The sequence below is a fragment of the Tachyglossus aculeatus genome, chromosome 1 (assembly GCF_015852505.1).
Source record: "Tachyglossus aculeatus isolate mTacAcu1 chromosome 1, mTacAcu1.pri, whole genome shotgun sequence".
Lineage (NCBI taxonomy): Eukaryota > Metazoa > Chordata > Mammalia > Monotremata > Tachyglossidae > Tachyglossus > Tachyglossus aculeatus.
The window spans coordinates 139,595,070-139,712,804 of NC_052066.1; the positions used below are offsets into that span (position 1 = coordinate 139,595,070).

Consider the following 117,735-nt stretch of genomic DNA (forward strand, 5'->3'; position numbering starts at 1 on the left):
TCTAAAAGGGGGAGACAGAGAACAAAACCAAACATACTAACAAAATAAAATAAATAGAATAGATATGTACAAGTAAAATAAATAAGTAGAGTAATAAATAGGTACAAACATATGCTGCTTTCCATGAACCCTTCATTTGTTTCCCCTCCTATTGTTGTAGACCTCCCAGTTATAACAAACAACACTGAAGAATCACGAAAAAAAGGAATTACAGTGGTAAACAACCAAAGAACAAATTGATTGAATGAATGAATGAAGTAACAGGCCGCCATTCTAGGCCGCGGGGGCTTCCCGTCCGTTGCCCCCTAGCCCCATCCCAAATTCAGCCCCTTCCCGAGGTGAGGGGAGCGAAGTCCGATGGGAAGGAAGTCTTGGGGTCCCTGATATTCCCGCAAGCGGGACCGTCAAGAGGGTTTAAAAGCCGCCCCGAGTTCTGCCAGTCTTCTCTGGGACTCCCCCGGGGGAGACGAGCATAGGATTGAAAAGGCCTTGGGAGGGAGGTTGGGGTGAGGGTCTCTGAAGCCCCTCGCCCAAAATGAGTTGCCTTCCTCTTGGTGTACTTAAGAGAAGCAGCCTGGCTCAGTGGAAAGAGCCCGGGCTTTGGAGTCAGAGGTCATGGGTTCAAATCTCGGCTCCGCCAATTGTCAGCTGGGTGACTTTGGGCCAGTCACTTCACTTCTCTGGGCCTCAGTGGCCTCATCTGTAAAATGGGGATGAAGACTGTGAGCCCCCCGTGGGACAGCCTGATCACCCTGTATCCTCCCCAGCGCTTAGAACAGTGCTCTGCACATAGTAAGCGCTTAATAAATGCCATTATTATTTATTATTATTATTATTACGTTGGAGGGCAGAGCTGGTGGGGGAAGCCGGGTGATAAACCATCAAATTTGGAACCGTCAGGAGACGTGAAGAGGTGTCAGCGCAGCGACTTTACTCCGCCGGAGCGCAGGCTGCTTTTTTGGGGGGTGGTTCTTGCTAACTGCTAGGTGCCAAGCACTGTAGAAAGCACTGGGGTCTATACACGATAATCAGGTTGAACACAGTCCCTGTGCCACGTGGGGCTCACAGTCTAACTAGGAAGGCCTAGGATTTAATCCCCATCGTATTTATTGAGCGCTTACTGTGTGCAGAGCACCGTACTCAGCGCTTGGGAAGTCCAAGTTGGCAACATCTAGAGACGGACCCTGCCCGACAGCGGGCTCACAGGCTAGAAGGGGGAGACAGGCAACAAAACCAAACATATTAACAAAATAAAATAAATAGAATAGTTAAATATGTACAAGTAAAATAAATAGAGTAATAAATATGTATGATCATATATACAGGTGCTGTGGGGAGGGGGAGGAGATAGGGCAGGGGGAAGGGGAGGGGGAGGAGAGTGAGAGGAAGGAGGGGGCTCAGTTTGGGAAGGCCATCTAGATATCAGCCTCATTTTTGTTGACCAAAAACTTAGGGCTTTGTAATGTTAAATCACAAGTTTGTGGGGGTTTTTTTAAAGCATATGATGATGATGATGGCATTTGTTAAGCGTTTACTAAGTGTAAATCACTGTTCTAAGCATTGGGGGAGATACAAGGTGATCAGGTTGTCCCACAGGGGGTTCACAGTCTTCATCCCCATTTTACAGATGAGGTCACTGAGGTAACTTTATTCCTTCTCATTGTTCACATTATAAAGAGTACTGAAACAAAACAGGCTTCTGTGCTAGAAGAATTAAGAAATTAATCTGAAACAATGTTGGAATTTACCAGCGAGTCCGAAGGTAAAAGCTTGAACTTTATACAAAGTGGAATTTTGCTTCAGTTTATGGTTGGGGGTGGGGCTTAATTTAGTGAAAATTGAGTATCGGGCACAGTAAGCACTGAACTAAACAGTTGGGAAAGTCTTTTAGACTGTGAGCCCACTGTTGGGTAGGGACTGTCTCTATATGTTGTGAACTTGTACTTCCCAAGCGCCTAGTGAACTAAACACTTGGGAAAGTCTTTTAGACTGTGAGCCCACTGTTGGATAGGGACTGTCTCTATATGTTGCCAACTTGTACTTCCCAAGCGCTTAGTACAGTGCTCTGCACACAGTAAGCGCTCAATAAATACGATTGATGATTGGGAAAGTAACATAAAGTCAGTAGATACAATCCTAAATCTTACAATCTGGGAAGAGAGACGCTAAAATAAATTACATTCAGGAGGAAGTAACAGTTTAAAAATACATACATGATGGCACTCTAATGGGAATTTGTACTCAAATGGAACTTATTATCATTTTGTCTTCTCCCTGACTCTCCATTCACTGTAATACTACTACTAATTACGGTATTTGTTAAGTGCTTACTATGTGTCAGGCACTCTACTAAGCGCTGGGGTGGATACTGGTCAAATCGGGATGGACACGGTCCCTGTCCCACATGAGGTTCACAATCTTAGTCCCCATTTTGCAGATGAGGTAACAGAGGCACAGAGAAGTGGAGTACGCTCCCTGTCTCACTAACCCATAGCCTCGCCATTATCCTCCACTCATCTCTCACATTCAATCTGTCACCAAATGCTGTAGACTCAACCTTCCCAACATCGCTCAAATCCACCCTTTCCTCTCCATCCAGAATAAAGTACGGAGAAACAGGAGGCAGGGAGGTCGGCAAGGAGTTTGAGGTGTCAGGAGGACATGCAAGTAGAGATGTCTTGAAGGCGGAAGAAAATGTGAAACTGCAGAGAGGGACAGCAATCGGCTGGAGTCGGCTCCCCCCTCTCCATCCCCCCATCTTACCTCCTTCCCTTCCCCACAGCACCTGTATATATGTTTGTACATATTTATTACTCTATTTATTTTACTTGTACATATCTATTCTATTTATTTTATTTTGTTAGTATGTTTGGTTTTGTTCTCTGTCTCCCCCCTTTTAGACTGTGAGCCCACTATTGGGTAGGGACTGTCTCTATATGTTGCCAATTTGTACTTCCCAAGCGCTTAGTACAGTGCTCTGCACATAGTAAGCGCTCAATAAATATGATTAAAAAAAAATGTAGATTTGGGAATCATCTACATAGAGGTGATAGGTGAAGCCATGGGAGTGAATGAGTTCTCCAAGGGAGGTGGGTGTAGATGGAGAATAGAAGAGCTGAACCTTTAAGGGACACCCACAGTTAGGGTGGACTGAGAATGAGTGGCCAGAGAGATAGGAGGAGAAGCAGGGAGAGGGTGAAGCTGAAGTTGCAAAATATTTCCAGGAAAAGCGGGTGGACGGCAGTGCCAAAGGCAGCCGAGAGGCCGAGGAGGATCAGGATGGAGTAGAGGCAAGAAAGGAGATCACTGGCGACGCTTGAAAGGGTGGTCTCTGTGGAGTGAAGGGGGACAGAAGCCAGATTGGAGGGGGTCAAAGAGAGAATTGGAGGAGAGGAACTTGAGACAGTGGGAGTTTGGAGAGGAACTGTAGGGAGGGAGGTGGGGCGAGAACCAGAGGGAGCAGGGGGGTCAAGGAAGGGATTTTTTAGGCTAGGGGAGACGTGAGCATGTTTGAAAGCAGTGAGGAAGAAGCCACTGTAGAGCAAACAGCTGAAGCTCTCTTCCTCCCTTCAAGGCCCTACTGAGAGCTCACCTCCTCCAGGAGGCCTTCCCAGACTGAGCCCCTTCCTTCCTGTCCCCCTCTCCATCCCCCCCACTTACCTCCTTCCCTTCCCCACAGCACCTGTATATATGTTTGTACACATTTATTACTCTTTTTATTTATTTATTTTACTTGTACATATCTATTCTATTTATTTTACCTTGTTAGTATGTTTGGTTTTGTTCTCTGTCTCCCCCTTTTAGACTGTGAGCCCACTGTTGGGTAGGGACTGTCTCTATGTGTTGCCAACTTGTACTTCCCAAGCGCTCAGTCCAGTGCTCTGCACATAGTAAGCGCTCAATAAATACGATTGATGATGATGATGATGATGAAGAAGGGAGGATCAAGGATTTTGACAAGGGGCGAAGAGACGGAGACAGATGCGCAGGTGGAGGGGGTGGATTTTGGGAGAAGGCAGGAGATCGCCTCTTGAGATACTCCTGGGAAAGATGGGAGAGTTGAAGAAGGGGCCCGAGGAGGGAGGAACTGGAGAGGAGCAGGGGAGTTTTTAAGGAAATCAAGCCTGGTAGTTTCAATTTTCTCAATAAGAGTAGGTAGCCAGGTCTTTAGGGGCAAGAGATGGGAAGGGGGCAGAGGTATAGGGGTTTGAGGAGGGAGTTAAATGTCCGGCTCCCCCTTAGACTGTAAGCTCTTTGTGGCCAAGCGATTAGTACAGTGGTCTGAACAGTGTAAGCACTCAGTAAGCACTAGCGATTAATTAACTTTTCTCTAAATTAAGTCTCTCCCACCTGCATAGAACTGACAGACAGTTCCACAAAGACTTCCCCAAATCAAACGTTTCGGTATCACGAAGATGGGGAAATGTTTTCCTGATTTAAATAGAAATCATTATAAAATGATACTGACGATACTAAGCCCAACTCCACATTATGAATGCCTCTCAGTCAAATCAACATATAAATAATGCATAAAATCATCCTCTTGGCATTTACACTGGATATACTATTTTATAAAAGTAATAAACCAAGTATTTTTTTTTCTAAGAGATTGCTGTATTTCTCAGGTGATTAATAGTGCTTGCTGTCAGTCTTTTGGCTCCTATTTCCCCCCAAAGTGTGAAATAATCATCAAGGTATGTGTTTTCTGTCAGAGTTTATTGCTTATTTGAAATACTACCTTTTAAATGAACTGCTTTTAATATGATATATTTATCCAATGGTACTTTTGGTAGTTTAGGTAAAACTAGAGCAGCAAAAATGAGTATTTTATTCCTTCGATTTAACCAATTTAAAAATTGTTTCATTAATTTGCTGTGATAGCATTTCATGTATTTTCTCCACAGATGTTATTCTAAGAGTTTACTACACCCAACATATATTAATACACTGACACATTTTAATGGTTTCACAAGCAGAATCCTATTCAATTTTAAATAATTTCATCTTGAGATCACTTGAAGTTTAAAATCAAATCCGAAACCTCCCTGAAGAATTCCGAAGATAATCTGGGACTAAAATATAACGATAATTATCGATCAACTCATGGTATTTAATGAGTACTTAATGTGCGCAGAGCACTATACTAAGCACTTGGGAGAGGAAGCGGTACGGTGGAGTGGATAGAACACAGGTCTGGCAGTCAGAAGGTCATGGGTTCTAATCCCAGCCCCATCCCTTTGTCTGCTGTGTGGCCTTGGGAAATTCACTTCACTTCTCTGTGCCTCAGTTGCCTCATCTGTAAAATGGGGATAAGGACTGTGAGCCCTTGAAGGACAGGGACTGTGTCCAACCCTATTTCCTTGTGTCCACCTTAGAACTTCTTAGTACAGTAGCTGGCACACTGTAATCACTTGACAAATACCTCAATTATCATTATTATTATTGTTATGACATAATAGTTAGTAGACACATTCCTTGCCCCCAGTGCTAAGCACTGTTACCTTGGCATTATCCTCGAGTCCTCTCTCTCATTCAATTAAGGCCCTGCTGAGAGCTCACCTCCTCCAGGAGGCCTTCCCAGACTGAGCCCCTTCCTTCCTCTCCCCCTCGTCCCCCTCTCCATCCCCCCCATCTTACCTCCTTCCCTTCCCCACAGCACCTGTATATATGTATATATGTTTGTACATATTTATTACTCTATTTATTTTACTTGTACATATCTATTCTATTTATTTTATTTTGTTAGTATGTTTGGTTTTGTTCTCCGTCTCCCCCTTTTAGACTGTGAGCCCACTGTTGGGTAGGGACTGTCTCTATATGTTGCCAATTTGTACTTCCCAAGCGCTTAGTCCAGTGCTCTGCACGTAGTAAGTGCTCAATAAATACGATTGATGATGATGATGATGATGATTCAGTGTCACTAAATCCCGCCAACTGAACCATCAGGATAGCACTAAAATCTGCCCTTTCCTCTCCATCCAAACTGCTACCCCATTAATCCAAGCATTTATCCTCTCCTGCCTTCTTTACTGTATCAGCCTCCTTGCTGACCTCCCCGCCTCCCGTCTCTCCCCACTCCAATCCATACTTCACTCTGCTGTCCGGATCATTTTTCCACAAAAAAGTACGGGCCGCCTTTCCCCACTCCTCGAGAACCTGGTCCAGTGGTTGCCAGGTAGGCGCTCAAACTTCCGCTTCAAATAGAAACTCTTTATCATCGTCAATCGTATTTATTGAGCGCTTACTGCGTGCAGAGCACTGTACTAAGCGCTTGGGAAGTACAAATTGGCAACGTATAGAGACAGTCCCTACCCAACAGTGGGCTCACTGTCTAAAAGATGATCTTTATCATCAGTTTCAAAGCATTCAATCACCTTGCCCCTCCTACCTTACCTCACTGGTCTCCTGGCAATCAGATTTATTGAGCTCTTACTGTCTGTGGAAAACCGTACTAAGCGCTTGGGCGACTGCAACACAATATAACAGACACTTTCCTACTACACACTCCTACTACCACCCAGCCCGCACGCTTCGCTCCTCTAATGCCAACCTACTCACTGTCACTCCATCTCCTCTGCTGCGACCTACCTAGATCGCCTTCCCTCTCCTTACCCAAGACGATAATTCTCCCCACCCTCAAGATTTTATTAAAAGCACATTTCCTCCAAGAGGCCCCAGTGCTTCGAACAGTGCTTTGCACATAGTAAGGACTTGATAAATGCCCTCATTATTATTATTAAGCGCTTAGTCCAGTGCTCTGCACACAGTAAGCGCTCAATACAACTGAATGAATGAATGAATGATTATTATTCCCAGGGCCTCAGTTCCCTCATCTGTAGAACGGGGATTAAGACTGTGAGCCCCCCGTGGGACAACCTGATCACCTTGTAACCTCCCCAAGGCTTAGAACAGTGCTTTGCACATAGTAAGCGCTTAATAAATGCCATCATTATTAAGCACTTAGTACAGTGCTCTGCACACAGTAAGCGCTCAATAAATACGATTGAATGAACGAATGAATGATTATTATTCCCAGGGCCTCAGTTCCCTCATCTGTAGAACGGGGATTAAGACTGTGAGCCCCCCGTGGGACAGCCTGTTCACCTTGTAACCTCCCCAGCACTTAGAACAGTGCTTTGCACATAGTAAGTGCTTAATAAATGCCACCATTATTATTATTATCATTCTTCCCAGGGCCTCAGTTCCCTCATCTGTCAAATGGGGATTAAGACTGTGAGCCCCCCGTGGGACAACTTTATTACCTTGTAACCTCCCCAAGGCTTAGAACAGTGCTTTGCACATAGTAAGGGCTTAATAAATGCCATTATTATTATTATTATTATTATTATTTAGCCTGTCACGGCCCTGGGTCAACCACTCAAAAACTGACTGTTGCTTCTTCCCCCGTTCCCCACCGAAGAACATACCAGAATGGACTTGCAGAACTGAGCTGCTTAATTCTCTATTCATTCAATCATTCATATTTATTGAGCACTTACTGTGTGCAGAGCACTGTACTAAGCGTTTGGGAGAGTACAATATAACAGATGCGCACTGTCCACTTGGTAGATCACCCTCCCTCATATTATAATAATAATAATGATGATGGCATTTGTTAAGCGCTATGTGCCAAGCACTGTTCTAAGCATTGGGGGGATACAAGGTGATCAGGTTGTCCCACGTGGGGCTCACAGTTTTAATCCCCATTTTACAGATGGGGGAACTGAGGCCCAGAGAAGTTAAGCGGCTTGCCCAAAGTCACACAGCTGACAGTTGGCGAAGCCAGGATGATTCAAACCCATGACCACTGACTCCAAAGCCCGGGCTGTTTCCACTGAGCCACGCAGCTTCTCACATCAGAGCAGTAGGCTCCCGATCCTGGCCTGGTTGAAAAATTTCCACAGGAAATGCGTTAAACTTCATTTGTAAAGATAGTATTTTTGGGGGGGGGGGGGGGAAGTTGGGCACATGGTTTGAAGTAGGCACTTACTGGTTTCCTCGGTCGCTGGGTAGCACCCATGCCCCAGCTGACTGGAATTATCTATGCATAAATAAATTTATTTATTTATTTTACTTGTACATATCCTATTTATTTTATTTTGTTAATCTGTTTGGTTTTGTTCTCTGTCTCCCCCTTCTAGACTGTGAGCCCACTGTTGGGTAGGGACCGTCTCTGTATGTTGCCAACTTGTACTTCCCAAGCGCTTAGTACAGTGCTCTGCACACAGTAAGTGCTAAATAAATACGATTGATTGATCGAGGGCGGAAGGGATGGGGGAGGAAAGGGAGCGTTGGAGTGAGAATTCCAGCTCCCAGAGGACTTTAATAATAATAATTTTGGTATTTGTTAAGCGCTTACTATGTGTAAAGCCCTGTTCTAAGCGCTGGGGAGGATACAAGGTAATCAGATTGTCCTATATGGGGCTCACAGTCCTCACCCCCATTTTACAGTTGAGGGAACTGAGGCCCAGAGAAGTGAAGTGACTTGCCCAAAGTCACACAGCTGACAAGTGGCGGAGCCGGGATTTGAACCCATGACCTCTGACTCCAAAGCCCGGGCTCTTTCCACTGAGCCTCGCTGCTTTTCTCTTTAGGCTTGGTGGGTATACGGGAGCAAGATTCCCCCATTTCCTGTTCCCCATTTAATAATAATAATAATGGCATTTATTAAGCGCTTACTATGTGCAAAGCACTGTTCTAAGCACTGGGGAGGATACAAGGTGATCAGGTTGTCCCACGGGGGGCTCACAGTCTTAATCCCCATTTTACAGATGAGGGAACGGAGGCCCAGAGAAGTGAAGTGACTCGCCCAAAGTCACAGAGCTGACAAGTGGCAGAGCCGGAATTTGAACCCATGACCTCCGACTCCAAAGCCCGGGCTCCTTTTTTTTTTTTTTTAATAATGGCATTTGTTAAGCGCTTACTATGTGCAAAGCACTGTTCTAAGCGCTGGGGGGATACAAGGTGATCAGGTTGTCCCACGTGGGGCTCACAGTCTTAATCCCCGTTTTACAGATGAGGGAACTGAGGCTCAGAGAAGTTAAGTGACTTGCCCAAGGTCACACAGCAGACATGTGGCGGAGCTCCTTCCACTGAGCCATGCTGCTTCTCTGTTTCTAGACTGAGAGCCCACTGTTGGATAGGGACCGTCTCTCTATGTTGCCAACTTGGACTTCCCAAGCGCTTAGTACAGTGCTCTGCACATAGTAAGCGCTCAATAAATACGATTGAATTGAATACTCTCCCCCGCACTTAGGACAGTGCTCTGCACATAGTTAAGAGCTCAATACATACCACTGATTGATTGACTGACAATCAATCAATCAACCGACACCCCTGAAAGACACAGGACCCACGGGGGATTTCAGGTTGCTAGTCATCATCATCATCATCAATCGTATTTATTGAGCGCTTAGTGTGTGCAGAGCACTATACTAAGCGCTTGGGAAGTACAAACTGGCAACATATAGAGACAGTCCCTACCCAACAGTGGGCTCACAGTCTAAAACGGGGAGACAGAGAACAAATAAATAGAATTCATTCATTCAGTCATATTTATTGAGCACTTACTGTGTGCAGAGCACTGTACTAAGCGCTTGGGAAGTACAAGTTGGCAACATAATGCATCCCGTGGGACGCTGACCACTGTCTGGCTGCGACAGCGAGTCTCCAAATCGGGGCCCTCCACCCCGAGGCTACTCCCTCTCTGCTTATAAATAAGTTTTAAGCACTAAATAAATATATATAAGCACTATATATGTATATATATATATATATATATATAAAGTTCCCTCATCTGTAAGGTGGGGATTAAAACTGTGAGCCCCCCGTGGGACAATCCGATCACCTTGTAACCTCCCCAGCGCTTAGAACAGTGCTTTGCACACAGTAAGCGCTTAACAAATGCCATCATCATTATTATTATTATTATAAGCACTATATAAGCACTAAATAAATAAGTGCTTATATAATAAGCACTCTTAAAAATAGCAATAGCAACAGCAGTTCTACAACAGCAGTATCTACAGCAGCGTGGCTCAGTGGAAAGAGCCTGGGCTTTGGAGTCAGAGATCATGGGTTCAAATCCCAGCTCTGCCAAATATCGGCTGTGTGACTTTGGGCAAGTCACTTAACATCTCTGTGCCTCAGTTCCCTCATCTGCAAAATGGGGATTAAAACTGTGAGCCCCCCGTGGGACAACTTGATCACCTTGTAACCTCCCCAGTGCTTAGAACAGTACTAGAGAAGCAGCGTGGCTCAGTGGAAAGAGCACTGGCTTTGGAGTCAGAGGTCAGGGGTTCGAATCCTGGCTCCGCCACGTCTGCTGTGTGACCTTGGGCAAGTCACTTCACTTCTCTGAGCCTCAGTTCCCTCATCTGTAAAATGAGGATTAAGACTGTGAGCCCCACATGGGACAACTTGATCCCACTGTATCCCCCCAGCACTTAGAACAGTGCTTTGCACATAGTGAGCGCATAACAAATGCCATTATTATTATTATTATTATTATTATTATTATTACAACAGGGTCAAACTAGATCCGGGAATAAGTCTATTTCTAATCTGGTATTTGTTCCTTACTTAAATGGGGGTTTTTGGAGGGCTTTTTTTCAATGGTATTTGGAAGCACTTCTTATGTGTCGGGCAGCGCAGCGTGGCTCAGAGGAAAGAGCCCGGGCTTTGGAGTCGGAGGTCATGGGTTCGAATCCCACCCCGCCACTTGTCAGCTGGGTGACTTTGGGCAAGTCACTTCACTTCTCTGGGCCTCAGTTCCCTCATCTGTCAAATGGGGATGAAGACTGTGAGCCCCCCGTGGGACAACCTGATCACCTTGTAACCTCCCCAGCACTTAGAACAGTGCTTTACACATAATACACAATACAACAGTGTTTCACACATAATGGCGCTTAATAAATGCCATCATTATTTTTATTTTTTAACTAATAAACCCTGGGGTAGATAGAAGACAATCACATTAGACACAGTCCATGTCCCACATGGGGGCTCAGTCTTAATCCCCATTTTACAGATAAAGGAAGCAGCGGGGCTTAGCGGCTACAATCAATCAATCGTATTTATTGAGCGCTTACTGTGTGCAGAGCACTGTACTAAGCGCTTGGGAAGTCCAAGTTGGCAACATATAGAGACGGTCCCTACCCAACAGTGGGCTCACAGTCTACAGCTCGGGTCTTGGAGTCAAAAGGACCTGGGTTCGAATCCCGGCTCCGCCACTTGTCCGCTATGTGACTTTGGGCAAATCGCTTCGCTTCTCTGGGCCTCAGTTCCCTCATCTGTAAAACGGGGATTAAGACCGGGAGCCCCATGTGGGGCATGGACCGTATCCAACCTTCATTCATTCAATCGTATTTATCGAGCGCTTACTGTGTGCGGAGCACTGTATTAAGCGCTTGGGAAGTACAATTCAGCAGCAGAGAGAGACCATCCCTGCCCACAATGGGCTTACGGTCTAGAAGGGGGGAAAGACAGACAGCAAAATAAGTAAACAGGCATCAGCAGGGAAACGTGATTAGCTTGTACGTTGCCAACTTGTACTTCCCAAGCGCTTAGTACAGTGCTCTGAACACAGTAAGCACTCAATAAATACGATTGATTGATTGATTGTAACTACCCCGATACTTAGTAAAGAGCCTGGCACATAATAAGCCCTAATCTAATACCAAGAAAACACACAAAAAAACCAAGAACAAGGTTCAGGGAGAAAATTAACTTACCTTTCATTCAATCGTATTTATTGAGCGCTTACTCTGTGCAGAGCACTGTACTAAGCGCTTACCTTCTGGAGTTGGTGTCCCTGGAAGGAGGGATCTGGGGAGAAGATTCAGTTCAACCCAGAGGGAAGGGAAGGCATGACCAACGCTTTCCAGCGCTTAGCACATAGTAAGCGCTTAATAAATAATAATAATGGCATTTGTTAAGCACTTACTATGTGCAAAGCACTGTTCTAAGCGCTGGGGGGGGATTCCCCCTCTCCATCCCCCATCTTACCTCCTTCCCTTCCCCACAGCATCTGTATATATGTATATATGTTTGTACATATTTATTACTCTATTTATTTATTTTACTTGTACATATCTATTCTATTTATTTTATTTTGTTAGTATGTTTGGTTTTGTTCTCTGTCTCCCCCTTTTAGACTGTGAGCCCACTGTTGGGTAGGGACCATCTCTAAATGTTGCCAATTTGTACTTCCCAAGCGCTTAGTACAGTGCTCTGCACATAGTAAGCGCTCAATAAATACAATTGATGATGATGATGATACAAGGTGATCAGGTTGTCCCACGTGGGGTTCACAGTCATAATCCCCATTTTACAGATGAGGTCACTGAGGCTCAGAGAAGCGTCTTGCCCAAGGTCACACAGCAGACACGTGGCGGAGCCGGGATTCGAACCCATGACCTCTGACTCCAAAGCTCCTGCTCTTTCCACTGAGCCATGCCATTGCTTCTCTAATAAATGCCATTATTATTATTATTATTTTGACTGGATACGGGCGACAAAGGTCACGGGATTCCTTGGAGAGAGTTGCCAAGTAGATGCTCTTCACTGTGTCCTAAGCGTCATAAAAAACGGTTACAAATCAGAAGCGTCCCCGGGGACGTGGATTCATTCATATTTATTCATTCATTCATTCAATCGTATTTATTGAGCGCTTACTGTGTGCAGAGCACTGTACTAAGCGCTTGGGAAGGACGAATCGGCAACATCTAGAGTCGGTCCCTACCCAACAACGGGCTCACAGTCTAGAAGGGGGAGACAGACGACAAAATAAAATATGGGGACGGGTGTCGAGGCGTCAGAACAAATAAAATTAAAGCTAGATGCACATTATTAACAAAATTAATTAGCAATTAATTAACATTATTAACAAATAGAACAGTGAATTCTATTACTAGTAAATGGACGCCACTCGAAGTCGGCTCCTGCCGTCCCCCGAGCCCCGCCTTTCCCATCCCTTCTGCCCCGTGGAATTCCCTCCGGAAATGGGATCAACTCGGAGAAGCAGCGTGGCTCAGTGGAAAGAGCCCGGGCTTTGGAGTCAGAGGTCATGGGTTCAAATCCCAGCTTCGCCATCTGTCAGCTGTGTGACTTTGGGCAAGTCACTTCACTTCTCTGGGCCTCAGTTCCCTCATCTGTAAAATGGGGATGAAGACTGTGAGCCCCACGTGGGACAACCTGATCACCTTGTATCCTCCCCCAGCGCTTAGAACAGTGCTTGGCACATAGTAAGCGCTTAATAAATGCTATCATTATTATTATTATAAAAGCCCGGGCAGACTTCAAGGATAACCACTGCTGAAAAGAAGTTTTAATCCCAAACTTCCAATTTCTAGATCGTAAACTCGCTGTGGGCCTATTGTTGTACCGAACTCTCCCAAGCGCTCAGTACAGCTGGAGAAGCAACGTGGCTCGGTGGAAAGAGCCCGGGCTTGGGAGTCGGAAGTCATGGGTTCAAATCCCGCCCCCGCCAGCTGTGTGACTTTGGGCAAGTCACTTCACTTCTCTGCGCCCCAGTTCCCTCATCTGGAAAATGGGGATTAATCAATCGTATTTATGGAGCGCTTACTGGGTGCAGAGCACTGTACTAAGCGCTTGGGAAGTACAGAGAAGCAGTGTGGCTCAGTGGAAAGAGCCCGGGCTTGGGAGTCGCAAGTCATGGGTTCTAATCCCGCCTCCGCCAGCTGTGTGACTTTGGGCAAGTCACTTCACTTCTCTGCGCCCCAGTTCCCTCATCTGGAAAATGGGGATTAATCAATCGTATTTATGGAGCGCTTACTGGGTGCAGAGCACTGTACTAAGCGCTTGGGAAGTACAGAGAAGCAGTGTGGCTCAGTGGAAAGAGCCCGGGCTTGGGAGTCAGAGGTCGTGGGTTCGAATTCCAACTCCACCACAAGTCTGCTGTGTGACCTTGGGCAAGTCACTTCACTTCTCTGAGCCTCAGTTCCCTCATCTGTAAAAATGGGGATTAAAACTGTGAGCCCCACGTGGGACAACTTGATCACACTGTATCCCCCCCCAGCGCTTAGAACAGTGCTTTGCACATAGTAAGCGCTTAACAAATGCCATCATTATTATTACTATTACAAGTTGGCAACATATAGAGACAGTCCCTACCCAACAGTGGGCCCCCCGTGGGACAACCTGATCACCTTGTATCCTCCCCAGCGCTTAGAACAGTGCTTCGCCCATAGTAAGCGCTTAACAAATACCAAAATTATTATTGTTCCGGTGCTCTGCACACAGGAAGCGCTCAATAAATACGACTGAATGAATCGTGCAGACTTCCACCCGTCTTTCAAACCCAGGTCCCTGCCTGACCCCGGCCGTGAGAGAGAGACGGGGGCTCCAGAGAGGATGGGATAGAGAAGCGGCGTGGCTCAGTGGAAAGAGCCCGGGCTTTGGAGTCAGAGGTCGTGGGTTCGAATCCCGGCTCTGCCACTTGTCAGCTGGGTGACTTTGGGCAAGTCACTTCACTTCTCTGGGCCTCAGTTCCCTCATCTGTAAAATGGGGATTAAGTCTGTGAGCCCCACGTGGGACAACTTGATTACCTTGTATCTACCCCAGCACTTAGAACAGTGCTTTGCACACAGTAAGCGCTTAATAAATGCCATCATTATTATTATTATTATGGGCAGGGTTTCTCTGACCCCACATCGGAAAGTCACCCCACTGGGCAGCTCAGACAAACCACACTGTCTCACCCAACCGAACTGGATCAATCAATCATCATCAATCGTATTTATTGAGCGCTTACTATGTGCAGAGCACTGTACTAAGCGCTTGGGAAGTACAAATTGGCAACATATAGAGACAGTCCCTACCCAACAGTGGGCTCACAGTCTAAAAGTCTAAAATTAATCAATCAATTGTATTTACTGAGCGCTTACTGTGTGCAGAGCACTGTACTAAGCGCTTGTGACGAGCGCGACCGAAACTTTTCCATTACCTAGGACGGGGCGAGTCTGTATTTGCTGTCTCACTGCTCTGGAAAAACCAGCCTTTCGAGGCCCAACACCACTACTTCACGTTTATGAAGGCAGCCTCCTGGTTACCTCAGTTCCCTCATCTGTAAAATGGGGATTAAGACGGCGAGCCCCGTGTGGGACGGGGGCTGTACTCAAAACGGATTAACTTCTCTCTACCTCCGCGCCGTGCCTGGCGCCGAGTAAGCACTTAACAAATCAATCAGTCGTATTTATTGAGCGCTTACTGTGTGCCCAATGTTGGGTAGGGACCGTCTCTATATGTTGCCAACTTGTACTTCCCAAGTGCTTAGTACAGTGCTCTGCACATAGTAAGCGCTCAATAAATACGATTGATGATGATGATGATGATGATGCAGAGCACTGTACTAAGCGCTTGGGAAGTCCAAGTTGGCAACATCTAGAGCCGGTCCCTACCCAACTGTGGGCTCACAGTCTTGAAGGGGGAGACAGACAACAAAACCAAACATACTAACAAAATAAAACAAATGCCATGTTTATCACCATCAACGTTATTCTCACCAAACAGGCCCCTAAGTGGCAAACGCTTTTATTAATAATATTTTGAGCCCGATTACAGAAATAGTAAAATAAATATCTGATTTTAATAAGCCGTTCACCGAACCCCGCTCGTAATCCCACCGACGTGCCAACTCTCCGTCTCGCTGGTGTTTCGGAGGACAAAACTCCCACGGAAAGACTACACGCACCTTACATTTTTCTTTTCCCCAGAGGGCCACGCTGTTGGATTTCCTGTTCCATGATTTTTACGTCTGGATTTTAAGAAGCTTCTCATCCAGGAAGGGGTTTTTTGTGTGTTTTTTTTAATGTACCGGTAATGCCTGGTGAGTGTTAGCAGCCTCCCGGATGGAATTCCTTAGGCCGGGCCACTTTTGACGGAGGGAAACGTCGCTGAGAGAGCAATCCAGGGCCCGGGACTCACGCCAGACCGCCGATACCCTCTTGCGAGTCTCGAAAGGGGTCAGTTTCTACCGCTCCTTCTCCCGCCGGGGGGCTAGATGTGGCTAGCTTCCTAGGAACAACCACTTTCCTGTCTCACGGCTAACGCCGAGAAGAAATTCAGATCCGACTCCACCCGGACGGTGGCCCTCCAGGTACTCTGGCCAGAGAGCTCAAGCTGAAACACTTCGGTACCGCGATCCCTGGGGATATAGTCTGGAAGATCTCCCGGAAAAGCGGCCGAAACACTTCGGTAACGCGATCCCCGGGGATATAGTCTGGAAGATCTCCCGGAAAAGCGGCCGAAACACTTCGGTAACGCGATCCCCGGGGATATAGTCTGGAAGATCTCCCGGAAAAGCGGCCGAAACACTTTGGTAACGCGATCCCCGGGGATATAGTCTGGAAGATCTCCCGGAAAAGCGGCCGAAACACTTCGGTAACGCGATCCCCGGGGATATAGTCGGGAAGATCTCCCGGAAAAGCGGCTGAAACACTTCGGTACCGCGATCCCCGGGGACAGTCGGGAAGATCTCCCGGAAAAGCGGCCGAAACACTTCAGTAACGCGATCCCCGGGGATATAGTCTGGAAGATCTCCCGGAAAAGCGGCTGAAACACTTCGGTAACGCGATCCCCGGGGATACAGTCTGGAAGATCTCCCGGAAAAGCGGCTGAAACACTTCGGTAACGCGATCCCCGGGGATACAGTCTGGAAGATCTCCCGGAAAAGCGGCTGAAACACTTCGGTACCGTGATCCCCGGGGACAGTCGGGAAGATCTCCCGGAAAAGCGGCCGAAACACTTCGGTACCGCGATCCCCGGGGATATAGTCTGGAAGATCTCCCGGAAAAGCGGCCGAAACACTTCGGTAACGCGATCCCCGGGGATATAGTCGGGAAGATCTCCCGGAAAAGCGGCTGAAACACTTCGGTACCGCGATCCCCGGGGACAGTCGGGAAGATCTCCCGGAAAAGCGGCTGAAACACTTCGGTAACGCGATCCCCGGGGATATAGTCTGGAAGATCTCCCGGAAAAGCAGCCGAAACACTTCGGTAACGCGATCCCCGGGGATACAGTCTGGAAGATCTCCCGGAAAAGCGGCTGAAACACTTCGGTACCGCGATCCCCGGGGACAGTCGGGAAGATCTCCCGGAAAAGCGGCCAAAACACTTCGGTAACGCGATCCCCGGGGATATAGTCTGGAAGATCTCCCGGCAAAGCGGCCGAAACACTTCGGTAACGCGATCCCCGGGGATATAGTCGGGAAGATCTCCCCGAAAAGCGGCTGAAACACTTCGGTACCGCGATCCCCGGGGACAGTCGGGAAGATCTCCCGGAAAAGCGGCTGAAACACTTCGGTAACGCGATCCCCGGGGATATAGTCTGGAAGATCTCCCGGAAAAGCAGCCGAAACACTTCGGTAACGCGATCCCCGGGGATACAGTCTGGAAGATCTCCCGGAAAAGCGGCTGAAACACTTCGGTACCGCGATCCCCGGGGACAGTCGGGAAGATCTCCCGGAAAAGCGGCCAAAACACTTCGGTAACGCGATCCCCGGGGATATAGTCGGGAAGATCTCCCGGAAAAGCGGCTGAAACACTTCGGTACCGCGATCCCCGGGGATATAGTCTGGAAGATCTCCCGGAAAAGCGGCCGAAACACTTCGGTAACGCGATCCCCGGGGATATAGTCTGGAAGATCTCCCGGAAAAGCGGCTGAAACACTTCGGTAACGCGATCCCCGGGGATATAGTCTGGAAGATCTCCCGGAAAAGCGGCTGAAACACTTTGGTAACGCGATCCCCGGGGATATAGTCTGGAAGATCTCCCGGAAAAGCGGCCGAAACACTTCGGTAACGCGATCCCCGGGGATATAGTCTGGAAGATCTCCCGGAAAAGCGGCCGAAACACTTCGGTAACGCGATCCCCGGGGATATAGTCTGGAAGATCTCCCGGAAAAGCGGCTGAAACACTTCGGTACCGCGATCCCCGGGGACAGTCGGGAAGATCTCCCGGAAAAGCGGCTGAAACACTTCGGTACCGCGATCCCCGGGGACAGTCGGGAAGATCTCCCAGAAAAGCGGCCGAAACACTTCGGTAACGCGATCCCCGGGGATATAGTCTGGAAGATTTCCCGGAAAAGGCGGCTGAAACGCGCATTTCCAACAGCCAAGGTTCTTCGGTCGGTTTCCATAAGAGATGAACGGCGCGAACGGCTTTCGGCCACCGGGCAAACTGACAGATCCTCTCTTTCCCTCCACCCTCGGACCCCCGTTTTCTCCCGGGTTGCCGCCCTGACGGGGGACGTGTGCGTCTCCTCTCGCCATGCAAGCGCAGCATTAATCGAAGCAGGAGTATAAATGAAGACCAACTGGACAAAGTTACGGGCCCCGGATCACACACCGCAGGGAGAACGCGGCTATTTCTACGCCCGGCCTGGAAGCCGAACCGTGGCGTTCGCCGTTGAGATTCCGCCTGCCCTGAAAATGAAGTCGAGTGGGCCGAAGCTGGAGAAAACGCGGCGGAAGCGGTGAGACCCGGACCGACTCGACCTGAAAGGAGCCGCACATCCTCTTCCGCACGTTTACTCCGAAGGACAACGATCTCGCTACAGGGCCCACCTCACCAACCCGGTGTCGCAGACGACGACGGCCTACGCGTCCCTAATTCTCCGCGGCCCGGGCCGGGCACCTCGTTTTCCCACCCACCTAGTTCCCCTCCGCGTCCAAGCGGCGGTGGACCCTGTCGCTTCCCGGCGTCTAAAAAGAGGTTTTTTTGGTCTCGGAAGCGAGCAGCCCAATAGTGGGGGAGAGGGGTGGAACCGACAGAAGTGGGAAAACGGCATTTTTTTTTCGTGTGGCGGCCTGTAGCGCTCCGCTCGCTCGAGGCCGGGGTGGCCTCCTTCCAGAGTCCTTCCACGGATGCTCCGTGTCCGCTGCCGCCTCTCGACCCCGTCGACGACGCCACGCCGGGGGTTAAGGGGTGGCGTCGTTCCCCCTCAACGACGGCATCCCCCGGGGCCGTCGGTGGGGCCGAAAATCCCCGGTTTCGTTTCTCCTAGCTCTTCAGGCAGGAATCCGGTCCCCCCGTTGATTCGGCGGGGGCCGGGTTCGAGGGGCGCCCGGAGCCGGCCTCTACTGGGTGGTGACCAGCTTGACGATCATGCCGATAATGCGGGAGCCTCGCGGGCAGGTGCAGAGATCCATGCTGGGGGTCTTGATCTTGTCCTGAAGGAGCTGGTCCAGTTCGCAGCGGAGCTCCTTCACCAACTCGGCGACCTGAAGCGGGCGGGAAAGGTCAGACCCCCCCGCCCCGGCGCGGGACCGAGCGCTCACGGCGTGCGGAGAAGCAGCGTGGTTCGGTGGAAAGAGGTCATGGGTTCGAATCCCGACTCCGCCACTTGTCAGCCGGGTGACTTTGGGCAAGTCACTTCACTTCTCTGGGCCTCAGTTACCTCGTCTGTCAAATGGGGATTAAGACTGACAACCTGATCACCTTGTAATCTCCCCAGCTCTTAGAAAAGTGCTTTGCACGTAGGAAGCGCTTAATGAATGCCATCATTAGTATTATTATTCTCTGGGCCTCAGTTTCCTCATTTGTCAAATGGGGATGAAGACTGTGAGCCCCCCGGGGGACAACCTGATCACCTTGTAACCTCCCCAGCGCTTAGAACAGTGCTTGGCACATAGGAAGCGCTTAATAAATGTCATCATTATTATTACTATTCTCTGGGCCTCAGTTCCCTCATCTGTCAAATGGGGATGAAGACTGTGAGCCCCCCGGGGGGCAACCTGATCACCTTGTAATCTCCCCAGTGCTTAGAACAGTGCTTGGCACATAGGAAGCGCTTAATAAATGTCATCATTATTATTACTATTCTCTGGGCCTCAGTTCCCTCATCTGTCAAATGGGGATGAAGACTGTGAGCCCCCCGGGGGGCAACCTGATCACCTTGTAACCTCCCCAGCGCTTAGAACAGTGCTTGGCACATAGGAAGCGCTTAATAAATGTCATCATTATTATTACTATTCTCTGGGCCTCAGTTCCCTCATCTGTCAAATGGGGATGAAGACTGTGAGCCCCCCGGGGGGCAACCTGATCACCTTGTAATCTCCCCAGCGCTTAGAACAGTGCTTGGCACATAGGAAGCACTTAATAAATGCCATCATTATTATTACTATTCTCTGGGCCTCAGTTCCCTCATCTGTCAAATGGGGATTAAGACTGTGAGCCCCCCGGGGGACAACCTAATCACCTTGTAACCTCCCCAGCACTTAGAACAGTGCTTCTCACATAGTAAGCGCTTAATAAATGCCATCTTTATTATTATTATTCTCTGGGCCTCAGTTCCCTCATCTGTCAAATGGGGATGAAGACTGTGAGCCCCCCGGGGGAAAACCTGATCACCTCGTAATCTCCCCAGTGCTTAGAACAGTGCTTTGCACATAGGAAGCGCTTAATAAATGCCATCTTTATTATTATTATTCTCTGGGCCTCAGTTCCCTCATCTGTCAAATGGGGATGAAGACTGTGAGCCCCCCGGGGGAAAACCTGATCACCTTGTAATCTCCCCAGCGCTTAGAACAGTGCTTTGCATGTAGGAAGCGCTTAATAAATGCCTTCATTATTATTATTATTATTCTCTGGGCCTCAGTTCCCTCATCTGTCAAATGGGGATTAAGACTGTGAGCCCCCGTGGGAAAACCTGATCACCTTGTAATCTCCCCAGGGCTTAGAACAGTGCTTTGCACATAGGAAGCGCTTAATAAATGCCGCCATTATTATTATTATTCTCTGGGCCTCAGTTCCCTCATCTGTCAAATGGGGATTAAGACTGTGAGCCCCCCGTGGGACAACCTGCTCAGTTTGTAACCCCCCCAGCGCTTAGAACAGTGCTTTGCACATAGGAAGCGCTTAATAAATGCCATCATTATTATTACTAAGCTCTTGGGAGAGGACGCTGGACACATTCCCTGCCCGCAGCGAGCTTACAGTTTGGAGCTTACGTTTCGATTTTCATTCATCCAGCCGTATTTATTGGGCGCTTGCTGTGTGCGGAGCATTTTGGCCTTTCTGGGAAAAGAAAAGCTGCCCTTTCCCCCTCGGGGAACGCTGCTGACCAGTTGCTCATCAATCAGTCGTATTTATTGAGCGCTTACTGCGTGCAGAGCACTGGACTAAGCGCTTAGCAACTGCTCAACATCAACTGATCAACTGCTCATCAACGCAGCTGGTGAGGGTGACCCGCTCGCTGAACATCACATGCTCGGTAGTAAAAAGCACCGTCGATTAGTCTTCTAGACTGTGAGCCCGCTGTTGGGTAGGGACCGTCTCTATACGTTGCCGACTTGTATTCATTCATTCATTCAATCGTATTTATTGAGCGCTTACTGTGTGCAGAGCACTGGACTTAAGCGCTTGGGAAGGACAAGTCGGCAACGTATAGAGACGGTCCCTACCCAACAGCGGGCTCACAGGCTAGAAGGGGGAGACAGACAATAAAACAAATTAACTTGGACTTCCCAAGCGCTTAGTCCAGTGCTCTGCACACAGTAAGCGCTCAATAAATATGATTGAATGAATGAATGAAAAGGAATTGCGTGGCTTAGTGAAAAGAGCCCGGGCTTGGGAGTCAGAGGTCGTGGGTTCTAATCCTGGCTCCGCCACTTGTCAGCTGGGTGACTTTGGGGCAAGTCACCTCATTCTCTGTGCCTCAGTTCCCTCATCTGTAAAATGGGAATTAGGACTGAGCCCCACGTGGGACAACCTGATCACCTTCTAGACTGTGAGCCCACTGTTGGGTAGGGACCATCTCTATATGTTGCCAGCTTGTACTTCCCAAGCGCTTAGTACAGTGCTCTGCACACAGTAAGCGCTCAATAAATACGATTGAATGAATGAATAACTTTGTATCTATTCCAGCACTTTTTTTTTAAATGGCATTTATTAAGCACTTACTATGTGCCAAACACTGTTCTAAGCACTGGGGAGGTTACAAGGTGATCAGGTTGTCCCACACGGGGCTCACAGTCTTAATCCCCATTTTACAGATGAGGTAACAGAGGCACAGAGAAGTTAAATGACTTGCCCAAAGTCACACAGCAGACAACTGGCAGAGCCGGTATCTGAACCCATGACTTCTGACTCCAAAGCCCAGGCTCTTTCCGCTGAAACACGCTGTTTCACTTAGAACAGTGCCTGGCACATAGTAAGCGCTTAACAAATACCATCGCGTGGCTCAGTGGAAAGAGCCCGGGCTTTGGAGTCAGAGGTCATGGGTTCAAATCCCGGCTCCGCCAATTGTCAGCTGTGCAACTTTGGGCAAGTCACTTCACTTCTGTGGGCCTCAGTTCCCTCATCTGTAAAATGGGGATGAAGACTGTGAGCCCCCCATGGGACAACCCGATCACCTTGTATCTACCCCAGCTCTTAGAACAGTGCTTTGCACATAGTAAGCGCTTAATAAATGCCATTAAAAAAATTATCAGCTGTGTGACTTTGGGCAAGTCACTTAACTTCTCTGGGCCTCAGTTCCGTCATCTGGAAAATGGGGATGAAGACTGTGAGCCCCCCATGGGACAACCCGATCACCTTGTATCTACCCCAGCTCTTAGAACAGTGCTTTGCACATAGTAAGCGCTTAATAAATGCCATTAAAAAAATTATCAGCTGTGTGACTTTGGGCAAGTCACTTAACTTCTCTGGGCCTCAGTTCCGTCATCTGGAAAATGGGGATGAAGACTGTAAGCCCCCTGTGGGACAGCCTGATCACCTTGTAACCTCCCCAGCGCTTAGAACAGTGCTTTGCACATAGTAAGCGCTCAATAAATGCCATCATTATTATTAAAAGATGGGAGAGTCGGGGCCCCCGTGTCTGCCTGAGCCTCCAAACTTTCCTGTGCCGCTGGAGAAAGGGGCCAAGGACTTGGCCCTACGTTTCTGGAGTCATTCATTCATACAAGCGCTTAGTACAGTGCTCAAGCGCTTAGTCCAGTGCTCTGCACCCAGTAAGCGCTCAATAAATACGATTGAATGAACATTCAATCGTATTTATTGAGCGCTTACTGGGTGCAGAGCACTGGACTAAGCGCTTGGGAAGTACAAGTCAGTAACATATAGAGACGGTCCCTACCCAACAGCGGGCTAGGTTTGTACAGATTTATTACTCTATTTATTTTACTTGTACATATTTACTAGTCTATTAATTTTGTTAATAATAATAATAATAATGATGATGGTATTTGTTAAGCGCTTACTATGTGCAAAGCACTGTTCTAAGCGCTGGGGGGGATACAAGGTGATTAAGTTGTCCCACGTGGGGCTCACAGTCTTAATCCCCATTTTACAGATGAGGTAACCGAGGCTCAGAGAAGTGAAGTGACTTGCCCAAGGTCACACAACAGACATGTGGTGGAGCCGGGATTCGAACCCATGACCTCTGACTCCAAAGCCCGGGCTCTTTCCACTCAGCCAGGCTGTGATAACGCGCATCTAGCTTTATTGTTATTTATTCTAATGACCCGACACCCGTCCGCACGTTTTCCTTTGCCGTCCGTCTCCCCATTCTAGCCTGTGAGCCCGTTGTTGGGTAGGGATTTAACTAGTCTATTAATTTTGTTAATAACACGCATCTAGCTTTATTGCTATTTATTCTGATGACCCGACACGCATCCGCAAGTTTTGCTTTGTTGTCTGTCTCCCCATTGTCGGGTAGGGATTTAACTAGTCTATTAATTTTGTTAACAACGCACATCTAGCTTTATTGCTATTTATTCTGATGACCCAACACCCGTCCGCACGTTTTCCTTTGCTGTCTGTCTGCCCGTTCTAGCCTGTGAGCCCGTTGTCGGGTAGGGATTTAACCAGTCTATTAATTTTGTTAATAACGTGCATCTAGCTTTATTGCTATTTATTCTGATGACCGACACCCGTCCGCACGTTTTGCTTTGTTGTCCGTCTCCCCGTTGTCGGGTAGGGATTTAACCAGTCTATTAATTTTGTTAATAATGGATATCTAGCTTTATCGCTATTTATTCTGATGACCCGACACCCGTCCGCACGTTTTCCGTTGCCGTCCGTCTCCCCGTTCTAGCCTGTGAGCCCGTTGTCGGGTAGGGATTTAACTAGTCTATTAATTTTGATAATAACGCGCATCTAGCTTTATTGCTATTTATTCTGATGACCCGACACCCGTCCGAAAGTTTTCCTTTGTTGTCCGTCTCCCTGTTGTCAGGTAGGGATTTAACTAGTCTATTAATTTTGTTAATAACGCACATCTAGCTTTATTGCTATTTATTCTGATGACCCGACACCCGTCCGCACGTTTTCCTTTGCCGTCCGTCTCCCTGTTCTAGACTGTGAGCCCGTTGTTGGGTAGGGATTTAACTAGTCTATTAATTTTGTTAATAACACGCATCTAGCTTTATTGCTATTTATTCTGATGACCCGACACGCATCCGCAAGTTTTGCTTTGTTGTCTGTCTCCCCATTGTCGGGTAGGGATTTAACTAGTCTATTAATTTTGTTAACAACGCACATCTAGCTTTATTGCTATTTATTCTGATGACCCAACACCCGTCCGCACGTTTTCCTTTGCTGTCTGTCTGCCCGTTCTAGCCTGTGAGCCCGTTGTCGGGTAGGGATTTAACCAGTCTATTAATTTTGTTAATAACGTGCATCTAGCTTTATTGCTATTTATTCTGATGACCGACACCCGTCCGCACGTTTTGCTTTGTTGTCCGTCTCCCCGTTGTCGGGTAGGGATTTAACCAGTCTATTAATTTTGTTAATAATGGATATCTAGCTTTATCGCTATTTATTCTGATGACCCGACACCCGTCCGCACGTTTTCCGTTGCCGTCCGTCTCCCCGTTCTAGCCTGTGAGCCCGTTGTCGGGTAGGGATTTAACTAGTCTATTAATTTTGATAATAACGCGCATCTAGCTTTATTGCTATTTATTCTGATGACCCGACACCCGTCCGAAAGTTTTCCTTTGTTGTCCGTCTCCCTGTTGTCAGGTAGGGATTTAACTAGTCTATTAATTTTGTTAATAACGCACATCTAGCTTTATTGCTATTTATTCTGATGACCCGACACCCGTCCGCACGTTTTCCTTTGCCGTCCATCTCCCTGTTCTAGACTGTGAGCCCGTTGTCGGGTAGGGATTTAACTAGTCTATTAATTTTGTTAATAACGTGCATCTAGCTTTATTGCTATTTATTCTGATGACCGACACCCGTCCGCCCGTTTTGCTTTGTTGTCCGTCTCCCCGTTGTCGGGTAGGGATTTAACCAGTCTATTAATTTTGTTAATAACGCGCATCTAGCTTTATTGCTATTTATTCTGATGACCCGACACCCGTCCGCACGTTTTCCTTTGCTGTCTGTCTCCCCGTTGTCGGGTAGGGACTTAACCAGTCTATTAATTTTGATAATAACACGCACCTAGCTTTATTGCTATTTATTCTGATGACCCGACACCCGTCCGCACGTTTTGCTTTGTTGTCCGTCTCCCCGTTGTCGGGTAGGGATTTAACCAGTCTATTAATTTTGTTAATAACGGATATCTAGCTTTATCGCTATTTATTCTGATGACCCAACACCCATCCGCACGTTTTCCTTTGCCGTCCGTCTCCCCGTTCTAGCCTATGAGCCCGTTGTCGGGTAGGGATTTAACTAGTCTATTAACTTTGATAATAACGTGCATCTAGCTTTATTGCTATTTATTCTGATGACCCGACACCGGTCCGCACGTTTTCCTTTGTTGTCCGTCTCCCTGTTGTCAGGTAGGGATTTAACCAGTCTATTAATTTTGATAATAACGCGCATCTAGCTTTATTGCTATTTATTCTGATGACCCGACACCCGTCCGCACGTTTTCCTTTGCCGTCCGTCTCCCCGTCCTAGCCCGTGAGCCCGTCGTTGGGACCGTCTCTAGATGTGGCCGCCCCACACCATCCAAGCGCTCAGTCCAGCGCTCTGCACACAGTGAGCGCTCAATAGAAGCAGCGTGGCTCAGTGGAAAGAGCCCGGGCTTTGGAGTCAGAGGTCATGGGTTCGAATCCCGACTCCGCCACATGTCTGCTGTGTGACCTTGGGCAAGTCACTTAACTTTGCTAAGCCTCAGTTCCCTCACCTGTAAAATGGGGATTAAGACTGTGAGCCCCACGTGGGACAACTTGATCACCTTGTATCCCCCCCCCAGCGCTTAGAACAGTGCTCTGCACATAGTAAGCGCTTAACAAATGCCATCATCATTATTATTATTATTATTAATAATAATAAAGACGATTGAATGAATGAATGAATGAATGAATGAATGAATGGCTGGGGGAGACAGACAAGGGAACAAGAGTCTTCCCTCGTTCCCTTGCTTCCCTTGGGAAGCACATGGCTCAGTGGCAAGAGCCCGGTCTTTGGAGTCAGAGGTCATGCGTTCAAATCCCAGCTCTGCCAATTGTCAGCGGGGTGACTTTGGGCAGGTCACTTCATTTCTCTGGGCCTCAGTGACCTCATCTGTCAAATGGGGGTGAAGACTGTGAGCCCCCCGTGGGACAACCTGATCACCCTGTAACCTCCCAGCGCTTAGAACAGTGCTTTACCCACAGTAAGCGCTTAATAAATTCATTCATTCGTATTTATTGAGCGCTTACTGTGTGCAGAGCACTGTGCTAAGCGCTTGGGAAGTACAAGTTGGCAACAGATAGAGACGGTCCCTACCCAACAACGGGCTCCCAGTCTAGAAGGGGGAGACAGACAACGAAACAAAACAGGCAGACAGGTGTCAGAATCGTCAGAACACATAGAATTAAAGCTATATGCACATCATTAACAAAATAAATAGACTAGCCAATACGTACAAGTAAAATAGAGTAATAAATCTGTACACATATATACAAGTGCTGGATTTGCTTGTAATAATAATAATAATAATGGCATTTACTAAGCACTTCTAGACTGTGAGCCCACTGTTGGGTAGGGACCGTCTCCATATGTTGCCAACTTGGACTTCCCAAGCGCCTAGTACAGTGCTCTGCAATAAATGCCATTATTATTATTATTATTATTATTCTTCCCTCGGGGGCGGGCGGGTACCTGGTGCGAGGCGGCGGCGAAGCGGATCCAGCCGTCGTCCAGGGAGATGACGAACTCCCCCCTCTGCAGCCGCACGTTGACCTGGCCTCCGCCGAAGAGGACGAGGGGGTACCCGGACACCATGCTGCAGTCCCGGATGAACACCCGGCTCGTCTTGATCTTCTCGTGGTACACCAGGTACGGGCTGGCGAAACGCCTCGTCTGCAACGGAAAACCCCCGGGGTTCGCCTCCCGGGCGGGGGCCGGCGGCGCTCACGGGCCGCAGAGCGCGCGCTCGGGGGAGCGGTAACAGCCGGGGCACTGGGCGGGCGCTTACTACGTGCTCGGTGCTGGGGCACTGCGAGGCGCTCGCTATGTGCCGAGCACTGTTCTCAATCCATCAATCAATCAATCGTATTTATCGTACTGTACAGTGCTCCGCACACAGTAAGCGCGCAATAAATACGATTGATTGATCCTAAGCTCTTGGGAAGTCCAAGTTGGCAACACAGAGAGACGGTCCCTACCCAACAGCGGGCTCACAGTCTAGAAGGGGGGAGACAAAACAACGCATATTAACAAAATAAAATAGAATAAATATGTATGAGTAAAATGAAGAAATAGAGTAATAAATATGTACAAACATATATACAGGTTCTCCCCCTTCTAGACTGTGAGCCCGCTGTTGGGGAGGGACCGTCTCTCTATGTTGCCAACTTGGACTTCCTAAGCGCTTAGTACAGGGCGCTGCACACGGTAAGCGCTCCGTGGAAAAGAGCCCGGGCTTTGGCGTCAGAGGTCACGGGTTCAAATCCCAGCTCTGCCAACTGTCAGCTGTGTGACTGTGGGCAAGTCACTTCACTTCTCTGGGCCTCAGTTCCCTCATCTGTAAAATGGGGACGAAGACTGTGAGCCCCCCGTGGGACAACCTGATCACCTTGGAACCTCCCCAGCGCTTAGAACAGTGCTTTGCACATAGTAAGCGCTTAATACATGCCATTGTTATTATTATTATTAATAAATACGATGGCATGAATGGATGTTCTAAGCACCGGGGGTTAAGACCGTGGGGCGGGGACTGGGTCCAACCTGATTAACTGGCATAATAATAATGATAATAATGGCATTTATTAAGCGCTATGTGCAAAGCACTGTTCTAAGCATTGGGGTAATAATAATAATAATAACAATCATGGCATTTATTCAGCACTTACTATGTGCAAAGCACTGGGATAATAATAATAATAATGGCATTTATTAAGTGCTTACTATGTGCAAAGCACTGTTCTAAACACTGGGGTAATAATAATGATAATGGCATTTATTAAGCGCTTACTATGTGCCAAGCACTGTTCTAAGCACTGGGGTAATAATACTAATAATCAATCAATCAATCGTATTTATTAAGCGCTTACTATGGGCAGAGCACTGTTCTAAGCACTGGGGAGGTTACAAGGGGATCAGGTTGTCCCACGGCGGGGCTCACAATCTTAATCCCCACTTTACAGATAACGTAACTGAGGCTCAGAGAAGTGAAGTGACTTCCCCAAAGTCACACAGCTGACAATTGGCAGAGCCAGGATTTGAACCCATGACCTCCGACTCCAAAGCCCGGGCTCTTTCCACTGAGACACGCTGCTTCTCATATAATAATATAATGTTGGTATTTGTTAAGCGCCTGCTATGTGCCAAGCACTGTTCTAAGCACTGGGGGAGCTACAAGATGATCAGGGTGTCCCACAGGGGGCTCACAGTCTTCATCCCCATTTTACAGATGAGGGAACTGAGGCACAGAGAAGTCAAGCGACTTGCCCAAAGTCACACGGCTGATCAGTGGCGGAGTCGGGATTGGAACCCACGACCTCTGACTCCCAAGGCCGGGCTCTTTCCACTGAGCCACGCTGCTTCTCTTAAGTTAATGAGTCCCTGCCCGCAAGGAACGGACGGCCTGTTCGGAGAGCCAGACATTTAAAACTGGACAGAACCCGGGCTTGGAAGTCAGACGGTCACGGGTTCTAATCCCGGCTCCGCCACTTGTCTGCTGTGTGATCCTGAGCAAGTCACTTCACTTCTCTGGGCCGCAGTTACCTCATCGGTAAAATGAGGATTAAGACCGTGAGCCCCACGTGGGACAGGGACCGTGTCTAACCTGATTAACTCGTATCTACCCCGGTGCTTAGAACAGTACCAAAAGCAGCGTGGCTCAGTGGAAAGAGCCCAGGCTTTGGAGTCAGAGGTCATGGGTTCAAATCCCGGCTCCGCCACTTGTCAGCTGGGTGACTTTGGGCAAGTCACTTCACTTCTCTGGGCCTCAGTTACTTCATCTGGAAAATGGAGATGAAGCCTGTGAGCCCCCCGTGGGACCACCTGATCACCTTGCAACCTCCCCAGCGCTTAGAATAGTGCTTTGCACATAGTAAGCGCTTAATAAATGCCATTATTATTATTATTACCCCAGTGCTTAGAACAGTGCTTGGCACATACTAAGCACTGTATTTGTTGCCAAACTACATTTTCCAGGCACTTAGTACAGTGCTCAATACGACTGAATGAATGAAATGCGTGAATGAACAAATATGCCATCATCATTATTATTATTCGGCGCTTGCTATGTGCCAAGCACTGTTCTAAGGGCTGGCACTGACCTGGTTTTCATTCCTGTAATTTCAGTCCTGCTACACAAATCATATTATTATGATGAAAAGCAGCTGGCTCAGTGGAAAGAGCCCGCGCTTAGGAGTCAGAGGTCATGGGTTCAAATTCCGGCTCCGCCAATTGTCGGCTGTGTGACTTTGGGCAAGTCACTTCACTTCTCTGGGCCTCAGTGACCTCGTCTGGAAAATGGGGATTAAGACTAGACTGTGAGCCCGTTGTTGGGGAGGGACCGTCTCTATATGTTGCCGACTTGTACTCCCAAGCGCTTAGTCCAGTGCTCTGCACACAGTAAGCGCTCAATAAACACAATTGAATGAATGAATATGTTGCCAACTTGTACTTCCCAAGCACTTAGTCCAGTGCTCTGCACACAGTAAGCGCTCAATAAATACGACTGAATAAATGAATGAACAAAAGACTGTGAGACCCCCGTGGGACAACCTGATCACCTTATAACCTCCCCGGCGCTTAGAACAATCAATCAATCGTATTTATTGAGCGCTTACTGTGTGCAGAGCACTGTACTAAGCGCTTGGGAAGTCCAAGTTGGCAACATATACAGACGGTCCCTACCCAACGGTGGGCTCACAGTCTAGAACAGTGCTTTGCACATAGTAAGCGCTTAATCAATCGTATTTACTGAGCGCTTACTGTGTGCAGAGCAATAAATGCCATTATTATTGTTATTATTATTATAATTTTTAAAAGAGAAAACCATTTTGAACAAGAAAAATAGGCCTTCTCGCTGTTGATTTTCCGGCAAACAAAATTTACAGACCAGTGCCTACACGGCTAATCCGTTTCTCCCACCGATCCGACTTTCCCGTTGATCACGTCACACTTCCTCTGCTCTTGTGGCCCCATCCCGTTTTTCCACTCCCCTTTCCCCCTCCAATCCTTGCCTCACCCTCCACTCCTTCTTCTAATCCGTTTCCCCCACCGATCCGACTTTCCCGTTGATCACGTCACACTTCCTCTGCTCTTGTGGCCCCATCCCGTTTTTCCGCTCCCCTTTCCCCCTCCAATCCTTGCCTCACCCTCCACTCCTTCTTCTAATCCGTTTCCCCCACCGATCCGACTTTCCCGTTGATCACGTCACACTTCCTCTGGTCTTGTGGCCCCATCCCATCTCTCCCGCTCCCCTTTCCCCCTCCAATCCTTGCCTCACCCTCAGCTCCTTCTTCTGACCCAAGCACCTACGGCTTCTCGTGAAAACAGAGTGGGAATTTGCTACTAGTCCTCCAGGGAATATTCCCTAACTGTCCTCCTCGACTCCGAGTCACGTGAAAACGGAGAGTGAGGGAATTTGCTGCCAGTTACGGCGGAAGCAACTGCCTTCAGAGCCAATACTCGGGAAGGAGCCTGAGCCCAAATCCCGAAGTTCTCTTTCGAATCCAATATTCCCTAACTGTCCTCCTCGACTCCGAGTCTCGTGAAAACGAAGAGTGAGGGAATTTGCTGCCAGTTACGGCGGAAGCAACTGTCTTAAGAGCCGATACTCGGGAAGGAGCCGGAGCCCAAATCCAGAATTTCTCTTTCAAATCCAATATTCCCTAACTGTCCTCCTCAACTCCGAGTCTCGTGAAAACGGAGAGTGAGGGAATTTGCTGCCAGTTACAGCGGAAGCAACTGCCTTCAGAGCCGATAGTCGGGAAGGACCCTGAGCCCAAATCCAGAAGTTCTCTTTCAAATCCATTTACTAGTAATAGATTTTACTGTTCTATTTATTTTGATAATGATGTGCATCTGGCTTTAATTCTATTTGTTCTGATGACTTGACACCCGTCCACATGTTTTGTTTTTTTGTCTGTCTCCCCGTTCTAGCCTGTGAGCCTGTTGGTGGGTAGGGACCGTCTCTATATGTTGCCGACTTGGACTTCCCAAGCGCTTAGTACAGTGCTCTGCACACAGTAAGTGCTCAATAAATACGACTGAATGAATGAATCAAATATTCCCTAACCGTCCTCCTCGACTCCAAGTCTCATGAAAACGGAGAGTGAGGGAATTTGCTACCAGTTACGGCGGAAGCAACTGCCTCCAGAGCCGATACTCGGGAAGGAGCCTGAGCCCAAATCCCGAAGTTCTCTTTTGAATCCATTTACTGGTAACAGAATCTACTGTTCTATTTATTTTGATAATGATGTGCATCTGGCTTTAATTCTATTTGTTCTGACGACTTGACACCCGTCCACATGTTTTGTTTTGTTGTCTGTCTCCCCCTTCTAGACTGTGAGGCCGTTGTTGGGTAGGGACCGTCCCTATATGTTGCCGACTTGGACTTCCCAAGCGCTTAGTACAGTGCTCTGCACACAGTAAGCGCTCGATAAATACGATTGCATGAATGAATCAAATATTCCGTAACTGTCCTCCTCGACTCCGAGTCTCGTGAAAACAGAGAGTGAGGGAATTTGCTGCCAGTTACAGCGGAAGCAACTGCCTTCAGAGCTGATACTCGGGAAGGAGCCTGAGCCCAAATCCAGAAGTTCTCTTTCGAATCCAATATTCCCTAACTGTCCTCCTCGACTCTGAGTCTCGTGAAAATGGAGAGTGAGAGAATTTGCTGCCAGTTACGGCGGAAGCAACTGCCTTCAGAGCCGATACTCGGGAAGGAGCCTGAGCCCAAATCCCGAAGTTCTCTTTCGAATCCAATATTCCCTAACTGTCCTCCTCGACTCCGTGTCTCGTGAAAACGGAGAGTGAGGGAATTTGCTGCCAGTTACGGCGGAAGCAACTGCCTTCAGAGCCGACACTCGGGAAGGAGCCTGAGCCCAAATCCCGAAGTTCTCTTTCGAATCCATTTACTAGTAATAGAATTTACTGTTCTATTTATTTTGATAATAATGTGCATCTGGCTTTAATTGTATCTGTTCTGACGACTTGACACACGTCCACACGTTTTGTTTTGTTGTCTTTCTTCCCCTTCTAGACTGTGAGCCCGTTGTCGGGTAGGGACCGTCCTTATATGTTGCCGACTTGGACTTCCCAAGCGTTTAGTACAGTGCTCTGCACACAGTAAGCGCTCAATAAATACGACTGAATGAATGAATGAATCTAATATTCCCTAACTGTCCTCCTCGACTCCGTGTCTCGTGAAAACGGAGAGTGAGGGAATTTGCTGCCAGTTACAGCGGAAGCAACTGCCTTCAGAGCCGACACTCGGGAAGGAGCCTGAGCCCAAATCCCTAAGTTCTCTTTCAAATCCAATCTTCCCTAACTGTCCTCCTCGACTCCGTGTCTCGTGAAAACGGAGAGTGAGGGAATTTGCTGCCAGTTACAGCTGAAGCAACTGCCTCCAGAGCCGATACTCGGGAAGGAGCCTGAGCCCAAATCCAGAAGTTCTCTTTCGAATCCAATCTTCCCTAACCGTCCTCCTCGACTCTGAGTCTCGTGAAAACGGAGAGTGAGGGAATTTGCTACCAGTTACAGTGGAAGCAACTGCCTTCAGAGCCGATACTCGGGAAGGAGCCTGAGCCCAAATACAGAAGTTCTCTTTCGAATCCATTTACTGGTAATATAATTTACTGTTCTATTTATTTTGATAATGATGTGCATCTGGCTTTAATTCTATTTGTTCTGATGACTTGACACCCGTCCACATGTTTTGTTTTGTTGTCTGTCTCCCTCTTCTAGTCTGTAAGCCCGCTGTTGGGTAGGGGCCGTCTCTATATGTTGCCAACTTGGACTTCCCAAGCGCTTAGTACAGTGCTCTGCACACAGTAAGCACGCAATAAATACAATTGAATGAATGAATCCAATATTCCCTAACTCTCCTCCTCAACTCCGAGTCTCGTGAAAACGGAGAGTGAGGGAATTTGCTGCCAGTTACGGCGGAAGCAACTGCCTTCAGAGCCGACACTCGGGAAGGAGCCTGAGCCCAAATCCAGAAGTTCTCTTTCGAATCCAATATTCCCTAACTGTCCTCCTCAACTCCGAGTCTCGTGAAAACGGAGAGTGAGGGAATTTGCTGCCAGTTACGGCGGAAGCAAATGCCTTCAGAGCCGATAGTCGGGAAGGAGCCTGAGCCCAAATCCCGAAATTCTCTTTCGAATCCATTTACTAGTAATAGAATTTACTGTTCTATTTATTTTGATAATGATGTGCATCTGGCTTGAATTCTATTTGTTCTGATGACTTGACACCCGTCCACATGTTTTGTTTTGTTGTCTGTCTCCCCCTTCTAGACTGTGAGCCCATTGTTGGGTAGGGACCGTCCCTATATGTTGCCGACTTGGACTTCCCAAGCACTTAGTACAGTGCTCTGCACACAGTAAGCAAGCAATAAATACGATTGAATGAATGACTCAAATATTCCGTAACTGTCCTCCTCGACTCTGAGTCTCGTGAAAACGGAGAGTGAGGGAATTTGCTACCAGTTACAGCGGAAGCAACTGCCTCCAGGGCCGATACTCGGGAAGGAGCCTGAGCCCAAATCCCGAAGTTCTCTTTCGAATCCAATATTCCCTAACTGTCCTTCTCGACTCCGAGTCTCGTGAAAACGAAGAGTGAGGGAATTTGCTACCAGTTACGGCGGAAGCAACTGCCTCCAGGGCCGATACTCGGGAAGGAGCCTGAGCCCAAATCCAGAAGTTCTCTTCCGAACCCATTTACTGGTAATAGAATTTACTGTTCTATTTATTTTGTTAATGATTCATTCATTCATTCAATTGTATTTACTGAGCGCTTAATGATGTACATCTGGCTTTAACTCTATTTGTTCTGACGACTTGACACCCGTCCACATGTTTTGTTTTGTTGTCTGTCTCCCCCTTCCAGACTGTGAGCCCATTGTTGGGTAGGGACCGTCTCTAAATGTTGCCAACTTGGACTTCTCAAGCGCTTAGTCCAGTGCTCTGCACACAGTAAGCACGCAATAAATATGATTGAATGAATGAACCAATTATTCCCTAACTATCCTCCTCGACTCCCAGTCTCGTGAAAGCGGAGAGTGAGGGAATTTGCTGCCAGTTACAGCGGAAACAACTGCCTTCAGAGCCGATACTCGGGAAGGAGCCGGAGCCCAAATCCCGAAGTTCTCTTTCAAATCCAATCTTCCCTAAGTGTCCTCCTCGACTCCGAGTCCCGTTGAGGATCATCGTTGGGCTCAACGCCCGCCTCGAACCGCTCAGGTTCCCCGAAAAGGCCCTTTGAGGAAGTGGACGTAAATAGACCGGCCGCCGGCCCGCTTTTTCCGATTGAATTCACCCCCGCGTTGAAGGTGGCGGGCTCCGGGCTGTTGGCCGTGGATTTCCAGGGCGGTTTTACGGATTGAGTTTTTTTTCCCCGTCCCAGACCGGGCCCACCCAGCCCCTGACCTGATAGTTCACCGACGAAGGGTGAATGTGAACGTAGCCGTCGTTCTTGGTCACAAACTTCAGCTCGTCCGCTTTCGGCTGCATTCTCACGGCCCCGGTACTGGTTTTCTGATATTTCCCTTCCGGAGTCTTCACCTAAACGAGGCGGGGAGGTGGTCAAAACGCAGACATTTTCCATTTGAGACATTCAGTCGTAGAGAAGCAGCGTGGCTCGGGGGGAAGAGCCCAGGCTTTGGAGTCAGAGGTCACGGGTTCGAATCCGCCGCGTGACCTGGGGCCAGTCACTTAATTTCTCCGAGCCTCAGTTTGCAAAATGGGGATTAAGACTGTGAGCCCTACGTGGGACACCTTGATTCATTCATTCATTCATTCAATCGTATTTATTCTTTCATTCAATCGTCGTATTGATTGATTGATTCATTCAATCGTCGTATTGATTGATTGATTCATTCATTCAATCTTAGTTATTGAGCGCTTACTGTGTGCAGAGCACTGTACTAAGCCCTTGGGAAGCACAAGTCACCTTGATCACCTTGCATCCCCCCCCAGCGCTTAGAACAGTGCTCTGCACATAGTAAGCACTTAACAAATACCATTATTATTATTATTATTGTTATCTACTGAGCGCTTCCTGTGTGCAGAGCACTGTACTAAGCGCTTGGAAAGTACAATTCAGCAGTAAAGAGAGACGCGTCCAGGGGTAACGTCCAAACGACAATCAATGGCTCTTTGTCTCGTCCCCTCGCCCTCCACGGCTGGTCGGCTCCCAACACGGCCCGCCGAAGGGGCTGAAAGCTGATTGTTTTCATTCATTCATTCATTCCGTCGTATTTATTGAGCACTTACTGTGTGCAGAGCACTGTACTAAGCGCTTGGGAAGTCCAAGATGGCAACATATAGAGACGGTCCCTACCCAACAGTGGGCTCACAGTCTAGAAGGGCGACGGCCAGTTCTGACCGAACCACACACGAGCCCGGGAAGTCTCGGCATCAGTCGCCACGTTCTCTCCTCTCTACTGGGGTGCCCATCTCTGTGCCTCAGTTCCCTCATCTGTAAAATGGGGATGAAGCCTGTGAGCCCCCCGTGGTACAGCCTGATCACCTTGTAACCTCCCCAGCGCTTAGAACGGTGCTTTGCACATAGTAAGCGCTTAATAAATGCCGTCATTATTATTATTAAGCCAATAGAATTTTTTTTTGTGGTATCTGTTAAGCGCTTAGTACGTTCCAGGGACTGTACCAAGCGTTGGGCAGATGCCAGCGTGGCTCAGTGGAAAGAGTCCAGGCTTGGGAGTCAGAGGTTGTGGGTTCTAATCCCGGCTCCGCCACTTGTCAGCTGGGTGACTCACTGTCACTCAATCGTATCTGAGCGCTTACTGTGTGCAGCGCACTGTACTAAGCGCTTGGGAAGTACAAGTTGGCAGCATATAGAGACAGTCCCTACCCAACAGCGGGCTCACAGTCTGGGCCTCAGTTCCCTCATCTGTAAAATGGGGATGAAGGCTGTGAGCCCCCCGTCAAACAACCTGATCACCTTGTATCTACTCCAACGCTTAGAACAGTGCTCGGCACATAGTAAGCGCTTAAATACCAACATTATATTATTACTATTATTATGCCAGTTAATCAGGTTGGACACAGTCCCTGTCTCACAGTCTTAACCCCCATTTTACAGATGGGGTAACAGGCACAGAGGAGCTGGGTGACCTTGGGCAAGTCACTTCACTTCTCTGGGCCCTCAGTTCCCTCATCTGTAAAATGGGGATGAAGACTGTGAGCCCCCCTGGGGACAACCTGATCACCTTGTATCTACCCCAGCGCTTAGAACAGTGCTGGGCACATAGTAAGCGCTTAAATACCAACATTATTATTATTATTGTTATGCCAGTTAATCAGGTTGGACACAGTCCCTGTCCCACAGCCTTAACCCCCATTTTACGGATGGGGTAACAGGCACAGAGGAGCTGGGTGACCTTGGGCAAGTCACTTCACTTCTCTGGGCCTCAGTTCCCTCATCTGTAGAATGGGGATGAAGACTGTGAACCCCCCGTGGGACAACCTGATCACCTTGTATCTATGCCAGCGCTTAGAACAGTGCTGAGCACACAGTAAGCGCTTAAATACCAACATTATTATTATTATTGTTATGCCAGTTAATCAGGTTGGACACAGTCCCTGTCCCACAGCCTTAACCCCCATTTTATGGATGGGGTAACAGGCACAGAGGAGCTGGGTGACCTTGGGCAAGTCACTTCACTTCTCTGGGCCTCAGTTCCCTCATCTGTAGAATGGGGATGAAGACGGTGAACCCCCCGTGGGACAACCTGATCACCTTGTATCTACCCCAGCGCTTAGAACAGTGCTTGGCACATAGTAAGCGCTTAATTCTATTTATTTTATTTTGTGAACATGTTTTGTTTTGTCGTCCGTCTCCCCCTTCTAGACTGTGAGCCCGCTGCTGGGTAGGGACCGTCTCTTTATGTTGCCGACTTGTACCTCCCAAGCGCTCAGTCCAGTGCTCTGCACACAGTAAGCGCTCAATAAATACGACTGAATGAATGAATCCTTGTGTGACCTTGGGCAAGTCGCTTAACTTCTCTGGGCCTCAGTTCCCTCATCTGTAAAATGGGGATTAAAGCGCTCCATAAATACGACAACGAATGAATGAATGACTGACTGTGAGCCCCCCGTGGGCCAACCTGATCACCTTGTAACCTCCCCAGTGCTTAGAACAGTGCTTGGCACATAGTAAGCGCTTAACAAATACCCTCATCATTATTATTATTATCCTTGACTCTTCTCTCTCCTTCAACCCACAGATCTTTCAGCGCTTAGTACAGAGTCAGCCGATCGGTTCCCTGCCCGCAAGGAGTTTCCAGTCCTCCTCCACACACACAACGCTTCTCACACCCTCGCGGGCACGCGGAGGGCACAGAGGACAACAGCAAACCCAGAAGGAAGGTTGCGTTACCTGGACGACGTTAGGATACAGCGCGGCGCACAACATTGCCGATATCAACTTGGTGTTCTCAGCGTTCGAGTTTGCCTGTTGAAGAAAGGGAGGAGATATTTCACTTGCACATCTCTATTCTATTTATTTTATTTTGTTAGCATGTTTGGTTTTGTTCTCCGTCTCCCCCTTTTAGACTGTGAGCCCGCTGTTGGGTAGGGACCGTCTCTATCTGTTGCCAACTTGGACTTCCCAAGCACTTAGTACAGTGCTCTGCACACAGTAAGCACTCAATAAATACGATTGATTGATTGATTTTATTTTGTTAGAATGTTTGGTTTTGTTCTCTGTCTCCCCCTTTTAGACTGTGAGCCCGCTGGTGGGTAGGGACCATCTCGATATGTTGCCAACTTGTACTTCCCAAGCGCTTAGTACAGTGCTCTGCACACAGTAAGCGCTCAATAAATACGATTGATTGATTGATTGATTTTATTTTGTTAGTATGTTTGGTTTTGTTCTCTGTCTCCCCCTTTTAGGCTGTGAGCCCGCTGTTGGGTAGGAACTGTCTCTAGATGTTGCCAACTTGGACTTCCCAAGCGCTTAGTACAGTGCTCTGCACACAGTAAGCGCTCAATAAATATGACTGATTGATTGATTGATAAAATATCACGGCTATTTGCACGAGGGGAGAGCCTGGGGGCTCCGCCACTTTGGGGTCCTTGCACCTATTAACTGGGAATTGCCAATCTGTGTATATGTTGCCAACTTGTACTTCCCAAGCGCTTAGTACAGTGCTCTGTGCACAGTAAGCACTCAATAAATACAATTGATTGATTGATTTTATTTTGTTAGTATGTTTGGTTTTGTTCTCTGTCTCCCCCTTCTAGACTGTGAGCCCACTGTTGGGTAGGGACTGTATCTGTTGCAAAGTTGGACTTCCCAAGCGCTTAGTACAGTGCTCTGCACACAGTAAGTGCTCAATAAATACGACTGATTGATTGACCGATTGATTAAGAAAATATCATGGCTATCGGCGCGAGGGGAGAGCCTGTGGGCTCCGCCGCTTTGGGGTCCTTGCACTTATTAACTGGGAATTGCCAATCTGTGTATATGTTGCCAACTTAGACTTCCCAAGCGCTTAGTACAGTGCTCTGCACACAGTAAGTGCTCAATAAATACGACTGATTGATTGATTGAGAAAATATCATGGCTATCAGCGCGAGGGGAGAGCCTGTGGGCTCCGCCGCTTTGGGGTCCTTGCACCTATTAACTGGGAATCGCCAATCTGTGTATATGTTGCCAACTTGTACTTCCCAAGCGCTTAGTACAGTGCTCTGCACGCAGTAAGCATTCAATAAATACGATTGATTGATTGATTAAGTATCGTTGTGTACCTCTATAAGGCTTTTATTTTCCCAAGTGCTTTCACAACACAATCTCCTTTATATGCCTCTGAAAGGGTTGCTTTCCCCAGTTTACGGACGAAGACATTTGAGGCCCAGGGAAGTGTGGTCATTTGTTGTAGTAATAATAATAATAATCAATTAATCAATCAATCGTATTTATTGAGCGCTTACTGTGTGCAGAGCACTGGACTAAGAGCTTGGGAAGTACAATCAATCAATCAATCAATCATACTTGTTGAGCGCTTACTGTGTGCAGAGCACTGGACTAAGTGCTTGGGAAGTCCAAGTTGGCAACATATAGAGATGGCCCCTACCCAACAGCGGGCTCACAGTCTAAAAGGGGGAGACAGAGAACAAAACCAAACATACTAACAAAATAAAATAAATAAAATAGATATGTACAAGTAAAATAGAGTAATAATACTCTAATATTACTCAAATAATAAGGGAAGTGTGGTCATTTGTTGTAATAATAATACTAATGATGGCATTTGTGTGGTCATTTGTTGTAATAATAATAATGATGGCATTTATTAAGCGCTTCCTATGTGCAAAGCACTGTTCTAAGCGCTGGGGAGGTTACAAGGTGATCAGGTTGTCCCACGGGGGGCTCACAGGCTTCATCCCCATTTTCCAGATGAGGGAACTGAGGCCCAGAGAAGTGAAGTGACTTGCCCAAAGTCACACAGATGACAATTTTTTAATAGCATTTATTAAGCGCTTATTATGTGCAAAGCAGTGTTCCAAGTGCTGGGGAAGTTACAAGGTGATCACGTTAGATACAAAGTAATCAGGTTGTCCCACGTGGGGGTTCAGAGTCTTATCGCCCATTTTACAGATGACACGCTTACTATGTGCCAAAATGACACGCTTACTATGTGCCAAACACCGTTCTAAGCCCTGGGGTAGATACAAAGTAATCAGGTTGTCCCACATGAGAGTTCACAGTCTTAACGACCATTTTCCAGATGAGGTAACTGAGGCCCAGAGAAGTGAAGTGATTGCCCAAGGTCACACAGCAGACAAGTGGCGGATTAGAACCCAGGACCTTTTCACTGCCAGGCCCGTCTTCTAGCCACTACACCATAACGCTTCTACTAACTACATTACTAGTACTACTACTAATAATAATGATGGCATCTGTTAAGCGCTTACTATGTGCGAAGCATCATCATCATCATCAATCGTATTTATTGAGCGCTTACTATGTGCAGAGCACTGTACTAAGCGCTTGGGAAGTACAAATTGGCAACATATAGAGACGGTCCCTACCCAACAGTGGGCTCACAGTCTAAAAGGGGGAGACAGAGCACAAAACCAAACATACTAACAAAATAAAATAAATAGGATAGATATGTACAAGTAAAATAAATAAATAAATAGAGTAATAAATATGTACAAACCTACTGTTCTAAGTGCTGGGGCGGGGGGATACAAGGTGATCAGGTTGTCCCACGGGGGGCTCACAGTCTTCATCCCCATTTTCCAGATGAGGTCACTGAGGCTCGGAGAAGTTGAGTGACTTGATCAAAGTCACACAGCTGGCAAGTGGCAGAGGCGGGATTCGAACCCACGACCTCTGACTCCCAAGCCTGGGCTCTTTCCACGGAGCCCCGCTACTGCTACGGGAAGGTGTCGGTGCCGGCCTGCAGAGAAGCATATCTTGCTCCGAGGTGCCAAGCCAGGGAAAATGGGGGACCGTTCTGCTTCATTCATTCAACTGTATTTATTGAGCACACACTGTGTGCAGAACACTGAGCTAAGCGCTCAGTACAGTACAACGAGAAGCAGCGTGGCTCGGTGGAAAGAGCCCAGGCTTTGGAGTCAGAGGTTGTGGGTTCGAATCCCGGCTCCGCCACATGTCTGCTGTGTGACCTTGGGCAAGTCACTTCACTTCTCTGTGCCTCAGTTACCTCATCTGGAAAATGGGGATGATGACTGTGAGCCCCATGCGGGACAACCTGATCACCTTGCATTCCCCCCCCAGCGCTTAGAACAGTGCTTTGCACATAGTAAGCGCTTAACAAATGCCATTATGATTATTATTATTATTATTACAATTGGATGAATGAATGAGTTAGAACCCAAGTCCTCTATTTATGTATTTTACTTGTACCTATTTATTCTATTTATTTTATTTTGTTAATATGTTTTGTTTGGTGGTCTGTCTCCCCCTTCTAGACCGTGAGCCCGCTGTTGGGGAGGGACCGTCTCTAGATGTTGCCGACTTGGACTTCCCAAGCGCTTAGTACAGTGCTCTGCACACAGGAAGCGCTCAATAAATACGATTGAAAGAAAAAAGAAATAAAGAAAAGCTGGGTGACTTTGGGCACTTTGGGTGACTCCCAAGCCCGGGCTCTTTCCGCTGAGCCACACTGCTTCTCTATATGTTGCTGCTTCTATATATGTTCATATAGCTATAATTCTATTTATAGCTATAATTCTATTTATTCTGACCGTTTTGACACCTGTCTCCATGTTTGGTTTTGTTCTCTGTCTCTCCCTCCTAGACTGTGAGCCCACTGTTGGGTAGGGACCGTCTCTATATGTTGCCAACTTGGACTTCCCAAGCGCTTAGTACAGTGCTCTGCACACAGTAAGCGCTCCGTGGCTCGGAGAAGCAGCGTGGCTCAGTGGAAAGAGCCCGGGCTTTGGAGTCAGAGGTCGTGGGTTCGTTCATTCATTCATTCAATCGTATTTATTGAGCGCTTACTGTGTGCAGAGCACTGGACTAAGCGCTTGGGAAGTCCAAGTTGGCAACATCTAGAGACGGTCCCTACCCAACAGCGGGCTCACAGTCTAGAAGGGGGAGACAGAGAACAAAACAAAACATATTAACACAATAAAATCAATAGAATAAATATGCACAAATAAAATAAATAAATAAATAAATAGAGTAATACTCCCGGCTCCGCCACTTGTCAGCTGAGTGACTTTGGGCAAGTCGCTTCACTTCTCTGGGCCTCAGTGACCTCATCTGGAAAATGGGGATGGAGACTGTGAGCCCCCCATGGGACAACCTCATCACCTTGTAACCTCCCCAGCACTTAGAACACTGCTTTGCACATAGTGAGCGTTAGGAGAAGCAGTGTGGCTTGGTGGAAAGAGCCCGGGTTTTGGAGTCAGAGGTCACGGGTTCAAATCCCGGCTCTGCCAATTGTCAGCTGTGTGATTTTGGGCAAGTCACTTCACTTCTCTGAGCCCACTGTTGGGTAGGGACCGTCTCTATATGTTGCCAACTTGTACTTCCCAAGCGCTTAGTACAGTGCTCTGCACACAGTAAGCGCTCAATAAATACGACTGATTGATGGATTGATTCTCTGGGCCTCAGTTACCTCATCTGGAAAATGGGGATGAAGACTGTGAGCCCCCCGTGGAACAACTGATCACCTTGTAACCTCCCCAGCGCTTAGAACAGTGCTTTGCACGTAGTAAGCGCTTAATAAATGCCATTATTATTATTATTATTATTAATCAATGAGAGCCCACTGTTGGGTAGGGACTGTCTCTCTATGTTGTCAACTTGAACTTCCCAAGCGCTTAGTCCAGTGCTCTGCACACAGTAAGCGCTCAATAAATCCAAATGAATGAATGCCATCAGTATTACTATTATTATTAAGCGCTTAGTACAGCGCTCTGCACACAGTAAGCGCTCAATAAATACGATTGATGATTACAACACAACAATAAGCAGTGACATTCCCCACCCACAACGACTTTACAGCGGAGAGGGGAGCTTACAGTGGGGATGACCTGACCCCCCGACAGTGCAAAGACTAGAAAAAATCAGAGAAGCAGCGTGGCTCAGTGGGAAAGAGCCCGGGCTTTGGAGTCAGAGGTCACGGGTTCAAATCCCGGCTCCACCACTTGTCAGCTGTGTGACTTTGGGCAAGTCACTTCACTTCTCTGGGCCTCAGTTCCCTCATCCGTAAAATGGGGATGAAGACTGTGAGCCCCAGGTGGGACAACCTCATCACCTCGTATCCTCCCAGTGCTTACAACAGTGCTTTGCACATAGTAAGCGCTTAATAAATGCCATCAAAAAAAAAAAAAATCAATCCTCCGAGGAGGAGAAGCGGAGCCGGGTCCCAGGGAAGGGGATGGAAGGAGGGAGGGCGGCCAGTACAGTCTCCGAAGTTCACATTTCCTTCCTTTACCTCTTCCCCAGTGGCGTCCAGGACCCCGTCGCCTCCTTGCGCCCACCGCTTCTCGATCTCCCTCGCTCTCAGCCCCTCCTTCACGAACCCGATGTCGGAGAGCAGCTCGGTGAATTGCCGCTTCAGGCTGGCTATTTCCTGAAACGGGGACAACGAGACAGGCCGGGATCATCATCATCATCGATCGTGTTTATTGAGCGCTTACTATGTGCAGAGCACTGTACTAAGCGCGCCGCGGAAGGAGCCGCGAGGCGGGGGCTGGAGTAGACGTGCAGCTTAGAGTCTCTCAGTAAGCGACGCCTTGACCTCGATCGTCCCCGGGGTGTGTGGAGCGGCAATTGGTCTTCCAGTCGGTACAAGACTAGGCGATCGGGTAAAGGCATTTCTCAAAAGGGTTTTTTTTTCCTGCAATCGTATTTATTGAGCGCCTACTGTGTGCAGAGCACTGTACTAAGCGCTCGGGAAGTCCAAGTTGGCAACATAGAGAGACAGTCCCTACCCAACAGCGGGCTCACAGGCTAGAAGGGGGAGACAGACAACAAAACATATTAGCAAAATAAAATAAATAGAATAAATATGTACAAATTCAGCGCTATTTATTCTGTAGTTACAAGAGTAAAATGAAAGCAAACAGGATTTCTACTTTACGGGGAAACGTATTGCCCTAAAGGGTGGAAAACTGTTGTTCCAAGGAACAGTATTCAATTTTCCAACCACTGGGGCTCTGGCTTCTTAATCTCAATAATAATAATAATAATGGCATTTATTAAGCGCTTACTATGGCAAAGCACTGTTCTAAGCACTGGGGAGGTTACAAGGTGATGAGGTTGTCCCACTGGGGGCTCGCAGTCTTCATCCCCATTTGACAGATGAGGTAACTGAGGTCCAGAGAAGTGAAGTGACTTGCCCAAAGTCACCCAGCTGACAATTGGCAGAGCCAGAATTCGAACCCATGACCTCTGACTCCAAAGCCCGGGCTCTTTCCACTGAGCCACGCTGCTTCTCTGTGGGGCAATGGGGAAAGGTGGCCCCTGAGCCCACTGTTGGGTAGGGACCATCTCTCTATGTTGCCAACTTGTACTTCCCAAGCACTTAGTACAGTGCTCTGCACACAGTAAGTGCTCAATAAATACGATTGAATGAATGAATGAATGAGTGAATGGGCCGTTGAGCATGCTCATTCCTTCAATCGTATTTAATCATTCATTCAATCGTATTTATTGAGCGCTTACTGTGTGCAGAGCACTTTATTGAGCGCTTACCGTGTGCAGAGCATCCCCCCGCCTTACCTCCTTCCCTTTTCCACAGCACCTGTATATATGTATATATGTTTTTACATATTTATTACTCTATTTTACTTGTACATATTCTATTTATTTTATTTTGTTAATATGTTTTGCTTTGTTCTCTGTCTCCCCCTTCTAGACTGTGAGCCCACTGTTGGGTAGGGACCGTCTCTATATGTTGCCGACTTGTCCTTCCCAAGCGCTTAGTCCAGTGCTCTGCACACAGTAAGCGTTCAATAAATACAACTGAATGAATGAATGTCCCGTTGAGCGCTCTCATTCCTTCAATCGTATTCCTTCATTCATTCAATTGTATTTATTGAGCGCTTACTGTGTGCAGAGCACTTTATTGAGTGCTTACCATGTGCAGAGCATCCCCCCCCGCCTTCCCTCCTTCCCTTCCCCAAAGCACCTGTATGTTTTTACGTATTTATTACTGTATTTATTTATTTATTTTACTTGTACATATTCTATTTGTTTTATTTTGTTAATGTGTTTTATTTTGTTCTCTGTCTCCCCCTTCAAGCCTGTGAGCCCACTGTCAGGTAAGGACCGTCTCTCTATGTTGCCGACTTGTCCTTCCCAAGCGCTTAGTCCAGTGCTGTGCATACAGTGAGCGCTCAATAAATACAACTGAATGAATGAACGACTGATTTGCGCTCAATAGATACGACTGAACGAATGAACGACTGATTAGCAGCGTGGCTCAGTGGAAAGAGCCCGGGCTTTGGAGTCAGAGGTCGTGGGTTCAAATCCCGGCTCCGCCACCTGTCAGCTGTGGGACTCTGGGCAAGTCACTTCACTTCTCTGGGCCTCAGTTCCCTCATCTGGAAAACGGGGATGAAGACGGTGAGCCCCACGCGGGACAACCTGATTACCTTGTATCTACCCCAGCGCTTAGAACAGTGCTTTGCACATCATCATCAATCGTATTTACTGAGTGCTTACTGTGTGCTTACTCTGCACATAGTAAGCGCTCAATAAATACGATTGATGATGATGATGATGCAGAGCACTGTACTAAGCGCTTGGGAAGTCCAAATTGGCAACATATAGAGACAGTCCCTACCCACCAGTGGGCTCACAGTCTAAAAGGGGGAGACAGAGAACAAAACCAAACATACTAACAAAATAAAATAGAATAGATATGTACAAGTAAAATAAATAGAGTAATAAATATGTACAAACATATACGCACATAGTAAGCGCTTAACAAATACCAACATTATTATTATTATTATTATTTGCGCTCAATAAATACGATTGATGATGATGATGATGCAGAGCACTGTACTAAGCGCTTGGGAAGTCCAAATTGGCAACATATAGAGACAGTCCCTACCCACCAGTGGGCTCACAGTCTAAAAGGGGGAGACAGAGCACAAAACCAAACATACTAACAAAATAAAATAGAATAGATATGTACAAGTAAAATAAATAGAGTAATAAATATGTACAAACATATACGCACATAGTAAGCGCTTAACAAATACCAACATTATTATTATTATTATTATTTGCGCTCAATAGGTACGACTGAATGACGGAGCGACCGACTGAGCTCTCCAATTCCAACGGCCGAACGCGAAGTTGGCGGCTTACCTGGAGAACCCTTCCCGACAGAAAGTTTTGCCTGCAGTAGTTGTAACTTGCCCTCGCCCCTTCCATGATGCTCAAGCGCCAACCCTGCGTGCGGAAGAGACGCGTTAAATCCCCCGTGTCCGCGGGGTCGTCCAGCGCAGTCCCACCCCGGCTTGGCTTTTTTTTATTCACTCACCTTGTAGGCCTGAAGAAGGGCCAGGTAATCGCTGTTGGCCAGGGCGAACTCCAGCTTCTTCTGGTTCGCCTCCTCTCTCTTGTCCCACGGAGACACCTAAATGGAGCCACGGAGAGGAGCAGCGTGGCTCAGCGGGAAGCGCCCGCGCTTGGGAGGCCGAGGTCACGGGTTCAGATCAATCCGTCAACCCATCAATCGTATTTACTGAGCGCTTACTGGGTGCAGAGCGCCGTACCAAGCGCTTGGGAAGTCCAAGTTGGCCACATAGAGGGACGGTCCCTACCCAACAGCGGGCTCACAGTCTAGAAGGGGGAGACGGACAACAAAACATATTAACAAAATAAATAGAATAGATATGTACAATCAATCAATCAATCGTATTTACTGAGCGCTTACTGTGTGCGAAGCACCGTACTAAGCGCTTGGGAAGTCCAAGTTGGCAACATAGAGAGACGGTCCCTACCCAACAGTGGGCTCACAGTCTAGAAGCGGGAGACAGAGAACAAAACCAAACATATTAACAAAATAAAAAGAATAGATATGTACAATCAATCAATCAATCGTATTTACTGAGCGCTTACTGTGTGCGGAGCACCGTACCAAGCGCTTGGGAAGTCCAAGTTGGCAACATACAGAGACGGTCCCTACCCAACAGTGGGCTCACAGTCTAGAAGGGGGAGACGGACAACAAAACCAAACATATTAACAAAATAAAATAAATAGAATAGATATGTACAAGTAAAATAAATAGAGCAATAAATACGTACAAACATGTATACAACTATACATGTGCTGTGGGGAAGGGACGGAGGTAAGGCTCCGCCAATTGTCAGCTGGGTGACTTTGGGCGAGTCACTTCTCTGGGCCTCAGTTCCCTCATCTGGAAAATGGGAATGAAGACTGGGGGGGCCTCGTGGGACAACCTGATCACCTTGTATCCTCCCCAGCACTTAGAGCGGTTCTTTGCATATAGTAAGCGCTTAAGAAATACCATTATTATTATTATAGAACAGTGCTTTGCACATAGTAAGCGCTTAAGAAATACCATTATTATTATTATTATAGAACAGTGTTTTGCACATAGTAAGCGCTTAAGAAATACCATTATTATTATTATAGAACAGTGCTTTGTACATAGTAAGCACTTAATACCATTATTATTATTATTATATAACAGTGCTTTAAACATAGTAAATGCTTAAGAAGTACCATTATTACTATTATTATAGAACAGTGCTTTGCACATAGTAAGCACTTAAGAAACACCATTATTTTTATTTATTATTATTATAGAACAGTGCTTTGCACGTAGTAAGTGCTTAATACCATTATTATTACAGAACAATGCGTTGCACATAGTAAGCGCTTAAGAAATACCATCATTATTATTATTATAGAACAGTGCTTTGCACATAGTAAGTGCTTAAAAATACCATTATTATTAATACAGAACAGTGCTTTGCACACAGTAAGCGCTTAAGAAATACCATTATTATTAATACAGAACAGTGCTTTGCACACAGTAAGCGCTTAAGAAATACCATTATTATTATTATTATTATTATTATTATTAAACAGTGCTTTGCACATAGTAAGTGCTTAATACCATTATTATTATAGAACAGTGCTTTGCACATAGTAAGTGCTTAAGAAATACCATTATTATTATTATTCTAGAACAGTGCGTTGCACATAGTAAGCGCTTAAGAAATACCATCATTATTATTATAGAACAGTGCTTTGCACACAGTAAGCGCTTAAGAAATACCATTATTATTCAGTGCTTTGCACATAGTAAGTGCTTAAGAAATACCATTATTATTATTATTATTATAGAACAGTGCTTTGCACATAGTAAGTGCTTAAGAAATACCATTATTATTATTATTATAGAACAGTGCTTTGCACATAGTAAGTGCTTAAGAAATATCATTATTATTATAGAACAATGCTTTGCACATAGTAAGCGCTTAAGAAATACCATTATTATTATTATAGAACAGTGCTTTGCACATAGTAAGCGCTTAAGAAATACCATCATTATTATTATTATTATAGAACAGTGCTTTGCACATAGTAAATGCTTAAGGAATACCATTATTATTGTTATTATTATAGAACAGTGCTTTGCACATAGTAAGCGCTTAAGAAATACCATTATTATTATTATAGAACAGTGCTTTGCACATAGTAAGCGCTTAAGAAATACCATCATTATTATTATTATTATAGAACAGTGCTTTGCACATAGTAAATGCTTAAGGAATACCATTATTATTGTTATTATTATAGAACAGTGCTTTGCACATAGTAAGCGCTTAAGAAATACCATAATTATTATGATTATAGAACAGTGCTTTGCACATAGTAAGTGCTTAAGAAATACCATTATTATTATTATAGAACAGTGCTTTGCACATAGTAAGCACTTAAGAAATACCATTATTATTATTATTATAGAACTGTGCTTTGCACATAGTAAGCGCTTAAGAAATACCATTAGTAATATTATTATTATTATTGAACAGTGCTTTGCACATAGTAAGCGCTTAAGAAATACCATTATTATTATTATTATAATTATTATTATTGAACAGTGCTTTGCACATAGTAAGCGCTTAACAAATGCCATCATTATATATTTGACAGGCTTGTTTGTAGCTCCGGTTTCTGAGGATTTTCCCGCGGCAGGAGCCGGGGGCTTGGGGAAAGGACCAGCCTGGAACCAGCACACTGGTTGCGGTTTAGGTGTGTTCTTTTTTTAACAGCATTTGTTAAGCGCTTACTACATAGCAGGCACTGTACTAAGTGCTGGAGGAGATACAAACAATCCGGTTGGACACAGTCCCGGCCCCACGTGGGGCTCACAGTCTTAGCCCCCTTTTTTACAGGTGAGGTAACCGAGGCACAGAGAAGTGCGGTGACTTGCTCGAGGTCACACGGCAGCCACGTGGCGGAGCCAGGATTAGAACTCAGGTCCTCCCACTCCCAGGCCCGTGTTTCTTAATAATAATAATAATAATAATGGCATTTATTAAGTGCTTACGACATGCAAAGCACTGTTCTAAGCGCTGGGGAGGTTAAAAGGTGACCAGGTTGTCCCACATTGGGCTCACAGTCTTCATCCCCATTTTACAAATGAGGGAACTGAGGCCCAGAGAAGTGAAGCGACTTGCCCAAAGTCACCCAGCTGACAGTCGGCGGAGCTGGGATTTGAACCCATGACCTCTGACTCCCAAGCCGGGGCTCTTTCCACTGAGCCACGCTGCTTCTCTAATTTCTTCCTGTTTCTTCCTCCAAGGCCTCAGGCCCGCTGGATCCTTTCCCTCTATTTCCTGGGGAAAAGCAACAGCGAGAGTGTAGACGATACAGCAGCGTGGCTCAGTGGAAAGAGCCTGGGCTTGGGAGTCCGAGGTCACGGGTTCAAATCCCAGCTCCACCGACTGCCAGCTGGGTGACCTTGGGCAAGTCGCTTCGCTTCTCTGGGCCTCAGTTCCCTCGTCTGGAAAACGGGGATGAAGACTGTGAGCCCCATGTGGGACAACCGGATCACCTTGTATCCTCCCCGGCGCTTAGAACAGTGCTTGGCACATAGTAAGCGCTTAACAAATGCCGTCATTATTATTATTATTATTCTGCACCACCTGAAAGGTACGCTTATTTTTCCAAACTGCTCTCACACCAGTAATCTCATTTTATCCTCACGCTATCCATGTGAGGCAGGGAGAGGCAAGTATCACCCCCATTTTACAGAGGAGGCGGCTGAGGCCCAGAGAGTTGACAGAGTTGCCACCTTGTACTTCCCAAGCGCTTAGTCCAGTGCTCTGCACACAGTAAGCGCTCAATAAGTACGATTGATTGATTGATTGATTGACTTGCCCCGAAGGTCTCACGGAACAGCTGGGAGCAGAATCCAGTCTCCCAACTCCTAGACCGGCGCTCTTTCCGTGAAACCATCCCTGACTCCTAAAAAAAACCCCAAGCATTCCCATTTGTCTTTCGTCCTTGAATCCCCTTCATCTCTGGCTCTTCCTTCCAGGACTCAACTTGCCTTCTCGGCCGCCAAAAAAAACAACCAAGAGTCCCTAACTCCTTGGTTTTTTCTTCCGCTTGGCTCCCGAGCTCCTCTTTCTCCCTCTTTCTGCTATACTTTGGTTCTAGGAAGCTCTCAGAAGGCCTCCAGGGGTTAATAATAATAATAATAATAATAATAATAATAATAATAATAATAATAATAATAATAATAGCATTTATTAAGCACTTACTATGTGCCAAGCACTGTTCTAAGCGCTGGGGAGGTTACAAGGTGATCAGGTTGTCCCACGGGGGGCTCCCAGTCTTCATCCCCATTTTCCAGATGAGGCCACTGAGGCCCAGAGAAGTGAAGCGACTTGCCCGAAGTCACCCAGCTGACAACTGGCGGAGCCGGGATTTGAACCCGTGACCTCTGACTCCAAAACCCGGGCTCTTTCCACTGAGCCACGCTGCTTCTAAAAAAGGGGTTTAAAAAAAAATCCCGCATGGGAGTCCACTGGCAAAATAATTTCTTGACCTGAAGCCCAGACAAAATCTAGCATTCCCCTCCTTTTGTGCTTTTAAATTGAGAACAAGCCCTGTGACAAATACAGGACTAGTGTAATTAATGTGGATCGATCAGTCGTACTAATTGAGTGCTTACTGTGTGCAGACCACTGTACTAAGTGCTTTGGAAAACAGAGTGCAACGGAGTTGATAGATATATTCCCCTTAAGGGCATTCCCCTTCCCCTTTCTCCCCCTTCCCACAGCACCTGTATATATGTATATATGTTTGTACGTATTGATTACTCTATTTATTTCATTTGTACATATTTATTCTATTCATTTTATTTTGTTAATATGTTTCGTCCCTTTTCTCCCCCTTCCCCTCCCCACAGCACCTGTATAGATGTTTGTACGTATTGATTACTCTATTTTATTTGTACATATTTATTCTATTCATTTTATTTTGTTAATATGTTTTGTTTTGTTGTCCGTCTCCCCCTTCTAGACCGTGAGCCCGCTGTGGTATTTATTTTATTTGTACATATTTATTCTATTCCTTTTATTTTGTTAATATGTTTTGTTTTGTTGTCCGTCTCCCCCTGTGAGCCCGCTGTCGGGTAGGGACCGTCTCTAGATGTTGCCGACTTGGACTTCCCAAGCGCTTAGTACAGCGCTCTGCACACAGTAAGCGCTCAATAAATACGACTGAATGAATGAATGAACTTGTGCTTCCCAAGCGCTTAGTACAGCGCTCTGCACACAGTAAGCGCTCAATAAATACGACAATGAATGAATGAATGAATCCCCTTAAGAATTTCGTCTTTCAGCCAAAAAGATGGCTATTTTTCCTTAGGAATCCTAGCGATGAAAAGCTTACATTTTCCCAGCCTCCAGAATAGGACTATTCCCCTAGAATCATCCTCACTATGGGCCAAAGGCAACAAAACTCATATGTTTCTGGATGAAAAGAACATTTTTCCACAATGGAACGAACAAGGCACTGACATGATGGATCTACGTCGTGAATATGAAGAAACCTTAGTCAATTTCACCAGTCTGTGTGTGCTAATTTATTTGTTTTTAGGGTATCTGTTAAGCGCTTACTATACGCCAGGCACCGTACTAAGCATCTTACCTCCTTCCCTTCCCCACAGCACCTGTATGTATGTATATATGTTTGTACATATTTATTACTCTATTTATTTATTTTACTTGTACCTATCTATTCTATTTATTTTATTTTGTTGATATGTTTTTCTTTGTTCTCTGTCTCCCCCTTCTAGACTGTGAGCCCGTTGTTGGGTAGGGACCGTCTCTATGTGTTGCCGACTTGTACTTCCCAAGCGCTTAGTACAGTGCTCTGCACACAGTAAGCGCTCAATAAATACGATTGAGTGATTGATTGGTAATTACAAATTACTCAGGTTGGACATGATCCCTGTCCCACTCGGGACTCACTGTCCTAGTCCCCATTTTACAGATGAGGTAACTGAGGGCCAGTACTTGTACATATCTATTCTTACTTGTACATATCTATTCTATTTATTTTATTTTGTTAGTATGTTTGGTTTTGTTGTCTGTCTCCCCCTTCTAGACTGTGAGCCCACTGTTGGGTAGGGACCGCCTCTCTATGTTGCCAACTTGTACTTCCCAAGCGCTTAGTCCAGTGCTCTGCTCACAGTAAGCGCTCAATAAATACGATTGATTGATTGATTGATAATTACAAGTTACTCAGGTTGGACATGATCCCTATCCCACTTGGGACTCACTGTCCTAGTCCCCATTTTACAGATGAGGTAACTGAGGGCCACTACTTGTACATATCTATTCTTACTTGTACATATCTATTCTATTTATTTTATTTTGTTAGTATGTTTGGTTTTATTGTCTGTCTCCCCCTTCTAGACTGTGAGCCTGCTGTTGGGTAGGGACCGTCTCTATGTGTTGCCGACTTGTACTTCCCAAGCGTTTAGTACAGTGCTCTGCACACAGTAAGCGCTCAATCATCATCATCATCATCATCAATCGTATTTATTGAGCGCTTACTGTGTGCAGAGCACTGGACTAAGCGCTTGGGAAGTACAAATTGGCAACATCTAGAGACAGTCCCTACCCAACAGTGGGCTCACAGTCTAAAAGGGGGAGACAAAACCAAACATACTAACAAAATAAAATAAATAGAATAGATACGTACAAGTAAAATAAATAGAGTAATAAATATGTACAAACATATATACGGGTGCTGTGGGGAAGGGAAGGAGGTAAGATGGGGGGGATGGAGAGGAAGGAAGGGGCTCAGTCTGGGAAGGCCTCCTGGAGGAGGGGAGCTCTCAGTAGGGCTCAATAAATACGACTGATTGATTGATTGATAATTACAAGTTACTCAGGTTGGACATGATCCCCGTCCCCCTCGGGACTCACGGTCCCAGTCCCCATTTTACGGATGAGGCAACCGAGGGCCAGGGCAGTCAAAGGGACTTTCCGAGGGACCGTCCGGGCCCCGCGACTTACGAACGGGGACTTGAAGGCCAAACTGGCGGCGATGGTGAGGGCGGGGTCCAGGCAACGGAAGATGGTCCCAAACAGCATGAGCTTGCCGATCCTCACATCCACCGGCAAGGAGGCCAAGTGATAGCCCAGCGGGGTCAACTTCTCGCTGGGCGTCAGGGCTCCCAGGTCCTGCAGCCGCACTTTGGAGGCCCGCAGCGACTCGCCGTGCGGCGGTTCGATGAGCCGCGACAACACCGACTGGAGGCTGTGATCCGCAAACATCTCCAGGATCTTAATCCTGCCGGCGGGAAAGAAATCCGGCGGGAATTGCAATTCACGCGCTCCGCGTGGCACGGGGGCCGCGCCCGGCCTCACGTGCCAACCTCAGTGTTTAGAACGGCGCTCGGCGCGCAGTTGCGTGGCTCAGTGGAAAGAGCGCGGGCTTGGGAGTCAGAGGTCATGGGTTCGAATCCCGCCTCCCCCCACCTGTCTGCTGTGTGACCTTGGGCAAGTCACTTCACTTCTCTGGGCCTCAGTTCCCCCATCTGTAAAATGGGGATTAAGACTGTGAGCCCCCCGTGGGACAACCTCATCTCCTTGGGTTCACCCCAGCGCTTAGAACAGTGCTTTGCACATAGTAAGCGCTTAACAAATACCAACATTCTTATTATAGTAAGCGCTTTCCTCTCCTCCTTCCCCTCCCCACAGCACCTGTACAGATGTTTGTACAGATTTATTACTTGTCTATATTTACTATTCTATTCATTTTTGTTAATAATGTGCATCTAGCTTTAATTCTATTTGTTCTGACGACTTGACACCCGTCCACATGTGCTGTTTTGTTGTCTGTCCTCCCCTTCTAGACTGTGAACCCGTTGGTGGGTAGGGACCATCTCTACCCAGCGCTTAGAACAGTGCTTTGCACATAGTAAGCGCTTAATAAATGCCATCATTATTATTATTAGGTTGCCAACTTGTACTTCGCAAGCACTGGGTACAGAGGCATTATTATTATTATATGTTGCCAACTTGTACTTCCCAAGCGCTTAGCCCAGTGCTCTGCACACAGTAAGCGCTCAATAAATACGACCGAATGAATGAATGAACAGTTACCATCATCATCTTTTAGACCGTGAGCCCACTGTTGGGTAGGGACTGTCTCTATATGTTGCCAACTTGTACTTCCCAAGCGCTTAGTACAGCGCTCTGCATGGCTCAGTGGAAAGAGCGCGGGCTTTGGAGTCAGAGGTCATGGGTTCGAATCCCGGCTCTGCCACATGTCTGTGGTGTGACCTTGGGCAAGTCACTTAACTTCTCTGAACCTCAGTTACCTCATCTGTAAAATGGGGATTGAGACTGTGAGCCCCACGTGGGACACCTTAAGCACCTTGTATCCCCCCCAGCACTTAGAACAGTGCTTTGCACATAGTAAGCGCTTAACAAATGCCATCATCATCATCATCATCTCTGCACACAGTAAGCGCTCAATAAATACGATTGATTGAATGATCATCATCATTCCTGGAAAATCCCCGACTTGGTTCTCTCCCTCTTTCCGCTATCCTCTGGTTCTAGGAAGCTCTCAGAAGGGCCCCTGGGGTTAAAAAAAAAATCCCTCATGGGAGTCCACTTGCAAAATAATTTCGTGACCTGAAGTCCAAACAAAATTTAGCATCCCCCTCCTTTTGTGCCTTTAAATTTAGAACAAGCCCCGTGACAAATACAGGACTAGTGTAATGAATGCGGATCTATGTAATTAATGTGGATCGATCAGTCATATTAATTGAGCACCTACTGTGTGCAGACCAATCAATCGATCAATCAATCGTATTTATTGAGCACTTACTGTGTGCAGAGCACTGTACTAAGTGCTTGGGAAGTACAAGTTGGCAACATATAGAGACAGTCCCTACCCAACAGTGGGCTCACAGTCTAAAAGAATAATAATGATGGCATTTATTAAGCGCTTACTATGTGCAAAGCACTGTTCTAAGTGCTGGGGAGGTTACAAGGTGATCAGGTTGTCCCACGGGGGGCTCACAGTCTTAATCCCCATTTTACAGATGAGGGAACTGAGGCACAGAGAAGTGAAGTGACTTGCCCCAATTCACACAGCTGACAACTGGCAGAGCAGGGATTTGAACCCATGACCTCTGACTCCAAAGCCCGGGCTCTTCCCACTGAGCCACGTAAGGGCCGTGGGGCTGACGGGGATGAAAAAAGGCAGCAAATTGGGGCAGCACGGAAGGGAGTGGGAAAAGAGGAAATGAGGGCTTAGTCAGGGAGATGGGCCTGTAATATAAATAAAATAAATAAATAGAGTAACAGACTGTGAGCCCGCTGTTGGGTAGGGACCGCCTCAATATGTTGCCGACTTGTACTTCCCAAGCGCTTAGTACAGTGCTCTGCACACAGTAAGTGCTCAATAAATACGAATGAATGAATGAATGAATGTCTGCCCCTTCTTCCCTGTCTCCCCCTTCTAGACTGTGAGCCTGCTGTCGGGTAGGGACCGTCTCTCTATGTCGTCGACTTGGACTTCCCAAGTACTTAGTACAGTGCTCTGCACATAGTAAGCGCTCAATAAATACAATTGATTGATTGATTGTTGGGTAGGGACCGTCTCTAGATGTCGCCGACTTGGACTTCCCAAGCACTTAGTCCAGCGCTCTGCACACAGTAAGCACTCCATAAATACGATTGAATGAATGAATGTCTCCCCCTTCCTCCCCAACTGTCTCCCCCTTCTAGACTGTGAGCCCGCTGTTGGGTAGGGACCGTCTCTCTATGTCGCCGACTTGGACTTCCCAAGCGCTTAGTCCAGCGCTCTGCACACAGTAAGTGCTCAATAAATACGATGATTGAATGAACGAATGAATGCCTCCCCCTTCCTCCCCAACTGTCTTCCCCTTCTAGCCTGTGAGCCCGCTGTTGGGTAGGGACCCGTCTCTCTATGTCGCCGACTTGGACTTCCCAAGTACTTAGTACAGTGCTCTGCACACAGTGAGCGCTCAATAAATACGACTGAATGAATGAATGGATGAATGAATGAATGAACCCACGCCCTCCGACTCCAAAGCCCGGGCTCTTTCCACTGGGCCACGCTGCGAGGTGAGGTAGGAGGGGGTGTGCCCTGCCCCAGACGGAGCCAGTAACCAAACGGGCAAGGAGACGGTCCTGACGGACAGGCCCGCAGAGCCGTACCTGAGGCAGAGCTGTTCCAGGGGCACCCTCTGAATTTCCGGCAGCTGCTGGTTCAGGAGCTGGTGTTTAAAGTGATGGCTGCTGAACAGATGGAAACACACTCCGGACGCAACCCGCCCAGCTCGGCCTCTCCTCTGAAGGGCGTTGGCTCGGGACACAAAAGTGTCCTCCAGGCTCTCCATTCCTTTGCTCGCGTCGTACCTGCGGGGGGGAAAGACGAGTTGGTCCGCACGATGGGAGGGTCATGATTTTGTACTCTCGTAGTCCAGTGCTCTGCACCCAATAAGCGCTCGATAAACACGATTCAATGTACAGGAGGGTCGCGACCCAGTAAACGCTCGATAAATACGATTCAACGTACAGGAGGGTCGTGATTTTGTACTCTCTTAGTCCAGTGCTCTGCACCCAGTAAGCGCTCGATAAATACGATTCAACGTACGGGAGGGTCGTGATTTCGTACTCTCGTAGTACCACGCTCTGCACCCAGTAAGCGCTCGACAAATACGATTCAATGTACAGGAGGGTCGTGACCCAGTAAACGCTCGATAAATACGATTCAATGTACAGGAGGGTCGTGATTTCGTACTCTCTTAGTCCGGTGCTCTGACCCAGTAAGCGCTCGATAAATGTGATTCAATGTACAGGAGGGTCGTGACCCAGTAAATGCTCGATAAATAGGATTCAATGTACAGGACGGCCGTGATTTCGTCCTCTCTTAGTCCAGTGCTCTGCACCCAGTAAGCGCTCGATAAATACGATTCAATGTACAGGAGGGTCGTGATTTCGTACTCTCTTAGTACCACGCTCTGCACCCAGTGAGTGCTCGATAAATATTGATTCAATGTACAGGAGGGTCGTGACCCAGTAAATGCTCGATAAATACGATTCAATGTACAGGAGGGTCATGATTTTGTACTCTCAGTCCAGTGCTCTGCACCCAGTAAGCGCTCGATAAATACGATTCAATGTACAGGAGGGTTGTGATTTCATACTCCCTTAGTCCAGTGCTCTGCACCCAGTAAGCGCTCGATTAATACGATTCAATGTACAGGAGGGTCGTGATTTTGTACGCTCTTAGTCCAGTGCTCTGCACCCAGTAAGCGCTCGATAAATGTGATTCAATGTACAGGACGGTCGTGATTTCGTACACTCTTAGTCCAGTGCTCTGCACCCAGTAAGCGCTCGATAAATACGATTCAATGTACGGGAGGGTCGTGATTTCGTACTCTCATAGTACCACACTCTGCACCCAGTAAGCGCTCGATAAATACAATTCAATGTACAGGAGGGTCATGATTTCGTACTCCCTTAGTCCAGTGCTCTGCACCCAGTAAGCACTCGATAAATACAATTCAATGTACAGGAGGGTCGTGACCCAGTAAACGCTCGATAAATACGATTCAATGTACAGGAGGGTCGTGATTTCATACTCCCTTAGTACGGTGCTCTGCAGCCAGTAAGCGCTCGATAAATACGATTCAATGTACAGGAGGGTCGTGATTTCGTATTCTCTTAGTCCAGTGCTCTGCACCCAGTAAGCACTCGATAAATACGATTCAATGTACAGGAGGGTCGTGATTTCGTACTCCCTTAGTCCAGTGCTCTGACCCAGTAAATGCTCGATAAATACGATTCAATGTACAGGAGGGTCGTGATTTCGTACTTAGTCCAGTGCTCTGACCCAGTAAGCGCTCAATAAATACGATTCAATGTACAGGAGGGTCGTGACCCAGTAAATGCTCGATATATATGATTCAATGTACAGGAGGGTCGTGATTTCGTACCTCTTAGTCCAGTGCTCGGCACCCAGTAAGCGCTCGATAAATACGATTCAATGTACAGGAGGGTCATGATTTCATCCTCTCTTAGTCCAGTGCTCTTCACCCAGTGAGCGCTCGATAAATACGATTCAATGTACAGGAGGGTCGTGACCCAGTAAACGCTCAATAAATACGATTCAATGTACAGGAGGGTCGTGATTTCGTACTTAGTCCAGTGCTCTGCACCCAGTAAGCGCTCGATAAATACGATTCAATGTACAGGAGGGTCGTGATTTCGTACTCTCTTAGTCCGGTGCTCTGCACCCAGTAAGCGCTCAATAAATATGATTCAATGTACAGGAGGGTCGTGACCCAGTAAACGCTCGATAAATACAATTCAATGTACAGGAGGGTCGTGATTTCGTACTCCCTTAGTCCAGTGCTCTGCACCCAGTAAGCACTCGATAAATATGATTCAATGTACAGGAGGGTCGTGATTTCATACACTCTTAGTCCAGTGCTCTGCACCCAGTAAGCACTCAATAAATACGATTCAATGTACAGGAGGGTCGTGATTTCGTACACTCTTAGTCCAGTGCTCTGCACCCAGTAAGCGCTCGATAAATACGATTCAATGTGCAGGAGGGTCGTGATTTCGTACTCTCTTAGTCCAGTGCTGTTCACCCAGTGAGCACTCAATAAATACGATTCAATGTACAGGAGGGTCGTGACCCAATAAATGCTCGATAAATACGATTCAATGTACAGGAGGGTCGTGATTTCATACTTAGTCCAGTGCTCTGACCCAGTAGGCGCTCAATAAATACAATTCAATGTACAGGAGGGTCGTGACCCAGTAAACGCTCGATAAATACGATTCAATGTACCGGAGGGTCGTGATTTCGTTCTCTCTTAGTCCAATGCCCTGCACCCAGTAAGCGCTCGATAAATACGATTCAATGTACAGGAGGGTCGTGATTTCGTACTCTCTTAGTCCAGTGCTCTGCACCCAGTAAGTGCTCGATAAATATGATTCAATGTACAGGAGGGTCGTGATTTCGTACTCCCTTAGTCCAGTGCTCTGCACCCAGTAAGCGCTTGATAAATACGATTCAATGTACAGGAGGGTCGTGATTTCGTACTCTCTTAGTCCGGTGCTCTGCACCCAGTAAGTGCTCGATAAATACGATTCAATGTATGAATAATAATAATGATCGCATTTGTTAAGCGATACGATTCAACGTATGTATAATAATAACAATGATCAGATTAGTTAAGCGCTCACTATGTGCCAAGCACTGTTCTAAGTGCTGGGGAGGATACCAGGTGATCAGGTTGTCCCGCGGGGGGCTCAGTCTTCATCCCCATTTTACAGATGAGGGACCTGAGGCCCAGAGAAGTGAAGTGACTTGCCCAAAGTCACAAAGCTGACAAGTGGCGGAGCCGGGATTTGAACCCATGACCTCTGACTCCTAAGCCCAGGTTCTTTCATTCATTCATTCAGTCAGTCATATTTATTGAGCGCTTACTGTGTGCAGAGCACTGTACTAAGCGCTTGGGAAGTACAAGTTGGCAACATATAGAGACGGTCCCTACCCAACAGTGGGCTCACAGTCTAGAAACACACAGTGGGCTCTTTCCACCAAGCCACACTGCTTCTCAATAATAAATGAATATTGGAATAAATGAACGTTTTCCTCTCACTGTGGGTAGAAACCAACGACCCCAGGGCTCAAGCCGGGCAATCTCAACTCTCTCCGAAGCCCTTCGGCGGCACAGTTCCGCCCCATCCCCTGGTCCCCGTCGTCAACTATTAATAATTAATAATAACTGTGGGATTTGTTAAGCGCTTACTGTGTGCCAAGTGCTGATCTAAGCACTGGGGTAGATGTGAGCTAGTCAGGTTGGATGCAGTCTCTGTCCCAGTTGGGGCTCACAGGCTTCATCCCCATTTTACAGATGAGGGAACTGAGGCCCAGAGAAGTGAAGGTACTTGCCCAAAGTCACACAGCTGACAAATGGTGGAGCCGGGATTAGAACCCACATCCTCTGAATCCCTAGCCCCTTCCTTTGCCAATTGGTCATGCTGCTTCTTGTAAGCGCTTGCGGAAAACCACTGATTAGAAGACACAATAGAGAAGCAGTGTGGGCTTGGGAGTCAGAAGGTCATGGGTTCTAATCCCGGCCCCACCCTTTATCTGCTGTGTGACCTTGGGCAAGTCACTTCACTTCTCTGTGCCACGGTTACCTCATCTGTGAAATGGGGATTAAGACTCTGTAAACCCCATGTGGGACAAAGACCGTGTCCAAGCTGATTTCCTTGTAATCGCCCCGGTGCTTGGTACAGTGCCTGGCACATAGTAAGCGCTTAACAAATACCATTATTACTCTCACTATCCAGAGTTCATTACCTTTCCCCAGGGAACTTAAAGTTCTCTATTACATGGGAACTTTAAGCAGTGACCATTAAATTTCCTCATAATGCTAGTGATGGATGAGTCATCTACATGCGCTGCCTCGAATTCCTCAACGCCAACTCTCCTCAACCCCCTCCAGTCTGGCTTCCGTCCCCTACATTCCACGGAAACTGCCCTCTCAAAGGTCACCAATGACCGCCTGCTTGCCAAATCCAATGGCTCCTACTCTGCCCTAATCCCCCTCGACGTCTCAGAGGCCTTTGACACTGTGGACCACCCCCTTCTCCTCAATACGCTACCCGACCTCGGCTTCACAGACTCCGTCCTCTCCTGGTTCTCCTCATCTCTCCGGCCGTTCGTTCTCAGTCTCCTTTGCGGGCTCCTCCTCCCCCTCCCATCCCCTTACTGTGGGGGTTCCCCAAGGTTCAGTGCTTGGTCCCCTTCTGTTCTCGATCTACACGCACGCCCTTGGTGACCTCATTCGCTCCCACGGCTTCAACTACCATCTCTACGCTGATGACACCCAAATCTACATCTCCGCCCCTGCTCTCTCCCCCTCCCTCCAGGCTCGTAGCTCCTCCTGCCTTCAGGACATCTCCATCTGGATGTCTGCCCGCCATCTAAAACTCATCATGTCCAAGATTGAACTCCTTATCTTCCCTCCCAAACCTTGCCCTCTCCCTGACTTTCCCATCACTGTTGCCGGCACTACCATCCTTCCGTCTCACAAGCCCGCAACCTTGGTGTCATCCTCGACTCTGCTCTCTCGTTCACCCCTCACATCCAATCTGTCACCAAAACCTGCCCATCTCACCTCTGCAACATCGCCAAGATCTGCCCTTTCCTCTCCATCTAAACTGCTATCTTGCTGGTTCAATCTGTCATCCTATCCCGTCTGGATTACTGCATCAGCCTCCTCTCTGATCTCCCATCCTTCTGTCTCTCCCCACTTCAGTCTATACTTCACACCGCTGCCTGGATCATCTTTGTGCAGAAACGCTCTGGGCATGTTACTCCCCTCCTCATAAATCTCCAGTGGCTACCAGTCAACCTACGCATCAGACAAAAACTCCTCACTCTCGGCTTCAAGGCCGTCCATCCCCTCACCCCCTCCTACCTCACCTCCCTTCTGTCCTTCTCCAGCCCAGCCCACACCCTCCACTCCTCTGCCATCGCTAACCTCCTCACCGGGCCTCGTTCTCGCCTGTCTCGCCATCGACCCCCGGCCCCCGTCCTCCCCCGGCCCGGAATGCCCTCCCTCCGCACATCCGCCAAGCTCGTTCTCTTCCTCCCTTCAAAGCCCTACTGAGAGCTCACCTCCTCCAAGAGGCCTTCTCACACTGAGCCCCCTCCTTCATCTCCCCCTCCCCATCCCCCCCGCCCTACCTCCTTCCCCTCCCCACAGCACCTATATATATGTTTGTACAGATTTATTACTCTATTTATTTTACTTGTACATATTTACTATTCTATTCATTTTGTGAATGATGTGCATCTAGCTTTATTTCTATTTATTCTGATGACTTGACACCTGTCCACATGTTTGGTTTTGTTGTCTGTCTCCCCCTTCTAGACTGTGAGCCCATTGTCGGGTAGGGACCGTCTCTATATGTTGCCGGCTTGTACTTCCCAAGAGCTTAGTCCAGTGCTCTGCACACAGTAAGTGCTCAATAAATATGACTGAATGAATTAATTAATAATAAGGGCTTAAGTACCACACACACCAAAAAGAATGGCTACTCCACTACTCACTGTCTTTCCCACCATTACTGATCGTTTTCACTGGCCTCTACCCATCCCACTCTCTACCCCGTTCTCCATCCCAGACCCTGCTCTCTGCCCCCGGGGAAGAAGGCTACCTCTTTTCTTTCATTTTCCCCGAATCGATCACGTAGACGACATCGTCGATGGTGACGGAGGTCTCCGCGATGTTGGTGGAGATGATGATCTTAGTGACGCCCACGGGAGGCTTAATAAAGACAGCCTGCTGCTCTTCACTGGACAAAGATGAGTGAAGTGGATGAACGATACACCTGGAAAGAGATGGAAGCACAGTGGCCTTTGCATCAGAATCACGGCTAATTCTAATCCCTAATCCCGGCTCCGCCACTTGTCAGCTGTGTGACTTTGGACAAGTCACTTCACTTCTCTGGGCCTCGGTTATCTCATCTGTAAAATGGGGATTAAGACTGTGAGCCCCGCCATGGGACAACCTGATTACACGCTCCCCGCCACAACAAGCTTCCCTGCTAATACCAATATTTTTTCCATCACAGCCTTATTTTTGGTGTGGTCAGTGTGAATGTGACTCCTCTCTCGCCCAGAGGCTGCTCCTGAAATGGAAATTCTTCACCTAAGCCATGAGGAAGTGACGGGACTTCCTTGAGAAGCAGCGTGGCTTCGTGGAAAGAGCAGGGGCTCGGGAGCCCGAGGACGTGGGTTCTAATCCCGGCTCTGCCACGGGTCTGTTGTGTGATCTTGGACAAGTCACTTCATTTCTCTGTGCCTCAGTTACCTCATCTGTAAAATGGGGATTCAATTCTACTTAGACCTCATGCCTCAGGTGGGACGGGGACGACGTCCGACCTGATTATCTTGTGTCTACCCCGGTGCGTAGTGCAGCGCATAGTAAGCGCTTTAACAAGAACCATAACTGTATCGAGGTCTGAATCTGATTTCCCACCTCCATAAAAACGGATGGATGGATGGAAAGGGCTTTGGTCTTGCCTGAAAGAACGTCAAATTACCGTGCCGGTCAATGAGGGCCCTTTCCCTGATGAAAGGACGATAACAATAATAATAATAATAATAATTTGTTAAGCGCTTACTATGTGCCAAGCACCGTTCTAAGCCCTGGAGTACAGGCATATTGGCCAAACTGATTGTCTGTATTACCATTCATTCATTCATGCCATCGTATTTATTGAGCGCTTACTGTGTGCAGAGCACTGGACTAAGCGCTTGGGAAGTCCAAGTTGGCAACATCTAGAGACGGCCCCTACCCAACAGCGGGCTCACAGTCTAGAAGGGGGAGACAGACAACAAAACAAAACATATTCATTCATTCAATCGTATTTATTGAGCGCTTACTGTGTGCAGAGCACTGGACTAAGCGCTTGGGAAGTCCAACTTGGCAACATGTAGAGACGGTCCCTACCCAACAGCGGGCTCACAGGCTAGAAGTGGGAGACAGACAACTAAACAAAGCATATTAACAAAATAGAATAAATATGTATGAGTAAAATAAATAGAGTAATAAATATTGACAAACATATATGCATATATAGATATCGTCATCATCATCATCACCAAGTAAGCGCTCAATAAATGCGACTGAATGAATGAATGACTGAATTCATTCATTCATTCAATCGTATTTATTAAGCACTTACTGTGACCAGAGCACTGTACTAAGTGCTTGGGAAGTCCAAGTTGGCAACATACAGAGACAGTCCCTACCCAAAAGTGGGCTCATGGTTTAGAAGGGGGAGACAGACGACAAAACAAAACATATTAACAAAATAAAATAAATAGAATAAATATGTACGAGTAAAATAGAGTAATGAATATTGACAAACATATATGCATATATACAGATATCGTCATCATCATCATCACCAAGTAAGCACTCAAAAAATGCGACTGAATGAATGAATGAATAACTGAATCCATTCATTCATTCAATCACATTCATTGAGCGCTTACTGTGTGCAGAGCACTGTACTAAGTGCTTGGGAAGTCCAAGTTTGCAACATCTAGAGATGGTCCCTACCCGACAGCGGGCTCACAGGCTAGAAGGGGGAGATGGACAACAAAACAAAACATATTAACAAAATAAAATAGAATCAACATGTACTAATAATAATAATGACGGCATTTATTAAGCACTTACTATGTGCAAAGCACTGTTCTAAGTGCTGGGGAGGTGACAAGGTGATCAGATTGCCCCACGGGGGGCTCACAGTCTTCATCCCCACTTTACAGATGAGGGAACTGAGGCCCAGAGGAGTGAAGTGACTTGCCCAAAGTCACACAGCTGACAAGTGGCGGAGCCAGGATTAGAACCCATGACCTCTGACTCCAAAGCCTGGGCTCTTTCCACTGAGCCACGCCGCTTCTCTAATGTACTACAGTCTTTTAGACTGTGAGCCCACTGTTGGGCAGGGGCCGTCTCTATATGTTGCCAACTTGTACTTCCCAAGCGCTTAGTACAGTGCTCTGCACACAGTAAGCGCTCAATAAATACGATTGATTGATACATGTTACTACATGTACTACGTTAAATACTGTTCTAAGCACTGAGGTAGATACAACTTAATTAAACTGAATCCGCACGAAGCTCGCAATCGGTCCCTATTTAACTGTGACTGCAAAACCCTCGAACTCACCGCTTAGCTCTCCTATTGTTGAACAAAGCATTTGATTGCAACTGTTCGTAAAGCTGTTTGATCTCTGCTAGACCCGGTAAAAAAACCAGCACAGCACCTAAGAAGGACAAAAACAAATCCAATTAATGCAAGAGAACTGAAGCTAGTTAGAACGACCAGGCGGAATTAATCATCATCATCACCATCATCAATCGTATTTATTGAGCGCTTACTATGTGCACAGCACCATATTAAGCACTTGGGAAGTACAAATTGGCAACATATAGAGACAGTCCCTACCCAACAGTGGGCTCACAGTCTAAAAGGGGGAGCCAGAGAACAAAACCAAATATACTAACAAAATAAATAGAATAGCTACGTACAAGTAAAATAAATAAATAAATAAATAGAGTAATAATGCAGCAAACGAATTGTCTTTCCTCTGTACTGCTAATTCTCCAGGATTTTTTCTTTCCAAGGACTCTTGGATTGAAATGAACAACGACGTGTATGTCTAAGAATCTCATATCAGAAAACGGTTCAAGGATTTATAACTATATGGCTGAGGGAGTCACCACTTTCAATCTTTACCTGAGGTCAAGAAACAAGCGTCATGCCCCAAGTTAAACAGCAAAGACAAAACTAGCCGGCTTGTTTTCCCTGCTTTAATAATAATAATGAGACTAATAATGATAATGGCATTTGTTAAGCGCTTTGTTCTCCCACCAGCTGGGTAACCAAGAATATTCTCTCCAATGACTTCAAAAACAGGTTTTTTAAGTTTTTTTTTTTAAAAGGAAAATTGGCTGGGTATTGTCATAAATTCGCAGTGTGTTTTAATGGGAAGAGCCCGGGCTTGGGAGTCAGAGGGTGTGGGTTCTAATCCCGGCTCTGCCACCTGTCAGCTGTGTGACTTTGGGCCAGTCACTTCACTTCTCTGGGCCTCAGTTCCCTCATCTGTAAAATGGGGATGAAGACTGTGAGCCCCCCGTGGGACAACCTGATCACCTTGTAACCTCCCCAGCGCACAGAACAGTGCTTTGCACATAATAAGCGCTTAATAAATGCCATTAAAAAAAAAAATGGGGATGAAGACTGTGAGCCCCCCGTGGGACAACCTGATCACCTTGTAACCTCCCCAGCGCTTAGAACAGTGCTTTGCACATAGTAAACGCTTAATAAATGCTATCATTATTATTATTAACAAATGCCATTATTATTATTATTATTATTATTCTTATCTATTATCGATCTGGCAATTTGGGTCCATTCACTTCTCCCTTCATATTCATTCATTCAATCACTCAATCGTATTCATCGAGCACTTACTGTGTACTGTACTAAGCACTTGAGAGTGTGATATTACAAAAAATTTTAAGGACCCGACTGGTAGGGACTTTTACTGTGTTTACCAGTACCTAACACAGTGTCCTGACATCATCATCAATCGTATTTATTGAGCGCTTACTATGTGCAGAGCACTGTACTAAGCGCTTGGGAAGTACAAATTGGCAACATATACAGTCCCTACCCAACAGTGGGCTCACAGTCTAAAAGACTGTCTAAAAGACACACAGAGGATGCTCAAAAAATGCACAATACTGATGATAATACCCTATCTAGTACAATGAAGTATTAGCTATACCCTCCTTTGGCGTATTTTATGGTTTAAAGTCAAAGAATCACATTACCTGGTGGGTATGAATGCTTTCCATCAACAATCCACTCCAGTAAGGCCTCTATTAATTCCAGGTTCACCTTCTCCATATCCATGACTGACATTGTTTTTATGACCGACTTACTAACGCCTGGAAGAAGGAGAGAGGCTAGTAAATGGGGGTAAATTACACGAAACAACTCAAACTGCGCGGTTTGTCTCAATAACGTCCCCTTCCAAAAGTCCAGGCCACCCAGTGATGTCTTTTGCATCTTTTAGTCGTCCTGCAAAGCACCAAAGACGGCCTCCTTTCCCTGTGCTGCTTCCTGCTCCAAAGGAGAGAGCGAAAGAGGGAAGAAGAGGGAGAGAGAAAGACACGCATATGTATTCCTGGCACCGTTTTTACATCAGCCCGGGGCTGGGTGGCCCTCGTCTTCTTCTACCGAGGCCCCGTAACCAATCTCTGTTTGCACGCAGCACTGTACTAAGCGCTTGCAGATGTGAATGCACCCAAGGAGACCACTTGACCACCGAGGTTAGATGAACGGGGGACTGGGGACCGAGCCCCGGGCAGAATTTCCACTGCTAGAAGAAGCCTGGTTGCCATTAGATCCTTGGTTTTCATTCCCTCATTCGATCGTGTTTATCGAGCGCTTACTGTGAGCAGAGCACTGTACTGAGCGCTTGGGAAGTACAAATCGGCACCAGATAGAGACGGTCCCGACCCAACAACGGGCTCACAGTCTCCTTGGATGATCTTGCACCTGCCAGGCAAAATCACCAGATCCACCAAAATTATTTTGGTTTTCCTCCAGGTGTTCGATTATCCTAAAGTAGGAAGCCAAGACGAGATTAAAAGCGGAGGTGATGCTAATCTTGGAAAATCGGTAAGCTCTCCCCTACCCCTATCGCAGTTAGTCTTCCTTCCAAACTGGAAAAGTCTAGTGCTCCCTACATAATCAGCGTGGCTCAGTGGAAAGAGCCCGGGCTTTGGAGTCAGAGGTCGTGGGTTCAAATCCCGGCTCCGCCACGTCTGCTGTGTGACCTTGGGCAAGTCACTTAACTTCTCTGAGCCTCAGTTATCTCATCTGTAAAATGGGGATTAAGACTGTGAGCCCCATGTGGGTCAACTTGATCACCTTGTATCCCCCCCAGCGCTTAGAACAGTGCTCTGCACATAGTAAGCGCTTAACAAATGCCACCATTATTATTATTATTATTATTATAATCTCTTCCCCCCACCATTTGAATCTGAGGTCCAGCAGCAGATACTGCTGCAGTATAATAATCATTTAAAAAACACATATATTTTTGGTATCAATGACTTCCCAAACACTCCACTGGCCGGCGGACCTTTCTTGGATTCTGTTTCGGGCCTGGAAATCAGGAAAACACTGAAAGCGGAAGAGAAGACCTCGCTATACACTGAAGGGGGAATCTGGGGGAGGCAGAGAAAGGAGACAACACTCTCTCTTCTCCCACACCTCACCTCCATCCATCCGGCTACCATCCGGCCCTTTCAAAAAGGAAAGGACACTTTTCCAGGCCACTGGAAAAGTAGGAAAAAAAAAAGGTTTCGCCTCACGATTCCCTCCGTGAAAATTTTTACGTGAAAGTTGAGAGTGAATTTTTGTGAGAGTCGATGAAATCTAGCCAATCATTTTGCTGCGCTCCAGAAAAACAACCGAGTACAAAGTGGGCTGAAATCACATTCCTCCCTTAGCTCAAAAGGGAAAAAATAAAACCCTTGAAGATGATGAAGAACTTATCTACAGGCTACTGCTTATGAACATTCGAGGCAGCAGAGGAAATTGTGCCAGACTTAGAGAGAGAGTTCTAGGGATCAGAGTTGTATCTGCTCTAACGGATTAAAGGTCTTCAAAGCCAACATCAATCAATTGTATTTATTGAGCGCTTACTGTGTGCAGAGCCCCGTACTAAGCGCTTGGGAAGTACAAGTTGGCAACAAATAGAGACGGTCCCTACCCAACAGTGGGCTCACAGTCGAGAAGTCAACATCAACTGAACGTGATCTGGCTGGGTAACCGCAGTACTCGAACCACGGCGGGAGGTGGAGGGAGGAGAAGGAAGCCGTGAGATCCTTAAACTCGGTTCCAGATTCCAAAAAGAGGTGTCCTTTAAGAAGTTCCCCTCCTAAACCACGTTACCTTTATAGCGAGCCATGAGCTGTTTAAAGTTTAACTGCTGATCGGGGACGGAATCCTTGACGGAGTTCGGACCCTGCAGGTGGAGAGATAACCTGAGGTCCTCTTCTACTTCTTCAAAGGCCGTCCTGTTGCGTCGCGCTTTGAGTTTCTCCTCTGAGGTCTGCTTCACGGAGCGCATGTACGGGCTACCGTCCTCTAGCACGTACCTGAGGAAATCAAGAAAGCCACTGGTCGTCCGCCCGGCCCTCTCCCCGACAGCCTGAACGTACAGGGGAGAAGCGGGGGCTACCGAGAGGCCCCGTCCCCGTTTTCCTACGGTAGGGAGTGAGTTGGGCCGATGCTCCGGAAACCAGCCGGCTGGGAGACTTTGAAAACTTTTTTGTACAACTTCCACAAAAGTCTAAAAAAGATCGAGAGGGGTGGGAAGAGCCGCATTTCAAGGCGACCGACTGATGCCTGTATTGTTTCCATTGGATTGTTGGTGGGCATTTGTGTGTATATATGCACATAATTATCGAGGTATTAATCCATCAATCAATTGTATTTATTGAGCGATTACTGTGTGCAGAGCACTGTACTAAGCGCTTGGGAAGTCCGAGTTGGCAACATCTAGAGACGGTCCCTACCCAACAGTGGGCTCGCAGTCTAGAATCAATCAATCGTATTTATTGAGCGCTTACTGTGTGCAGAGCACTGCACTAAGCGCTTGGGAAGTCCAAGTTGGCAACATATAGAGACGGTCCCTACCCAACAGTGGGCTCACAGTCTAGAAGGGGGAGACAGAGAACAAACCCAAACATAGTAACAAAATAAAATAAATAGAATAGATATGTACAAGTAAAATAGAGTAATAAATATGTACAAACATATATACAGGTGCTGTGGGGAAGGGAAGGAGGTAAGACGGGGGGGATGGAGAGGAGGAGGAGGGGACTGTACTATGTGCCCAGCACTGTACCAAGCTACTAAACAATGGGATAGGTACAAGAGAATTAGCTCAGAAACAGTCCCTTTCCCAAGTGGAGCTCATGTTCTAAGTGGGAGGGAGAACAGGTATGGCATGCCCGTTTTACGGATGAGGAAACTGAGCCCCAGAGAAGTTAAATGACTTGCCCGGGGTCACACAGCAGGGAAATGGAAGAGCCAGTATTAGAAGAACTGACGCCGGGGCCTTTGCTCTTTCCATAGGCCATGTTGTTTCTCCCAGGACTTGACGGACCAGGGAGAGCACTCAGGGCTGGGATTATGAAAGAATCGGGAATATACCTGTATATATGTCTGTACACATTTATTACTCTATTTATTTTACTTGTCCATATTTACAATTCGATTTATTTTGTTAATGATGTGCATCTAGCTTTCTTTCTAATTATTCTGACGACTTGACGCCTGTCCACATGTTTTGTTTTGTCGTCTGTCTCCCCCCTTCTAGACTGGGAGCCCGTTGTTGGGTAGGGACCGTCTCTATATGTTGCCAGCTTGTACTTCCCAAGCGCTTAGTCCAGCGCTCTGCACACAGTAAGCGCTCAATAAATACGATTGAATGAATGAATGTATAGGCGATTGGGCCGGATGCGGCCAGGCTAGAAGAAGAAGGTGGGAGAAGTCTCAAACAGGGTGGTCTGTCCTCCCCCAGCTCTGAGAGTTGGTGGGCGATCCTAAAAAATTGCGGCTGTGGCACACAACACTGGGCCCTTTCCCTGCGGCCCGAACAACTACACATCCCAGCTGCTTACGCACGCAGTCGGTCAGTGGTACTTATTGAGCACCTGCTGTGTGAACTGAACTGTGCTAAGCACTCAGGAAAGTACAGTATAATGATATTACGGGCATGTTCCCCGCCCACAACGAGCTTACGGTCTGCCCCACCCCTCCAGACGGGAGGCCTGGGGGTCCTTCAGGTTTGTTTGGATGTTTGGCCCCGGAGTCCCTTAACTTCTCTGTGCCTCAGTCCCCACATCTGTAAAATGGGGATTAAGACCGTGATCCGTAAAGCGCTTAGTACAGTGCTCTGCACACAGTAAGCGCTCAATAAATACGATTGATGATGATGATCCCTCTGTGGGACAGGAACTGTGTCCAACCCCATTACCTTGTGTCTATCCCGGTGCTTGGCATATAGTAAGCGCTTAACAAATACCACTTTTTTAATAATAACGGCATTTATTAAGCGCTTTCTATGTGCAAAGCACTGTTCTAAGCGCTGGGGAGGATACAAGGTAATCAGGTTGTCCCACAGGGGGCTCACAGTCTTCATCCCCATTTTACAGAGGAGGTAACCGAGGCCCAGAGAAGTGAAGTGACTTGCCCAAAGTCACACGGCCGACAAGGGGCAGAGCCGGGATTTGAACCCATGACCTCTGACTCCAAAGCCCGGGCTCTTTCCACTGAGCCACGCCGCTATTGTTATCATTAGAGTTCCAGAACACGAATGCAATAGGGTGGGCCGGCTTTATCTGGGGGACTCAAACATGTCGAAAAACAGCAAAATTGGAGTCTTGCGACTGCTATTTACGCAGCGCCACTTACAGCCAATTAAGCATCGCCGCCATAGAGTAAGGGGACAGCGACCCGTCGCCAATTTGGCAAGAGGTTCTGGTTCGACTTTACATCCTTCAGAATGAGGGAAGGAGGATTACTTGCTAAATTCTAAGAAATGGCCACCGAAGAACGGAGAACCCGGCCTTCGTTTATGCCCTGGAGAGCACTGTGAGGTGTTTCTTACTTAGTCACAGCAAGGGCATCTTCCAGGAAGAACTGATCAACAGGAAATGTCCGACCTACGAGACAAAAAAGGAGGATGGAAAGAACAAATACGATTGAATGCATGAAGGGCCAGTGGGCAGGGAGGGAAGCGAGGAGGTAGGGAACGTGCGCCGGGGAGGACGGAAAAGATTTTCAGGCTGACGCTGTTTCTTTCTTCACCTTTCTGGAAGAGTAATTTCTTTCATGAGTTCCTAATTACTCAGAGAACAGAGTCTGGTGGTAAACAGGTAATTTCTTCTAAAAACTTGCTGCCCAAACTCTACCTGACCGTCAATCAATCAACTGCACTTCTTTAAGCGCTTTCTGCTGAAGTCAATATAGCAGAATTGGCAGGCACGTTCCCCTCCTGGAAGGAGCTTACAGTCCAGGGGGGAAGACAAACATTCAATCAGTCAATCAATCAATCGTATTTATTGAGCGCTTACTGTGCGCAGAGCACTGTACTAAGCGCTTCTTCTAAAAACTTGCTGCCAAAACACTACCTGACCATCAGTCAATCAACTGCATTTCTTTAAGCGCTTTCTGCAGGAGTCAATATAGCAGAACTGGCAGACACGTTCCCCTCCCAGAAGGAGCTTACAGTCCAGGGGGGAAGACAAACATTCAATCAATCAATCAATCGTATTTATTGAGCGCTTACTGTGTGCAGAGCACTGTACTAAGCGCTTCTTCTAAAAACTTGCTGCCAAAACTCTACCTGACCGTCAATCAATCAACTGCATTTCTTTAAGCGCTTTCTGCAGGAGTCAATATAGCAGAACTGGCAGACACGTTCCCCTCCCAGAAGGAGCTTACAGTCCAGGGGGGAAGACAAATATTCAATCAATCAATCAATCGTATTTATTGAGCGCTTACTGTGTGCAGAGCACTGTACTAAGCGCTTCTTCTAAAAACTTGCTGCCAAAACTCTACCTGACCGTCAATCAATCAACTGCATTTCTTTAAGCGCTTTCTGCAGAAGTCAATATAGCAGAATTGGCAGACACGTTCCCCTCCCGGAAGGAGCTTACAGTCTAGAGGGGAAGACAAACATTCAATCAATCAATCGTATTTATTGAGAGCTTACTGTGTGCAGAGCACTGTACTAAGCGCTTCTTCTAAAAACTTGCTGCCAAAACTCTACCTGACCGTCAATCAATCAACTGCATTTCTTTAAGCGCTTTCTGCAGAAGTCAATATAGCAGAATTGGCAGACACATTCCCCTCCCAGAAGGAGCTTACAGTCCAGGGGGGGAGACAAACATTCAATCAATCAATCAATCGTATTTATTGAGCGCTTACTGTGTGCAGAGCACTGTACTAAGCGCTTCTTCTAAAAACGTGCTGCCAAAACTCTACCTGACCATCAACTGCATTTCTTTAAGCGCTTTCGGCAGAAGTCAATACAGCAGAATTGGCAGACACGTTCCCCTCCCGGAAGGAGCTTACAGTCTAGAGGGGAAGACAAACATTCAATCAATCAATCAATCAATCAATTCAATCGCAGTAAGCGCTCAATAAATACGACTGAATGAATAAATGAATGAATGAACGAACCCAGGTCTTCTGGCTTCCCAGACCCTGCTCTTTCCACTAGGCCGTGTTGCTTCCTATTCAACAGAGTGAATCAGGCAGCCTCTTAAATTCCATTCTCGCTGAGGTCTTCCACCCTACAATAATCCTGCTATAATTCGGCTTCGAGCAGCATATTCAGTAGTACATTAAAAAGGGAACCAAGCACCGTAATACAAACTGCAAATCATATTTGTGAAACTCAAAAGAGGGAACAAAAAGGTGAGATTGGGCACCCAACGATTTTAGAAAGTGAGGCTTCAACTGCATTTCTCATTAAGAACGAGAAGCCCACACTATTAGAACAAGACCCCCTCGACTGTAAGCTTGTTGCGGGCAGGGAACTCCACGTACTGTATTCTCCCAAGCGTTTAGTATAGTGCTCTGCACATGGTAAGCGCTCAGTAAATTCATTCAGTCGTATTTATTGAGTGCTTACTGTGTGCAGGGGACCCTACTAAGCGCTCGGGGGAGTAAAATGCAACAATAAACAGACACATTCCCTGCCCACACAACTGATTGAGAAGCGACATGGCGCAGTGGATAGGACACGGCCTTGGAAGTCAAAAGGTCATGGGTTCTCATTTCTGCTCCACCAATTGTCTGCTGTGTGACCTCGGGCAAGTCACTTCATTTCTCTGGGCCTCGGTTCCCTCATCTGTAAAACGGGTATTGAGACTGTGAGCCCCACGTGGGGCAGGGACTGCGTCCAACCTGATCTGCTTGTATCCACTCCAGTGCTTAGTACAGTCCTGGCCATAGTAAGCACTTAATAATACTAATAATAGTGGTTTTTGTTAAGTACTTATTGGATGTCAGGCACTGTGCTAATATAATAATAATGATTAATTAATTTTAATTAATGATGGCATTTATTTTGGCATTTGTTAAGCGCTTACTATGTGCAAAGCACTGTTCTAAGCGCTGGGGGGGGATACAACATGATCAGGTTGTCCCAAGTGGGGCTCACAGTCAATCCCCATTTTACAGATGAGGGAACTGAGGCCCAGGGAAGTTAAGTGACTTGCCCAAGGTCACACTGGGGTGGACATAAGAAAATGGGGTTGACACAGGCCCTGTCCCACGTGGGGCTCACAGTCTCAATCCCCATTTTACAGATGAGGGAACTGAGGCCCAGAAAAGTGAAGAGACTTGCCTAAGGCCACACAGCTGTCAAGTGGCGGAGCCGGGATTAGAACCCACGACCTTCTAGCTCCCGGGCCCGGGCTCTAGCCACTGAGCCACGCCGCTTCTCTGGATTCACTCATTCATTCAATCGTATTTATTGAGCGCTTACTGTGTGCAGAGCACTGGACTAAGCGCTTGGGAAGGACAAGTTGGCAACATATAGAGACGGTCCCTACCCAACAGTGGGCTCACAGTCTAGAAATCTTGTTATTATTGATGGATTGACTGACTGGTGCATCATCATCATCATCAATCGTATTTATTGAGTGCTTACTGTGTGCAGAGCACTGTACTAAGCACTTGGGAAGTACAAGTTGGCAACATATAGAGACGGTCCCTACCCAACAGTGGGCTCACAGTCTAAAAGGGGGAGACAGAGAACAAAACCAAACATACTAACAAAATAAAATAAATAGAATAGATATGTACAAGTAAAATAAATAGAGTAATAAATATATACAAACATATATACATATATACAGGTGCTGTGGGGAAGGGAAGGAGGTAAGATGGGGGGATGGAGAGGGGGACGAGGGGGAGAGGAAGGAAGGGGCTCAGTCTGGGAAGGCCTCCTGGAGGAGGTGAGCTCTCAGCAGGGCCTTGAAGGGAGGAAGAGAGCTAGCTTGGCGGATGGGCAGAGGGAGGGCATTCCAGGCCCGGGGGATGACGTGGGCCGGGGGTCGATGGCGGGACAGGCGAGAAAGAGGTACGGTGAGGAGATCATTTTTAAACCTTTTGGTCACGCGAGCGGCTCGGTGCTGCCCACGGTTCTCACCTGGAATGTTAATGACGGGGCAGAAGTTGAAGTATTCCGAGAACAGCTCCGCATTCAGGGTGGCACTCATGAGAATAACCCGAAGTTCGGGCTTCTGCAATATTATGTCCTTCAACACCAGCAGCAAAAAGTCACTGTGGGAAACAAACAAGGAGGCTCAGAATTTCATACAAGTTTGCTCGCCCATTTGAGTTTCCGTTTGCATTTGCATTATTACTCTATTTATTTTACTTGTACATACCTATTCTATTTATTTTATTTTGTTAGTATGCTTGGTTTTGTTCTCCGTCTCCCCCTTCTAGACTGTGAGCCCACTGTTGGGTAGGGACTGTCTCTAGATGTTGCCAACTTGGACTTCCCAAGTGCTCTGCACACAGTAAGCGCTCAATAAATACGATTGATTGATTGATTGATTTTCCCTGCTTCCTCTCCTTTTCCGCCCTCTTGGCTCCTCACTGCAGCACCACCGACTAGCCGGACGGTCCCTTGGCGTACTCGGAGTTTTCCTTCCACCCCACCACCTTTCGGAAAGGTTGATTTACGGAATCTTAGCTCTGCGCGGACATCTTCATCCATTCATTCATTCAATCGTATTTATTGAGCGCTGGACTAGGGAAGTCCAAGTTGGCCACATATAGAGACGGTCCCTACCTAACGGCGGGCTCACAGTCTAGAAGGGGGAGACAGGGAACAGAACCAAACATATTAACAAAATAAAATTAATAGAATAAATATGTACAAATAAAATAGAGTAATAAATGCGTACAAACTTATATCCATATATACAGGTACTGTGGGGAGGGGAAGGAGGTAAGGTGGGGGGATGGGGGGGGGAGGGGGAGAGGAAAGAGGGGGCTCAGTCTGGGAAGGCCTCCTAATAATAATAGTAATACTAGCATTTATTAAGCGCTTACTATGTGCAAAGCACTGTTCTAAGCGCTGGGGAGGATACAAGGTGATCAGGTTGTCCCACGGGGGGCTCACAGTCTTCATCCCCATTTTCCAGATGAGGTCACTGAGGCCCAGAGAAGCGAAGTGACTTGCCCAACGTCACACAGCTGAGAGTTGGCGGGGCTGGGATTTGAACCCATGACCTTGGACTCCAAAGCCCGGGCTCTTTCCACTGAGCCACGCTGCTTCTCTATATCGCGCCACCACAATAGGCACGATACTGTGCTAAGTACAGAGCCAGCTGACAGTGCTCCCAAACCAAATGACAAAACCGACGCTACATGAAGTGGAAACAAAGTTCTTTGTGGGTCTACACTTGCTTTGTGTAATGCTCCACACATAATAATAATAATAAATAATGGCATTTATTAAGCACTTACTACGTGCAAAGCACTGTTCTAAGTGCTGGACATCACTGGGTACAGGTAATATTAAGTAAAGAATACATATCTTCTAGACTGTAAGCCCGTTGTTGGGTAGGGACCATCTCTGTATGTTGCCAACTTGGACTTCCCAAGCGCTTAGTACAGTGCTCTGCACACAGTAAGCGCTCAATAAATACGATTGATTGATTGATTGATATCCAGCCCTCCGTCACCCTCAAAGATGATGCCACTGACAGGGAAATTCATCAGTGGGTCGTGGGTTTGCCTGAAAAGGCCTCGGGACTACGCTGTGCACACACAAAAACGGTCGTTTGTGGTGCTGTTGTGTTTGTTGTTTCCTATGCCCGCTGCTGTTTTCCCTTTTTCCTCTGCCTTCCGATCTCCTCCAAGTTTCCGGTCCAGAGAGCGGCTCCTTTCCCGACTGAGGCGGGCCACGCTGCTGCGGTTTCAGCTGAGACACGGTACGACGTGAGGCCGTATTTTCCTGCATCCACCAGTTAATCAATCAGTCGTCCTGGTTAGGCATCTACCGCGTGAGCGAAACGGAGGGACCCCTTGAAATGTTTCCTCTGTCCCCCTTGATTCTGGCTGCCTGAATTTCAGCTCAATATACAGCAGCTGTTTGGGTAATAATAATAACAACAATGAATGACGGCATTTATGAAGCACTTACTAGGTGCAAAGCACTGTTTCTAAGCGCTGGGGAGGCTACAAGGTGCTCAGGTGGTCCCACGGGGGGGCTCACGGTCTTAATACCCATTTTACAGATGAGGTCACTGAGGCCCAGAGAAGGGCCTTGTCCAAAGTCACCCAGCTGACAATTGGCGGAGCCGGGATTTGAACCCAGGACCCCCTGACTCCAAAGCCCGGGCTCTTTCCACTGAGCCACACTGAGGGTTGTAGGTCTACCACCCTCCATTCTCCTCTCAGGTCCCATCCAGCACAGCTAAACTGAGGGGAAGCATTGGCTTCCATGCTGGGAGGCTGATTTCCTTCCAGGTCTTCAGTGCTTTGAGATCCCGTCTCACCATTCGCCGTTGACTGTGGCCCTAAGTGAAGCTGATGGAATCGCTCAAAGAGCCGTCCGTGAGAGGTCCAATCATCACTTCCACTTAGCCCAAATCTAATACAATTTCCCCAAGAATGGGCCCAGCCTTTTGGATTCTATTTTCTTAATAATAATAATGATGGCATTTATTAAGCGCTTACTATGTGCCAAGCACTGTTCTAGACTATAGCCCATAAGTGAAGCTGATGGAATCGCTCAAAGAGACATCCGTGAGAAGTCCAATCACCACTCACGTAGAGGAGGCTGATGAGCACAGCTCCACAGACCTTCCATTTAGCCCAAATCAAATACAATTTCCCCAAGAATGGGCCCAGCCTTTTGGATTCTATTTTCATAATAATGATAATAATAATAATAATAATAATAATGGCATTTATTAAACGCTTACTATGTGCCAAGCACTGTTCTAGACTGTGGCCCATAAGTGAAGCTGATGGAATCACTCAAAGAGACATCCGTAAGAGGTTCAATCATCACGCACGTGGAGGAGGCTGAAGAGCACCACCACTCCACAGACTTCGAATTTAGCCCAAGTCTAATACAATTTCCCCGAGAATGGGCCCAGCCTTTTGGAGTCTATTTTCTTAATAATGATAATAATAATAATAATAATAATAATAATAATAATAATAATAATAATAATGATGGCATTTATTAAGCGCTTACTATGTGCCAAGCACTGTTCTAGACTGTGGCCCAGAAGTGCAGCTGATGGAGTCGCTCAAAGAGACATCCGTGAGAAGTCCAATCATCACTCACGTGGAGGAGGCTGAAGAGCACCACAGACCTTCCATTTAGCCCAAATCTAATACAATTTCCCCGAGAATGGGCCCAGCCTTTTGGATTCTGTTTTCTTAATAATAATAATAATGATGGCATTTATTATGCGTTTACTATGTGCCAAGCACTGTTCTAGACTGTGGCCCATAAGCGAAGCTGATGGAATCGCTCAAAGAGACATCCGTGAGAAGCCCAATCATCACTCACGTGGAGGAGGCTGAAGAGCACCACAGACCTTCCATTTAGCCCAAATCTAATACAATGTCCCCGAGAATGGGCCCAGCCTTTTGGATTCTATTTTCTTAATAATAATAATAATGATGATGGCATTTATTAAGCGCTTACTATGTGCCAAGCACTGTTCTAGACTGTGGCCCATAAGTGAAGCTGATGGAATCGCTGAGAGAGACATCCGTGAGAAGTCCAATCATCACTCACGTGGAGGAGGCTGAAGAGCACCACAGACCTTCCATTTAGCCCAAATCTAATACAATTTCCCCGAGAATGGGCCCAGCCTTTTGGATTCTATTTTCTTATTAACAATAATAATAATAATAATAATGGAATTTATTAAGGGACATCCATGAGAAGTCCAATCATCACTCACATAGAGGAGGCTGAAGAGCACCACAGACCTTCCATTTAGCCCAAGTCCAATACAATTTCCCCAAGAAGGGGCCCAGCCTTTTGGATTCTATTTTATTAATAATAATAATAATAATAATGATGGCATTTATTAAGCACTTACTGTGTGTCAAGCACTGTTCTAGACTGTGGCCCATAAGTGAAGCTGATGGAATCGCTCAAAGAGACATCCGTGAGAAGCCCAATCATCACTCACGTGGAGGAGGCTGAAGAGCACCACAGACCTTCCATTTAGCCCAAATCTAATACAATTTCCCCGAGAATGGGCCCAGACTTTTGGATTCTATTTTCTTAATAATAATAATAATAATAATAATAATGATGGCATTTATTAAGCGCTTACTATGTGCAAAGCACTGTTCTAGACTGTGGCCCATAAGTGAAGCTGATGGAGTCGCTCAAAGAGACATCCGTGAGAAGTCCAATCATCACTCACGTAGAGGAGGCTGAAGAGCACACAGACCTTCCATGTAGCCCAAGTCTAATAAAATTTCCCCGAGAATGGTCTCAGCCTTTTGGATTCTATTTTCTTAATAATAATAATAATAATAATAATAATAATAATAATAATAATGTTGGTATTTGTTAAGCACTTACTATGTGCAAAGCACCGTTCTAAGTGCTGGGGAGCTTACAAGGTGATCAGGTTGTCCCATGGGGGGCTCACAGTCTTAATCCCCATTTTACGGATGGGGTAACTGAGGCCCAGAGAAGTGAAGCGACTTGCCCAAAGTCACACAGCTGACAGTTGGCGGAGCCGGGATTTGAACCCACGACCTCTGACTGCAGAGCCCGGGCTCACGATGCCTGTAGCCTGTTGAGGCCCAAGAGTTTCCCAGGGGAACGGAAGCACAGTCTCACAAGCGCGGACCTGGGCCCTTGGTGCATCCTCCAGCACGGCTGCGTGGAATAAACCGAACAGGCAGTAAAGAACAGATGCTTTTTGCCGGTGGTGTTACTTCCTTTAAGACTGAACAAGTAGCCGACCTAATATTTTCAGGTTACTTCATCTTCAGATCGGGAGTTGAATTCTACCTCAGATTCCATTTTCAGGTCACTTCCCTTCTAGACTGTGAGCCCGCTGTTGGGTAGGGACCGTCTCTATATGTTGCCCACTTGGACTTCCCAAGTGCTTAGTACAGTGCACACAGTGAGCGCTCAATAAATACGACTGATTGATTGATCGACTGACTTCATCTTCAGATCGGGAGTTGAATTCTACCTCAGATTCCATTTTCAGGTCACTTCCCTTCTAGACTGTGAGCCCGCTGTTGGGTAGGGACCGTCTCTATATGTTGCCCACTTGGACTTCCCAAGTGCTTAGTACAGTGCACACAGTGAGCGCTCAATAAATACGACTGACTGATTGATCGACTGACTTCATCTTCAGATCGGGAGTTGAATTCTACCTCAGATTCCATTTTCAGGTCACTTCCCTTCTAGACTGTGAGCCCGCTGTTGGGTAGGGACCGTCTCTATACGTTGCCCACTTGTACTTCCCAAGCGCTTAGTACAGTGCACACAGTAAGCGCTCAATAAATACGACCGATTGATTGATCGACTGACTTCATCTTCAGATCGGGAGTTGAATTCTACCTCAGATTCCATATACCAAAGTGCTACCGCTAGCATTTCGAAACCAGTCCGAAAGCGGGTTAATCTGCTTTCAATCAATCATCAATCAATCGTATTTATTGAGCGCTTACTGTGTGCAGAGCACTGTACTAAGCGCTTGGGAAGTACAAGTTGGTAACATATAGAGACAGCCCCTACCCAACAGTGGGCTCACAGTCTAAAATGGGGAGACAGAGAACAAAACCAAACATACTAACAAAATAAAATAAATAGAATAGATATGCACAAGTAAAATAAATGAATAAATAAATGCATTGAGTAATCAGTATGTACAAACATATATACATATATACATTTCTGAGCCCACTGTTGGGTAGGGACTGTCTCTATATGTTGCCAATTTGTACTTCCCAAGCGCTTAGTACAGTGCTCTGCACATAGTAAGCGCTCAATAAATACGATTGATGATGATGATGATTTCGACCCGCCCATCATTCAGGGAAGAACCGGGGCCTGAGGAGAATTACAGAGAAAGGAGGAGATTATTTCATCCATTCATTCAGTTGTATTTATTGAGCGCTTACTGTGTGCAGAGCACCGTACTACGCGCTTGGGTTAGCAACATCTAGAGGCGGTCCCTACCCAACAGCGGGCTCACAGTCGAGAAGGGGGAGACAGACAACGAGGCAAAACATATTAACAAAATAAAATAAATAGAACAAGTATGTACAAATAAAATAAGAGACGATCCCTACCCAACAGTGGGCTCACAGTCGAGAAGGGGGAGACAGACAACGAGACAAAACATATTAACGAAATAAAAGAAATAGAACAAATATGTACAAATAAAATAAGAGACGGTCCCTACCCAACAGCGGGCTCACAGTCGAGAAGGGGGAGACAGACAACGAGAAAAAACATATTAACGAAATAAAATAAATAGAACAAATATGTACAAATAAAATAAGAGACGGTCCCTACCCAACAGCGGGCTCACAGTCGAGAAGGGGGAGACAGACAACGAGGCAAAACATATTAACAAAATAAAATAAATAGAACAAATATGTACAAGTGAAATAAGAGACGGTCCCTACCCAACAGCGGGCTCACAGTCGAGAAGGGGGAGACAGACAACGAGAAAAAACATATTAACGAAATAAAATAAATAGAACAAATATGTACAAATAAAATAAGAGACGGTCCCTACCCAACAGCGGGCTCACAGTCGAGAAGGGGGAGACAGACAACGAGGCAAAACATATTAACAAAATAAAATAAATAGAACAAACATGTACAAATATAATAGAGTAATACATAAGCTACCGTCCCCGACTTCAAGGATGTATGCTCTAATGTGGGGAGTCAAAACAAGCCTAGTACAAATAAAATAAATAAATAGAGTAATACATAAGCTACCGTCCCCGACTTCAAGGATGTATGCTCTAATGTGGGGAGTCAAAACAAGCCTAGTACAAATAAAATAAATAAATAGAGTAATACATAAGCTATCGTCCCCTACTTCAAGGATGTATGCTCTAATGTGGGGAGTCAAAACAAGCCTAGTACAAATAAAATAAATAAATAGAGTAATATATAAGCTACCGTCCCCGACTTCAAGGATGTATGCTCTAATGTGGGGAGTCAAAACAAGCCTAGTACAAATAAAATAAATAAATAGAGTAATATATAAGCTACCGTCCCCGACTTCAAGGATGTATGCTCTAATGTGGGGAGTCAAAACAAGCCTAGTACAAATAAAATAAATAAATAGAGTAATATATAAGCTACCGTCCCCGACTTCAAGGATGTATGCTCTAATGTGGGGAGTCAAAACAAGCCTAGTACAAATAAAATAAATAAATAGAGTAATACATAAGCTACCGTCCCCGACTTCAAGGATGTATGCTCTAATGTGGGGAGTCAAAACAAGCCTAGTACAAATAAAATAAATAAATAGAGTAATATATAAGCTACCGTCCCCGACTTCAAGGATGTATGCCCTAATGTGGGGAGTCAAAACAAGCCTAGTACAAATAAAATAGAGTAATACATAAGCTACCGTCCCCGACTTCAAGGATTTATGCTCTAATGTGGGGAGTCAAAATAAGCCTAAAACACATATACAGAGAAGCCAAAACGAATGGACACACACACAAATTCACACCCTCCCCTCTCCACAACCATCCCAGAGATCGAAGCCGGCGGCGGAGGAGCGTGAGGGGAGGGAGAGGGCGAAGAAGGGAGAGGACGGTGGCCTGCTGTCCGACGGCCATCCGCTTTTTACCTCTCTTCTGTTCTCTCGTGAACTTCATCCACTATCACGTGCGTGACTCCCTGTAGAGCCGTGTCCCCTTCCAGCCTCCTCAGCAGGACGCCGGCCGTGCAGTATAAAAGCCTCGTAGCGGAAGACTTAACGAAAGAGCGGGGAGACGGGGAAGGTGTTCAGTAGGGTGAATTAACAAAAAAAAGCTCGGCTAATAAGCACATCTGAACCGCGGGGCCGGGGCGTCCGCTTTGCTGACCCCAGACTATTTTTTTTTTGGTTCTCGGCATTCGTTCATTCCTTCAATCGTATTTGTTGAGCGCTTCCTGTGTGCAAGGCACTGTACTGAGCGCTTGGGAAGTCCAAGTTGGCAACGTCTAGAGACAGTCCCTACCCAACAGCGGGCTCACAGTCTAGAACGGGGAGACAGAAAACAAAGCAAAACCTATTAACAAAATAAAATAGAATAAATATGTACAAATAGAATAATAAATACGTACAAATGTATATCAGATCAGATCATCATCATCAATCATATTTATTGAGCGCTTACTGTGTGCAGAGCACTGTACTAAGCGCTTGGGAAGTCCAAGTTGGCAACATCTGGAGACGGTCCCTACCCAACAGAGGGCTCACAGTCTAGAAGGGGGAGACAGAGAACAAAACAAAACATAATAACAAAATAAAATAAATAGAATAAATATGTACAAATAAAATAGAGTAATAAATACGTACAAACATATATCAGATCAGATCATCACCATCATCATCATCAATCGTATTTATTGAGTGCTAACTGTGCGCAGAGCACTGTACTAAGCTCTTGGGAAGTCCAAGTTGGCAACATATGGAGACGGTCCCTACCCAACAGTGGGCTCACAGTCTAGAAGGGGGAGACAGAGCACAAAACAAAACCTATTAACAAAATAAAATGAATAGAATAAATATGTACAAATAAAATAGAGTAATAAATACGTACAAACATATATACAGATCAGAAGCTGAAGCCCACCCTGGGCCCCAGGGAGCTAAAAATCCTGGTGCCAAAAAACACGAATTGGGTTTAGAGGCTCCAAAACCCCGCTGACCTCACCCGTTCTACAATCCAGAGGCGTTTACCAAATGGTCTTTGTGTTGGGTAGGGACTGTCTCTATACGTTGCCAATTTGTACTTCCCAAGCGCTTAGTACAGTGCTCTGCACACAGTAAGTGCTCAATAAATACGATCGATCGATGGATTGATTGATTCTACTCCTGGCGCCTCCTCCGCAGTTGTGGAATTTGCTTTGGCCATCAAGACGCGGTGGGTAGAATAATCATGATGGTATTTGTGAAGCGCTCACTATGTGCCAAGCACTGTTCCAAGCAGGAGTTGATGCTTCCCTACCTCACCTTAAAACCATCTCGAGGCTCACTAGGGAAGGGTTTTAAATGAGGGCATAACTGAGAACCTGTGCGAAAGCGAACCGTAATTAAATTGACCCCTTAATTCAAGAGACTTACGGCAAGCACGATGGCATCCCGTTGTCCGTAAGTCATCTGTAGGGTTATTTCACCCCTATGCACAACCTTATTTTCAGACTGTGTTACATGCCAACAAATTAAATAACCCCCGGGGAGGAAATTCAAAAAATACATTTTTAATAAAAATTAATACATTAATTTTTAATTTAATTAAATTTTTAATTTAATTTAATTTTAATTTTTTTAATTTTCACTCCATTCTTGCAACTCCTAGGGATCTGGGGCAAAGCTGATAATATTCATAATAATAATGATGATGGCATTCATTCATTCGATTGTATTTATTGAGCACTTACTGTGTGCAGAGGAGCAAGCTGATAATATTATTAATAATAATGATGGCATTCATTCATTCGATCGTCTTTATTGAGCGCTTACTGTGTGCAGAGCACTGTACTAAGCGCTTGGGAAGTACAAGTTTGCAACATAGAGAGACGGTCCCTACTCAACAGCGGGCTCACAGTCTAGAAGGGGGAGACAGACCACAAAACAAAACATATTAACAGAATAAAATAAATAGAATAAATATGTACAAGTAAAATAAATAGAGTAATAAATATATACAAACATATATACATATATACAGGTGCTGTGGGGAAGGGAAGGAGGTCAGGCCAGTCTCTCAAAGGAGCGCCAAATCTGCGCTTGGCACACCTTTGGCTACTATTCATTTTACTTGTACATATCTGTTGCCAACTTGTACTTCCCAAGCGCTTAGTACAGTGCTCTGCACACAGTAAGCGCTCAATAAATACGATTGAATGAATGAATCTATTTTATTTATTTTATTTTGTTAATATGTTTTGTTTTGTTCTCTGTCTCCCCCTCCTAGACTGTGAGCCCGCTGTTGGGCAGGGACCGTCTCGATACGTTGCCAACTTGGACTTCCCAAGCGCTTAGTCCGGTGCTCTGCACACAGTAAGCGCTCAATACGATTGACTGATCGATTGATTGATACTAAGTGCACATTTAGAACCAAAGTCTCCAAGGAAGGAGGGCAACATACAGACCTTGACGCTTTCTAACCGGATCTGGTACCCGACCGTGAGCCCGACCCTCTCCGCTCTCTCTTTGGCCACACGCTCGGCTACGGAAATGGCGGAAATCCGGCGAGGCTGGGTGCAGATGATGTTGGCCACTTTCTCCGGGGGTCCTTTCAGGGTTTCATCCAGGATGAACTGAGGGATCTGGGTGGTCTTCCCACATCTGCAAGTTATAATCAAAACCAAAATGAGTTGGGCTTGACAACTTTGCTGCAGTGAGGCCTAATTTTTTCATTCTGGGTGGTCTTCCCACATCTGCAAGTTATAATCAAAACTAAAATGAGTTGGGCTTGACAACTTTGCTGCAGTGAGGCCTGATTTTTTTTTATTTTGGGTGGTCTTCCCACATCTGCAAGTTACAATCAAAACTAAAATGAGTTGGGCTTGACAACTTAGCTGCAGTGAGGCCTGATTTTTTTATTTTGGGTGGTCTTCCCACATCTGCAAGTTAGAATCAAAACTAAAATGAGTTGGGCTTGACAACTTTGCTGCAGTGAGGCCTAATTTTTTTTATTTTGGGTGGTCTTCCCACATCTGCAAGTTATAATCAAAACGAAAATGAGTTGGGCTTGACAACTTTGCTGCAGTGAGGCCTGATTTTTTTTATTTTGGGTGGTCTTCCCACATCTGCAAGTTATAATCAAAACCAAAATGAGTTGGGCTTGACAACTTTGCTGCAGTGAGGCCTAATTTTTTTATTTTGGGTGGTCTTCCCACATCTGCAAGTTAGAATCAAAACTACAATGAGTTGGGCTTGACAACTCTGCTGCAGTGAGGCCTGATTTTTTTATTTTGGGTGGTCTTCCCACATCTGCAAGTTAGAATCAAAACGAAAATGAGTTGGGCTTGACAACTTTGCTGCAGTGAGGCCTAATTTTTTTATTTTGGGTGGTCTTCCCACATCTGCAAGTTAGAATCAAAACTACAATGAGTTGGGCTTGACAACTCTGCTGCAGTGAGGCCTGATTTTTTTTATTTTGGGTGGTCTTCCCACATCTGCAAGTTATAATCAAAACGAAAATGAGTTGGGCTTGACAACTTTGCTGCAGTGAGGCCTGATTTTTTTATTTTGGGTGGTCTTCCCACATCTGCAAGTTAGAATCAAAACGAAAATGAGTTGGGCTTGACAACTTTGCTGCAGTGAGGCCTAATTTTTTTTTATTTTGGGTGGTCTTCCCACATCTGCAAGTTAGAATCAAAACCAAAATGAGTTGGGCTTGACAACTTCGCTGCAGTGAGGCCTGATTTTTTTATTTTGGGTGGTCTTCCCACACCTGCAAGTTACAATCAAAACTAAAATGAGTTGGGCTTGACAACTTAGCTGCAGTGAGGCCTGATTTTTTTATTTTGGGTGGTCTTCCCACATCTGCAAGTTAGAATCAAAACTAAAATGAGTTGGACTTCACAACTTCGCTGCAGTGAGGCCTGATTTTTTTATTTTGGGTGGTCTTCCCACATTTGCAAGTTATAATCAAAACCAAAATGAGTTGGGTTTGACAACTTTGCTGCAGTGAGGCCTGATTTTTTATTTTGGGTGGTCTTCCCACATCTGCAAGTTATAATCAAAACTCAAATGAATTGGGCTTGACAACTTTGCTGCAGTGAGGCCTGATTTTTTATTTTGGGTGGTCTTCCCACATCTGCAAGATAGAATCAAAACCAAAATGAGTTGGACTTGACAACTTTGCTGCAGTGAGGCCTGATTTTTTTTATTTTGGGTGGTCTTCCCACATCTGCAAGTTACAATCAAAACTAAAATGAGTTGGGCTTGACGACTTTGCTGCAGTGAGGCCTAATTTTTATTTTTTTGACGCTATCTGTCTTAGCTGTGTGACTTTGGGCAAGTCACTTCACTTCTCTGGGCCTCAGTTACCTCATCTGTAAAATGGGGATTAAGACTGTGAGCCCCCCCATGGGACAACCTGATCACCTTGTAACCTCCCCAGCACTTAGTACAGTGCTTTGCACATAGTAAGCGTTTAATAAATGCCATCATTATTATTATTATTATTATTACAAGCTAATCAGGTTGGACACGGTTCACGTCCCACGGTCTGAACTTCCATTTTCCTAGAACAGATGACTGGGGCAGAGAGAAGTTAAGTGACTTGGCCAAGGTCACACAGCAGACAAGTGGCACATTGCTTCTAGCGGAATGAGCACAGGCTTGGGAGTCGGAGGACCTGGGTTCTAGTCCTGGCTCCTCCCCTCACCTGAAGTGACTTGCCCAAAGTCACCCAGCTGGCAATTGGCCGAGCCGGGATTTGAACCCATGACCTCTGACTCCCAAGCTGGGCTCTTTCCACTGAGCCATGCTGCTTCTACAAGAGAATCGGGTTGGACATAGTAATAATAATAATCATGATGACGGTATTTGTTAAGCGCTTACTACATGCAAGGCACTGTTCTAAGCGCTGGGGAGGTTACAAGGTGATCAGGTTGTCCCACAGGGGGCTCACAGTTTTCATCCCCATTTTCCAGATGAGGTCACTGAGGCCCAAAGAAGCGAAGTGACTTGCCCAAAGTCCCACAGCTGACAAGTGGCGGAGCCGCGATTTGAACCCATGACCTCTGACTCCAAAGCCTGGGCTCTTTCCACTGAGCCAGGCTGCTTCCCACGTGCAGCTTACAGTCTTAATCCCCATTTTACAGATGTGGGAAGGGAGGCACAGAGAAGTAGAGTGACTTACCCAAGGTCACGCAGCAGACAAATGGCGGAGCCGGGATTAGAACCAAGGTCCATTTGACTCCCAGGGGCGTGTACTAGAAGCAGCATGGCTTCTAGTACATTTCATCCGTTAAGTGCTTTTTGGTTCATCATCATCATCATCAATCGTATTTATTGAGCGCTTACTGTGTGCAGAGCACTGTACTGAGCGCTTGGGAAGTACAAATTGGCAACATATAGAGACAGTCCCTACCCAACAGTGGGCTCACAGTCTAAAATGGTTCAACTGACCCGGATCGACACCGGTATTATTTTCGGATTTCATATCGGATAACAATAATAATGATTACGGTGCTTGTGAAGTGCTTTCTAGGTGCCAAGTGCCGTTCTAAGCACCGGGCTAGATACAAGATAATTGTTCCCCCAGGAGCTCACAGTCTTCATCCCCATTTTCCAGACGAGGTAACTGAGGCACCGAGAAGTCACGGGACTTCATCATCATCAATCGTCTTTATTGAGCGCTTACTGTGTGCAGAGCACTGTACTGAGCGCTTGGGAAGTACAAATTGGCAACATATAGAGACGGTCCCTACCCAACAGTGGGCTCAGGGTCCCAGAGCAGGCACGCGACGGAGCCGGGATCAGATCCCACTTCCGGGCCCGGGCTCTTCCCATCACAGCACGCCGCTCCTGTGGGTCACCGAGGCCCCGGGCCGCACCGGGATTGACGGCACCGTCCCCCGGGAATATTTCGCGTCCTTACCCCGTCATCCCGCTCACGACGAGCACCTGCCGCTTGCTCAGCAGGTCGAGGATGGTCCCTCTCTCTTCCCACGCGGGGAGTGACTGCCTTTCTTGCAGGATTGACTGGAACTGCCTGGACGCCTGGAACGACAACGGTTCGTTTCACCATCAGGCCGCCCCGCCATCGCTTTCCCCACGGCGCCGCCAGGAAGTAGATGGAGACGCTTTCGTCTTCCGGGTATTTTTTCCCCCCTTCCCCTTCGCCAAACACGGATTACCACGGTTTCTCAATCAATCAATCAATCAATCGTATTTATTGAGCGCTTACTATGTGCAGAGCACTGTACTAAGCGCTTGGGAAGTACAAATTGGCAACACATAGAGACAGTCCCTACCCAACAGTGGGCTCACAGTCTAAAAGGGGGAGACAGAGAACAGAACCAAACATACCAACAAAATAAAATAAATAGGATAGAAATGTACAAGTAAGATAAATAAATAAATAAATAAATAGAGTAATAAATATGTACAACCATATATACATATATACAGGTGCATATACAGGTGCATATATACAGGTTTCTCTCGTGAAAGCCGCGCTGCAAGAGTGGTAGCACGTGCCTTCGGGCCGAAGGACGGCACTGCTGCAACTATTGCCTCCTAAGAAATCCAGTGGTTACGGTCCTATCCGTCATCATCATCAATCGTACTTATTGAGTGCTTACTGTGTGCAGAGCACTGTACTAAGCGCTTGGGAAGTACAAATTGGCAACACATACAGTCCCTACCCAACAGTGGGCTCACAGTCTAAAAGGACTGTGGATTGAAAAACTTTACCCTCTCCCTGATTTACTTGCCCTCTAAAAGATGGTACGAAAAGGGTAGTTTACACCCGGCAATTACAGCCCACAATACCTTATTATTATTATTATTATTAATCATTAAAGACATTTAATAGTAATATTTTATATCACATACAAATATACATAAATATAAATATAAACAATAAATATAAACAACAATCATAAAAAATAAACATAAATAATAAACATATGAATATATTATATTAATATTAATATTTGATATAATAATAATAATAATAATGATAATAATGGCATTTACTAAGCACTTTCTATGAGCAAAGGACTGTTCTAAGCGCTGGGGAGGTGACAAGGTGATCGGGTTGTCCCACGGGGGGCTCGCAGTCTTCATCCCCATTTGACAGATGAGGGAACTGAGGCCCAGAGAAGTGAAGTGACTTGGCCAAAGTCACACCACTGACAGTTGGCGGAGCCGGGATTTGAACCCATGACCTCTGACTCCAAAGCCCGGGCTCTTTCCACTGAGCCACGCTGCTTCTCTAGGGTAATTTCTTTTTCTAGGGAAATTTCTTTTTCTAGGGAAATTTCTTTTTCTAGGGAAATAGATGGCTGAGAACAAGCTGAGGCTAGAGTTTCAACAATCGCCCTCACTGCCCTGGAAGTAAAACAAACCACTGCTAAGTGCTGCTAGAATAAGTTCCACATTGGCTTTCCTCAAGTCCTTAAAAATCCCCTCTAGACTGTAAGCTCGTCGTGGGCAGGGAATGTGTCCATTTATTGTTATACGGCACTCTCCCAAGTGCTCAGTATAGCGCTCTACAAATGTGAAGTGCTCAATAAATACGATTGGCTGACTGTCCTTCCTTCCGACACCCTTGTTCCATTTTATGCCACAATCCGGACCTGTCTAGCCTCCAACCCATACCGACTCCCGTCCCCTCCTCTCTCATTTCTTATTCCCGCCCCCCTCTTTCTTTTTCCCACCGGCCTCGCTATCCCCCAGCCTCCCTTCCCATTCCTCTCCTCCTCATCACCTCCGCTCTAGGAGCGTATCGTCTACACCAAGCGCCCGAGCCGCCTTTCCAGCTCTCCATCTGGCCCCTTCAAAGGGGTTTGGGTCTTTCATCATCATCATCATCATCATCATCATCATCAATCGTATTTATTGAGCGCTTACTGTGTGCAGAGCACTGTACTAAGCGCTTGGGAAGTACAAGTTGGCAACATACCACGGGTCAGCCTTAGGAGAGTAACAGGTCCCGACGGCTTCCCGGCCATCCTGGCTCTAGCGGACAGAGATTCCGAGGGAGGATCGGAAGACCAGGGCGTCAATCCAGCGCTCAGCACAGTGCTTCGCACATAGTACGCGCTTAATACCGTCATTATTAATCCCAGCTCCCATCTGACAATCTGGCGAACATCAGGCAGACCGCCTAACCTTATTGAGTCCCAGTTTCCCCCGTCTATACTAACTCACAAGGGTTGAGGAATAATAATAATAATAATAATGGCATTTATTAAGCGCTTACTATGTGCAAAGCACTGTTCTAAGCGCTGGGGAGGTTACAAGGTGATCGGGTTGTCCCACGTGGGGCTCACAGTCTTAATCCCCCCATTTTACAGGTGAGGGAACTGAGGCACAGCGCTTTGGCCATTCTGAGTGACAGATAGGTTGGAGGGTCTCGTGACCCTTGTAGAGCGTCATCTCTACGCTGATGACACCCAGATCTAGATCTCTGCCCCTGCTCTCTCCCCCTCCCTCCAGGCTCGCATCTCCTCCTGCCTTCAGGACATCTCCCTCTGGGTGTCCGCCCGCCACCTAAAGCTCAACATGTTGAAGACTGAACTCCTTGTCTTCCCTCCCAAACCTTGCCCTCTCCCTGACTTTCCCATATCTGTTGACGGCACTACCATCCTTCCCGTCTCACAAGCCCGCAACCTTGGTGTCATCCTCGACTCCGCTCTCTCGTTCACCCCTCACATCCAAGCCGTCACCAAAACCTGCCGGTCTCAGCTCCACAACATTGCCAAGATCCGCCCTTTCCTCTCCATCCCAACCGCTACCCTGCTCATTCAAGCTCTCATCCTATCCCATCTGGACTACTGCACCAGCCTTCTCTCTGATCTCCCATCCTCGTGTCTCTCTCCACTTCAATCCATACTTCATGCTGCTGCCCGGATTATCTTTGTCCAGAAAAGCTCTGGGCATGTTACTCCCCTCCTCAAAAATCTCCAGTGGCTACCAATCAATCTGTGCATCAGGCAGAAACTCCTCACCCTGGGCTTCAAGGCTGTCCATCCCCTCGCCCCCTCCTACCTCACCTCCCTTCTCTCCTTCTACTGCCCAGCCCGCACCCTCCGCTCCTCCGCCGCTAATCTCCTCACCGTTAGGCCTCGTTCTCGCCTGTCCCGCCATCGACCCCCAGCCCACGTCATCCCCCGGGCCTGGAATGCCCTCCCTCTGCCCCTCCGCCAAGCTAGCTCTCTTCCTCCCTTCAAGGCCCTGCTAAGAGCTTACCTCCTCCAGGAGGCCTTCCCACACTGAGCCCCTTCCTTCCTCTCCCCCTCGTCCCCCTCCCCATCCCCCCCATCTTACCTCCTTCCCTTCCCCACAGCACCTGTATATATGTATATATGTTTGTACATATTTATTACTCTATTATTTTACTTGTACATATCTATCCTATTTATTTTATTTTGTTAGTATGTTTGGTTTTGTTCTCTGTCTCCCCCTTTTAGACTGTGAGCCCACTGTTGGGTAGGGACTGTCTCTATATGTTGCCAATTTGTACTTCCCAAGCGCTTAGTACAGTGCTCTGCACATAGTAAGCGCTCAATAAATACGATTGATGATGACCAGTGACCTCCATGACCTCCCCCAGGCCACGCTCAAGTCAGAGCGACTTGGCCCTGATTAGCGTTCATCGCTAGGAAGGACGTTCCCTCGGGATTTCGGGCTGGCGGGCAGCTGGGCTTGCCCTCCACCGCAAAACTTCAAAATAATGATAGAACAGTCTGCAAATAAGCAGGGACCTGTGGCAGTACAAGGATGCTTAAAAAGGAATTTGCGCAGAGTATCCGGCTTCTGAAGAATCGTCCGGTAACTCGTACGCTTTCGAATTCATCCAACAGTTGATTTCACTGAGCGCTTTATCATCATCATCATCAATCGCACTTATTGAGCGCTTACTATGTGCAGAGCACTGTACGAAGCGCTTGGGAAGTACAAATTGGCAACATATAGAGACGGTCCCTACCCAACAGTGGGCTCACAGTCTAAAAGGGGGAGACAGAGAACAAAACCATACTAACAAAATAAAATAAATAGAATAGATATGTACAAGCAAAATAGAGTAATAAATATGTACAAACATATATACATATATACAGGTGCTGTGGGGAAGGGAAGGAGGTAAGATGGGGGGGATGGAGAGGGGGCGTGGATTAGTGCTCTGACTTGTGGGCAAACAAAATAAGTGAGGATAAGGACTCGGGGTCACGGCGAATCAACGATCCGGCGGGAAAGGAAGTCCAAAACGCTTATCTTTCAGGCAGGGCTGCCCATCCTCTTTGATCGCGTCCTACCTGTTTGAGCCGAAACTGCTTGCAGATTTTGGCGTTCTCAACGTGGACGGATTTGGCTGGCCGGTCATTTCTCCTGGAAGTCTTCTTCTTGAGGTTCACGTAGCTTTCGTTCTCCACCACCATGGGTCCTGGCCCTTCGTCCTCCTCTTCCTCCTCCTCGGGTTCCGACTCTTTCTTGACTTTAGAGACACAAAGAAATGTTGTTAAGAACGACCTCTTTCTTAATGAGAAGAAAAACACCCTTAAACAATGTAATAATATTGATGATGGCATTTATTAAGCGCTTACTACGTGCAAAGCACTGTTCTAAGCGCTGGGGAGGTTACAAGGAGATTAGGTTCTCACAGTCAATCCCCATTTTACAGATGAAGGAACTGAGGCCCAGAGAAGTGAAGTGACTTGCCCAAAGTCACACAGCTGACAATTGGCAGAGCCGGAATTCGAACCCACGACTCTTTCCACTGAGCCACACTGCTTCTCACGGGGGCTTGTACTTCCCAAGCGCTTAGTACAGTGCTCTGTTCGAACCCATGACCCCTGACTCCAAAGCCTGTGCTCTTTCCACTAGAACCACACTGCTTCTCACGAGGGCTTGTACTTCCCAAGCGCTTAGTACAGTGCTCTGCACACAGTAAGCGCTCAATAAATACGATTGAATGAATGAATGAGGGGAAATTTTATTGTTGCAATATTAACCTGTCACGTCACTCTGATGCTACTCCTTATACCGCCTGGTCCTTACCCCACCTTAATCCTTCCACAAAATAAGGTTCACGAGAGTTTTTATCACATAGGTCTTTAAGCATCGATGGGGCTCAATTAAATCTAATAGCTCAAAATTTTAGCATCGGCGGGGGTAAACAAGGCTAGATCGTGTACGGTCATTGTAACAGCAGCTGGGGAAGAAAAAAGGAAAATATCACTTTTGAAGTCCGGCCGGACACATTCATTTGATAGTTAGTTGTTTTGGTGAACATGCTGCTAAGTGATTTCCCATAAAATCAGAAATATATTCAAAATTAGACATAGTCATCTCAACTTTTTCAAAAGATCCGAAGCCAATTAATTCAGTTAAATTGATCTGTAGGGCAAATTAAGGAAATACTTTCAGGGAAAGCATTCCAGGTTTCCGTACCAGAGGCCGCGAAACTGGTTTCTCGAACCCAGTCTTCAAAAGGTAGCAAAAAGTATACCCACTTTGCTCACAGACTTACTGCGGCAAGAAAACCAAATGTCTTGTCCAAGAAGAGGTAACGAAACCTATGGAAGACCTGGGAAAATGCATCAATTGTCATTAAATCCACTGCTCTAAGGATTCCCAAAGAATGGTACACCTGAGACGTAACATACCGTCCGGCACCCGACTGGAAACAAAGGAACTCTGCGGAATCACCGGTTTGCGACTCGCTGCTACGCTCGTTTTGGGAAGCGGAGGAACCGTCGGCGCGCGGTTGACGGGAGGAAGGCTGTACTTGTGATGGGTATTTGTTAGTAACTTCACCATTTCAGATTCGTCCTCTAAAAACGTTATCAAGGAATAAACGACCGGTTCCGAAGTCTCGGCAAGCGTCAAGGCCTTCTCGTAGAGGAACTCGGAAATGTGTAAACGGCAAGCCAGAGGTAGGTTCTCGTTGGTAGAATAAAATGCCACCAGGGGAGCCTGGAAGGGATATTTGCTGTTCTTGGAAAATCGAATTTCCAGCTCGTATAAAAAAGAGGTGTCGCCATTCGACCTAAGATGAGCATCGTCTGCAAAGCCTTCCGCTCTTCCGGCTGGCTGCTTCGGGGGCGTTTCGTGCTTGAATTTGCATTTCGGTCCAAATCTGCAACTGCCTTGAAGGTAAAATTTACAGATTTCGCCGGAAACTTGCTTGGCCACGTCTCTGGCACTTTCCCTTTGCTTCGCCTTGCTGACTTTATTCGTTAGATACCCCAGCTCCAATCCAACTGTCCACACTTGGTTCTGAATCCTCTCGACAAATTTTTCCCCACAGATGGACCGGAGGGCAAACGCCTCTTCCCGTCTCTGTTCCAGGCACTCGGCCTGACTGACGCAGACGGCTGCCTCAGAGATCTTCATCCTCTCCGCGTATCTTTCCGAAAAGCACTGCAAGAGCAGGTGTTCCAACGACGCGCCCACGTCCCCATCACAGGACCTCAGGGCGGCCTGGCAGCGCTCGGCGTCGAAACCGTATCTAGGGGACAGAACACGGCACGGAAACTTGAGAGGCATGGCTTCTGTAAAACCAGACTGCCGTGAATGCATTCGGTTCCTTCGACTGGGGCGGGGGTGGCAGGGAGAAAGGAGGACTCCCTCCTAATATTTAACAGAAAATTACTGTCCTCTCCCTCCTCGCAAAGCCTTACTGAAGGCCCATCTCCTCCACGAGGCCTTCCCTGACTAAGCTCTCCTTTCCTCTTCTCCCGCGTCCTTCTGCGCCACTTTGACTCGCTCCTTTTATTCCCCTTCCCAGCCCTGCAGCACTTACATACGTATCTATAATTTATGTATTTATATTAATGTCTACCTCTCCCGCTGGACTGTAAGTTCGCTGTGAGCAGAGGATGTGTTTATTGCTCTACTGTACTCTCCCAAGAGCTTGGTACAGTGCTCTGCACATAGTAAGGGCTCAATAAACATGATTGACTATTTTGCTCTGCACATAGTAAGGGCTCAATAAACATGATTGACTATTTTGCTCTGCACGTAGTAAGGGCTCAATAAACATGATTGACTATTTTAATCTCCAAGTCGGTTCAGCATTAAAAGATTAGCACAGGAAGTTTTCTGAGGTCTTTCAATCAATCAATCAATCGTATTTATTGAGCGCTTACTGTGTGCAGAGCACTGGACTAAGCGCTTGGAAAGTACAAGTTGGCAACATATAGGGACAGTCCCTACCCAACAGTGGGCTCACAGTCTGAAAGGGGGAGACAGAGAACCAAACCAAACATACTAACAAAATAAAATAAATAGAATGGATATGTACAAGTAAAATAGAGTAATAAATATGTACAAACATATATACATATATACAGGCGATATACATATATACACGTGGTAAATCCATGGAGGCTTTCCATCACTGAGCCTCCTGACCAATCAATCGCCCCCTCTCCATCCCCCCCATCTTACCTCCTTCCCTTCCCCACAGCACCTGTATATATGTATATATGTTTGTACATATTTATTACTCTATTTATTTATTTATTTTACTTCTACATATCTATCCTATTTATTTTATTTTGTTAGTATGTTTGCTTTTGTTCTCTGTCTCCCCCTTTTAGACTGTGAGCCCGCTGTTGGGTAGGGACTGTCTCTATATGTTGCCAATTTGTACTTCCCAAGCGCTTAGTACAGTGCTCTGCACACAGTAAGCGCTCAATAAATACGATTGATGATGATGATGATGATGAGACATAAGGGTCACAATCAAAATGGGGGGTTTTCAGTACAGGACGGGCCCACCTGCCCACAAGGAACTGGTCTGAAGTCACTGAATCATTGCAGAAAGGCTTTAAAGAGGTCACAAGCTAAAAAGGGGCTCCGAATCACAATTCCTTTAGGACATACTGGGACAGAACTCCAAAGGCTTAGGGTCTCAGTCAAACGAACCGCTCGGTTTTCGGAAATTTGCTCCAGTTTCTATTTAGGGAGGCGGATAAGTAGCCTACTTTCGAATTGGATTTTGGGAATACGGAAGCCCCCGCAATCACAAGAGGAGCTAGTCGCCCACAGAGGATGAAGTGTGGCATGCTCCTCTCCCTCAGCTCCTAACCCTCTTCCTCCTCTTCCCTCCCTGACATCACTGCGGCTCCTGGTACAGTTGAACTAATCTACTGCCCGTCCTTCCTGCAATACCCGCGATTGGAAAGTTCCCCGGAGAGGATGGGCGGACTCCCTTCGGTGTTATCAGCCGCTGACCGTTTTTATATTTTTAAATAAATGAGAAGCAACGTGGCCTAGTGGATAGAGCTCGGGCCTGCGAGTCAGAAGGACCCGGGTTCCGATCCCGGCTCTGCCACTTCATCATCATCATCATCATCAATCGTATTTATTGAGCGCTTACTATGTGCAGAGCACTGTACTAAGCGCTTGGGAAGTACAAATTGGCAACACATAGAGACAGTCCCTACCCAACAGTGGGCTCACAGTCTAAAAGGGGGAGACAGAGAACAAAACCAAACATACTAACAAAATAAAATAAATAGGATAGATATGTACAAGTAAAATAAATAAATAAATGAAAAGAGTAATAAATATGTACAACCGTATATACATATATACAGGTGCTGTGGGGAAGGGAAGGAGGTAAGATGGGGGGGATGGAGAGGGGGGTGAGGGGGAGAGGAAGGAAGGGGCTCAGTCTGGGGCCTTCTCTGCTGTGTGACCCCGGGCAAGTCACTTCACTTCTCTGGACCTCAGTTACCTCATCGGTAAATCAGGGATTCAGACTGTGAGCCCTATGTGGGACACGGACTTGGTCCGGCCTGATTAGCTCGTATCTACCCCAGCGCTTAGTACAGTGCGGAGCACACAGTGCAAAAAACACTAGGAAAAAATGCCAAAAAGGGTTCACCTGGAAAGCTTCTGAATGGCAAAAGGCGAAACCTCAAATTCTGGGATTCGGGGTTCCACGGGGGCAAAGCCAGCACGGTCCAGGCGAGCGTGATCGGGAACTCGGGAAGTTTCCTGGCTGGCTGACCAGTTCGGCTCATCGTCGCAATAGTCGGACTCCTCCTCTTCCTCCTCGTCCTCTCCTGAAGCCCCCTCTCTGTCAAAAGAAACGGTCACACGCTATTAGAGCTTCACTCGCGCCACAGCTCGTTTCAGACCCCAACGGGTTTTCTGAACCATTTAAGCAAAGACCTCATCGGCTCGTAGGAAAAAAATCATAAGTCAACCTGGTTTGGCTTAGGGGAAAACAGGCCTTACTAATCTGACCGCCTTTTCTGAAGGATCGCTCAACAAATATGTGGATTGAGGGGACCTAGGCTACACACATGCTGCCGCGTTCAAGAGGCCCCCCCTAATTTCGTAGAGATGATGTAATGACGAGATTGAAGGGAGTGTTTTGTCTTGGATGAGAAGGGGCTAAAAGGCAGGAACAGAGGGGAGGGTGAAACAGCCTTTTTTTTAGGATAGAGAGGTGTAACTACTGGAGTTTTCCTGCGATCGGTGCTGGAGCCGGTTCTGCTTGCCATCTTCAGTGATGTGCGCTTAGTACAAGCGCTTAGTACAGTGCTCTGCACATAGTAAGCGCTCAATAAATATGATTGATGATGATGATGTGGAAGAGGACGCGGCAGTGAAATAGGCAGGTAGGGACTGTCTCTATATGTTGCCAATTTGTACTTCCCAAGCGCTTAGTACAGTGCTCTGCACATAGTAAGCGCTCAATAAATACGATTGATGATGATGATGACGAAATCTCAAAATCCGCAGATACTAAACTCTCGTGGCTAGCGGGGTTCCACGGCAGGACTACCTCGTCGAGTTGAATGAGTAGACTGAAAAACGGCAGATTCAACGCGCCGGGCAGGCCAAAACGGTCAACTGATTGCCGGGCGGCATCGGGATGGGCAGGGAAAAACAACCAAAAGCAAAGGTTTCCCACTCTATTAAAACATGGAACTCACAATCAGAATACTGTGTGCAGTTCTGGGCCCCACATCTTAAAGATTCACTAGAGCTGGAGAAAGTACAGTCCATGAAGTTGCACTTTGTGGACCTCCACAACTACCACCTAAAAGTCATTTGAGCCCACTGTGGGACCGTCTCTATATGTTGCCAACTTGTACTTCCCAAGCGCTTAGTACAGTGCTCTGCACACAGTAAACGCTCAATAAATACGATTGAATGAATGAATTTTGGGCTCTCTTTCACCTTCGCAAAATCTTGTCTGAAATATTCTGCCACAAAAGAGTGGGTTTTCTCCCTAAAAATCTCTGAAACGTGGCTCTGTACACGTCTCCCCATTCCTCAGAAATCTCCAATGGTTGCCCACTCCTCTCCGTGTCAAGAAGAAACTCCTGATCATCATTTTGAATTGCATTTTCCAACTGCTTCAATTGCACTTTCCAAGCACTGAGTAATAATAATAATAATAGTGGCATTTATTAAGCGCGTACTATATGCAAAGCACTGTTCTAAGCGCTGGGGAGGTTACAAGGTGATCAGGTTGCCCCACGGGGGGCTCACAGTCTTCATCCCCATTTGACAGATGAGGGAACTGAAGCACAGAGAAGTGAAGTGACTTGCCCAAAGTCACACAGCCGACAAGTGGCGGAGCCGGGATTTGAACCCACGACCTCTGACTCCAAAGCCCGGGCTCTTTCCACTGAGCCACGCTGTAGTACAGTGCTCTGCGCACAGAAGTGCTCAATAAATACGACTGAATGAATTTTGAAGATCTAGACTGTAAGCACCTCCTCTAGACTGTTAATAATAATAATAATGATGGTGTTTGTTAAGCGTTTACTACGTGCCAAGCACTGTTCTAAGCACTGGGGAGGATACAAGGTGACCAGGTTGTCCCACGTGGGGCTCACGGTCTTCATCCCCATTTTACAGATGAGGGAACTGAGGCCCAGAGAAGTTAAGTGACTTGACCAAAGTCGCACAGCTGACGGTTGGCAGAGCCACTGTTAACCCACTGTGGGCAGGGAACGTGCCGACCAACTCTGTTATATTGTACTCTCCCAAGCGCTTAGTACAGTGCTCTGTACACAGTAAGTGCTCAATGAATACCTTGGATTGATTGATCAAAGGCACTCAATTAGCTCTCTCCGCTGGGGTGGAATGCCTTTTCTATCTGCTAAACCGATTCCCTTTCACGTTCCTCCTACAACTCTTCGGGAGGAGTTTTGTGAAACAATTTCAGAACACAAAATGGCAGTGGCCTGGAAGAAAAAACTGAGTTGCAACGTTATCCACTCAATCGTATTTATTGAGCGCTTACTGTGTGCAGGGCACTGGACTAAGCGCTTGGGAAGGACAAGCTGGCAACATTACCCGAAGGTCTTGCCAAATATAGAAGGTTTAAACAAGGCAGCTGGAAAAATCGCCATGAAAGCAAATACATTTGTCGTCAACTAGCCCACCATTTCGACTTCTCATCGCAGCAGGTCCAGAAGACATTCACTGCACTCACAATATTTCTTCCCTAACAAATGTAATTTCTTTAAAAGTACACTTATTTTTGCAGTAAATATCTGTCTTATACCTGCAATTTGCTTATTTATATTATCATCACCATCATCAATCGCATTTATTGAGCGCTTACTGTGTGCAGAGCACTGTACTAAGCGCTTGGGAAGTACAAATTGGCAACATATAGAGACAGTCCCTACCCAACAGTGGGCTCACAGTCTAAAAGGGGGAGACAGAGAACAAAACCAAACATACTAACAAAATAAATAGAATAGATATGGACAAGTAAAATAAATAAATAGAGTAATAAATATGTACAAACATATATCCATATATACAGGTGCTGTGGGGAAGGGAAGGAGGTAAGATGGGGGGATGGAGAGGGGGACGAGGGGGAGAGGAAGGAAGGGGCTCAGTCTGGGAGCCCCTTAGTGTCTGTCTCCTCCTCTAGACTGTAAGCTCACTGCCGGCAGGGAATAGGTCTGTCTATTGTTACACTGTACTCGCCCAAGCGCTTAGCACAGTGGTCTGCACACAGTAAGCACTCAACAGATACGATTGAAAGAATGAAGTAGGAATGACTGAAAACGGGCTGAGATAAAGCGAACTAACTCGGATCCAGGCTCCAGCTCCTGTCCCTGGAGCTCCCGGAGAAGGGCTTTCACTTTCTCCTGATTTTCCGAAGTCATGTGGAGGGTCTGCAGGGGGGTCTTGGCCTCCGGCCTCCGTTTGGGTTTTTCGCCTCCTCTCTTGTTGGCACTGTTGCTGGGTCTAAAAGGAAAAAAAAGAAGAAAAATCGCACTTTCGATCCGAATTGGCGACTGCCTTGAAGGTAAAATTTACAGATTTCGCCGGAACACGTCTCTGGCACTTTCTCGTTGCTTTGCCTTGCTGACTTTATTCGTTAGATGCCCCAGTTCCAATCCAACTGTCCACACTTGGTTCTGAATCCTTTCTACAGATTTTTTCCCACGGATGGACTGGGGAGCAAGAGAGACGCCTCTTCCCGTCTCTGTTCCAGACACTCGGCCTGACAAAGTCACCGTCTTCTAGGCTGCGAGCCCACTGTTGGGTTGGGACCGTCTCTATATGTTGCCATCCTGTACCTCCCAAGCGCTTAGTACAGTGCTCCGCACACAGCAGGCGCTCAATAAATACGACTGAATGAATGAATGACACCCGTTCTTCCAAAAGAAAACAAATCTCAAGGGCAGGAAGGCGAAGAGGAGGAAGCCAGCCAAACGAGCAGGCCTCCGCTCGATTTAATAATAATAATAATAATAATGACATTTATTAAGCACTTACTATGTGCAAAGCACTGTTCTAAGCGCTGGGGAGGTTACAAGGTGATCAGGTTGTCCCTCGTGGGGCTCACAGATTTAATCCCCATTTTCCAGATGAGGTAACTGAGGCCCAGAGAAGTGAAGTGACTTGCCCCAAGTCACCCAGCTGACAACTGGCAGAGCCGGGATTTGAACCCATGACGTCTGACTCCAAAGCCCGGGCTCTTTCCTACTGAGCCACGCTGCTTCTTGATTTGACGGAGACACGATGGACACCATAGGTGCCTGAACCTTGGAGCGTTTGGGAATTCACTGAACGATAATTCCCAAGTAGCATTCGGATTTGGGCCCGTGGGACCCTCAATAAAGACCTATTTTGTTGTTGTTGTCCAGCGCTTAGGACAGGGCTTTGCACATAGTAAGCGCTTAATAAATGCCATCATTATTATTATTATTTATGGTTTTCGCTCCGTGCCGGGCACTGTACTAAGCACTGGGTAGATGCAAGCTGATCAGATTGGACAAAGTCCCAGTTCCACAGTGCTTTGCACATAGTAAGCGCTTAATAAATGCCATCATTATTATTATTATTTGACAGATGAGGTAACTGAGGCACAGAGAAGTGAAGTGACTTGCCCAAAGTCACACAGCTGACAATTGGCGGAGCCGGGATTTGACCTATGACCTCTGACTCCAAAGCTCGCGCTCTAATGATGATGATGACGAGGGTAGAAGCAGTGTGGTTCAATGGAAAGAGCCTGGGCTTTGGAGTCAGAGGTCACGGGTTCAAATTCCGGCTCCGCCAATTGTCAGCTGTGTGACTTTGGGTAAGTCACTTCACTTCTCTGGGCCTCAGTAAAATGGGGATGAAGACTGTGAGCCCCCCGTGGGACAACCTGATCACCTTGTAACCTCCCCATTCATTCATTCATTCAATCGTATTTATTGAGTGCTATGTGCAGAGCACTGTACTAAGTGCTTGGGAAGTCCAAGTTGGCAACATATAGAGACGGTCCCTACCCAACTGCGGGCTCACAGTCTAGAAGGGGGAGACAGACAACAAAACAAAACGTATTAACAAAATAAAATAGAATAAATATGTACAAATAAAATAGAGTAATAAATCCATACAAACTTGTACCTATCTATTCTATTTATTTTATTTTGTTAGTATGTTTGGTTTTGTTCTCTGTCTCCCCCCTTCTAGACTGTGAGCCCACTGTTGGGTAGGGACTGTCTCTATATGTTGCCAACTTGTACTTCCCAAGGGCTTAGTACAGTGCTCTGCACACAGTAAGCGCTCAATAAATACAATTGATTGATTGATATACATATATACAGGTGCTGTGGGGAGGGGAAGGAGGTAAGGCAGGGAGATGGGGAGGGGGACAGAGCACGGGACAAGGCGGGAGGGGACTTGTCAGCTGTGTGACTTTGGGCATGTCACCTCAATTCTCCCCAGCGCTTAAAACAGTCCTTTGCACATAGTAAGCGCTTAATAAATGCCATCATTATTGTTATTACTATTTGTTAAGTGCTCACTATGTGCCAAGAACTGTTCTAAGCACGGGGGTAGATACAAGTTAATCAGGTTGTCCCACGTGGGGCTTCCAGTTTTAATCCCCATTTTACCGATGAGGTCACCGAGGCACAGAGCAGTTGAGTGACTTGCCGAAGGTCACACAGCAGACAGGTGGCGGAGGAGGGGTTAGAACCCACGTCCTCTGTCTCCTAAGCCCGTGCTCTATTCACTAAGCCGGGACGCTTCTCAAACAGTTCCAAACAGTTGTCATATCCTCTTAGACTGTAAGCCCACTGTTGGGTAGGGACGGTCTCTATACGTTGCCAACTTGGACTTCCCAAGTGCTTAGTACAGTGCTCTGCACACAGTAAGCGCTCAATAAATATGATTGATTGATTGATTGATTGATATCCTTTTAGACTGTGAGCCCACTGTTGGGTAGGGACCGTCTCTATATGTTGCCAACTTGGACTTCCCAAGTGCTTAGTACAGTGCTCTGCACACAGTAAGCGCTCAATAAATATGATTGATTGATTGATTGATTGATATCCTGCCTTGACTACTCCAACCCTTATTTCCCTCTGCCGTCTGGCTCATTTTTCTACAAAAGAGTTCAGTTCGTGTCTCCCCATCCCTCCAGAACCTCCAGGGGTTGCCCGGCCACCTCCGCATCAAAAAGAAACTCCTTATCATCTTTACAGCGCTCAGTCTACTCGCCCCCTTCTACCCTACCTTGCTGATTTCCTACTATTCATTCATTCATTCAGTCGTATTTATTGAGCGCTTACTGTGTGCAGAGCACTGGACTAAGCGCTTGGGAAGGACAAGTCGGCAACGTATAGAGACGGTCCCTACCCAACAGCGGGCTCACGGTCTAGAAGGGGGGAGACAGACAGCAAAACAAAACATGCGGACAGGTGTCATCAGAATAAAGAGAAGTAAAGCTAGACGCGCATCATTAACAAAATAAATAGAATAGTAGATATGGACAAGTAAAATAAATTGAGTGATAAATCTGCACAGTAAATCTGGGCAGTAATAAATCTGCACAAACATATATACAGGTGCTGTGGGGAGGGGAAGGAGGTAGGGCCAGGAGGATGGGGAGGAGGAGAGGAAAAAAAGGGGGCTCAGTGTGGGAAGGCCTCCTGGAGGAGGTGAGTTCTCAGTCATAATAATAATAATGGCATTTATTAAGCACTTACTATGTGCAAAGCAATCAATCAATCAATCAATCGAATTTATTGAGCATTTACTGTGTGCAGAGCACTGTACTAAGCGCTTGGGAAGGACAAGTTGGCAACATAAAGAGACGGTCCCTACCCAACAACGGGCTCACAGTCTAGAAGGGGGAGACAGACAAAACAAAACACGCAAGTCAAGTCATCAGAACAAACAGAAGTAAAGCTAGACGAGCACCATTAACAAAATAAATAGAATAGTAAATATGTACAAGTAAAATAAATCGAATAATAAATCTGTACAAACATATATACAGGTGCTGTGGGGAGGGGAAGAAGGTAGGGCTGGAAGGAGGAGAGGGCAAAAAACGGGGGCTCAGTGTGGGAAGGCCTCCTGGAGGAGGTGAGCTCTCAGTAATAATAATAATAATAATAATAATAATAATAATAATGGCATTTATTAAGCGCTTACTATGTGCAAAGCAATCAATCAATCGTATTTATTGAGCGCTTACTGTGTTCAGAGCACTGTACTAAGCACTTGGGAAGGACAAGTTGGCAACATATAGAGACAGTCCCTACCCAACAGTGGGCTCACAGTCTAGAAGCACTGTTCTAAGCGCTGGGGAGGTTACAAGGTGATCAGGTTGTCCCACGGGGGGCTCACAGTCTTCATCCCCATTTTCCAGATGAGGCGACTGAGGCCCAGAGAAGTGACTTGCCCAAAGTCACACGGCTGACAGTTGGCGGAGCCGGAATTTGAACCCATGACCTCTGGACTCCAAAGCCCGGGCTCTTTCCACTGAACCGCGCTACTTATGTACATCTCCAAATTGCATCTTTATGTCCGTCTCCCCTAGACCGTAAAATCTTTTTGGATGGGGAACGTATCTCCCGACTCTGTGGTACTGTAGACTCCCAAGTGCCAACTTGTACTTCCCAAGCGCTTAGTACAGTGCTCTGCACACAGTAAGTGCTCAATAAATACGACTGAATGAAGTACAGTACTCTGCACACAGTAAGCACTCAATAATAATAATAATAATGGCATTTATTAAGCGCTTACTATGTGCAAAGCACTGTTCTAAACGCTGGGGAGGTTACAAGGAGATCAGGTTGTCCTACTGGGGGCTCACAGTCTTCACCCCTATTTTACAGATGAGGGAACTGAGGCCCAGAGAAGTGAAGTGACTTGCCCGAAGTCGCACAGCTGACAAGTGGCGGAGCCGGGATTTGAACCCACGACCTCTGACTCCAAAGCCCGGGCTCATTCCACTGAGCCACGCCGCTTCTCAGGGGAAGACCCTGAAACCCCAAATCCTCCCATTATTATGGAAGAGTATTACACTTTGCTTTTACGTATTTCACTGACTCTCTGCCATATCTGCCAATCCCTCTAAAACACACACACACACAATAAATGGCATTTCAAGCATTTCACATAACTTGCTCAATCAAAAATAGGCAAAGAAACAGAATCGCGATGTGACTTTAACCGCCTGAAGGGCCAAAATTTACGGAATGAAAACCCAGAAAATCATAATGACCTGGATGAACTCCTTGCTTCACTAAAGATGCAGAAATCATCGCCGTCGTCCCAGATCTTGCTTGATCCTTTTTTACCGCCACCTCCTCCACCGCTGGCTTGCGGTTTACTAGAATGACTTCTTCCTCGCCCTCTTCCTCCTCCTCCGCCACCTCTGCTAGATGACCCTTTCCCACCTCCTTTGTTCGGCTTTCCTTTCCTCCTCACCGAGGAGCTCATTTTCACCTGTGGGGAACAAAAAAACAAATAAAGGATCACATCACTTCTGAGCTGAGTCACCCGTCAAAGTTAGTTCACATTTATACCATCAATCTGAAATACTTTAAAAGGAAACATGGGCTATTTTCGTGATCTCCGATTTTTAAAAAGCATTTCACCTTAGCGCAAACTGAGAAAATGTCTGGTGAGCCTTGCCGGCTAGATGGCTTTTATAATAACCATTTATTAACAAATGCATTCATCCGCCACGTAAGAAAGCGGTTTCTCTTCTGGTTATAAAAAGATTGAATAAAGTCCAACGTGACTGAGCAATTCCAATACTGAAGCTGACATGAGAACCATCACCACATAAACATGTTTTGTTTCTAGACTGTGAGCCCGCTGTTGCCAACTTGTATTTCCCAAGCGCTTAGTCCAGTGCTCTGCACACAGTAAGCGCTCAATAAATACGACTGAATGAAGAAACATCAATCGGTGGTATTTATTGGGTGCTGTGGGCAGAGCCCTGTACTAAGTGCTTGGGTGAATACAACATAACCGACCACTTCCCTTCCCACAATGAGCTTGCCTTCATTCAATCATTCAATCATATTTATTGAGCGCTTACAGTCTAGAGGAAGAGACAGACAGTAATATAAATGAATTAAGGATATGTACATAAATGCCGTGGGATAGGGTTGGGGAGATGAATAAAGGGAGCAAGACGCAGAAGGGAGCGAAAGAAAAAAGGTCTTAATCAGAGAAGGCTTCGGGGAGTAGGTGGGTCTTCAATAAGGCTTTGAAGAGGTGGGGAGTAATTCATTCATTCAATCGTATTTATTGAGCGCTTACTGTGTGCACAGCACTGGACTAAGCGCTTGGGAAGTCCAAGTTGGCAACGTATAGAGACGGTCCCTACCCAACAGCGGGCTCACAGTCTAGAAGGGGGAGATAGACAACAAAACATACTAACGGAATACAATAAATAGAATAAATATGTACAAGTAAAATAGAGTAATTGTCAGATATTCATTCAATTGTATTTATTGAGCGCTTACTGTGTGCAGAGCACTGTACTAAGCGCTTGGGAAGTACAAGATATTCATTCATTCATTCATTCAATTGTATTTATTGAGCACTTACTGTGTGCAGAGCACTGTACTAAGCGCTTGGGAAGTACAAGATATGAGGAGGGAGGGCATTCCAGGCCAGAGGCGGGACGTGGGCAAGAAGTCAGTGGCGAGACAGACGAGATCGAAGTACAGTGAGTAGGCCAGCATTACTCATTCATTCATTCATTCAATCGTATTTATTGAACGCTTACTGCATGCAGAGCACTGTACTAAGCGCTCGGGAAGTACAAGTTGGCAACATATAGCATTAGAGGAGCAAAGAGGGAGGGATGGGTTGTAGGAGGAGATTAACCAGGTTGGGGCAAGGTAAGGGGTTTCTGTTCGATGCAGCGGTAGATGGGCAACCACTGGAGATTCCTGAGGAACGGGGAAACCCGGACTGAAAGTTTTCGTAGAAAAATGAGCGGCGCAGCGGAAGGAAGAAGTATGGACCGGAGTGGGGAGAGACAGGAGGCCGGGAGATCGGCAAAGGAGGCTGACGCAGTAATCGAGGCAGGATAGGATAAATGCTTGGATTAATATGGTAGCAGTCTGGATGGAGAGGAAGGAATGTTGTGAAGGTTGAACTGACAGGATTTGGGGGCAGACTGAACATGTGGGGTGAATGAGAGAGAGGAGTCAAAGGTTCATTCATTCATTCATTCATTCATTCATTCATATTTATTGAGCGCTTACTGGGTGCAGAGCACTGTACTAAGCGCTTGGGGAAGTCCAAGTTGGCAACATAGAGAGACGGTCCCTACCCAACAGCGGGCTCACAGTCTAGAAGGGGGAGACAGAGAACAAAACCAAACACATTAACAAAGTAAAATAGAATACACATGCACAAATAGAGTAATAAATTCGTATAAACATATATACAGGTATGTATATGCAGGTATATACATATATAAAGATGACACCACGGTTACGTGCATTTGAGACATGAAGGGTGGTGATGACATCTACAGTGATGGGAAAAACATATCTTACCGTCCCCTCTCCCCACAGTTCCAAGGCTCAAAGCTATCCTAAAGATGGGAATCCTGGGTCAATCAATCAATCAATCGTATTTATTGAGCGCTTACTGTGTGCAGAGCACTGTACTAAGCGCTTGGGAAGTACAAGTCGGCAACATATAGAGCCGGTCCCTACCCAACAGCGGGCTCACAGTCTAGAAGGGGGAGACAAAGAACAAAACACACTAACAAAATAAAATACATAGAATAAATATGTACAAATAAAATAGAGTAATAATACGTACAAACATATATACAGGTATGTATATACAAGTGTATACATATTTAAAGATGACCCCAAGGTTATGTGCATTTGAGACACGAAGGGTGGTGATGACATCTACAGTGATGGGAAAAACATAACTCACCATCCCCTCTCCCCACAGTTCCAAGGCTCAAAGCTATCCTAAAGATGGGAATCCTGGGTCAATCAATCAATCAATCGTATTTATTGAGCGCTTACTGTGTGCAGAGCACTGTACTAAGTGCTTGGGAAGTCCAAGTCGGCAACATATAGAGACGGTCCCTACCCAACAGCGGGCTCACAGTCTAGAAGGGGGAGACAGAGAACAAAACAAAACATATTAACAAAGTAAAATAAATAGAATAAATATGCACAAATAAAATAGAGTAATAAATTTGTATAAATATATATACAGGTATGTATATACAGGTGTATACATATATAAAGACACCACGGTTATGTGCATTTGAGACATAAAGGGTGGTGATGACATCTACAGTGATGGGAAAGTCAGGGTAAAATTGACTAAACTGTTCCTCTTTCTTTGCTGATTTTTCAAGACCCATGTGAAACTTTCTAGAGAATCATCACCATTATTAAATAGCTGGACTTGATGACCTTCTTGAAATGTGGTACTGTTTTTGATTCCACAGTATTTAAGTATTTTTTCCTCTCCCCTTTTTCCTTTCCTCCTCCCCATCCCCTCCACGCAGCACCTTCATATATGTTTGTACAGATTTATTACTCTATTTTACTTGTCCATATTTACTATTCTATTTATTTTGTTAATGAGGTGCATTTAGCTTTAATTCTATTTGTTCTGACGACTTGACACCTGTCCACGTGTTTTGTTTTGTCGTCTGTCTCCCCCTTCTAGACTGTGAGCCCGCTGGTGGGTAGATACCTTCTCTATATGTTGCCAACTTGTACTTCCCAAGCGCTTAGTACAGTGCTCTGCACACAGTAAGCGCTCAATAAATACGACCGAATGAATGAATGTCCCGAATCTCACCGTCGGAACAGGAAGCTCAACTCGACTCCCACCGGAAAGATCCTAGACAATCCGTTGTCCAAAGCCTTCACAGCTACAGATGTAGCCAGGCTCAAGACATTAAAAAATTACGTGAAAATTTTCCCGACGTAAAACCTGAGAAATAAATTTAACACCGAGTGCTTTCGTTTTCAAAAGAGCACTTTCAGAGAAGCCGCGTGGCTCAGCGGGAAGAGCCCGGGCTTTGGAGTCAGAGGTCATGGGTTCAAATCCCGGCTCCGCCACTTGTCAGCTGGGTGACTTTGGGCAAGTCACTTCGCTTCTCTGGGCCTCAGTTCCCTCATCTGGAAAATGGGGATGAAGACTGTGAGCCCCACGTGGGACAACCTGATCACCTTGGAACCTCCCCAGCGCTTAGAACAGTGCTTTGCACATAGTAAGTGCTTAATAAATGCCATTATTATTATTATTATTATCAGTGGGGGTACGTGGGAAAAGAGTGCTCTGTGACCTTGGGCAAGTCACTGAACTTCTCTGGGCCTCAGTTCCCTCATCTGGAAAATGGGGATTAAGACTGTGAGCCCCACGCGGGACAACCTGATCACCTTGGAACCTCCCCAGCGCTTAGAACAGTGCTTTGCACATAGTAAGCGCTTAATAAATGCCATTATTATTATGATTACTATCAGTGGGGGTATGTGGGAAAAGAGTGCTCTGTGACCTTGGGCAAGTCACTGAACTTCTCTGTCCCTCAGTGCCCTCATCTGTAATAATAGGGATTAAGACCGCGAGCCCAAGTGGAACATGGGCTGTGTCCAACCTGATTAGCCTGGATTCACCCCAGCGCTTAGTACACTTCCTGACACACAGTAAGCGCTTACACACCCTAAGAAAAGTTTACAATTGAACGAATGAATACAAGCAAACCAGGTTGGACACAGTCCCTGTCCCACGTGGGGCGCCCAGTCTCAATCCCCATTTGACAGATGAGGGAACCGAGGCCCAGAGAAGTGAAGTGACTCGCCCAAGGTCACACAGCAGACAGGTGGCGGAGCTGGGATTAGAACCCACGACCTGCTGATTCCCAGGTCTTTGCTCTAACCACTACTCAATGCCGCTTCTCTAGCACCCAATCCCTTCGGCGTCACCCTGATTTGCTCCGTTTGCTCTTCCCCCTCCTAGCCCCAAAGCACTTATATCTATATATATATCTATATATATCTATATATTATATATCTAATATCTATATATTATATATATTTTATTTATATATATTTGCCATTTTATTTATCCTTTGCTCTCCCCCAGCCCCAAAGCACTTAATATATATTTATTTTATTATATATATTTTATTTATGTCATTTTTTTATCCCTTTGCTCTCCCCCAGCCCCAAAGCACTTATATATATATATATTTTATTTATATATGTCATTTTATTTATCCCTTTGCTCTCCCCCCAGCCCCAAAGCACTTATATATATATTATATATATTTTATTAATATATATTTGTCATTTTATTTATCCCTTTGCTCTCCCCCCAGCCCCAAAGCACTTATATATATATATATATTCATTTTATTATATATATTTTATTAATATATATTTGTCATTTTATTTATCCCTTTGCTCTCCCCCCAGCCCCAAAGCACTTATATATATATATATATATATATATATATCTATCATTATATATATTTGTCATTTTATTTATCCCTTTGCTCTCCCCCCTGCCCCAAAGCACTTATATATGTATATATTAATTTTATTATATATATTTTATTTATATATATTTGTCATTTTATTTATCCCTTTGCTCTCCCCCCAGCCCCAAAGCACTTATATATATATATATTTCATTATATATATTTGTCATTTTATCCCTTTGCTCTCCCCCCTGCCCCAAAGCACTTATATATATATATATTAATTTTATTATATATATTTTATTTATATGTCATTTTATTTATCCCTTTGCTCTCCCCCAGCCCCAAAGCACTTATATATATATATTTATTTTATTATATATATTTTATTCATATGTCATTTTATTTATCCCTTTGCTCTCCCCCCAGCCCCAAAGCACTTATATATATATATATTTATTATATGTATTTTATTTATATATTTGTCATTTTATTTATCCCTTTGCTCTCCCCCAGCCCCAAAGCACTTATATATATATATATTTATTTTATTATATATATTTTATTCATATGTCATTTTATTTATCCCTTTGCTCTCCCCCTGCGCACTTATATACATATATATATTTATTTTATTATACATATTTTATTTATATATATTTGTCATTTTATTTATCCCTTTGCTCTCCCCCCAGCCCCAAAGCACTTATATATATATTTTATTCTATATATTTTATTTATATATATTTGTCATTTTATTTATCCCTTTGCTCTCCCCCCCAGCCCCAAAGCACTCATATATATATATTTTATTATATATATTTTATTTATATATATTTGTCATTTTATTTATCCCTTTGCTCTCCCCCCAGCCCCAAAGCACTTATATATATATTTTATTATATATATTTTATGTACATATATTTGTCATTTTATTTATAATAATAATAATGGCATTTATTAAGCGCTTACTATGTGCAAAGCACTGTTCTAAGCGCCGGGGAGGTTACAAGGTGATCAGGCTGTCCCTCGTGGGGCTCCCAGTCTTAATTCCCATTTTACAGATGAGGTACCTGAGGCCCAGAGAAGTGAAGTGACTTGCCCAAAGTCACACAGCTGACAATTGGCAGAGCCGGAATTTGAACCCATGACCTCTGACTCCAAAGCCCGGGTGCTTAGAACAGAGCTCTGCACATAGTAAGCACTTAATAAATGCCATTATTATTATTATTATTACAGAAACACTCTCTCACACACACCCCCACAGACACACCTGATCACCTTGTAACCTCCCCAGCGCTTAGAACAGAGCTCTGCACGTAGTAAGCGCTTACTAAATACCATTATTATTATTCTTATGACAGACACACTCTCACCCCCACCCCCACAGACACACCTGATCACCTTGTAACCTCCCCAGCGCTTAGAACAGTGGTTGGCACATAGTAAGCGCTTCCTAAAATGCCATTATTATTATTCTCTAGGCCTCAGCTCCCTCATCTGTAAAATGGGGATGAAGACTGTGCGCCCCGGTGGGACCACCTCATCACCTTGGAACCTCTCTAGCGCTTAGAACAGTGCTTTGCACATAGTAAGCGCTTAATAAATGCCATTATTATTATTATTATGACAGAAACACTCTCACGCACACCCCCACAGACACACCTGATCACCTTGTAACCTCCCCAGCGCTTAGAACAGTGGTTGGCACACAGTAAGCGCTCACTAAATGCCATTATTATTCTGACACAAACACACTCACTCTCTCTCACACACACACACACATACACCTGATCACCTTGTAACCTCCCCAGCGCTTAGAACAGTGCTTTGCACATAGTAAGCGCTTAATAAATGCCATTATTATTATTACAGAAACACTCTCACACACACACCCCACAGACACACCTGATCACCTTGTAACCTCCCCAGCGCTTAGAACAGTGGTTGGCACATAGTAAGCGCTCACTAAATGCCATTATTATTCTGACACAAACACACTCACTCTCTCACACACACACACACACACACACACACCTGATCACCTTGTAACCTCCCCAGCGCTTAGAACAGTGCTTTGCACATAGTAAGCACTTAATAAATGCCATTATTATTATTACAGAAACACTCTCACACACACCCCCACAGACACACCTGATCACCTTGTAACCTCCCCAGCGCTTAGAACAGTGGTTGGCACATAGTAAGCGCTCACTAAATGCCATTATTATTCTGACACAAACACACTCACTCTCACACACACACACACACACACACCTGATCACCTTGTAACCTCCCCTGTGCTTAGAACAGTGGTCAGCGCATAGTAAGCACTTAATAAATGCCATTATTATTATTATTACAGAAACACTCTCACACACACACCCCACAGACACACCTGATCACCTTGTAACCTCCCCAGCGCTTAGAACAGTGGTTGGCACATAGGAAGCGCTCACTAAATGCCATTATTCTTATGACACAAACACATTCTCTCTCACACACACACACACCCAGACACACCTGATCACCTTGTAACCTCCCCAGCAGTGGTTGGCGCATAGTAAGCGCTTACTAAATGACACTATTACTATTATGACACACACTCTCTCACACACACCCAGACACACCTGATCACCTTGTAACCTCTCCAGCGCTTAGAACGGTGCTTTGCAGATAGTAAGCGCTTAACAAATGCCATTATTATTATGACACAAACACACTCTCTCTCACACACACACACACCTGATCACCTTGCACCCTCCCCAGCACTTAGAACAGTGCTTGGCACATAGTAAGCGCTTAATAAATGCCATTATTATGACACAAACACACTCTCTCACACACACACACCCCCAGACACACCTGATCACCTTGTAACCTCCCCAGCGCTTAGAACAGTGCTTTGCACACAGTAAGCGCTTAATAAATGCCATTATTATGACACAAATGCCATTATTATTATGACACAAACACACTCTCTCACACACACACCCACAGACACACCTGATCACCTTGTAACCTCCCCAGCGCTTAGAACAGTGCTTTGCACGTAGTAAGCGCTTAATAAATGCCATTATTATTATGACACAAACACACTCACACACACACACACACACACCCCCACACACCTGATCACCTTGTAACCTCCCCAGCGCTTAGAACAGTGCTTTGCACATAGTAAGCACTTAATAAATGCCATTATCATTATGACACAAACACACTCTCTCTCACACACACACCTGATCACCTTGCATCCTCCCCGGCACTTAGAACAGCGCTTGGCACATAGTAAGCGCTTAATCAATGCCATTATTATTATTATGACACAAACACACTCTCTCACACACACACCCCCACAGACATACCTGATTACCTTGTCACCTCCCCAGTGCTTAGACCAGTGGTTGGCACATAGTAAGCGCTTAATAAATGCCATGATCATTATGACACAAACACACTCTCTCTCACACACACACACCTGATCACCTTGCATCCTCCCCAGCACTTAGAACAGCGCTTGGCACATAGTAAGCGCTTAATCAAATGCCATGATTATTATGACACAAACACACTCTCTCACACACACCTGATCACCTTGTCACCTCCCCAGCGCTTAGACCAGTGGTTGGCACATAGTAAGCGCTTAATAAATGCCATTATCATTATGACACAAACACACTCTCTCACCCCCACAGACACACCTGATCACCTTGTAACCTCCCCAGCGCTTAGAACAGTGCTTTGCACACAGTAAGTGCTTAATCAATGCCATCATTATTATTCTTCTCTGGGCCTCAGCTCCCTCATCTGTAAAAATGGGGATGAAGACTGTGAGCCCCCTGTAGGACCACCTGATCACCCGGTAACCTCCCCAGCGCTTAGAACAGTGCTCTGCACATAGTAAGCGCTTACTAAATGACATTATTATTCTTATGACACAAACACACTCTCTCACACACACACACACCCCCACAGACACACCTGATCACCTGGTAACCTCCCCAGTGCTTAGACCAGCAGTTGGCACATAGTAAGCGCTTAATAAATGCCATGATTATTATGACACAAACACACTCTCTCTCACACCCACACACACCCACAGACACACCTGATCACCCTGTAACCTCCCCAGCGCTTAGACCAGCGGTTGGCACATAGTAAGCGCTTAATAAATGCCATGTTTATTATGACACAAACACACTCTCTCACACACAGACACACCTGATCACCTTGTAACCTCCCCAGCGCTTAGACCAGCGGTTGGCACATAGTAAGCGCTTAATAAATGCCATGATTATTATGCCACAAACACACTCTCTCACACCCACACACACCTGATCACCTGGTAACCTCCCCAGCGCTTAGAACAGTGCTTTGCACACAGTAAGCGCTTAATAAATGCCATTATTATTATTATTCTCTGGGCCTCAGCTCCCTCATCTGTCAAATGGGGATGAAGACTGTGAGCCCCCTGTGGGACCACCTGATCACCCTGCAACCTCCCCAGCGCTTAGAACAGTGCTCTGCACATAGTAAGCGCTTACTAAATGCCATTATTATTCTTATGACACAAACACACTCTCTCACACACACACCCACAGGCACACCTGATCACCTTGTAACCTCCCCAGTGCTTAGACCAGCGGTTGGCACATAGTAAGCGCTTAATAAATGCCATGATTATTATGACACAAACACACTCTCTCTCACACACACACAGACACACCTGATCACCTTGTAACCTCCCCAGCGCTTAGACCAGCGGTTGGCACATAGTAAGTGCTTAATAAATGCCATGATTATTATGACACAAACACACTCTCTCACACCCACACAACCCCACAGACACAGCTGGTCACCTTGTAACCTCCCCAGCGCTTAGAACAGTGCTTTGCACACAGTAAGCGCTTAATCAATGCCATCATTATTATTATTCTCTGGGCCTCAGCTCCCTCATCTGTAAAATGGGGATGAAGACTGTGAGCCCCCTGTGGGACCACCTGATCACCCTGTAACCTCCCCAGCGCTTAGAACAGTGCTCTGCACAAAGTAAACACTTACTAAATGCCATTATTATTATGACACAAACACACTCTCTCACACACACACCCCCACAGACACACCTGATCACCTTGTAACCTCCCCAGCGCTTGGACCAGCGGTTGGCACATAGTAAGCGCTTAATAAATGCCATGATTATTATGACACAAACACACTCTCTCTCACACCCACACACACACCTGATCACCCTGTAACCTCCCCAGCGCTTAGACCAGTGGTTGGCACATAGTAAGCGCTTAATAAATGCCATGTTTATTATGACACAAACACACTCTCTCTCACACACAGACACACCTGATCACCTTGTCACCTCCCCAGTGCTTAGACCAGCGGTTGGCACATAGTAAGCGCTTAATAAATGCCATGATCATTATGACACAAACACACTCTCTCACACCCACAGACACACCTGATCACCTGGTAACCTCCCCAGCGCTTAGAACAGTGCTTTGCACACAGTAAGCACTTAAACAATGCCATCATTATTATTCTTCTCTGGGCCTCAGCTCCCTCATCTGTAAAATGGGGATGAAGACTGTGAGCCCCCTGTGGGACCACCTGATCACCCTGTAACCTCCCCAGCGATTAGAACAGTGCTCTGCACATAGTAAGCGCTTACTAAATGCCATTATTATTCTTATGACACAAACACACTCTCTCTCTCACACACACACCCCCACAGACACACCTGATCACCTGGTAACCTCCCCAGTGCTTAGACCAGCGGTTGGCACATAATAAGCGCTTAATAAATGCCATGATTATTATGACACAAACACACTCTCTCTCACACCCACACACACCCACAGACACACCTGATCACCCTGTAACCTCCCCAGCGCTTAGACCAGCGGTTGGCACATAGTAAGCGCTTAATAAATGCCATGTTTATTATGACACAAACACACTCTCTCACACACACACACACCTGATCACCTTGCATCCTCCCCAGCGCTTAGAACAGCGCTTGGCACATAGTAAGCGCTTAATAAATGCCATCATTATTATTATTCTCTGGGCCTCAGCTCCCTCATCTGTAAAATGGGGATGAAGACTATGAGCCCCCTGTGGGACCACCTGGTAACCTCCCCAGCGCTTAGAACAGTGCTTTGCACATGGTAATTGCTTACTAAATGCCATTATTATTATTATGACACAAACACACTCTCTCTCTCACACACACACCCCCACAGACACACCTGATCACCTGGTAACCTCCCCAGCGCTTAGAACAGTGCTTGGCACATGGTAAGCGCTTCACAAATGCCATTATTATGA

The 117,735-nt window shown here is 46.3% G+C and overlaps 1 protein-coding gene across 1 annotated transcript; it reads right to left on the minus strand.

The window, feature by feature from the left end:
* Positions 1–19,071: 19,071 nt before the first annotated feature.
* Positions 19,072–109,821, minus strand: DHX57 (DExH-box helicase 57). Its single transcript, XM_038756095.1, has 24 exons — positions 109,770–109,821; positions 106,186–106,409; positions 101,265–101,423; positions 98,080–98,274; positions 94,841–95,694; positions 93,500–93,669; positions 89,113–89,234; positions 85,649–85,844; positions 83,136–83,260; positions 75,446–75,579; positions 71,891–71,945; positions 69,166–69,371; positions 67,032–67,148; positions 65,362–65,458; positions 62,833–63,006; positions 56,797–56,997; positions 53,614–53,890; positions 46,580–46,675; positions 46,405–46,488; positions 43,517–43,654; positions 37,975–38,049; positions 35,004–35,138; positions 27,058–27,258; positions 19,072–19,241 (listed from the first exon to the last, which is right to left on the minus strand). Exons 2-24 carry the CDS (start codon positions 106,401–106,403, stop codon positions 19,098–19,100), a joined length of 4,173 nt encoding a protein of 1,390 aa, XP_038612023.1. The 5' UTR covers positions 106,404–106,409; positions 109,770–109,821; the 3' UTR covers positions 19,072–19,097.
* Between the last annotated feature and the right edge of the window lie 7,914 nt (positions 109,822–117,735).

Bases quoted from the DNA above. Each gene is read 5' to 3' on its own strand.
- DHX57 (XM_038756095.1), bottom strand. From the start codon at position 106,403: ATGAGCTCCTCGGTGAGGAGGAAAGGAAAGCCGAACAAAGGAGGTGGG. The intron at 89,235-93,499 runs GTAGGACGCGAT...TTGTCGTTCCAG, and splicing joins AGCAGTTTCGGCTCAAACAG to GCGTCCAGGCAGTTCCAGTC. The intron at 38,050-43,516 runs GTAAAGGAAGGA...TTTCTTCAACAG, and splicing joins TGGACGCCACTGGGGAAGAG to GCAAACTCGAACGCTGAGAA.